Source organism: Molothrus aeneus, chromosome 2 (assembly GCF_037042795.1).
Source record: "Molothrus aeneus isolate 106 chromosome 2, BPBGC_Maene_1.0, whole genome shotgun sequence".
In the NCBI taxonomy this organism is placed as follows: domain Eukaryota; kingdom Metazoa; phylum Chordata; class Aves; order Passeriformes; family Icteridae; genus Molothrus; species Molothrus aeneus.
The window spans coordinates 88,833,102-88,977,280 of record NC_089647.1 but is presented as its reverse complement, the minus strand read 5'-3'; the positions used below and the strand labels follow the sequence as shown (position 1 = coordinate 88,977,280).

General features: G+C 39.7%; 1 protein-coding gene across 2 annotated transcripts; it reads right to left on the bottom strand.

The window, feature by feature from the left end:
- Positions 1-30,928: 30,928 nt before the first annotated feature.
- Positions 30,929-115,468, bottom strand: NCK2 (NCK adaptor protein 2). Of its 2 annotated transcripts, none has more exons than XM_066545260.1 (5): positions 115,164-115,468; positions 83,472-83,543; positions 62,136-62,377; positions 41,591-42,312; positions 30,929-32,300 (listed from the first exon to the last, which is right to left on the bottom strand). In XM_066545260.1, the coding sequence occupies exons 3-5, from the start codon at positions 62,359-62,361 to the stop codon at positions 32,106-32,108; spliced, it is 1,143 nt and encodes a 380-aa protein (XP_066401357.1). In that variant the 5' UTR covers positions 62,362-62,377; positions 83,472-83,543; positions 115,164-115,468; the 3' UTR covers positions 30,929-32,105. The 2 variants fall into 2 exon arrangements, with proteins under 2 accessions (XP_066401357.1, XP_066401358.1); XM_066545261.1 differs by having other exon boundaries at positions 62,136-62,374.
- Between the last annotated feature and the right edge of the window lie 28,711 nt (positions 115,469-144,179).

Here is a 144,179-nt window from a genome sequence, read left to right as displayed (position 1 = left end):
TATTATTATTATTATTATTACTATTACTACTACTACTACCAAGATTATTATTGCAATTGCCTTGTATTTGCTCTTTTTTTCTCTAGCCAAGTGACTATTGAAACAAAGGCAAGCAGTTTCAACGGGAGAGTGTGAGACATGAGCCCAAGGAGCCTGAAAGAAAGAGGAGGAAGCTAATCCTTATCTGCCACATCCTGGACTAATCCTGGCACTTTCTAAGGAAAGGGGGTGCTCTTCTTCCTCATGATGTACTTTTTGAGAAAGACTTAGTAAACACATTTCATCCAATGCATCCCCCTCAGGCACTGCAAAAGGCCCTGGGCTGGGGAGCTGAGTGTGCAACAAGGCACTGCCCTGACGCCAAACAGAACCCCCACTCAGAGTCACCACAGGAAGTAAGAATCACTCCTGGAAGAATAAAATCCACTTCCATGCAGCTAGTCATTTTAGAGGCCCACAGGTTTCCTTGGGCTTTCTAAATGTCACCCCAAATGCTGTGACCAGAGAATACCATAATTTAAAAGTACATTTTCAGTTTGTTGCATGAGTGGTGGTCATGCGTGTCCTTCATGCCTCCTGCTGGAAATGCACTTCCTGATTTCTATAATGAGAATGAATTTCTTGTTTGTTGTGGATATATAATCCAAGAAATTCAGTGTCTTTTCAAATCTAAAAAAAATGCTCTTCGGCTTAATTTGATCCCATGAGCAGGTTGTGATCTTCTGTAAGCTTTTGTGAGCACAATTAACCAAAATACATCACAACAAATATTGACAAATTGTTATTTCTGCTGCTTCCTCTGTTTTGCATAACCACTGACTTGGGCTTGAAAACATCGTGGCAAGACAAGCTAAGGACCTCACCCAGCCTGCCCATTCACACTACCTCAACACCCAGTTAAAAAAAAAAAAGGCTTTTTAAAGCTCTTTTTATTTTCCCCCTAGTTTCTGCTCTGATCTGGTGTCATAGCCCCATGCCCCGGGGACAGGGGACTTCTGTCCTGCAGCACCACTGCAGAATTCACTGCTTCATCAGATCACAGTCTACTTGTTAATTCAGTTAAATCACATGAAAAAGTGTTCTGGCTGAGGTGAAAGGGTCAGGAATAAATAATATATCTTGCTTCACAGTGTTATTTCTGCTAAATTGCAACACATTTCAGGATACAATGATTTGATGAATAAGTCCTCCATCACTGACCTAGCCAGCACATGAAATGGCCAGATAAGTACCAGTGCTGAAGATTCATGAGTTTACCAATGGCTTTACCCTTGTATCCTCCCCACCATTCATTCCTCCCCTAGGTACCTTCCCCACTGCTGTCCTTACAGCTGGAAAGCCCTTTGGCAATTGCAGCCTCATCAAAGCCTCCCTGAGCCCCTGCTCCTGTTGGCTGTCACCCTGCACAGCAACAGCCCCATGGGAGGTACACAATCACACAATCATGAGGTTGGAAGAGACCTCTAAGATCATCAAGTCCAACTTATGCCCCAACACCTCAACTAGAATATAGCACCAACTGCCATGTCCAGTCTTTTTTTAAACACATCCAGAGATGGTGATTCTACCACCTCCCTGGGAAGAGCATTCCAGTACTTTATTATTCTTTCGGTAAAAAACTTTTTCCTAATATCCAACCTATACCTTCCCTGACATAACTTGAGAATGTCCCCTCTGGCCCTGTCAGTGCTGCCTAGTGGAAGACACCAACCCCCCCACCTTGTGGAGGGATAGAATGTAAGAAAATAGTGCAGAAGGTAGTCTCACACCCGAGGAGCTGCAGCTGTGCTAATCACCAAAGATTAGGAACAGGCCTGTCCTTAATAGGCCACAGCTGTGTCCAATGAGAAGCGAGTGCTACAAGAGAGTGGGTTAGCTGGGTGAGGAGAGAGATGGAGTTGGTGCTGTGAGGAGCTGCCTGTGAGAAATCACTGAGAAGGTACGGGAACTTTTGCAAAGGGATGACAACACCACCTGTCTCCAGCCTCCCTTCAGGAGGTGGTACTGACAGCATGGTGTCTGTGCTGTGCCAGGACAGCCCTTGCACCCTTGGCTCACCGAGCCTTTCACCTCTTCTGCTTGCAGATCCATGTATCCCTCTGCTCTTTAGTGTCAAGCAGCTGGGAAGATGAACATACAGCAAAACAAAGCTTGCTTTTTTTTTTTTTTTTTTTTTTTTTTGTAATTTTGTTACAGGGGTTTGGGTTGGATTTTTTAATGATTTCCTCTGCCTTTGGGTAGGGAGTTGTGACTGAATGGCAGTCTCATCACAATGTTCAAACTTTTGCACAGGTGGTGGCCCTATCAGCTTGGAGTTTTTCACATCCATACAGCCTTCTCTATTAAATGTGGGAATGGGGTCCCATCAGTCTAACTGAACCCATACCAGAGGGATATCCTGATTTAATTGCTACAGATGGAGTCCTAGCGCTACCAAAACATGTAGGTAAGCCCTTGTGTATCACATGAACATGCAGCAGGGCTCTTTCTGCTGAATGAGGATGCTCAGTGTAGTAAATTACTTTCCACCACAAAATAACTCATGAGTTACATTTGGGCAGTTACCATTCATCAGCACTCAACCTGGTATTTGCCTACAGAAATCTTTACTACAGCAATTTTCTTTCCTATCAGTGCTCTTTCCATTTTTCTTTCCAACTTTCAGAGTCATCCTCCCTTTCTGCCCTCAAACCCTCAAGCTCTCTGAAAAAGCAATCACACATGCTGCACATTTACCTTGATTTGCACTGTGCCAGTCTAAATTCAATCCTACAGCTCTGAGTTGTGGTACAGTCACAGCTTTAGATGCAGTTGGGCTGATGTCGAGGAGCAGATTTTATTCTTTTACTAAAGGTCTGAGAAGCTGCAGGAGATAACTCTCACCCAGAACCATCTGAAACAATAACTACCAGGAAGAACACCTCAGGGTGAGGACCTGTTAACATTCACTGTTCCATTTTCCAGACACACATGGCTCATTCCTTTTCCTGATGGAAAATATTTCTGGGGGGGTGGATGCCCCATCCTTCCCAGCATTAAAGCAAAATAAGGAAGATGCAGAGGTCCTTGAGAATTTTGGAACACATAGCAGAAGTTACAGAAATAATCTTTGCTAATATGGGAAGTCATTTATTTTATTAATGAGTGACTTTCCAAATGACCACACAGATTTGAAGGGGGTGGAAGGAGAGGAGAATGCCTGCAGGATTTAGATGACAGGGGGATCCATGGCTTTCTCCAGCAGATGGGTGGGAGACTACATGAAAATAAACATGTGGTCTTTCTCCGGGTGCTGTTGACAGGAACAACAAGAGCCGGATGCAAGAGAACAGGGAGCTGGTTTGATCCTTCTGTTCTTCCAGCTGGATGCCAGGGGAGAGTTCAGCATGGGGGCAAACAGTGCAGGGCCTGTACCAGAACAGGCAGGAAGGCACCTGGTGTCTGAAGCTCTTGTCCCCAGCACTTCATCACACAGTCCACACAGGTTAGTGGACAAATGTGCTCATCTCACAAGGATGTCACCTGGTCCTCAATCCTCCCCATAATTAACCACAGACACAACAGTGCTACCTAGCAGAGGTGTTTGGGTTTGGTTTGTTTTTTCCATTAGAGAGGAAGAACACTAAATATAGCTCACAAACATGCTAGCAATACATGTCTGTTACTAATCTTTAATTGTGCTGAGCCTGGCTGTGGCATTAAGAGTCAAAAGGAGCACAGGGCTTAAACTGTAAAAATGAGTCACTGTAGCTGGCAGGAAGGCTAGAGACTGTTAGCACTTCAACACTGGAGTTACCTGATTATCTCTTGAAGAGCCCACTTTGGGGACAAGGATAAAACTTAGGTTACAGTAACATTGTTTAGGAATAGGACAAAGCCTAAAGCCCCAGATGGCATTGGAGTGCCAAAGCAATGTATAGGCTTAAAAAAATTTGTCCCTGGGCTCTGGCTAAGCTGAGTTGAGAGTCTGGGGCAGGGCTAGGTTTGGGACAGAAACAAGGAGAAATTTGGAACAAGAGCTCTGTTGGCATGGGGCTGCCAAGGGGATTACAAAGTGAGGAGGAGGAAAGAAAAATGTTTCTTCTCTACACTTTTTCATTTAAATGAGCCCAGGGCTCAGATCACATTTAGTGTTAGGATTAAGGTTTAGGTTTCCTGAAAGATTGCTTCTCTAACATCTTTGTTAGGAACACAGCAGGTTATCCCTAATTATAGTTAACTCAAGGTCAGGCTTTTGCTTTAGGAGGGAGATGCCCTGGAGCTTCAGTGGATGCTGCATTTCCCACAGACTGCCAGAAGAAGCAGCAGTCTCCTAGAATGTCATTCCTCTGACAATTGCTTGATTTGGGCTTCAGTTCCTTTAGCAGAGGATTACCCCATGCACAGCCTTAGAGTTGAGCTCAGTGTTGGGAAAGGGAAAAAGCCAACAGCAACAGTTAGCATGGCACTGGTGAGGGGCTTCTGCAGGGAAGTGCAGGTCACAGAAATGTTTCTCCTCTGATTGCTTTTTCATCTGGACCATTGCTCTGTATGCTTGGCTGAGGATCAGCTGTCCTCAGGGTTTGGGGCTATGGATGGAAGAGGGACAAAGCCTAGCACTCTAAATAGCAAAGGTCTGCAAAGGGTTTGGAAAAGGCTGGAATGAATAGTAAAAAATTTAACCCCCTGCTACACTTTCCATGTCAGGCACAGCTGAGTGTTCTTACCTGTGAAGCAGCCCACACCTGAGCTTAGGTTACAGTTTGAGCACTTAGAGGTCCTAGAGCTCCAGCTGGCAAGGGGTTGTCAATGCACTGCCAAAGGCAAAGGAGAGGCTGCAAAGAGCTTTCTCTCCTCACAAGTTTGTTATCTTGGGCAAGGCTTAGTCTCGTTGGCAAATGCTCAGTTCACACAGAAGGTTTAGGGCTAGGGTTAGTTCAGGGCAATGTCAAAGCCTAGAACTGCATGTGATGTGGAGCTGCCAAGGAGCTCCCTCAGAGGGAGGGACTGCATACATTAGGATTTTGTCTCTAAAAATTTCATCATTGGTGTGGCTTGTGATAATCCAGCCAAGGCCAATGTTTAGGGTTAGGAGAGGGAAAACCCTTGAACTACAGTTTTGTTGTGGCTGACAAGGGAGAATGTAAAAATATTTCTCCCATGATAGCTTTTTGATTTCTGCTACAGCTTGTGGTCCCTGGAAAAGGGTTTAGTCTGTGCCTAGGGTTAGAGTTTGGGTTGGGAAAGGAACAAGGTTTAGAGCTCTCATTTGCCTAGGAAGCCTGGAGTTGCCAACAGAAAGAACAAGCCGCATAAAGACTTCTCTGGGAACCTCTACATCCAGGCCCATGGCTTAGGGTCCTTGGTTAAGCCTCACTCAAGTCCATTTGTCAAAGGATGTTCATAATTTTTTTCATAAGTAAGTGGGAATTTGGTCATGCCCATTAGTTTTATTTTCCTCCTCAGGGTTAAAAGCAAATCTTATTTTGGATGTTACCTTGAAGTCCTTTAAAATAAAACCCTCAAATCTCACAAACTTGGCTGTACAAAATGATTGTTCACAGTGCTCAAAAGGAGGAAAATATTATTGATATGAGGTGAACAGCAAAAATCACTCCATGAGACTGACTCTGCTCAGTTGTGCAAGCCAGGGGATATGATCCACAGACAAATTCATAATTTTCTTGAAGTGGCTAGAGGGCTACCAGAACTTGCTTATAGGTAGATTCTGGTCATAACTTCAAACTTGCAAGCCTGTTGACATTTCCATTTAAGTAGCACCAAGTAATTCCCTACTGGGATATGGCCAATTCAACACTGTATTGACAAAACAATTGAGCTCTTCGGGAGGCAATCACAAGTGCAAGAGCTCAGGAAAATGGGTCACAGTACACATGCTTGGGCAGGCCAAGAAAATTTCTAGCCTTCAATTCTTCTCTTTTTCTCAACAGAATCAGTGGGACAGTTCACCATGCCCAAAACTTTAACAATACCAACCAAATGTACTCTTCACCCAGGGAGTGGGAGGAAGTAAAGTAATGGTATGCTCTTACAACCTGGGTCTGCTAAGAAGGTGATGAGGAGGGGCAAGCTCACTCTCAGGCACTGCAACTTGAGTCCAGTGAGAAATCTAAAAAACACTTGAAGCTAAACAAGTTCTTCTTGGCAGAAACTAAGGAAAAATGGGGGAATACTAGGGTGAAAATGTGAGGAAAGTATCAGTGGGGAAGAGAAAGCTGAGGGCTCCTGTTAATGGGGAAGGGTAGTTGTCAGTGTGGGTGTGAGATCCCTCAGAGCTCCTGCTCATATCTGCAGTAGAAAAGGGGCCAGGGAGAAAGACTTGGCTTATGGTCAAGGGGTCAGGAGTGTGAGTGGCCCAGTGGGATGAGAAAGGACATTCCTGTACTGGCACTCATGCCTGGCTCTTATCTGAGGCAGGATGAAGGCCTCAGATGCTGGTATCAAAACCACCAACTAAAAGCTGTGCCTAGGGAACACTAAAAACTGTGATCCATAGGAAACCCTGCAGAAAAATGTTCACCCTCCTGTAGTGTTTCACAGATGGTAATCTCCAGGACATCACCACCTGTGCTGGCCACTGACAATTGGCACAACGAGGATCACTGGTGGTGCAAGAGCTGCAGGTGGCCTTGCATGACGGGCCAACCTGTGCTCAGACAAGTGTGTTCAGGGAGCAGTGAGACCCAGGCACAGCCTGCTGTGCTGCCCAGAAAAACTGCTCTCATGGCCAAAGCCAGAGTGCAGCAGGTAAATCCTGGCAGCTGCACCCATCTTTGAAGGTCAGTGGGTGACATGTAGGAACTTGCACCTTGCACCTTCACTTGGCATTTCCTGGTTTGTCACCCTGACCTTGGTGCTCTGGGAAGATGACTGTACTCAGCACTAACAAAGACTGGGCCTTGCAGGGGCAGGTGGCCCCAGAAGTTGTCTTGTTTTTTCATTGAAAATGCAGTTCAGCACACAGTGAGACGTGCCAGGAGGTCCCAGCCTGTGCCTGCACCTGCACACAGTTAAACGGCTTGTTGGATCAGGGACACAAGGAAAAACTTTGCTGAGAGGGAAGAAGAGAAGGGCAAAAAATACAGGATTAACATAATGCACTTGGCTCTATTTCAAGAGCCTGTTTTGGTGCCACAAGGATCCCAGCCCTACCCAAAAGCACAGAGGACACAATTTGTTTCAGGTCACGCTACAACCTCAGCCATGTTATGGGCCTTCAAGTGCCAGACCAGCCATCAGTTTTTAGAAGCATGGATGCAAAACTAACATGAACTGAAAGAAAGGTGTTTATGCCCTCACACAAAAACATGACATTCAAGTCCTATTCAGAAGTAGCCCTGCAAAAATCAAGCAAAATTAATAGCTCATATCAAAGTTGGCCTCACTTCAGGAAAATTTCTGTTGCCTTGGTAAACACAGCTGAGTCTCCATTTTCCTCCTTCCTATTGGCAATGTACTTTACTTGCTAAATAAAGATATCTAAACAATCTCTCTTTGTACAATAATTTTTATGCTTTCCCCATCAGTCTGTTTCAGTTACTTGCCCCTACTCTGTGCAGTACAGTGCAAAGCAGTATTCAGAGTGTGCAGTAAAAAAAATGTTTGGGGTTTTGGTCAAGATACTAACAGGAAAATACCCAAAATTTTCTGGATGTAAATGTAAGGTTCTCTTTCTCTGAGACAATGTTCTGCTACTGTTTCCCTTACAAAAAAATCTCATTTTTTCTGCACAGAACTAATGGTATAAATTTACTCCTGTATACAGTCTAGTATTCAGAATCTATCAAAAGTACTTACACTAATAAAATATTTCATTTTTCTGTTTTATGTCCTAAGATCTTTATTGCTGAATACTGATTAGTTATTTCTGCAACATAAATACTTACCTCATGATTAAATTGCTTTCATTTTTACCTTCCCTTGGAACTCCCTATAACTAATTTCCATTCATTCTCCACCCCCAGAGGGGCATTATCCTGGGCAGAAATATCTGTTCAAGGAGAACTGGAAATTGATAACTTCCTCTATACAGTCATTTCAGCCTTTATGGCAATGAGCATAAATCCCTGTTCATCAGTCTAACACTGATTTTAATGGGTCTTTGGGTTGAGAACAATCCCAGAAGCAGTTTCTGGAAAATGCCCTACCCAGGTGGTCATCTGGAGCTACTTGCCAGCTTCTCCAGCAGCCCAACAGCAGATGGTACATAATGGAGCAGCAAACCTCTCCCTGCACCTCCAGCTGCAAAGAGCAGCATTGCTGCTTCCAGCCTTGAGTTTTCCCATCCCAAAAATCCTAGAAAAGCAAGAGCATCATTACCTTTGAATGGAGATGGGCTAGGCCCTACTCCTCATGCTTTAGTATAACAATTTCCCATGTGTCAATCCAGCCCCGGCTTTTTTTCCCTAACAATCATCCTGAGATGAGGAAGAGCCCTGTGAAACAAATTGTTATGCTGCTGGTGTAGCCTGCTCCCTATTAAAATGAAATGGGGGATGATGATGAGAGGGCACACACATTACTGGGTCGAGAGGGAAGAAAACTGTGTGCTTGCCAGTGGTGTCATCTGAACAGCAGCACGGGCTCTGTAACTGATACATGGCATTTTAAGCACTCATGAGCCCTTCTCCTGTGCTGCAGGGCAAAAGCAACTCCCCTGAGACTAGGAAGAAGGATTTACTTGCCTCCCTATGCCTTGGCTTACGAGTCCATGGCATTAATTTAGTTTTAAATTACTCTGAATACAGTGCACAGTTACTACAGCTTCATCTATTCAAATAAATAATTTGGTTTTAAAAAAAACTGTTGTTGTTTCTATCCAAGAGCAAGCACTTCTTGCTTCACCAGCTGGACAGGCAAAGCTTTGTTCCATAACCCCTACAAGCTTTTCCAGTGGTCAGCACAGAGGGACAGACTGTGCCTGGCAGAGAGAGGATGGGTGTGGAGAGCATGCTGCTGGTGTGCCAGAGCAGTGGCTAACCATGGTCTGGATGAGGGGCAGAGCAACTGTGCCAGTCTGTTGGAGCTGCCAGACTTCCTTAAAGGAGATGGTTTTCCCTATGCCTGCTCCTCAGTCTAGACCAAATTTTGGTCCTTTGTGAGTGTGGCCTGTTGTCAGCCATACCCAGGTACTGCAGGGCTTGTAATTCAGCTCCATGCCTTGGTCTTGGTGAGAGAGGTGAAAGAGAAGAGCTGGCTACAAAGGAACACTGATTTTCAAATAGCATTTGGTATTGCAGCACTGCTCAGTCAGAAGAGACTGAAACACCTCCCTTTAGGCTGCTGGAAAAGGAACCTCCCCCATGTTTTAATAGTCACTGGTGCAGGCAAGGGCTGCTCACCCTGGTGCTGCTGTCCTTGTGTGAACACAGCCCAGCCCAGCTTCTGCTTGGGACCAGAGAGAGATGGGCATCCAGGCCTGCAAAAGGAATAGGTGCAGGAAACTGTTCCACAGTTTGGGGCAGGGACAAGTACCTTGTTGGGACCCTCCACAGAGACAGCCATGGTCTGTCTCCAGCCCTGTGTGCAGGAGACTTGATTCATATGCTAGATACATGCCACTGCCCCCATCTTTCAACAGAGAAGATGGTAAGCATCAGGAGAGAGGAAGATGAAAGGTCTGCCTGATTTTTGCATGATGTTCACCTCCAAAAGAGCATCAGAAAGACCTTTTTTTAGTCCATGAGAAGGTAGAAAGAGCCTAGAAATAAGGACAAATTATTGACTCCATCTGCACTCATATTGCTGGAAATTATTTTGTATCACAAATGTAGTAAGGGCACCTTGTGCTTTTACAGAAGCAGCACCACCCACAGGGTGATTCAAAAGCAAAAGGTCTGGTTCAGCCTCCAAGTTGGACTCATTGCTTAAATAACATTGTTAGGATCCAAGTTCTCCCCCACCTGCTTTTTTTTTCTTTTAAATGTAATTAAAAAGAAAATATAGAAAAACGACCAGGCTCAAGCTTAGACAACAGGATATTTTCTCAGCAAACATGTTACTGAAGCCCAGCAGATGCAGAAAGTACAAAACCTGCTATCAACAGGAGTAAAGAGGCAGGGTTTTATAAGCAGTAAATAGTGACATGGATGGAAGAGCAGCAATACCACCAGTGAATTTACTTCAGTCAGCTGCATAACTTCTGCATCATGAAAATTCATGCTAGTGCTGAAAACAAAATTGCTGACTTTCTCTGCTGGCACGGAGGTTTCTTCAGAGCAAACCAGAGGTGCTCAAGCACACCTAAACTGGCAGTTTAATTCTGTTACTGTACAGGATCTGCTTTATGAACAGACAGCATCTACATCTGGAACTGCCAATCCAACCCCTTTAATTTACTCAGAATTGAAAACACAAGATTTCATAAAGGACAAAACAAAAAGGGGGTGTAAGAATACCACATGGCAATGCTTCCCTTTACAAACAAGTATCTGCAAAATTATAATAAGAATGCCTCAATCACAATGCTGATTTTATACAAAAGTAAAATTACTAGAAATTAAATAGAACAACCTCTTCCCTGATCTTTTCCTGTCTCTTCTAGTTGCATTAGACATGCAAACTACATAATTTGCTTTTTCAGATAAACACATGCAAGACAATGAAGTGATCTTGTCTGTAGCAGGTTCTGGGTGCCTACTTAACATGTTTTACTAAAATTTCTGTGTCAGCCTTTCAGCTGAGCCTGAAGACAAAGCATGATATCTAGCCCAGGTTCACTGACTTTGCCAGATGCTCTGTGACACAGAACCTTGCTGTTCACTGTTCACCCCTCCTCTCAGCCAGAGCAGGGATGACACCAAACACCAAGAAATGCCTGCTCAGGTGGAAAGCCCTGGAAGAGGTGGGTGGCTTTTGGCAGAGGCAATTCCTCCAGTTCTTGCTGTGCCTCCAGTACAGAAACTTGGGGCCTGTAGAGCGAGATGTGCTTTAGTGGCGCTGTGAGAAGGGGCTGTTTGACTACAGAACTGGTTAAAAGCTCAACAACTTCACAGCAGGATGAGACACACAGAGACTGAAGCTGATTTCACAGCCTGGAGAGGAGCTGGAGCCATGGAAGAGAGGGACAAAGATCTTGGTATTCCAAAAACATCTCAAACCCCAGAGTAAAGAAAGAAAAGACAACGATCAGAAGGAAATTGATACAAGCCCATCAGCAATTTCTGCCATAGTTATAATTGTTTTGAGTGCTCACCAAGCAATAAAAAAGAACTGGTTTTAGAAGCCTTTCCCAGGTGGCTGGTTAGTACAATGAACAGCCCTGTGTTTGTGAGGTCAGACCCCAGTTGTGCATGGAGCAGCCCCACTCACAGCTACAAGAAAGCCCCACAATTTCAGCCAATACCCTCTCAGAGGGGACGATGCTCTGCCTTGCTTCCCCTTCCTAAATCTGTTCCAAGGCTCTCCAGAGTCACCACATACCAGCCTGTTAAGAGACACCAAACTGATTATACTTGTTCATAAAACGTGTTTACAAAACTACCTAATTCCTGTTATTAACACTTGACATGATGGACTGGTTTTCTTGACATGACTGCAGCTCCACTCAGCACTCAGCCAATGCCCCAAGAGCAATCCTGAGACATTCCTGCAGCTCAGCCACATGTGGGGAGGCTGGGCAGCTGATAGCAGAGACTGAAACACATGCAGTGCTCTTAGCTGTATGTGGAGCATCCTTGGCACTTGCCAGCTCCCAAAACTGTTAAGTGTTTATCTGTTCACCCATCACTTGCACCAGCTTTCTTACTGCTGACCAGTGGGATGATCCAGTTCTAAAAGGCTCCACTGCTGCACTGTACATCTTAAATTATACATACAGCACTATGCCATAGGAGAAAAGCAATCAAAGTGATTTATTTCTGGGTGAACAGAAAGCGTCCCCTTTGTCTCAAAACAGTAATTACTGTGGGCCACATTCCAATGCTAGCCTTAGCCATGGCAGGAGTTACTAGAACAGAATTTTTTTGTGGAGTAATGTATTTCTCAGCAGGTATTAGGATGCTGGTTTTCAGCCCTAAAGCCTCTACATTAAATACCACACCTTTAATTATTTCAACTTACCTTTAATCAAAGGATGTGAAACTAGAGTGCCTCCCTTTCTCTTTGCTGATAGCTGCTCCCATAGATATTCAGAAAAGCAATTAATTACTGCAAATTTTAGAACAGAAATAGCTATCCAGGTATCTGTGAAGATGCTAAAAATGTCAGGAGAAAAGTGAGATAAATGCCAATGTTATTAAAAAGAAATGTCTACTTAATGCAGCATTTCCCTAAATGTTTGCCAGGAAACAGCAAATAAGGGATTTAAATCCTGATGCAGCACAATAATATACTGAGGGTAAACTCCACCCCTGCACTGAAAGGCAGACCAAGATGAAAATCTCATTCCAAGCCCTGATATCATCTGTGCTAGCCCTCTGCACAAAAGTGGATTTTATCCAACATACAGTGACTTTGTAAACAACCCACTTCCTTTTTACCAGTACTGAGTCTAGTTTTCTAATGTTTCCTTCCACATCCACAATGGTGCCTTATCAAACCCCACAGCCTGGCAGGGTGTTGGGATTTATACTCCCTTTTCCATCCACCAGGGCCTCTTGGTTGCTGCTCTGCTGGACCAAAGCCTCAGGCCCCTTCAAGACCTGCTGTCTTGAGTTTAAATAGAAGACCCTGTACCAGGCAAATAATACATGAGTGTTTCTTGCATTCTCACAGTTTATCACATAATGTGGGTGGCTCTTACAATGAGCTGACTTAGTTATTCCCTCAGTTGTGTCTGGTCTGCATGCACATCTACAAACAGTAGCAGCAATCATTTCATGTTTTTTAGCAAGATACTGGCGCAGGTATTCAATAGTAGAAAGCCAGCAAACAATTCCTGAGGAACCCTACGATATACACCAACAGCTCAGAGATCATTCTCTCCCTCCATCTCCACCTGGAGATCCATCAGGATCAAAACCACTTTCTCTTGGGCACTGCTTATTTTCTCTCTGGATCAAGATGTGAAGAAGGCCCACTCAGGCAACTACCACAACTTTTATCAGGCAAGCTTGTACTCTTGGTAAAGCAAAATACATTGTGCTAATTTGATAAGATCCATTTTCCTTAGGCTCAGGTAGAGAGATGCTAACAAAGTGCTGTTCCCTATATTTGTTAATAAAGGGCTCCAATTTCAGTAGTTCCATTGTTTTGCTTTGGATCAATGTCAAGCTGATAGATCAGCACTCAATTTTCATAGCCTGTTATCTGTACACTTTTTTCTACTCCCTGACTAAAAATCAACATGCAGAGATCAACTGAGCTCCTATCTCCAGGTCTTTAAAATTTCATAGATACAAATTTGTTGGATTTAAGAATTCTAAAATGTTCAGCGTCAGCAGTTGTCCACAGTAACCTTCTCTTGCTTCTCTCTTAATATATTTTCATTTCATAATCTGTGATAAAGCTACATCTTCTATTTGTTAGGTCATGCAAAACGGTATATTAACACTGTCTTGAGAACTAATCTTAATAGAAACAATCAAAACTGAGCCAGCTTCTTGGCTGGACAGTCAAAGCTTGCATCTGAAAAGCTCCTGAAAGCTGGTTTCAGCTCTGCACAAGCTTATCCTCTCAGCTCAGTGAGAATAAGCTCTTTTCTAGAACATCTTTAAGCATTTCTAGCCAAGCTATAACAATTTCTTTGATGCTTGTGTGATGGACTAGAAGAGAGTATAGAGGACTTCATGCCAAAGAGTTAAACCTCTTCAAAACCAGAATAAAATACAAGCTTTGTTTTACTTAATTTGGGTTATGAGCAAGATATTGGATCACTTCCTAATTTGACTGGCATTATTTATTTCCCCCAAAAAGCTGTGCTGGAAGCAATCACTGTAACACCAGGGTAACACTCAACTTCATATACATGCAAGAACAGTGACAGAAAACAGCAAATGTCCTCATATGCACTGGCAGCTCCTAAACCTGCGGGGGTTGTACTGCCTGACAGGGAGAAAGCTGAGACCTTGACACTGTTCAAACTAATAAGCACATGCTTGACTAAGATTTGAACAGTGGTTGTAATTGCCATCTGCATTATTTGCCTCTGCCGTGTAAAAACACTGGCAGGCCCACATTTTTTGACTTTTCAAGGAGGAAATTCAGCATGTCAATATGTGCCTTCACAGACTGCAGGATTCTTACATTGTCCATTTCTTTTCACGCACTACCTCCCCTCCTTTGGATCATTTCTGACAATGTAATGCCACAGCTTGAGTTCTGAGCAAGCTCTAAAAACTTATCTCCTTCTGCCCTCCATGAGGAAGATATCTGCAGAGCATAAAAGATTGCATTTGCATAGCTTAGATATTATCAGCTAACATGGAAATATAATATTCTTCCTTGTATCCCAGTAATATCTAACCCATCCTAATTTCCTGTTCTGAACATCAGAACATGTGTGGCAGCAAATACACCCCTCAAAAAGTTGGAGATGCTGCACAGAGAGCTCCTGCACTCCAGTCATGGGAGTTCCCATGAAATGGCTCCCATTAGATACCTGTCAGCAATCCTTCCCTTTCCATTGCTTCAGCCCACTCCCACTGCTTGTTGCACAAGAAAAACAGTGCTCTATAGCCAGACAGACTTGAGTGAACAGCATAGCTCTTAAGAAGTTTGCATTGTCAAAGATACAGCTCTTTGTGCCTCTTGGAGAGAAACCACTCCCTCCCCAATTACATTTTAAAAATCCATTGTAGATTTTACTGGCTCTACTGCCAATGACAGAAACCACATTGTCAGTATGAAAGATGAAACTGCAACGTAACTAAGAATGAATGCCCACTTTTGTGCAATCCTAGAAAGCTACAAAAACATTCAGAAACAACAGCTCTTTTATTTGGCCCTGATACTGCCCTCGTGTACAATCCAGAATAAGACAACCCCCTATCATTAGAGATGATCTCATCGAAAAGCAGCTCCTAGCAAGTTTTCTTGCATGGGAGGCTTTAACTGCCAGCCCTGATGCAGCCTGACTGGGAGCGGTGTTTGCTCAGCACATTCTGGTAGTTTCAGAGACAAAGCCAGCATTCCCAAGGCTGGAGATAATCAAGCAGATGAAGTCATGCACTCTGAATGCTCCAGAAAGAGAAATGGATGGGGGATGTGGAGGGTGGGTGTTGGAGGCAGGAATGGGGGACCACATTTAACATTACCACACAGAAAAGTAGACAGGAAAAATGTTCCTCATGTAATGATTCACTACATTAATGACATGCTGGCATTACCAATAAGATAGAATTTGAAAGAATGAAGCATTTAACCCCAGGAGGAGTCAGACTGACAGGCAGCACATCTAAATGCAGGCACTACAATGCAGCACCTACGTGCTTTTCCCAAGGACAGATCTCTGGTGGCTGCAGACAGAGCCTAAAGCCAATGAGGTCCTCTCAGGGGCCTCAATTAAGCACCACCTCGTTATCATCCTCATCTCTTTTGAGGAAGGTACTGCTAATACCAGTCTACAGAATGTAGAAGTAAAAGGTGAAGCACATGCCTACAACAAACCCTTTCATTCAGAGCCTGCTCAGGGAGTAGGCCAGGGCAGAAAGGAGCACAGAGCAGTTCTCAGGAGTGATACTTCAAAGGCAGCCCCAGGTTGGGAAACAGGCTAGAATTAGATACTGATAACCACCAACATCTCGGAAAGCAAACGGTGTTTCAAGAGCCTTTGAGTTCAACTACAACTGCTTAAGGGAAATAAGATTTCCAGCCCTTTCTAGAAACCCTGTACTAGCTCCTTAAAAACTGAAATCATTGTATTGACCTACCCCTGAACTCCTGTGACTTTTTTATATTCATCTCTGCCTGCAAGGCCTCCAGGGATGGATCTGGCCTCACACTGCAGCATATTTCTGGGGCTTACACTGCAATTATTATAATGGACATCTTTCTCTTCAGATTCAGGGAGAGTGTGGTGAAAATCCTTCCCTTTCTCATGCGTTTTCAATCATTTTTTCCTCCTTCTTACACACACGCATCTCTTTCCAATTCAAAAATATATAATCTCTCTGCAGATAGCACAGCTGGATGGGTACAGCTCATTACTTTCTAAGAAGCTTCTTTTCTTCCAAATTCCCTATTTTTATTTGAATCCTAGCGTTATGCTTTCTTCTGCCTGGGAAGGGATTATGGGCTTGGTCTCTGCTGCTGAATGGAAGTGTACTATATTCCAGTTATCTGCTGCATATTAGACACAGTCACCTCTGAATAAACTGGAAATCTCCCAAGGGAGCATTTCTGAAGGAAAGCCCATGCCAGGTGCCATGCCAGAATTTCTCTCCGTGCGAGACAGGCAGCTGCAGTCAGGCTCAATTCTCCTATTGCCACTGAAATGGCAGCATGAAACTTTAGCAGAGAAAACAGTTTACACTTCAGCATTCCAGCCACAGATAAAATACAGCTAGTATCTCTGTTGTCAAACATCCTGCTGTCTCTTGCCACACTGATTTCACTCCATGCTGAGTCTAGTGGCAAAATCCCAGCACTAATGAAGTTAATGGGACTTTCACCAGTGGATTCAAGAGGGCTGAAATTTCACACTGACTCTTCAGTCATAAAATTCCCTCTGCTCACCTCTGAGCTTAACAACTGTGCCCGTTACACCCAGCACGGAGGATCTGGGGTTGATCCAATATCCTTTTAAGTTAATGGAAAGGCTCCCACTAACTTTAATGAGGACTGAGATACATGAGTTAGTGGATGAGAGCATTTTATTTGAGAAAGGGAAGATGATGTTTCACAGCCACTTACATTGTCTTTTTAACCCCTCATGTACTACTATTTCTGTGCTTCTCTAATCCCCTGTGTTGATGTCACTTGTTGCCAATAATGATTTTGCAGCAGTGAGGGAACAGTATAAGCGTTCAGGTTTTTACTCTTCTCCTCCTACCACTTAACGTGTGCAGTAACAATTGAGAAAGTTGGACTATCAACAGAAGCATTCAGGAGAGAAAAATACAGATGTAAAAATGCACTAGAAAAAAATTGTCTGTGTAACCATGCTTGAGAATATGCCACAGCCTCAGTTATGCCTGCAGCTCACAGCGACCTCTCTGTATTAAGGCAATGTCTTTTGTTGGGAGCACACATCAGTACCCAAAAAGCTGTGATAGCAGAGTTGTGCTTAAGAGAAAAGCATTACTTTTCTATCAGAGCCAATCAATAGACCTGATTTAATGCTCTTCCCTTTCTGTGTGAATATCAGTGCAGGCTCATTCCTCATCCTGATCTTTATTGCTCATCCCCCACCCCATGCCTGCTGCATGAAAAACTCACGCTCATGTACCTCCGCTTTCTCTTGTTCTTCCCCATGACCAGTTCTTCTTCAAATCATGATCAGTTTTTCTTCAAATACCATTCCACAGGGCACCTTTTAAAAAAGAGCTAACTCTTAAAACTTACTCTTAATACCACCCATTTGTTTTAAAGCCCAGTCCTAGAACTGTGAAGCAGTTTCTTTAATTCTGGATGAAACAAGATGGGAGAAAACAGTTGCACTGATAATCCAGGCAAAAGTAGGTCTGATTCAAGTCTCAGAGACTGTTGGAGGACTGTGGATGTCAGTGATGGCACACATCCCATGTAAACATCTTACAAATCTGCACTGTGGTTCCCCTCAACCAGTGGCATGAAATTGGACTTTTACTAGTATTTCACACCTTTATTTTCACTGCTCTCTTTAAACCTTACCCTCAATATTATGGCATGATTGATGACTGAGCAGAAAGTCTCAAGGCCACGTGAATGGTGGAAATGACAGTCACAGTTACCTGAAGCATTAGCCTGTGGGTTTTAATGCTGTGGCACTGAAGGGAAACACATTTCAGCCCCAGAGTTTCCACCACAAGGCCCCATGTCTCCATTTTCTAATTTTTTGGATCCCAAGAATATTCTCAGACCAATGTTCAAAATGGAAATGAATAAATGAATAATCACCAGCTTAACAACAGTCATTAATCCCCTGTAAGCACACTTCTGCATGAATCTATTAATTCTCATTTCCAAGTTTTCAGAATTAAAGTGTTTGATATAGCACATGCTACTTATTCCCTTTAATTAAACAACCTCCCACTGCTAAAGCGGGTGAAATATTTCATCTGTCAAGAGCATGCACAGCCCTCATGAAGAAAGTTTCCAGGCTTGCCTGACAGACAATAAAATATGGAGCATCATCAGCTGAAGTTTCTCGGCTCACCTTAAATCCCACTTATGGCAGAAGCAGCAGGGGAATTAATTCCCTGCCTTCTTTACAACATGTACCTTAAGAGAGAATTGCACAGTTCAGATTTATATTGAATGTGTGTACCCTCTGTACCCTTCTTCACAGCTGGAAGTATGGCTCTGATAAACAGCAAAAAGAAATTATGAATAAAATAGCTGAGCACCTGAATGACAGCAAACCAGTGACCTATAGGAAACCATTTTGCATCACCAAAGCAATTCCGCATGAACAAACGTCCATTCATGTGATGAATCCATGTGATTTGTCACTTGGTAACTCTGGAATAAATTCAAGTAGCAAAGGGATACACTATCTAAGCAGTGCTGGAAAAGGAAGAGTCTAGCTGTGTTTATACTTCTCAGTGCTGCAAAGCATTTGGAAGAACAGGAGCTCTAACAAGCCAATGGCAGAAAATGCACAGTACAATTTAATTTTTCTAATTCCTTATTTAATTCCATTTTGGGGGGCATATACAAAGCATATATAGAGTGTACAGAAGTAATCTTATGGTATTTGTGATTCATTATTGTTTTCATAAATAGAAAATGGAAATGTACCACTCTGTTGAGAAGGTGGATGGACCTTCACACATTCAAGACCAGCTGAATTTTGTAGAGGCTTTTTAAATGGTGTTTCATAAGTAGGGCCCAAGGTTGAGCTTTCAGCTTGGCATGTGATTGAGAAATCTCACAAACTGAGCACACAGATACAAGAGGAGGGCACAACAGTGAAAGCATTGGGGTTGTAGGAGATGATTTGGCATGGGTGCCTCACATCCAAGCAGGACTGTGACCCTGCTTGCTCAGAGGAGCTTAGGACTAGAGGAAAGCAAAAAGGAGAGTCTGGCATGGAGCAAGCACACTCGCCCAAAGGAGCACAGGCATTTGAGGAAGTCATGTTTTTGAGCCCAGAACTGAAAAATGGTGATTCATTTGAGACTTTAAAGTTTTTAGGTCACTTTGAACAAGCTTCCTTTAAGTGTGTGCAATGCAAGTCATTCCTGAAAATCCCAGAGGCCTAACACCATCCGTTTGATGGAATCAGATTACAAGGAAAACTTGGGTCATTCAAGAAACATCAACTAATAACAAAGTCATCTCTGGAAGTCCCAGTGGACTGCAGTGTAGGAGGCTGTGAATCACTGAAGACATGGGAAAATGGCAGCAAGAGAAAGAAAAAAAAGACCAGTTTGCAGCAGATAAACAGGTGTTACCTCACTAAATCCTTGTCTACTAAAATCCTTGTCAAACTATAGCCGTTGTCAGGATCTGATTCCTGCCTGGAAACTCCCTGGTCTTTTAAGTATCCAGCCCCCAATACTAAACATCTTCTAATGATTACTGCAATATGAAGCTTGTGAAGTTAGCCAGTTCCAAGCAATAGGGAAGAAAGGAACATCACTAAGCAGCAAGCTTAATGCTTCTTCTTACAGAGAAGCTGAAAGAACTCAAGAGGAACAAACTGTCAAACTTCAGCTACAGTTGTGTTGTATTGCTATACCACCAGAAAGATAAAAAAGATCATGGATCAAAATCCAGGAGATGAAGGAATTGAAAGCAATCATTCCTAATCTCTTTCATACACTGAAAAAAATTTTCACTACTATGGTGCAATAAGTGGCAATCTCAAAGGCAAGTCCTGAAACTGGGAATATATGTGACACTGTCTTCTCTGTAATTCCAAAAGACAGTAGAAAAATATGTTTCTACATAAATACAGGCCAGGCATGACCTGGTAACATGCACATTGCAGCTCAGAAAGTTGATGGTTCTGGGCTGCATCAAAAGCAGTGTAGGCAGCAGGGCAAGGGAGGGGATTCTGCACCTCTACTCTGCTCTACTCTGAGAGACCCTACCTGGAGGGCTGCATCCAGCACAGGAAAGATGTGGACCTACTGGAGTTCAGAGGAGGGCTGCAAACACAATCAGAGAGCTGGAACACCTCTCTTAGGAAAACAGGCAGAGAGAATCTGGCTTACTCAGCCTGGAGAAGAGAAGGCTCTGGGGAGACATTATAGCTCCTTCCAGTACCTAAAGAGAGCTGACAAGAGAGCTGCAGAGGGACTTCTCACAGGGGCATGTAGTGACAGGACAAGGGGGAAATGGCCTTAAACTGAAAGATGGTAGATTTAGATTAGATATTAGGAAGAAATTATATACTTGTGAGGGTGGTGGGGCACTGCAACAGATTCCCCCAGAGAAGCTGTGGATCCTTGCAAGTGTCTAAGACAGATTGGATGGGGTTTTGAGCAAACTGGTCTAAAGGAAGGCATCCCTGCCCATGGCAGGGGGGTTGGAACTAGATGATCTTTAAGGTCCCTTCCAACCAAAACCATTATGTGATTCTTCGAGACATCCAGAATTTATTTTTAATATTGGCTTATTATAGATGAAGAAAACTTGCAAAATCTCTATGGAATAGGAATGTAAGGTCCAAGTGCATAGGCACAGTAATATCATAGTGTTCCATGAAGAGCTGGAACATTATTTGAAAGGTGAAATAAACTGAGAAAACAACATTCTTTTTTTCTCCAGCTTGAGGTTTTTAAGTCCCAAAGTATAATATTCTTTAAATTCTTACTATTAAGGTTTTATCCATTAAAAATATCTAACACTTAAAACACCCTAGGTAGGATCAAACAACATTAGACAAGGGAGCTCTGAAGTTGGAGGGCTGAATTTTAATAACTAGAAAATCTGAGAAAAGCCACAGTAATTCTACAGCAGAAAACTTAGGAAGTCAGAGTCAAATAAAGAACAGTGCAATAGTTCATACTGAAGTAAGCATGAAATCCCCTTTCATATAACATTCTCGTTGCAGATTTGGCATTATCTTCACTCTTTATATGAGAGATTGGTAAATATGCCTCGCCTAAGACAGTTTAGAAAACACAGATATATAATTTAGTCAGCTGCTCTGGAATACAAGTTAACATTTCTGATCCCCTATATCTTCTAAAATTAGGCCTCTTAAAATCATAAGTGTAAGTGCCTTAATACCTTCTGATATCAAACAGAAGTCAGGAAGAAATGAATTGTATTAGAGTTTGAGCCAAAGCCAAGTCCAGTCATTTTGATCTTTCCATTGAATTTCAGCCAGCCTTGGTATAAGCCCTTAGAGAACATGTAAAGTAAATGTTGATGCTCTTTGTGGTTATTGCATAATGTTGCGAGGTTCTTTGCAAATAATTTCCTTTTTCTGCATCTCAGTTCATGGCCACTGTCCATTAAAAACAAAAGCATTCTCAAACTAACAATCAGGGTGCCAGATAATGTATATGTGTGCTTCTCAGTGTAGGCAGCATCACTGAAGAGCAGGGATTTTTGTCTGTGCTCACATAATGACAGACAAATCTTGCTGAAACATGCCTGTATGCCATGCTTGCTTAACAAATAAATAAATAAATATAATTTTTTTTTTCAAAGCATGTGGCGAGTGTAAATTGTAATCATTTACCAGAAGACAGTACCAAGACTGGCCAGTTTCCTGAGTTTTGGGGGAAGAAATTCAGAGGGAGGGAAGGGAAGTACTGTCAAACCTCTCTATCAGCTGGAAAGGATAAGGATTACAGGAAGGGTGAATGACATTCAGAGAAAAAGAACATCTTCATTAATTTTTCCTCTTTTTTTTCAGTACCTGTCTGTGACAGTGTTCAGAGGGGTTCTTGGATAAAGGAAGAGATGAGAATGTTGACTCCATGTTCAGAAGCCTTGATTTATTATTTTATTATATATATATATATTACATTATGACTATACTAAAAAGAAAAAGAAGGACAGGTTTTTCTCAGAAGCTAGCTAAGCTAAGAATAGAAAAGAGTGGTAACAAAAGCAGCTGTCTCAGACTCTGTCCGAGATAGCCCGGTCCTTGATTGGCCATTAATTATAAACATCCAAGATGGGCCAATCACAGGTGGACCTGTTGCATTCCACAGCAGCAGATAACCATTGTTTACATTCTGTCTCTGAGGCATCTTAGCTTCTCAGAAGGAAAAATCCTAAAGAAAGGATTTTTAGTGAAAAGATGTCTGCGACACTTGTCTATCATCTTAGATGAGCATAAAAAATCTATAGCTCTCTAGGTCACAATTTACCATGACTTAATTTCAAGACTGTTCTTCCTAATGCCTGCTGACAGAGATAAAACCTTCTGGAAAAATCTCTCTGCGTTCTTTTTCAGGCCAGTAAAAGACAGCTTTCATGACTGGGAAGCACAGCAGCTGAAAGCCCAGGGGAGGATTAGTTCAGAGCACCCTGCTAAGAGCTCATAACTCGCTCCCATCCTGACCGGGAAGAGATGGGTCCCATTCAAATGTACAAGGCCTCACAAGGACTGATGAGGAACCAGCAGAGACCAGGTCAGCCAGTATCACTAACAAGAAAGGTGTATTTTAGCTCAGATTCACATGCTCTCGCTTTAAAAATAAGAAACACAGTCAGTGTTTTTAAGGCCTTGCACCCTCTTCATGTATGTGTATTGGTAAGTCTGCTGTTACAACTGCATAAATAGGAGGGCCACAACAGACATTAAGACCTCTTCACTTAAAAAGAGATGATTCAGAATTGACACACACCATATTTTACTTCTTCTCATCAAGTTTTATGCATCAGCAGCTCCCAATCCAACTCATATCCATGCTGATGTTAAATGACTTAGAGATGGGGCAGTCCTGTATTTTCTGTGTACTGATGGCAGGCAATACATTCTTCTCATGGCAGTGGGCAATGAGGTTCCCTGGTGTGGGCATGACTACTTAAGTGCAGATGTTTTTCATATTCAGAGGGAAAGGCTGGTGTGAGAAGGAAGTTCAAGGTGGTTTTTTTCCAAGTATCAGACTTACAACATCTTGCTCAAGTATCAGAGCTGCAAAACACATCAAAGCCAAATGGGTATGTGTCCCCAAGCCATCAGTCTGGTGGGGAAGGAGGAAGAGTAGAGGAGTTTTAATGCAATTATGTGTCCTACTAAAATTGCTGAAGTACTGGTTCTCCCTTCCTAAGGTATTGAGCTCACCAAGGATTAAGGCAACCATGTACAGTCTAGGAAAATGTGGATTACACTCACGCTCAAGGGTAATCAAACCTTTCCCTGCTGACTAGTCTGCTATGGAAAGGCTTGCACTGATTCTGAATGGGGAACTGAGTCAGTTCTGAAACAAATAAAATCTGAAGCAGTCTTTTAAATGGAGGGAAAGTAAACATGCACACACACACACAGCACACACACATCTATCTGGGACAAAGGGGATTTCTTAGATGTCTTCATTTCCTGCTGCAGAGGCCGACTGCTTATTCAAGCCCAATACTATTTATAGCCCGCCTCTGTGTCTTGAGAGAAAAACCACAAACTTGTTTAGAGTGAAACTGAAGTTTCTCTGGCCTGGGCCTGCTGAGCCCAGTCCCTTAGCAAATGCCTTGTGCAATCATTTTGAACTCCACTCCAGCTCACCGGTGCAAACATATACATCATTCCATTCGTGTACGTGAGCACACTCCCAATGGTGCTGTCACCAGTCCTTTCATGCTGCTTCATTTCCATGGCTCCTTGGTGTATGCTCTTTGTCTGCTCTCCATCATGACTGTACAGTGCATAACAATTACTTTGGCTCCTCTTTTCAGTTTGAGCTGTTCCTTCCTTTTGTACATGGGCTGGAGGCTATTTTTCACTTTCAATTAAAGGGCTTTGTTTATGACATCAAGTTTTGAATGAAGATTTTATAGCACACACCATAATATAACAGTCCCAATAAACAGCACAAACTGGCATTTACAGCTATAACACAGTATTATAGTTACATGCCAGTGTAAAAACTCCACTATATCAGCCTAAATATGGATTGATGCATTCAAGCAAATCACATCTCAAAAGCTGCTACTGCTGAATTGCAACTCTATTGGAGGAATCCTTGCTATTCTCTCTGTTCAGTGCTGGAAAATACCAGCTGGTATTTCAAGAAGAAACTTCAGCAAGGAAGAAAGAAGGGATGGGCCAACACTCCCAAATACTAATGTAAGAATTTCACTGCCCGTTTTGATGAGCATGCTGTGTGGCATTTGTGGTAAATATGCAGGAATACTGGCCATGTATTTTCCCACTCCCCATTTCAGAATTGCAGATGTTTAGCCCGTTTGAGCACCTTCCACAGTGAGAACACATGCACTGAAGCTCCAAAGTCAAGCTGCTGATTCAAGTGGGCATTGCACCATCCAATAACCACCTCTGTGAGCAAGAACAGGTTTGCTCAGGCCATATAGTTATTTGCTTGATTATCTGTTCCCTGATGTTCCCACAGCTCCATGCAGGGAAGTGGGCCTGCTCCTCTGCAATCTGAGGGTGTAAGGGAGAAGTGTGGAACAAAGCAATCATTCCTCTTCATTAGGCAGGCTCTGAATATTAAAGGTTGTAAATGAAAGGAGAGTAGAAATACTTGAACACAAGAAGAAGGAGATGAAAAACTGAAGAAGCTCTAGGGCACAAGAGAAAACAGGTGAGAAAAGCAAAAAAGCAGAGTAGGAGACCAAGCACAAATGAGGCAGGAAGACAATGCAGATGAATAAAGCACAGGACAAGCAGGATTACTGGAAGCTCAACCAGCTTCAATGAAAATTATGCTGGACCACATGCAACTGCACTAGGCAAAACACAAGACAAATTATACATCTGAGTCATCATAAAAGCAAAATCATTGCAGTTAACAGTAAAATAATAAAAATTCAAGTGAGGTGACTGTGGTGCCCTACCCTCAAAGATTCAGATGTGTAATACTCACAGCTTGATTTCAGATATATTCCTGAAGGATGTTGGGTTTGCTCTTCAGAAATTCTAAGGCTATTGCAGAATTAACATCCTGCTACTGCTGAAGAAAGCAATCTCCTCCTTCCATAAGTAACCAAATAGTTCCTGACATTGCATTATTTAATGAGCTCCTCTACTATTACAGTTTTAGAATGATTTGTAAGCTTTTACTACAGAGCATTTGATTTAAACCGGAAGGGTAATCTGTTCCCTCTTTTTCTTTGCTTCTTTTCTAAAGAATGGCCAGAGTTCATTCTATTAGGACAAAGTGCTTCCCAGAACTATCATGAAGGAGGAAAGCACCTTTGGCTCTTATTTCCCCAAGACAGGGTAATGCAATTCATCATGAAGAGTATTATTTCCCAAGAAGCCAATACTGGATGGAAAGGCCATTGCTCCAAATGATTCACAAAGTTCCAGAATGGCAGCCAAGGACCAGAAGACTTTCCAGGAACTAAAAAGAATGTAAAGACAGATGCACATGTATTTCTAAGGAAAAATATTGGAGAGAGAAAAAAAAAAAAGACAAATCTGATGCTAATTTAAGGAGACAAGTCTCCAAGACCACCGTTAAACAATATGGGATGTTGCCATGGAGGGGCCCATGACTGCAAATCTAATGCTCATCACATGGCAAAGGACTGAGTTGAGAATGATAACTTTTGAAACAAGCTCAGGCTTCTAATTTTTACAGAAATAGTAATATTAAAGAGCATCAGAAGGCTGACAATATAAGTATAGTTACATACTGCACCAGAAATGCCAGCTAAAATGAAGATATATTTCTCTTGAACTTTTCTGAACTTCATAGCAGAATGATTACACAGAGACAAGCCAGAGGAGTGGCACATCTGATCTCTGTTAGCACAAGAAACAACTCTGAGACATACTAACACAAAACACCCAACACTGATAATGTCAGCATTCACTGCTAAATTAGTAAGGGCAAAGGACAAACATAACTAGTTCTAATGAGTTCTCTGTGTCATCCACCCATTCCTGGTGGGTTCTCCAACATCTTGTTCTTCTCTTCACACTGCACTTTGTGCTTAGCCCAACCTAGTTACACAAGAGCCCTGACACTATGGAAATCACGTCTAACATAATCACAGTTGCCCTGTCTTTGGTGGAGACAGGTCGTGGCAGCACAAAGACAGGCCAATGCCAGTGCAAAACCAAGGAACATGAATTAACACCCCACTTTTCACAGGGACATAAATCTGCAAGGATTTTCATTAGGAAAGCTGTCATAAACACCAGAACGCTTAATTTTCCTGGGGCCTCAACATTCACATTCTCTCCTGCAGTAATACCTGTGAATTTACTTATGTATAAACACACTGTACACCTAAAAAGGGTTAAGTTTAACTTCTACAAATTAGCTATGTATATAAATGAAAATAAACATCCTAATTCTACAAAGAGAACCATCAAGACACTTGGTTAATGACACCAAAGCCTGTTCTCTCTGTCTACTGGTGCCCTTACCTGCAGTTCTTTATGGCTGTATTATCATCATCATCATCTCTTGACTTAGTATTCCAAACATACCAGCTGCCCACAACTGAAGGGCTTCTTTGCATTACCAATTATAATTACACTGAATGCACTACTGGTTCTGTGACATAAAAAGGAATTAAAAAAAAAAAAACCTCATCAAGCTTATTTCAACTTGAGAGAGTTGAACCCAGGTGAAAAACTAAGTCAGTAACCCACAGAACCCACTAATTAATTACCATATAGATATATGTATCCAATCTAATGGAGATCAAAATTTAAAAAAAAAGAAAAGTAGCCCATTATTCACCACCAGTTTCAATTACAGGTGGGAGAATAATTCCACTTAACACATTCCCTGTGGCCTGGCCAACACCCAAGAGATGTTTTTTGGGAAGAAGCTTAGAAGTAAAATCTGGCTTGAAAACTGGAGCAAGGCACCTCTTTTGAAGTCTTCCCTCAAAAATCAAAACAAAAAGCCCCACCACTAACAAAGCAGTCCCCAAAATCCCAGCTCTCCCCTTTTGAAGATGACTATTTTCTATAGTAAGACATTGAGATCAACAGCTTTATCCATCCATTCCTTCAATAAAATGGACTAAATCAGCATTAATTTGTTAATCTTTGTATTACTTCATGCACTCATGCCATATGATGTCAAGCTAAATTTCAAACAAAATCCATTTAAGAAAATAGAAAAGAACATCTCTTACCTGTTACTTTTTCCTCAAAACTGTGGCCTCCCACTGCTGAAGATAATCTGTCAAGTTAGAGTCTTCTTTCTTCTTTCTTTTTGTTTAACCTCCCACTCTTCAACCATTTAATATTACCACATGGGAAAGAAAATGCAAGGAAAAACTTGACTAATGTGTCAATGGCTACATGCCACTTCTATTAGTCAGCTTCTGCATCAGCGTGGGTGGATAGTTCAAGTAACAACAGGGGAAACATCCTATTTTCTAACAAGAAAAGACACACTAAGAATATGCCAGAAAAAAATTACATTTTAAAATACAAAAAGAGCATAGGGTTCCAGCAGCACGCAAAAGACCAGAAAATACTACAGTTTTAAGTATACCATATATAAATTACTTTTCACATTCAGTCAATTTAGGTCAAAAAGCATTATGCGTTGATTTCTCCAACAAATTATAACTATATCCAACAACATGAACACCCACCTAAAAAAGAGAAAAAGACAGCAAGCTATTGCTTTTGTAAGACAATGGCACAAGAACATACATTAGGCCTTGTTATCACATACTAAAGCTGGTGCACACTTGGGTTGCAATTGCAGTATACTTTCTAGAAGAGTATTGCACAACTGATTTACTTGTTAACCAAAACAGTGAATGAATGGTAGCTGTTCCTTGCATCCTTTCATTCACGTGGTACAGGTAATGCCCTTCAGGACTGCGCATGCTGTACTCTTGCTGGCTTGCACTTTTCCACTTCACACAAAAGGCACTGAATTTTGAATGTACTGAAAAGAAATTAATAGGAAAGTTCACAGTTCCTAGAGCATTTTAAGAGATCAGTGTTACTTCAGCAATACAATTTCCACAGCTTATTATATGTTAACAAGTTTCCATTTAAAAATGAGTCATCCCATCCCACTGGAGTAAGAAAACAGAACCTGTCAGATTCAGATTGTAGCAATTGCCCAAGTTTCATTTACCTCTGAAGCACTGAATTAAACTACCTTAAAATCAAGAAGAAATGGAAGTCCTTTCAGTTATTTAGTAGCTTTTGCCAAGTAAATTGTCAACCTAGTTCAAAGGACCCGTAATCCATTTTCTAGTTTTTTATTTATTATTTAGGCAAAAATCTGACTCATTTTTATAGGTGAAAACGTATGGTGGCGTTTTGAAAGTACTTCAACCTTGTGCTATAACAGAAGTTACTGTTCTAAGTGTGGAAGATCTCTATTTCCTCATAGTGAAACCATTAAACTAGACACCAAACTTTACAGTACAGAAAAGCTGCAATAAAGGTTTGGAGGAACAGCTGTAAACTTTAAGGATTTAATATACATTCATGAGACATGAAGATCTGAATGGAGAACACTAAGCAGAACCATTCAAGTGTGGGACATCAGAGTTTGTTCATGCAGTCAAAGATATTAAATACCCAACTGCATGTCTTCATTTCATTGCCTCTTCTCAAAAGCAAAGAGTAAGCAAATCCTTTGCTTTTGTAACACAGTAGGTCCATGTGAGTTTACCTGGCATGTTCTCAGTGCACTTGTATATTAATCCTTTACTAATATGTCCCCACCTAATATGTGATACCACAAACAGTCAGGATAACATCAAGTGGGAGCTTGTCATCAAGCTCCCAGAGCTAAAATTATAAACATGGATCCAAAGTTTCTGCCACTGTGTGGAAACTGTTATGGATTCACAAGTCATTCACATTCCTCCAAAGACACCAGCAAGGCAAGAAAACATTAACAGCTGTACAGGAATAGTACTTAGAAGTACAACTTAAGCACCTGTATGAATCAGGTAGGATGGTAAAAGCCAGACTAAACACCATAAAGAAAAATCACAACTTCTACTCCATCAGAAATTATTTGAGCCTTTAATGAATATTGTAAGCAAAGAAATTCAGGTCACCATGACTCTGCTCATATTTTTAAAAAAATCCTACCCCCACCACAAGCTTTGACAAAGAGGCTCTAAGTAGTCAAAAAATAAAGGTGAGATTTTGTCAAGTAATTGAAAGGTGAGTATAAAATAGGAAAATAATAATAAAATCCACATCTATTGCCCCTTTATGGAGCATATAGTACTGAAGATTATTAATGCTTAAGCCAAGTCCAACAAATGAGATCCAAAGGGCAGGAAAAGGTGGCAAAATTTGTATGAACATATCTCAATAATGATGGGAACAACTGAAGAGCTATTAATGAGCCTGTTGAACAGAAAGCATGCTGCTAAAATACAGCATGGGAGAAACCAAGGTGAGACTTACTTGAAAAAAAATAGAAAAGAAATTACTTGAGCTAGTAATTTACAGGTCATAAACTAACTAACTGCTTCCAAAACAAAGTACTTTACAATTTACACCTCAAGACACAGAAGTTGTTTACAGAGGATGAGGTAATAAAAACAAGCAAAGAAAATTTGATAAATCCATTAAAATATAAAGCATGTAGCAAAACCTTCATTCAGATGTCTATTTGATTTAGTTCTAAGCTACTAAGACTAGAATGGAGTTAGGAACTAAGAGAGCTTGCAAAAATGGACTCTAGAAAAAAATGAAAAAAAGATTCCAAGAGGCATATGAAGGCTTCTGAAACAGGAAACATAGGGAATATTTCACAAAAAAATGAACACGGGCCATGAAACAGTAATTAGAGTAATCTGTTTACTGAAAAGGTAAACCATTCCCATATATAATTTCTGCAAATACTACCAAGAGACAATAAGACTGAAAAGCAATTCACTCAAACCTGAAAATGCTCATACAACATATAGCTGACGATCTTAATATTATTGCCATACCCGGTACATGCTTCGATTCACCTAAAGAAAAAACTAGGTATTAGAAGGCAAATCCCTACATTCTCTGCAGAATTCACTCATGAGGTTTAAGAGGCCCACTGTGGACTCTTTCTGTAGGTAAGGTGTAAACAACTGGTAATCCTCACCAACTTCCTAAGGAAAACTTCTATCTTCTTAGAAGACAGTCGTGGGTAGGTGCTCTTCAGGATAACGCATGATCATTTTGGATTGCTCTGTATCACTGCTTTCTTTCTTTAAGCTTTACCAAGCACAAGTGTCACTGCCCAGTTATTAGTTAATGCACATACAGAAAAATACATTTTTTAGTTTCAGTACAAGCTGTCAATTCAGAAAATCTTACAGAAATAAGATTTCAAGAGTGGTGGAAAAATAGTATGTGCATAGAACTTCAGAAATTGTACTTGCCTCTTGGATCTGAGCAAGACTGCAGTTCATTGGCAAAGGTGCCAGGGCAGTCTCCTGGCAGTGGCATGATTTACCCCAAAGCAAGTCAGACAGTGCTGGTATCTGCTTAACTTGCTCTAGTTATACACAGAGGTAGTTGCACTACTACTGGCTGAAACACAGAATAGGTAAGAAATGTGTTTTAATAGCAAAGAGGTACCAGGAAATAGGTCCATCTTGCAGATTTCATTAAAGCTATGAATGGACTTAATTATCACAGAAACAAGAAACACAGAGCTCATTAGACACTGCCTCATATCAAAACTGTCCTCTGCAGTCACAGATGATTTCTTTTTAGGCCACACAAATTCCAAGACAAACAAATTCATTATTTACTCTATTTCACCTTGCTAAAATAACACCAGGACTACCACCCAAGGATAAATCCAGTACTCCATCATGACGTAATACCTTTTTTATTACAATATCCAAAAAACTGAGTATGCAAGATTTTGAGATCTCATGATCTGTTCTTCAATCTCAGGAATGTGCCATCTAAAGACTGTATATTTAAACCATAAAGGAGTTTAAATGTAAAGAAAAGAGAAAAATGCATTTTCTTCATAAACATTCTGTGTGTCTCTTCCTACCAACCACGCCATCCTCTGTAAAACCCGAAGATTTCTTTCTGTAAAGCAAATATATATATAGTGTTGGTAGCCCGCCCCACCCTGTCCCAAGATCAGTTTTTATTAATCTTCTGTATTAGTGTCAACAATCAGCTACAGATACATATTACTTTGAGAATTAAATACATAATCGTTTAATTCAAACAAGCAGAAGGGCAAGAGGAAAAAGCATTATGTGGATGGCACATTTGGTTGTAGATTACCGAAACATTCAGCCTTTACAATTCAATTATTCTTTCTCTAGTAATCAACTTTCAAATAAAATTTCTCTTTGTTGCAATTACAGACCAAAATACACTAGTTTTCTTTTACTACAATCTTACCATAGTAGTTTAAGAAGTACTATTACAAAATGCTTTTAATTAGTGTACTCTTTACGAAGAGTCAGAGAGGCAATGTAACAGCAGAGTACAGTGTAAAGAGTGCTTCTAGGAACTAGGAGGTTTTGAATTATCCTACTCGGTAAGCGATATAGCTACAGAACTCACAGCCACAACTGTTATGTCTACTCTCTCTCACTTAAGCAGCTGCAGCTTCAGTGCATTCAAACTGTGCCCGATGTCTCTGAAGGGAGAGTTCTGCCTGCATGAGCAGTCTGAACAGATTAACACTGGTTTGAATTGAAAACGCCCCTCCTTGATCTGAGCTAACTATGTAAACGTACACAGGAGAGGGGCGTTTTGAACTCTGCTGGGAAGGTGAGTGCTCGCCACGGCCACCCAAGGGAAACTCTCAACCTGAAGAGAGGTGGTCAGAGGTTAACAAAACTGGAACACAAAGAGAGGCAAACAAAAAAAAAAGGACAAACAGCAACTGACAGAGCAAACACTTTAGAAAGAGCCTATTCCTTAAGCCTGCTTCAGATATTGCTCTGCTCTATAAAAGTGAATTTAGGACCTAAGGCTTGTAAGTTATAAGAGGCCCAGGTGGCCAAGTCCATCTTCAACGTCACTGAAGTGCTTTCACAAGATATAGCTTTTCCCCGTGTTCACTGGTGAAGATGGGAGCCTTTTTGTAGTGTTCCACCAACTCATCCATAGTATTAAATCGCCGCTGCCCAATACAATAGACATTGTCCACGAGCTGCACCTTGAAATGTTTGTTCTTCCCCGATGCCTTTAGAGATACTGAGAAGTCACTGGGCTGTTGAGAAGAATTGAGAAAGAAAGAAAAAATTACATAGAAGAGAACAAAATGACAGCATAATTTTGCAATTTCAGGAACAAACTGTGTCATATAGTTGACAGTAATTTACATTAGCCACAACTCGGTGCTTTAGCTCCTTAAGAAACCCAATAGCCTATTATTCAATAAATAATTACCATTGTTATTAACGTGAGCAGTTAAGTCAGTTAAGTGAAAGCTCCCCAGATGCACAGTTTGAAGCTGCCAATTACATGACTAAACTGCAAATATTATCTTAGTTACTCAATCTAGAAGCACAAGAATGTCAAGGAGAAGGGAAGAATTTTTATCATGCATGTCTTTCTCACTAGAGTGCCCAGGAGAAAACAATTACCGCAATATTGCTTGGGCGAGATGAAGAAAATCCCCCATTTCGCTTTTTTTAAAGCCGTGACCACTAGAGGGCCATTCTTGCTTTGCATTGCAAAAGACAAAAACACATGCACCTTTTATCTTCATTACCACATGTATGGGGAATAATTTCTCTCATTGAGTACATTTTCTTTGTAAAAAATGATAAAGCTATAGAAGAAAAACACTGTACAAATCTCACCATCACACCACTACCCACAAAAGACAGAATTTATGCACTAATTAAGTTACTCAGGACATAACAATTTCTAATGATAAATCTCTTCATCCTGGCAATCAGTTGCTTTAACAAGGTGAGCGCTGTCATCCAAACAGCCAGAATGAGACCATTCCACTTCCTTCACCACATGCCACATAGGAGGGTAGAAAGGACACAGTGTCCCTTGCTTCCAGCTGAACTCTGTCTCCAGCCACCTACTGCTGCTGGCTGGCCACAGAGATGGTGTAGGAGCCTGGCCAATAAGGATTTAATGTGCTGCTATCTATGCCTCAAATACCAATGACCATTTCAAGCAGGCAAGTTAGAAAAGGATGTGCCTGGAAAGGGGGGGATGTGCACAGGTAGGGCAGCACCCTTCTGGGGACAATTATCCTGTTCTGGTCCATGGAGACCACACAACACAAAACAATGCAGCATGGGAATGGGGTCAAGGAACAGGCAAGTCCAGCAGAGGGGGATCAAGACTACAAAAAGACCCTCAAAGCTCCCCCCATTTCCATAAAGGTCCAGAAGAGTTGCCATGCTGATTCACTTACATGAAGAGCAAGAAACCTAATAACCTAATTCCAGGGAGGGGAAAACTTACCTATAACTAGGTAGCCCCACAAAGCCTTGGTGATGTGCTGCCCAGGCCCTGGATACCCTGTTGGCTGGATTGATCCTGGATCCAGGACTGCAGATCTCCTTTCCTCTGCAGTCTGATCTCCCTTTCACTTTCCCTTTCTTTCCTCTTTTCTTTTATTATCACTCTTACTATTAGAGAATAGGGGTAAAACATGAATTTCTATGCCAACTGTGTAGTTTGCTAATAAAACTTCATGAGCTTCTTTAGAACCCTCGTGGTTTTTGTCATTCTTTGATGAATCTTGGGTGCTCCCTTCCATGTAGGAGGGGGATATGACAGATGGGAGCACGGGTTTGCCCTGTGAGAGGTGTACAGAAGTAGGTGTCACCAGCCAGCAGTAAAATGAATAAAAAGAACACACTGGAGTTTGTAACAAGCACTTAATGGAGTTCAGTAATGCCTGGTGCTACTCTGGAGGTACTGCTGCAGTGTCTCAGCCCACTGAAGGCATGGCTTCAAGCACAAACCACTGAAGGCACGTGCCAGGATTTGACACAACCTTACTGTGTCCCTTGGTCTCTCCCCACCATGGCGCTGCTTTGGCTGGGCCAGCACTGCAAACCTGTGCTTGCCCAGGTTAAACAAAACACACCTGGTTCACAGCACTGCCTTGGGAACAATCCTGAGCACAGCCATGGCACAGCAGAAGACCAACTGGAGGGATCAGGAGCCCTTGCATGTTACTGCTGACACTAGACATCACAAAACCACACCCTGAGACCTCTACACCACATTTGTGAGGGGTCAAACACACACTGAGCATGTACCCAAATAAGCTGGAGGACAGCATTTTCTCAGATATGCTGTCTCTATTCCTGCAATAAAATGGGTCTCTGCCCACACATTCTTCATGTCCTGCCTATCCCAACAAAATCTCATCTCTTGCATCTCCCCCTCACCTGTCTTAGCACTAACACTTTCTCTGCCTACCCTCTGACTCCATGGGCCCTGCCCACAGCAAACAAAGCTCCTGCCATGCCTGCTGATCTGGCTCTGGTCCAACTCGAGGCTCGGCTTTGGGCAGCAGCTCTTCTCCTTTTGTTCTGCTAAAGGCAGCAGCAACCTCCCCACACCCTTGGCCTAACCCTCTTCTACCTCAAGCCACTACATTCCAGATCAACAGGCATCACTTTAAAAATTTATGTAACCACCCATAGGATAATTACTTTTTCCATCTATAATCCAGGGTCACAGGGCCTTGACCGGGGCAGGGCAGGCTCCATCAGGAAGGCTTCCTCTGGCATTGAGCAGCCACTGGCTCAAAATACATGGAACGCTCTCTGTGACTGCCAAGAGGGAATTGGGAAGGGTGGGAGAATGGGATGGAAAGAAATGTACATACGAATGGATCTTTGAGACTTCCAGTGCTCCACCCAAGATACATTTTGTGTCCTGTTGTCCATCCCTAACTCCAAATATGAAAACTGCTATTTTAAGCCAGCTGTCTCTGATATTAAACCGCTGCCTCAGCAGCATCATAAAGAAGAGTGCATAGAACTCACACCAAGACTGGCCTATTTTCAGCACCTCCACTGGGTTAAAGCTAACCTGGCTGTACAAACACTTTGCTGTGGTTAAGGCCCTGAATGCCCTGTGGACAAACCCTCCAGCAGCCATAGCCACACAGGCCTGGGACCTGGTTCTAGTGGAATCTTCATAGTTTCAAGCAGCAGCCATTAAACAGTAACAAAGCGCAGGCCTGCACAAAGCTCTCCAGAAGTTTTGGGACCCTGGGCTCATGGAGGAGAAATTTAGGGCATGGGCAATGTACTGATTGTTGTGCCCTGAACACAGGCAGGTCTGTAGGGTCTCACCAAGGACGGACTGAGGCAGCAAGTACAGATTAGCCAGTTAGGATTCCAAAAACAATATCAAATCTTACTGACTAAGTTCTGCTGCTTCCACGGGTGATGTCTACACCAAACAAAAACCAGTAACCAAAAGGTCGTCAATTAAAACAGAAGAACTTACAAATGGGAAGTTCATAATCTGAACCAAACTTTTTTGTTTGTTTTAGGAACAGGAAACAATTTTATGGCAAAAGTTTAAACAGAAGTTGAAATAATCACTTTGCTCTCAAAAATCTTTTACTATTTTCTGACAAAGCAGTTGTTTTTAGCATGTCAAAATTATGAGTTTTCAAAGCTCCTTGTATCTTTAAAGAAACATTATTTCTAGGCCATAAAGGATGTACTAATGACACGCAGAGAGATGCTGGACTTCTGACCTACTGTCCTATGACCCAGGCACTGGCCAGGCTTCTATCTTTGTGAGCTGATCCACACAATATATTAAATACTCTTTCTGCCAGTTTAATTATAACCTTAGTGAATGAACATTTCTCACAAACTATTGTCTATTCTCCACAGCCTGGGAGCCTGAGAGTTAGATTGATACATAAGTAGAACTCATTATCATATTTTCTGCAGCCTATGTTACAAAGTTTATTTTTTCATTATCTGATTTAATTTAAAAAATGTAAAAAGCGGAAGGGCTGATCTAACTCTTTTGAGAGTCATCATCCGGTGCAAAGAGATGGAAGAGCTCAAACAGCTGTTGCAAAAATCCTGAAACCCTTTATTGGTCTCAGAGTAGTAACTTCCATAGGACTCAAGAATGAACAGCAAAAGAAATTTGACTTGTTTTTGTTTTTATTTTGGTTCCTTTTAGCCCTAACAAATGCAAATTCATTAAAAATATTCTTTAAAAAAAATCTAAATAAACTATTGCTATGAACACTCCCATTTCAAAGTATGCTGGTTCTATGCAGTTTGAATTGGTTCCCTGCTGTCCTCCTTGGATTTGCTCCAAGTCTGTTTATTTTATTTACTGTTTAAGCTATTTTGTTCTAACTGCTGGCCAATTTTTCTCTCTTCTCCCTCTTAAATTAATTGCTACATTTGGATGTTTACACACTAACTTTTCCAGGAAAAAAAGATGCACATACACCAAATAAAAGCAGAACAGAAGTAAGCTTTAATCCCCTAAGTCTATAGAAAAGCTGATGATTCTGCAACAGAGTTACAGAGCATAGCTTTGTGGCAAGGAAACTATGAATATTTCTGCACCATCATAACTGGAAAGACCTAAACCTGAAAAACCTAACTTGACGTTAAATCAATTCTTAAATCAAAAAATTAAATATTAGGTTGAATGCACCTACAGTCCTTGTGCAGTAGTACTTTGAATTGTTTTCAATTCCTTTAACACCTGCTTATAGCTAGAGATGACCATGAGCTAGCTGGTGCCTACGGCATGTGGAAAACAAATGGTAGGAAGTTGTTTCTTTATTTCTTTGGTGAAGAATTGAATGCTCTTTAAAAAAACCCCACAACCAACTGAAAACTACCACGAAAACAAGTGATAAAGCGATATAAGGAAAAACAAGTGAAACACGAAAAACAGCATTCCCTCTTCACATCCTCAATTTCAGAATGAAATTATAATTTTATCATTTATAAATGGCAAAGTTGTGAAAAACAGTTCCCTCTGAAAATCTTTTACTGATCCTGTAACTTATTTAAATTTTCCCTGTCAATCAAATTCTGTTTGCCAATGTCCTTTATTCAAAAAGATATTCTCACACACTCATTCTTCAAACTATTCCAGGCCCTTTGAGCTCCCATCAGTGAGCCTGTCCTGGGGCTCCCCAACTCCTTCCATTTCCATACCCAAGTTTTCCCTCACTTCTCCTCTTACTTTATCACCCAGCCAAAAAACTCAAAGTCATGGCTCAAAGATCTAAGGTCAGGCTGGAAAGAGCCATCTGGGAGAGTTAATTCCTTTTTCTACCCCTTCTGTTTCATTTGGATATAAGCAAATACCATTCTCCTCCCTATGTAATGTTCATGTTCCAAAATCAGTATTACACAGGTCACAAATATGAATTGGTTTCATTGATCTTCAACTACAGCTCTAATAAGATTTCTGTTCTTCCATTTAAAATAAGCCACTAGGATATTTCCTTATGCCTGTTTTCAAAGAAAAACCTTCTCCTCATGTCTGCTGTACTTACCAATCACTGCATGTCACAGAATGTGACCAATGTTCACTTTTTAAACAGTTGCCACATTTCATTGCTTCTATCCAACAGCTGCAGCATTAAAACCCCAGGAAAACATGGGACACAATGCTACAGAATTAGCACCTCAAAAAACATACAAACTCTGAACCTCTGCCTCCTCCTTCTATTGTCATTTTTGCTAGACAAAGAACAGAAAAGCTAAATATGATCTCAAAAACTGACAAATCCAGTCGCACCTACAATCCTCAGTATCATTTTAATATGCCTAAAATCATCAGTATCATCTTAAAACTATACTCTGCAACTCTGTTTAGGATGGGTTACTGTAACTTAAATGCTGTGACACTACCAGCAGAAGGTAACCAATACTTCCTAATGAATAACTGCTCCTGAAATCATCCAAAAACTTGCATAGCTCACTCACTAACATAGGCTGAGAAAAATAACACCTTCTCCGCTTCATGAGAAGACCTCATAGGACTACAAAGCACTGGTGTTTGCCTGATCACCAGTTTCACAGACACCTGCAGAGGACTGCAAGGGGCCCACAAGTTCTGACAGAAGCTCCCTTTGAAGTTTAAGGGTGTCTGCAGCAAAGGCTCTGCTCAGAAGCTGGAGGTGACACACTACTGCTTCCTGTTAGCTGCAGTACTAGTTAGCACACTTGTTTCCTGGTATGAACCTGAACAAAACAACCCTCTCCCATTCAAATTTGCTTCTGTACTCAGTGAAATCTGAGGTCTTCAAAGCATTACAATCACCCACCCAACCAAGACCACCAGTATCAGCCAAGACCTGTTTGTCTTGGGTTAGGAGCTACACAAAGAGACCAAAAGTTTGGCTGCTGAAGAGCCTGCAATCCAAAAAAAATGGCTCCACAGAGACTGCATAGGATAAATCTGCTTTTTTTTCATTGTTTTGTTACTTAAATGAGACAAACTGCAGGTTTCATTAACCTAGCAGCCTGCAACAGAAAGAACAACTAGCTAGCAGTATTTCTAATAAGGCATGTACCCAGTTCTTTTAGATCTCCAAAACTAAGGTGACATTACCTAGGTATAACACAGTTGGCAAAAACGTTATCAGTAGGGAACTGTGCCTGTTACATAAACTATGGGCTTAAATGGTTCAAACAAGTTTATGGTTCTAATAATAGTATTTCGTAATTAATGAAGATAATCAGCCTCCTAGCTACCTTACTGAGTTCATCTCAGGTTATTCTCCTCTATGGCAGCATCTTCTAGATCTAAGCGTTACTGAGGAAAATATTTTTGGCTAAAGAAATCTAGCTGGGAGATAAACATCTGGCAAGTTAAATCTAGAGAAATATTGCAAAATCTTGCAACTACTAACACTTGAAATGCAAAAACATGACAGTCTCATCAAGTGAATACCAAATAATACAAACCTTCATCTATCCAAGGACAGCTTTTCATAGCTCAGTAATAAGAGCAAAATTGAAATCTAAGGAAAACTTTTATGCAGACCAATTTTTGTAACTATGGTGATGGAAGGCTACAGAAAACTCTAAAACAGGTCAAAAATAAGGCACAGTATTAGGAGCATGACTCACAGTTTTTTCTATGGACCTTTCTAGAAAGGAATAACCCCTGCATTCCTAGCATTAAAGGTGAGCTAACAACACAGCATAGTGGGAAGTGCTGGTCTGGTGGTCAGATGAGCAAATCAGGGAGCTGACAGCTTGGCTCTGCTCAGCCTGTTCTCTCTAATCAAGGCCATCTGCTCAGATTGTGAAGACGCTCCTGGTGACTTTAAGCCACAGCATGAACAACCTCTGTAGTCACATGTGTGAAATACAGCAACTGTCAGAATTTCATGAGTCATTGCTAAACTCTTTCTTTATTCCATACATAATAAGTTTGAAATAGATTTTTATGATCCTTTTCTCAATGCTTGCAAGTATGCCCATTCACTTATTGTGGCACTCCAGGGAAAAAACTAGCAATCCCCAGTGTTTTATAATTCACATACATACACACTATATGATGGAGTGATACATAAAGATTAGGGTAGAATAAAGTTTGAGATGTAGTAAATTATTTCTTCAAACCTAATAAAAACTAAAACCCACATGCAGTACTAATACACAGAGGTATTTACGTGCGTAACTGCAGTTTTCTCATTGCTAAAAAAAGGCTCAAATACAGGGTTTGCAAGACCAGATAAAGAGTCAAAAAGAAGGAAAAATGCTAAGTTCCTCAATTCAGTGCTTTTTTTTTTTACCTGCAGGTGTGCAAAAAACTTGCTGTGATATAAACTGAATAAATTTTCTGTTATCCCACTAAGTGTTAGATGCTAGAAATAGTTTGAAGATTGCATTCTGAATGAATCTTTTGTAAAGCAATGATTTCCAGCAATAATGCAGGCAAAAAGTTTGAAACTGCTTTGAATGCAAGGATTTAGTGTTATGATGTCACATTAAATAAAAAGGTTACTGTGTTCTTTCAAGGTAGTTTGTTTACTCCAGAGATAGAGGCAGACTCTTAAGAGCTAAAAAACCAAGCTGTAGCATAGTGGCCACTGTGGCATATCATGTCCTGAGAAATGGGTAAGCATTTTTGTATTTTAAGTAATGTATTAATTTTCAAACTCTCCTTCTGGCACTTTCTCAAGAGATGAAAGGAAAGTGATAGCTACAGTCTAAAGATAAATCACAATGCAGCCTCTAGATCTGAAAGTGAGCTTCTACCCACTGGACTGATATGCCAAGAATCCACCACATCCAGTATGCCTCTGACAGGATGTTGATAGAAAAAGAATGTTGGGAAAAAAAGGAATTACTGTAATTTAATGGTTACCGTAATCCTTCAGTGGCTTTCTACATTTTACAAGACTGTGTGTCCCACATCAGTCTTTTCTTCTGTTGACTAAACAAACATGATTCCTCTCAGCCTCTGCAAATCAGTTATGATTTCTAAATTCCTATTTTTCTTCCTATCTTCCTCTAGTTTATTTTAATTTAATCTCTAACTTTTTTCCTGTTCTCCTGTGGTTTGTTTGCATTTGCCTTTGTTTAGTGATTATAATTAAGCAGAAATAGGAATTCAATGACACAGAGCTTCAAAGAAAGGGTAGTTCGATAGCTATCACGTTTTTTGCAGAGCAAATTCATCAAGGAGAGGTGCCTGAAATTTAATCAGACAATACTGTCTTCAGATAAAAATATCTGTGACTGTTACAAAGTTGTACTTTGTCAATTTTCTCAATGTTATGTATGACGTAAGATTAAAATCTGTCACCTTTTCAAAATCACAGCCGAAGGATAATTAAATTTTAGTGCTTTAACTGCAAATTCTCTGGCCTCAGCACACATGAAAGTCCTTTCAGCTGAATTTTAAATCTGAACTTTCAGAATGACATGAACCATAATCAGCATTACTCAGATCCCTCTGATGCCATCAAGGCTCAATTTACAAGGCATATGAGCTGCTGACTTGACCCTCTCTGTTGTATATAACAACCTTAAAACTAGATATAATAATAACTTTACCTTATTACAAACTAAATTATCTAAGTAGATAAAAAATACATTAAAATGGAATTTTAACTAATAAAGAAACTATGTAATTATTAAATTAAAAGCAGAACCAAACTGACCAATGCAAAGATTTTAATTGAAAATAGCCTTAAGATCAAATCAATGACCAAATTTTCAATCACCTAGAATTATTTTATCTTGTAGTGCTTTAAATTTGAGGATTGCATGAGAAACACATGAAAAGCCAAATGGAAGCCTGAAATATTTTACTTGATTGTCCACAAATTTAAAAAACCCCTGGATAATACAGTCCACACCTGTTAAATTTCAGTGTAAATGTCACTGCATTTCACTGACAGACCAATTCTCACAAGAAGGGAGGGTATTGGTTGGTAATGCTGAAGCCCTGCTGGCTTCTTTAAGGGTGAAAAGACAGGGAGTCTGTTAAGTGCTGTGCTTGCTAACCCATGCATGGGGGTTACAAACCTGCGGGCTGAGCACCACTTACCGAAGATTCACTGTCTCTAACAAGGAAATCTCCTTCAACTCCCCTTTCGTTCAGGGCACATTCTGCTTGGTGCCGGGTAACGTTCCCGTAATACCACTCTCTTCCAGCAAATCGTCCGGTAGAAGATGGTCCCGTGTAGCTTATCTGAGGTGGATGGGAAGTGTTCATGGAAGGACCATCACTAATGATTACTACATAGTTTTTAGGAACAAGACCGATCTGACCTCTGGAATTTTTACATTTCCACCATTCTGGGTCATTTTCCGGCTTTTCAATGACTTCCATCGTTTCTCCTTTTTCAAAATTGAGCTCTTCATCCGTGACCGAGCTGAATGGGTACAGTGTCTGAACGATGTGGAGTACTTTGGTGCCCTGGCCGTTACTCATGGATGCGCCTTTCCTAAGGCTGAGGAAGCTGGGTGAATCTGCAGTTGCCTCCTCAACCTCCTCTACCACATAGTTCGAAGGGAACCAGCCGATCTGTCCATTGTAGCTCCCTCTCCACCAGCCGTCGCTGCACTTCTCCATGACAATCACTCGGGACCCTTTAACGAGGGACAGCTCATCCTCCCTCTCGGCAACGTAGGCAAATTTCACATAGGCAGGAATGTTAAGATCATAAATCCGGTCGGCGCTGCTGCCGTTGGAAGGGTACTCTGCGTCTGTGCTGGGAGTGGGAGAGGCGTCTCTCGCACTCGTCTTTCTCTTGGTTTTTCCCAAGCCTGTTAAAGACAGAAATGTAAAGTGGTCACTTGGAATGCTTGTCCCCAGACTGCAAAAGCTGGATGTGGTGACATGCTGTACCGTCACTTCAACAACACTGCTAAATGGAGATCTCTTCTGTTACACTACATCGTCAGGAAATAGCAACACCTTTAAGGGATTCTTGTTAACATCCAGCTGATGCACCATTAGGTAAAGAGCAATTTGTGTTATAGTGATTTCTATTCTCTTCTCAGAAGGAGCAGAGTTTAAGCACACTTAAACACAGTGATTTCTTCACTGGGAGAACAGCTAATCACTGAAACTGATTCTCAGCTTCCTCTTCTCTATCTTCAAATTCCAGCCAAATGACCATGCCTTTTAATATCGGAGATGACTTCAATTTGGCTCAAACAAAAAGTGAAAGAAAACCTACAAAAATTAATGAGCACAGAAATAACAGCTAAAGTTTCTCTGCCGTCTGTATTGCTCTCTTTGCTCTAGCAATACCCAGGCAGGCACTGCTGCAATTCCTTCCAACTGCAACCCCCCTTCCAAAACCCACACCTCTTTCACCTACATTTCATCACACACTGTAACAACAGAAATCTGCTGGTGAGGAAGACCATTTGGATGTATTTCTCTATAATCTATAAATTCTGGTGTCCTGTCATGGCTTTAATTATAGTGTTAAATACAATGTACAGAAGAAACAACAATAACATTGAACGCATTATTTTTTTTTAAATTAGAGAAACCATACTAATGTGTGTTTAAAAACAGAAAAACTGTACAACACACTTGGTACACTTGGTGTACTTTTCAAACTTTTGCAGCAACCCCTCCTTAAGCTTATATATAAACAAAATAATAAAGTGAACAAGTAGCCCTGTCTTGTGAAATTCACTTATAGAAATTTCTGAGAAACATAAGAGTATGTCACAGTATGGCACAACCAAGCAAAATGTCATGCAAGGGACAGAAAGCAAAACCTTCACAGAAATAGCATTTATACTTTTCTCCATACTCATAGAGCCTGGGTGGCAGGTGAGAGCTTTAGTTGAGACACATGATGATTATAGAATACTTAATGGAAGGAAAATAAATAAAGGTACTTTGTTTCTTCAAATAATCTGAAATAAGGACATGCATGCTATTTCGTTTTTAACTATTCAAGCCTATTCAATCCAGCCACTCCACTGCCAAAAATTGTGTTTTAATATATTTAGATATATATATATATGTACATGCATATACAATGGGCATCTTCAGCAAAGCTGTTTGTTCACCACAAAACTTCATGCTTATTTCACAGTTAATCTGTACAGCACAGACTAACAGTGCACAGATAACCATGCAGGGATCGTTGTCTAGAAGGGTTAAAAAATACATTAGTTAATATGTGGTCTTATGGTCTCAGAAGATGGCAGAAAATTCTGATGATCCTAAAGTGTTTCCTGACCTTCCCCAGCAGGGCCTTGTTTCCTGCTGTAGCCTGCTACATTCTATTGTCATTCTAACTACATCACTCCAGCCAAGAGCCAGTGGCTGCACTTTCAGGCAAAATGAGGGAGGCAGCTTATTGTACTAGGGGAGACAATCACAGGAAAAGAGTGTACAAGCAAGTACTAATCAGAAGCTGGTCAGGCCCTGATCTCTGCCAAGACTGGAAATTTTCATCAGTTTAGAGATCATTTTTAACCAAAAAGACAAGGATGTTTCAGAACTAATGAGCATTAAATTACAGTGATATAAACAAACACAACTTAAAGGTCGTTCTGTTAAGAAAAGGGGGAAATTACTTTTATAAATTCATGGAAAACAAGCAGCTTTATTTCAATAGATTCACTCTACATAAAGCCCTCCACTGAGACTAAACCTTCCAGATTAAAAACCTAGGCTTTTATCAGCTCACTAATGAAGATATACAGTCCACTTCTTGGAATTACAGCAAAAGAACTAAGGAAAAAAGCAGTAAATGGTGAGGCAGCTGGCCTACCTAGTTGAAACGCAGAGCACAGAGATAACTGTGAGAAATGGGGATGGAGAGTGGCAGGAAAATGACAAACTTAAGCAACTAGAGAAAAAACTGTTTACAAATAGGTAAAAATCCAAAATCTCTCAAAAACCCTTCTGAAATCTGATAAAGGTATCTAAACATTTAGGAAAAAGTTATCATTCAAGCACCATCCTTCATTTGGATTTGCATAGGTTCCCTCTTTTTTCACAGACCTTCCAATAGTCCATCTGACATTTCAAATATTGTTTTCTATCATGACCATTAAACATAAATCATTACAAATTTGGGAAAATAATTTAAATAATTTTAAAAAAGAAACATAGTAAAGTTTCTAATTTTTATCAATAAAGATAACTGGAGTTTGGTTTAAGCTTAACACTTTACGTGAACAAACTTTTTAAGGCTGACAGCATGATATTAACATTTTGCAATAGCAGCAATGTGCACCAAAGGCTTTCTAGTTGGTTTGACCAAAGGAACAAACTATGCAGAGACTCATCTGTAGTCAGGCACAGCAAAGGGCATGCACATTATCTAAGAATAATTTTTAATGTGAGATTGCAACATTCATAACTGTGTCCATGACTAAAGAGGAAACAAGTTGTTCCATGAGCAGAACATGGAAATCTGTTCCTGTTTTTCACTGTATACCTCCTGCTGAGCTATTCCTCCTCTTCCTCCCCCTCCTCCTGCAGGATTCATAGTAAGTCCCCCTACTGTATGACTGCTTTCACATCCCCAGGTCCTTCTCATATCTCTGGGTCCCCACTGCCATCTCCAAAATGCCCTCAAAGCATACTCCATCTCCCCTGGTGCTGCCCTCCTCCCTACCTTTGTTGGGCTGGCCAGCCAAGCACAGTGCCTGGTGCCCCCCTGCCTCTCAGCCCTGCCTGGACTGAGCAAAGAGCTGGGGTTGCTCTGGCTTCTCCTCCAGTGAGGGACATCAGCAATGACTCTCCCAGGCACAGACTTGGAGAAAACTAGTTAGTTTATCTCTGCCAGTCTGTCAAGTTTGCCTAAAATTGGCTGAGTTATCAAGGATGGACAGATGGACGGACTATGACAGCTGACTGTGACAGCATGACTAGTGTAAGCTTCATTTCCTTAGGAAAGTCTAAAAATACAGTTTAGTGGGATGGCTCATTACAGCTAAGCAAGAATAAAGTCAGGTCAGTTATAAACTTTGTATATGCACTTATAACAAAAACCATAATCCATTAAAAAAAGTACAATCTACATAAGTCATCTATAGAAGAGTAAACACTACCATTCTACTAACAGAATCTCCTACTATTTGTAAGGGGATCCTTATTCTCATGTCTGAATGGAATGAAACACATTTAAAGGATTTCATGGAAAACAAAACATTGAAGCACTTTGGGAATCACATGTAGAAACGTTGAATATACTTGCAATTGCAGTCATAGTTTTGGTGTGTTTTATTGTCTTTGCTCTAATGAAAACCTATCTACTGATCTATCTACCTATCTGCTACACCTGTGCTTTTCCTATTCTGACTCAGTGGGTACAGTTCATCTGTAACCTGTGGAAGCCACAATCCTTTGTAACACAAACAGTTGTCATAAGGAGTAGAGTAATCTAAAGCAAGAGGTTAGCTTTCAAGTGAAAGGAAAAGTGGGGAAGGAAAAGAAGCATTGCAAAGCAGCAGAAAGCCTGTTTTGCTACTGCAATTTGTAGGAAGCAACACTATTCACAATCTACAATAATCCACAGTAAATTACTTCACTTTCACTCTTATAAATACATTTCCAAGTGATGTGAGCTGGTATAATTCTAAGGATATACTACTGAGACAAAAAAAGAGAATCAACTTGTTAGCAATATTTCTGGAGAAGGGACCCACTGCAAATCCTCCTTCTCTCTGCAGTGAAAGAAATCCTCTGGCCCCATGGTTAATCCTAGGGAAACTCAGAAACGTGCCTATTGCATCACTACATGCTGTCTTCCTTTCCTAGCTCAGCTGTGGCCCTAAAGAATAACTTGTTTTTTGAGTAGCAGGCTGAAGACCAGTTTCCTATGAATTTGCTTCCTGTCACTTAAGTTGCCATTGTGCAAGCACCCCTTCATTACCAGCTTGTCCCTGAGACAGTCTTTCCATTGTACCTATAAGGTCCTCGAGCCTGCACCTCTAATTCCCTCTCCCCACAGCATTTCCAGCCTTCCTACCTCATCCTCCTTAGACTTCCCTAGGAAATGTCTTGAGCTCCCCCAAGCCCCATAGCACAAAGTGGTGGAATTTGCCTGTGGTCCATCTCCCCTTGCCTGATGCTGGGCAGTGCCAGTTCCCCTACCCCTACGTGTGTCTCCTGCCATGCTGGCCACACTCCTGGGCCAAAGCTTGGCTGCCTGTCAGCACAGATGCCCCAGCTGCCCAGGTGCTCCTGCTAAAAACAAAAGGGTTTCTCTCTCCACCTGCCTTCAGTGATGGCACTGAAACTAGGCTGCAGAGCTACAACCTCTCAGAAAATTGGTTCATAGGATAAACAAGTTTAATTATATTTAAAACATGATCTAAAATCATACCTTATCAAACACATACATAACACTTGCATAGAAAGGGATTCTTGCCACTAGTATAGGTTTGTATTCCATTTGCTAATCATGATTTAATATTCCACACTACCTTTACTAGGAAAAGCCTATTTACAAAATAGACAACTTCCTAATTTTACAAAGATTTATTTGACAAGTCTTTCCACGTTCCTGCAAGCTGGTATCCTTGTCTGAGACTGATGAACGACCACATATTGTATTTTAACTGCATTTGATCATCCCCAGAGATGAAAGAACATCTCCACAGGCTTATCCATACTCACAGTTATTAACTTCTGCTTAAGAATAACATGAACCAAACATTAAAGGTATTTGCAGTCAAATTCTCTAGGATCCCCTTCCCAAGACTGCTCACTAAATTTGTAAAATCTTGTATGTAGCTTAACTTTAGACAAAATACAGATGCATTTCTTTTTTGAAGGAATTTTAAGCTGATTTTATACCTGACTTCTTCTAAAGTTGATTTGCTATTACTGTCTTTCGATTTGATATTATTGCCTTTTCTATTTTTCCCTCTTCTGTACACAAAAAACATTATTCAGTACCAAATGACAATTTCTGAGAAACTGATCTGAGAAATTGTCTCTCATTTTAATACGTAATTTTAATATACAAATGATGAGCAAAGATATTTTTTGCAGCTCACCTGCATATCAAATCAAAATCACAGGACAAAAAAACCCAAAAACCCTTTCAGAAAAACATTGCAATATGACAAAAATATTGCTTTGAAATTGTGAGATACCAAATTTCCAAAGCAGAATTCCTCAATTCAGAACTCAGTGAAAAAGACCAAATACTACTAAATACAATGGATACAACTCCTTAAGAATCCTCCAATAGTTTAATATTCAAATATCAAGAATAATTAAGGAAGGACACTCTCCTCCAAAAGTGACCTTTAAAGTATAGAATACACTGAAAAATCAACAAAAGTGTCTCAATACAACTGAGTTTTGAAAACTACTTCCTCTTTAAGAGTTCTATTAAATGGTGTTCTTCAAATATCCTCTATCAATGTTGGAGAAGCCAGTTTTAAGTCTACATATGCAGCTGGAAATATAAAAATGGAGGCTGCTGAGTAAAGCTGTTAGTTCTCCCCATGGCAATTAGAGAGAAAACTATTTGTGCATTTTCATCTATTGCCATATTTACATATCTTAATAGATTTTTTATCATAACAAGTTGAAACTAATTTTTCTAGAATGTATTCTACCCTTCATGTTTGAAATTAGTTTTTGATCAGTTATATATTACTACAAAGCTGTAAGTTGGCAAAAAGTAACTTGAGCAAGAAAAGAGTCAAAGAGATCGCTTGAATTAATAGTGCATCAAATCAATAGCTTGAATTAATAGTGCATCAAATAGTGCATCAAACAGGTACTCTCTTTCACAGTCTATTTACAAACACAACAAGATTTTCTCTCAAAAAATTAAAATATGCTGTATCATCTAACAAAACCACAGAAACTGATACTAGAGCTGAAAAGGACACGTGTACATGCACAACTCTCACACAGGCGGTCAAAGCATGGGCTTTAAACTTCACATGAATATTTGAAAATTAATTTATGGGAAAATAATTAAAAAAAAATCTTTCATGGGAAATATTAATTAACTAGTAACTCAGTTTTTTAAAATATTACTGACCATTACTATCTGAATTAAAAAAAAAACAAAAAACAAAACCAACAACAAAAAAGCAAATGCAACAAAACCCCCCAAAACAACAAAGCAATTACTTGTAAAGTATTCTTCATACTAATTTTAATGCACTTTAACTTAGCCACCTTCACTCTAGAGTAAAATGCTTTTAACAGTACCACTTGCTTTACAGCTATAAAACACCCCCAAAGAATCCCAATTGATATTTGAATTATAGAAGCCAGACAAAGAACACAAGCACAGTACAATTTTAATGGAAATATTTTCATTCTAACCATTTTTTAATAGCAATGGGTTTTGTTATTTATAATTCAAACTGAAACAAAGCACCTCAGAGTGCTGAAAAATTTAACCTTATTATAATATTTGAAAACAACAACTTCTATTAAAGAGCTGAAAGATTCAAGATAAACAAGTTTGAGGCTGATAAATTTGAGGAAGTCAAACAAATGAACTAGGAGAACTCCCAGTATAAATACTCAGAGTAAAAAAAAAAAAAAAAACATTTAACATAATTGCTGCTAATTTCAGAGTTCTATAAAAAGTTAAGAAATAAATTTCAGCTGTAATTGATATATGTTTTAGTTCCCCTAAACATTAAATCACATTTTACAAAACAGCTCTCCTTATTTTAAAAATCTTCAAAGGCAAGGCAACCAGAAATTTTCATTCAATTTCCTAATCTAGTGTTTTCTGTCAGACTTAACAGAAACAACCAAATTTCTCAAAATTAATTTTTAATTTAGAAGTAATATTTCTCCAACATTTTTAGGCATTTTTTAAGATAACTAAAACTATTTTTCTTGTGTATTCTAACAAAATTGAAATTCCATCTGACTTCACACAGATGCAGTTAAAACAATGATCCTTTCTTGTTTAACAAATAAGTTATTCATCTCTGAATATTACAGCAATGAATTATATTGCATATTAATGCATACATTTAATAGGAGTGCAAAGTGTACAGTGTCTGTTTTGAAATAAACTAAAAATTGCATTAAGAAAGAAGCAATTAACTTTTCAGGAAATTCTTCAGGAAAAAACCCACCACAATGCAATGTAAATTCAGTAATTCATCCACTCAATACAGAGCTAAACACAACTTTTTGTCAACTGGAATATTTAAATCAGACATTCATGTAGTTTTGTTATTTATTATTACTTTTATAATTTCAAATTAACTAGTCTTTGCTTCTTTATTACTAAAGAATTCAGCAGACCAAAGTTTCTTCTCTTACACAGAAAGAAAAACCAAACATTTCTGCACATTTTCAGACTGCAACCTCCTACTTCTTCTTCTCCCCCTCCACCTACACGTCCAGTTTCCAAGAAAATGTTCTAAGGCTAAGATCCATATGGGATAGTCAGTGTTTTAGAAGCAACATATCCATCAACAGCGCTCTTTAAAGGACACTGCTATAAATTCCAGAAACCTTCAACTGCATTTGTAATACAGAAATAAAGCTTTACAGCTCAATTAATGACTTTCTGTATCTTCTCTAAGAAGCTCAATATTGAAAAAAGCCACACTAGAACAAATCAGAAAATGGAAACTCTTCTCTAAATGTCAAAGTGAAACTCTGACATTTCAACAACCAGGCTGCTTTATCACTGCTTTTCAAATACACAAAAAAGTTTTCCATGCATTAAACACTACTCAGTCAGGAGGCTTCTGCAAAGAAATCAACTCAACTATTTTGAGAACAACTACTGCATTAATTCCTTTAATTTACACTGTGCTACACATGCCTATTTGTGATTAGGAAAGGTACACTCAAATTCCAGTATCAGGTACTGAGTTTTCTGTACCCAAAGCATCTTAGAGCAAAAGGTTAAAATTATAAAGATGTAATATAGGGACATATGTGAACAGAGACAAATGCACAATCTGCAGGCTTCCATAAACTGCCTCATGTACGTTCTTACCCCAGTGGCAAAGTGAAGTGGAAGACTCATTAGGCAAATTTAAATGGTATTAGGATTTAAAATCCTCTATATAACAGGAAAACAGCAGTCTTGGTCTCAAATAGAAGGCATATAAAATGAATGGGGTTTCTCAAGACCTACCAATTTCCCTCTAAAGCTTGCTTGCTTTAAATAGGCAGTCTCCACTTTAAACACAAATATAAATATTTCCACCTAATTTTTAATCTTATAAATTATGCTATCTTGACTTTGAAAGATGTCCTGATAAGAGAATATAACCAGAAATGCCTTAAATCTAAGGCAGCCCTATAATCCTAAGAAGATATCTATAAAGTGTTTGGAGAAGGCACAGTAGGCATGCAGGACTTCCCATTGCTTTCTGTTCCCTTGATGTAGAGGAGAAAAGCTACACTGTTTTGCCTCTCCTTCACAAACACTAACAGAGGATTATTGACAAAAGAAATCACTAATATGCATGAGATGCTCCAAATTGTCTACCTCAATGCATACTCCTGTCCCTCAGGAAGTATATCACAGCTTGTGTTCCCTCTCCCCTTCCAACACTTGGTGGAAAGATTATTTATATTTAGCTATCTCACATTTATATGAAGTGAAAGAGGTGCACATGACAGCTCAGGATACAAATTTGACTTCTAAACCACTAACCTACTCAATTAAAAAGAAATTGGGGAAAGAAGTACAGCAAGGTACAAATTAGACTATCCTGAATGCAAGATGACAACCCTCCAATTTAAAGACCCTTCCAAATAACCAAGATGGAATTATTCTATTTTAGATACACATAACTATAGTTCTAACTTAGTCATTCCACCTCCTGTACGCTCAAATTTACTCTCAATTCTGTATCTGAAAAGCAAAGATGTAACAGATGTTATAGATCGAGGCTGAAGTTTGGATCATCAAGCATAAACCTGAACAGAGAAACTACAAAGCAGCAATTATACAGCCTCTCAACTCAAAGAAATGCTTTAGAAGACAATGATCCAAATACTGACTAAAGGGCAGTATCTCAGCACCAAAAAGCCCAAGACAGTCCCTCCTAAAAGTACAACAGTCATCTACCCTTTGAGTTTACAATGTTTTACTCCAGTTGACACATACCAACACCAAGCAGGATGTAAAGCCTTACTAATTCTACCATAAGGCCAGAATGCCCATGTTTTACTGTACTAACGTTTCCCAACATTAAATAAGTGTTACAAGAAAATACAAGATGTTTATCACATTTTCTCTTTAGAAATCTCAAAATTCCTCAGAAGCCTGTCATTGATACTGCAGTTTTCTTGCAAACTCCTTTTAGGAAGGGGAAAGCAAACTAAATATAATCTTTTCTGTACTAATTTCCTCTCTGAATTTCAATGCACATAGCTTCGTTAATCAAGGGCTCTGAGGTTATTTGCAATTACATACACAAAATCAGGCCTCTCCATCTCTGAAGGGGAAGTAACAGGATGAAATGGCTCATTTAAGAAAACAGCCCATCTCCTCTGAGGTTTAGTCCTCACAGCCAAAACACAAAAGCCCAGGACTCACACATAAGCCAGAACAATTTCTTCTGTACAATCAAACTCGGTAGCTATAGCGTAATAATTAAGTAATACATTTATCTCCTGTTCTGGAGAACAATTTCCTGAATGAACAATTGAAAAAATATCTTACAGGTTGGTTAGGAAACCGGTAGAGCCCGTATACAAGAAGAATGACCTTTCCTCCACATCAAAATACATTTTTCCTTTCTGTTTTCTTTCAATTTCCATGTCCTTTAATTTACAAAATTCTAAAGACTTCAAGCAGGCATTATGGCAACGCCTGCATACAATTTAGACAGTCTACAGCCTAATTCCTAAATCAATTTCTAGTGCAAAATACAGCTACAAATAGTCATCTATTAGAAAGAGCAACCTTAAATGTCCACCTGTCCAAGCTGACCATTCATTAAGAGAGGTGTCTGTCCAAATGAACTTGCTGAGACCACAAAAATGACTTGTCAGTAAACAATCACATTCACCACTGAAGCAACTCTCAAAAAAAGCCATCTGTGCTGGAACCTTTCCCCTAAAACAACAGAGGTGGGCACTCTCTCCAGCACTACAGCTTTGTGCTTTATCTACATACACTCCACACAAGTCCATTCCTGTTTTACGGACAGACTCCACAAAACAAAACACTTCTGAGACTCAGAAAATGGAAGGAAACCTTTCCTTACACATTCTAAGACAAACCCCAGTTTTCTTTTGGCATGAATGCTAATTTACAAATTCTGTTTGCATGGTATGGAGAACGTGTCATGGTCTTCAAAAAGCTGAGAAACAGAAAGCAATGGAACCCAACTGGAAACATGTAGAGAAAAAGAAACAAATTAATACTTAAAAATACCCTGAAATATTAAACCTCAAGACACCACAAGGACACACACACACAAAAAAAAAGATACATCCAGGAATACCAAAAGAATTAGGGTTGTATATTGAAGGAAATAGCCACATCTGAAGGAGAAGAATTCCACAATGATTCTAAGGTGGGAGAAAGAAGAGCCACTGTCACCTATGTATTGAAAAATCTCTTGTCCTTTGAGTCAATGCAATTCCTTGGAAAATGGTGTCCCTCAGAGTACATACAGAGGCTATTGATTTTTGCCAGTTACCTTAGCTTGGTCTTTAGAAAGGTGACCCAGCTCCACACACCAAACAAGGTAAACACTACCTCTAATACCTCAGCTACTGTCATCTGTTTCTTCTCTCTACTACCACCTTCATGTGCTAGGATGTGAAGCAAAAGGGGATGACAGTACGCAGAGCACACAAATACATGTACCCCATAAACAAGTGCTTATGGAAAAAGTCCAACCCAGGCAGATAGGTATAATGCAGTGACCCTCACTGCAGCCCCATTTCTGCTGCCTTAGCCACCTCTAGTTCTCCCAGGAACCTGAGGGAAAGAAAGACAGAGGGGAACACTGTGCAATGAATCCAGTACATGACAGTACTTGGGAAAAACCCACACTCTATTTTTACTGGTTCAGAAGAGGAGACATAATTAGCAGAATGTTTTAAGTATTTTATTCTACGTGAAAAATGAAACATCAAAAGAGTTGAGGGTTCAGACACAAACTTTTAATGCTAAGTTTAAGCATTAAACTGCCTCCACAGCTGGAACAGGGCGTAGGAGGAGCTACCAGCAATGGAATGACTCTCTTTAATAGAGAGCCATGAAACTACCTTGGGAGCTAATTTTTGGGCTTGCTCTAAGGCCAGACATTACAGGTTGAAACATAACTGGCTCAGAAAGGGGCAAAACCAAGGGTCCTCCAAGGTGACAATTGAGGGAAATGATACCAAAGACATCAGTACACACAGCCACACTAAGTTAAGGTGATCCTTTTATCTTTTCACACATAATTATGAATAAAATAAAGGCTCATTCTTTGATCTGTAAATGCCAATGTGCCTCTGAGCACACACAGACATTCTGCATGGGAAAGGGGGAAAAAGTATACCTATTAGATAAAACCTCTAATACAATGAACAAATTTATTTATTCAATATAGACTAAAAATAGGAGGATTTCCTTATGCCTTCAGCCTTGCAACATTTTACTGCAACTGTCACAGTAGAAAAATCTGCTGAAAGGTAGAACACATCATGGTTTCCATTATATTTTTGTTTGCTATTTTTGAAGTGGCACATCCTTTAAATGACCTACCCCAATGAAGCTAAAACTTCAGCAGAATACAATATATACAATTGTAAACTGAGAAAAGCAAACTTCTGAATCATTACAATCTAGCACTGCAACAAGCTTCAGGTTCTGCATTCACTGCTGCATTTGGCTTTTCGCTTTGGAGCAAATAAAGGGCCTGGTGCATACAGCCAGCAGAGAAACTCTTATCAAGCAATAAAAGAAGCATTATTCTGTACCACAAGTTCTCCAGAATATTCACCAAAATGCTTTGCTTTCAGCTCTTTAAAAGGCATGAAGTTTGTGTTCAATTTTCATTGGGGATTTTTATTGTGGTTTTGTTTGTTTGTTTGTTTTGCATTAGTCTGCTTTGCAACTTCAGATTTTTTCCTTCTCAAGCAGATGTTTCTTTAGAAATTACACCACAGTATCTTTTAGAAAGTCTGATTTCAGTTCCACCAGGCAGAGACTTGGATTCTTTTAATGTTACTTTCAGTGGACACAGATGATATGCATATCAAAATTAATTAAATATTTGTGGGTGAACAACAGGTCCAAAACCATAAATTCATGAGTTTGTTTTGCATTCTAAATAAATATTTAAACATTTTATAGTAACACGAATTCAAAATTAATGCATTTTTTGCAATTATGTATCTAATTGATAGTCAGAAGGCAGACCCTACCCTGTCATCAGTGTATGTCATTTTCCATATGCAAAACTATTGCTATTGGGTACGTCTCCATACCTTCAAAGATCATCAATGAAGTGAAAACGACTACTTTAATCAGGTCTAGGTTTTAACGATGATTGTGAGGCAGATATATTTCCAGAAACAGCAAAGTATTTCAATTACATATTATACAAATCATCTGCTACCACTCCAGTGGCATCAGCGCTGCCAGCACCTAACTCCACATGCTCTAGATGGGAATCTAGAAGAAATCTCTTCCCTGTGTCTGAAATCATTGTGAACATCTCCCAATCCTCCTTTCACAGCAATCTATGTAACCACAATCATCTATTATTACTGTGAACATGGAAGAAATGCAATTGTTCCAGCTTATTTTTCCCCCGAAACTAAAGATACCACACCTAAAAGGAGTTCCCATCACTCCTCTCACTACCACAAAATCATGTTCTCCTCCATTTCATCACTGGTGAAGAGTCACCACCGTTGCCACACTGTCTCAAAAACAAACATGCTTACTCTGAGCAACACAACTACAAAGCAGGATGAAGCACAGCAGAGAAAGTGCTTCTGTTAAACAAAATCAACCATGAAATGAGCTATTCTAGGATTCTAGGAAACTGAGCAAGAATTTGTGCTGTATATAAACACTTCCACTACTTCCTCTCCCTGAATTTGAACTTAAAAGTCCTGTGTGCCAACCCCTTTAAAGTGCAAATAGAGATGACTTACTCTCATCCAATCCTCCAAGAAGCACAGGAGACATGACACTACTGTCATGCCCACAAGCTAGAAAGCTTCCAACAACAATAAGTGACACAGAAAAAATACTTTTCTTTTTACTGAATTCTTACAAGGGGATTGATTTTATCACCAATTTCAGCTAGAGATGTTGGGCTAAACAAAAACTTCATACAATTCTTTCTTAGGAATTTTTATATGTGATAAATAATTTGACAAGTAGCTATATACTTCAAGAAGTTACTTATTTTTTTAAATCAACTTTATTAATGGTTTGTGAATGGAAAGACTAGCATTTCTTACAGGTCTGTGACAAGGAAGGCCAAAAACATTGGAAGCTTGGAGTTCTAGAGAGATTAAAATAACTGTTTGTCTTGTAAGGTTGGCCTGTTTTTATTAACATGAGTTGTATAAGACTTAAGAGGCTGTGCTATACAACAATACACTTATTATACAGTGATACCATATTTCTTTTTATTTCCACCATTCTTTCATTCTGTAGCAAATTTTATGCCCTTCGAGTGTCCAGAGAAGACTATAATTGGAAATAACTAATTAAGAATTAATAGAAATATTTTCAAACTGGTACTTGGGTCTATTACAAATTTAATGTGTTTTCTGTAATCTTGCAGATGAGGCTCAGACAGGTCACTGATAAATAAACAAATTCATCAAGCAAACAGTACTGAAGACTCAACTTAGTGCTCTGACTGTGCCAAAAATACTGTGCATACTTCTTATGATTACACACTTCTAAAAATTAGTGTGGAAAAACTGGAAAATATTCAACTAAAACCTGCAACGTTAGAGTCATAAGTAACTTTCACCAATGAAAGACTTTAGTAATCAAATTTCAATACTTAAAACAAGATTTAGAAGCTATCTGATGAATGTCAAAACACCACCTTATACAGTTAAATCTGCCACACATATCATATCAGAGTTCCCAAAATTGGATCACTAAGATATTTTTTAAAAGTCCTCAAAATCAAACCAAAAAAGGGAAAAAAAAATAAAGGCCAATAACACACACACACACACACAACAGAACTTAAAGGTTGATAACTTAATGGAGAATGAGATTTCATAACCATGTTATACAGAACTATGATGGTAATTGTTTAAATCTGAGTTAAAATATTTATATGTAAAGCGGAAGTACACCAAGCCTCTTAACCAACATTAATGAGGAACAGTTTTCCATTGCATTAAAGAATGAGCAATTCCTCATTTCTGCTTCTTACTAGGCAGTGACTCTGCAAACCAAAAAGGGCTAACTTCCCTATCAATTTCCAAATAAGCACTGAGAAAGTAGTACTAAGTAGCCCTCAAATGAGAAAATATGAAGTTATAAGTTTGAAAAAACCCTAGCATTTTCATAACAATAACTGGGGAGAGGAGAGAGATCTAAAACTGTTGATCCCTGGAAGCACCAGTATATATGGCATTCAGGGACTCCTGCAGATGTACGGACTGACCCAGGTAGACACACACCACAGGGATTGACAAACACAGGAAATACTTCTGGATGCTCATAACACTTGTGAAATATCCTGCTAGGAACACTGATGCAAGCAAGAACTGGCTTCTCTACATTATGTCTCACTTGGCAATTCTTCCTTTCCAAATCTGGTATACTGAGTGAAAAGTTTTGCAGACTTCCAGAAGCCCAATAAAGGAGCCATTTAAGAAGTCTCTCATGCAACTCAAACATATCTGTGAAATGTTATCAAGGTTACTGTCACTTGCCATCACCACCAAAACTCATGTGTTTCTATTGTTCCTACAGATTTGCAAATACCTCTCCTGTATTCTTGGAGTCCAATCTCCTTTTCAATACACATTTTATTAAATCTTTTTCTTTTGCAGGGCCTCTATTCAAAAACCCACACCAAGAGCAGAGCAGAAGTGTCCTCAAGGTTTCTTATGCAGTTGCTCACTAAAGGGAACAAGACCAGAAACCTGCAAGAAAAGCCTATATGCAGTGCTGGTTGTGAAGCAAAAGCAGCAAAACCAGCAAAAACATTCAGAAAATCATGGATTCCCATGAAAATGGCACCCTGCTGTTGGATCACACACTTCAGTCACTAATGGCATGCTGCTGCCTGGGGAGTTGTGCTGCTGCCAGGAAAATGACTTGCAAAGGGATGGAAAAAATGTAGAAGTTTTATTTTGAGTACACAAACAACTGACTTCTCAATTATTTTGGCTTCCTTCAGATAAGGTTTCTGTTTGGCATGACAGAGATGAGCCAGCAGGCATAGATCATCTTTGCTGCAGACGGGGAAACCCATGGAGTTGCACTCAGAGGCAGCTCTGGGGGTGGTGCTGGCAAGCACCCACTCCAACCAAATGGATGTGGGAATTCCTTTCCACCCCCCAGCACATGGGAAGAATTATATTACAGAAAATCACAGTTTAAAAGATGCATGCTGGAGGTCTCTTGCTTAGTAAGACTTATTCAAAATGTATAGAAAATACCCTCCCTGCAAAAGAAATACTGTAAAAGGAAACTATTTTAAGCTTCATTATAATGAATGAAGATGAAATTTTAATCACAGGCATAGAAGCTGGCTATTGCCTTAAGAATAGTTATAATTACCAGATTTCATTCAATATGAGCAAACAGAAGACAGCAATTTGAAATCGCCAAATTACCATTAACGTTTTACTTGCAGTATCACTCAGTTAAGACAAAAAAGGGAACAAGAAGATGAATCATTAAAAATACTCAATAGGTGGCCTATACACTGTATTTCCATAATTAAAACTAGGCCATTATAGCTGAGTATTCATTAGACCTCACTCAAGAAAGAGATTTAAGAAGACACAAGTAGTATATATCAAACAGAAAAATGACAAAACCAGACATCCATCAATCAAAAAATTACAAGACTCAAAGTTTCTCCAAGTAATTTAAGAAAAGTTAAAAGTTATGGAAAATTGCCTGATGTCAGGACTAAAAGAAGATACAACAGAACAGAGCAAGCCCTTAGAAAGGCAAAGACAAAGTGAATGGTGTAGGAAAGACTATTGTTTTGTGAAAAGGCATAGGATGATTCTAAAGTATCTCTTCAGAAAGTACTGGGGGTCATTTGAGATTTTGGGTGAGCTGTTTTTCAGTCCACGAGGAACTGATTTAAAGAACATACGCTAAACAAGCATTAATTAGTGTTTTAATAAAAACCCAACACATTTAGGAGAGCCGTCTCTGAACACATTTTAATTAATTTTTTTTTCAAAAAATGCCAAAATAAAATGGAAGTTCAAGAAAGCCTGAAGACATTGCTAAAAATTGGCTGATATTTTAAAACATCAAGCTGCCTATTCTATCCATCAACCTTCGACCAATCCTGAGCCAAAAAACTGTAAAGCTGATAGGACTCTATTAATAAAATATTCAAGGGTTGAGATATAATTAATGACAGTCAACAGTTCAGGGAAAATTAGTTTTTAGCATCAAATAGGCATGACTTAATTCTCTGATGAGATTATAAGTTTTTGTGTACATCTAGTGAAACAGCTTTTGAAAGTTTTTTTTGAAACATAACTGGTGGCATAAAGTTTCATTAGAAAACAGACTGCCAAAGATGAACAACTATTCAGATGATGCATCTTCAACAGCAAATGAGGGAAACTATTAATTAAATAGTTATAGCTCCTACGGGGTCTGCCACAATTTGAGCTATGGCTGGCACTTTTCATATTTATTGAATATAAAAATATAATTCAAGCACCAGTAATTACAGTGGATAAGCACAAGAGTGGCAGATAGCTACAGGTAATCACATACACAACACATGACATCATTTGCATGATAACGATGCTTTCAGATGAATTCTTTTTTAACACAAGGAAATGTAATCTATTAAGAAAGAGGCAGGGGAAAGTGCATCTCCATGGGAACAACCATTTGCTTGAGTGACACAAGTATGAAAAGGGGGGGGTGTAGGTACGTCACAGGAAGCAGCTATGAGTCTGCTGTTTCTCTCCTGAGGTTTCACAAGATGCATGATTAATTATTGACAGACTATTAAGCGACATTTTGTTGGGTTTTTTTTTAAGTTCAGTACCTGATCTTTTGGCAGTAGCTTCAAGATCAAAGTTGGAAACAGATTTGGTTTAAGGACTAATACTCACGACCACCATTCCCAGCTGGGTAGGTGGGTTAGGAGATATTTAAATGAGAATTTTATTGTGATCCTTGGAGAGGCAGGCGTGATGATACATTAGACATATTTGTATAAAGAGAACATAAGAACTTGCTTCACTGGGTGAAGCAAAACTTTCAAAAGCTGTTTCACTAGATGAAGTGTCAGTCTTGCAATTTGCAAGCATTTGTTTAAAAAGAAGGAGTGCATTTTTGATGGCCTCTCAAAACAATGGATCCTCTAAGGAAGGACACATGCTCTGCTTGTTCTGAATGGGAAATTACTGTACAGCAAGACAGGAAAGGCTTGAATACTATAATTTAGTTGAGGACACTGATTCAGGAAAGGTAAAAAACATTGTACAGATACACAGTACACAGCACATACATGTTTCATTATGGTAAGGAGTTCACAGCAGCTAAACTTTTAAAGAAGAGTACTCTTAAGCACCAGCTCCTTTGGATGGATATTAAGAATATTCTGAATCCATTTGTGAGTTAGGTATGCCTTAGACAGTTTCTCACTGTCACTGTTTATATGGGCTTAAAAGAGCATGAGAGGTGTTTCACACTCTGGATGCTCACCAGGTAAATGTGGTCACAGCACACAAAAACCAGACCCCATCATAAGGCACTTTCTGCCTCAGCTGAACAAACACACAGAGAAAACCATTAGAAAGGGAACAGGGAATGTTGTCTGTCTGTTCTGAGGCACTGTTACTTGTCATAACAGTGCTTCAGAACTCAAAACCCATGCAGGTGTGCACAAAGGGCTGAGGCTTGGGAGATGTGACACCTAGGGATGGTTCAGCCATGAAACCACCAAGCTTTTTTCTCACACCTTTTCATCACTCACCTCTAGAGCGAGGGGAAGCACCCTGCACCATGCAGTTTTGCTAAGACTGAAAATAAACACACACATAGGCTAGGACACACCTCTATTCCTTCACTTAAAGAGATTTCTGTTGGACATAAATAAAAATGTGTTTGTATCAAGCAAATATTGCCCACATTTTACATGAACACTTGAAATATTATAACAACAGGACTGCAATCCTTTGTTAAGGTACCTTTCAAACAAAATATATACATTATATTTATGTTTTAAACAAAATAAATCTATATAAAAAGAGCTTAATGTCACAACTGGGACTTAAATCTTTGAAAAGTCATAATCACATTTCCTGGCACTATAATCAGTATGTTCCAAGAGTATCTGTAGAAAGGACTGTCCCTAAATATTACCATGGTAAATTTTATGATAACCTTGTTTGCCTGCCACCCATCCTCTAGTCCCCAATTTTCATGTGCTTTATGGCAACTCAGCAATGGAAGACATGGTAATGAAGGAGTGACTAAGAAACAAAGCCTGTTAGAAGCAACATTGGCACAGGATTATCCTGCATAAGCTATTGCCATGTTATTTTTAAGTGAATCTTTTAACTTTCTAGAAAATCCAATCCCTGAATCCTAATTTTTCTACTGAAGAGTCATTTTGTACAGCAGTCTGCAACAGAATAAATTTTCTCTATATAAGACTTCATAAAGCACAGGCAAAAAACCAAAACAAAAGTAAAAGAAAATGCCTCAAAACACTTTTAATGTGCCTGTTTCTGTTTTATTCATAACATCCTGAAATACCACTAGTAGGTCTTCCTGGCATAAAACAACAACTTATCACTGTGTTTATAACCTTTTCTAACCTTTTCTATGCAAAGCCCTTTTTAATCAGTCTTTAAAAATCAAAGAGAAAAAAAACCATTTAACTTGACTTTCAAAAAGATTTCTTTAAAATACACACAAAATTTTTCAAAGCTAGATTGTTTTATGTGTATGAGATACTGTTGTGAAGACTTGATGTGCAAGTTGAAAGTAGAATACATATTTAAGGACTTGGAAGTTGACAGAACATCTCAGACCACAGAAACTTAACTGTATATAGCCAAGCTGTAAAATGCCATTCATAGAGTGATTTAGCTTTGGCTATGATACCTATGCTGAACAATCCAGTTTACATCCTTCATCTTTCAAGTGAGAAGAGTTAGCGTGAAAGGACAGGATTCAGCAGTTGATTTGTCTATGGAACTCAGTTCTTCAGCCACTGAAAACACAGAACCTTTGAAAACTGGAGCAAAAGTAACATCTTTTTCTTCTGGATGTGATGGAAGGAAACATATTGCAGATTTTTACACGTGATTCTCCACCCACACCCACTCTCTCTGTCTCTCCCTCCCTCAATCATCTACCCATCATGTCACCTCAAACTAAGCATAAAGACCAAACACACATGTTAAAAAATATTTATAACCACATTACATTCCCAACCTGAAATGCATCAAGTCTACTAAATTTATTCCAAAATACAAAAGGACTTACCCAGTGTGTCTTTTAGATTTTTAACCAGAGAACCTTTCTTCAAGCTGTTTTTTCGCTCCACATAATTTGATGGCACATATCCCGTTTTGTTGGCCGCGTTTCTTACCCTCCACCATGTCTTAGAATCATCTAATAGCCAAAGACGCTCATTTTTCTTGATGTCAAGTTCTTGGTCCTGCTGTGCAGTGTAATCCCACTTTGCAATAACAATAACTTCTTCTGTCATCTTTCATGGAGTCCTTCTGCAACAAAATAATAAAACATTATCCTCATAAACTTTGTCATATGATTCTTACTCTTTTTTCCCTTTGAATTCTTCTAAAATAAGTAGGAAAAAGGCTAGGAGAAAATGAGAATGTCATACAGCGAAAACCCTCTTAAAAATAAGGGAAGTCATAATGACGTTTCTTAGTTTTTCAGCCACTAAAATATGGCAACATCTTGATAGTAAATTCTCGTCATAATGTATTACATTCACATCCTCCAAATGTATATAAAATATTACATGGATATATATTAACAGAAGCTTACTTATAAAATCTGTTTAATTTTTTCATATAGCATTATAAAAGTATCCCACATCTGGGATTCCAAGTTCTGATCTGAGAAAAAAAAATAAAATAGCAGCATTCAAAAAATGCGTTTTCCCTCTGCACTAGTTCCGCATCCTCATACTAATCTCACACATAGAAGTTTTCTGCATTTAAACAAAGTTGTCCATCTTTATTTAGTAGAAAGTTAAGAAATAATTCAAGAAGCAATGTAACCCAGCAGGGAAATCTACCATCAATAAGAGGGTACTGTCTTTAGCAAGCCTTTGTTCACCGTTTTGTGCAGGCAGCACAAAACTGCCTTTAAGAATCTTCACTCCCCCTTTGTTCCCAGGAAGATCCCAGCTCAGCATAGTCCTGCACCAGGCATTAGTCAGCAGGGTGGAAAAGAGCACCCACTGGATTTCACTTCTTCCCTACCTGAAACATATCCAGAGTTCCATTAACACTGAATGAATTGTCTTTCTCTCACTTACCTGTAAGAACAATGATATTTTTCAAAGCTATTTGTCAGCTGCACAAAGACAGCTGCATGCCTCCACGTTTTCCTACGCATCGCAGCAATTACCAGGAACAATGCGAGGCAGCACACAATAGCGTGCAAGGAAAAAGTCCAACACTGGTACCAATGACATTCAAATATGTTATAATGCCAACCAAGACATGTTGACTTTACCTTCTAAATTCTGAGAAGTCACCTAAAATGTTCTAATTGCTGCCGTGCAGGTTGGGGGAGAGGGAAGAGGAGGAGAGAGAGAGTAGGAGGTGAGAACATATTTGAAAATCAATGTGTCTGATTTTGGGGTTTTTTTAAATAAAAGGTGTAGAATTCATTTGAACTACAGATTAGTAGAAAAAGGTGCAAAAGTACTTCAAACTATTAGTGTCCAAAGACTTCTGTAATATTTGACTTTGTTGCCTAGGTCTTAGAAGTCCACAACCCTATCTTCTCTGATACCTAGTAGTTTATGTGACAGAAAGGCAATTTAAAAACAAACTTCATTCAGAAATTCTGTTCAGCATGTAAATTATATCACCTATATTCCAAAAGGGTTCCTTCTGCAGTCTGTAAATACACACACAAACACACACACACTACCCCCTTTAGCTACAGTACAAACTGTGAAAACTGCATGCCAGACAACCCAGCTTATCTACTGTAGGAAAAATAAGTGCTTTACTTATTTAATCTATAATCATAAAACATAATAGTGGACCCTATTATAAATTAATAGCTGCCTCTTATCATGAATTTTGTTTCCAAGAGAACATCATATTGGCCTGAGCTACAATTGCTAAACCATTTGATAGCAAAAAGCTGTGCTTGCTATTTGCTGGCAAACACCAGGAAATTTATTCCTCATGGCCAAGGCAGGACATGATTTTTGAAAATCCGAAGCTGAGTTGAATAGGTTTATATTCTCATTTTCCAATCAAAAAACCAGAAAGAACATATAACAATTAAAACATTATTCAGATATACATTTGCATGGCTGAGGTCCCCTAGATGGATTTAAAGAGGAGCTATGATGCTTTGAATGGCAGAGAAGCACAATCCTTACAGCTCAGACCGGCTGTGACTTATGCAGACCAACTGATAGTTTTACAAGAAATAAGTCAGTAAAAATTCAACCATTTTTTCCCTTAAAATAATAATCCCATCTAACAATGATAGAGAAGAGTCTGAACTTTGGACCTCAGTCTCCAATAAACTGCCCTGCTTTCTGACTGACATAAAATGGACAGAGAGCCTACAGGTCGATAAGCTGATGTAGCCACAGGGGACTGCAATCAAACATGTTCTGGAGGCTGGTGTTGTCAATATAATCTATCTCTCCAATTTAGGTTGGTTTATTTTATCTCAGCAATTGTAAAATGGTCAATTCTTACTATTCCTGGGGACATGGAGAACATGAAGAAATAGGACATCATCAGTGCAGTTGGTTGATGCTGTTGCCACTACATAGGCTCCCCTTCTAAAAAAGGTTATTTTCACAATACAGGAAAGTTAAAATTATCAATATTACAGCATATTAAAAATACTAACCCCACATTAGGAATAATATTTGAGTAGTGACTAGTGGAAAACTATTAAACTCTTCCTATACCTCTAAAGAAAAAAAACAATTTGAATTGAGCCCTATTGTAAGAGTCATCAAGTATTTTCCCACAGTGTTGGGTAAGGACAGAAGCACAGGAAGAAACCATTTACCAGGGCTGACAACATCAACTGTAGTCCTCTGAAACTACCCAGGACATGGTGCTCAAACCTACTCAACTTCTTAAATTCACATTAGTGTAGACATGTAAAACTGTCACTATGCCTGAGAAATGCTGTCATTTCACAAGCACACCCCCTGCATGATGCAATTTTGGTAGAAGCATTCTGGACTATTCCAGAAGCCAAGTTTCTGGAGCACCATGCTCACACATACCCCTTCCAGTAAAGTAGTCTCCAGGTTTTACTAAATTTTTAGTGGCACAAGCTCTCCTCAAGTGGAGACAGGATTTAGAGTCAAAATGCATAATGTAATTGCAGTTAAACATTTGTCCATTTAAAGCTGTGTACATGTATGTACAACTCAGTTATGTTGGGTTATTTTTTTAATTTTAGGTCTGTTCTTTCTGGGGGAGCAAATTTTTTGTGTTTTGGGGTTGATTGCTTGTTTTATTTTCTTTGCTTTTAATGTGGGGACATACATTAAAGTTCTTCAAATTATTTTCTTATGATTACATTATTAGACTATATCAATCAAGGACAATATCACAGAATGTTCTGAGTTGGAAGGGACCCACAAGGATCATCAAGTCCAACTCTGAAGTGAACGGCCCACACAGGGGTTGAACCCACAACCTTGGAGTTACCAGCACCATGCTCTCAATATGGCTCTTCCTGTGACATCTGCAGAGCTAAGATTTCCTAGTATGTAAATAAGGACATATTTGTTTCCCAGAAGGGAGGCTGTAGAGGTAATAGTTTTGACATGCTTCTGCAACACAGCCATGTGCCAAATAAAAGATTATAAGCAGACAACATAACGAGATCTGGGGGAAAATGAAAAGAAAACAATAACACAGACTCCCAAAGCATCTGAGAGTACCATAAAAACTTGACACGGACTGAAAGCATGAAATTTCTTCAGTGCACTGCTTACATACTGCAAAATAAAACATACCACAGTTCCCAAAGATTTTAATGGCAACATAAGATTCCTTCACATCAAGAAAATGAAAATCTGTTACTGCTAAAAGTGTACACCATTTTGGAAAGTTCCTTCTCAAAAAGCTCGGAAGTCCTAGCGCTGAAATACTGAGTTGTCTTCTCCTATCTAACAGCACAACATTCCACACTGAAAGCACCAGTGAAAAGCTTTGAAATATGGAGATAATACCGGTCTGCAAGGAACTGCAACAGTCTTTCCTCCATACACTTGTTTCACATGACCCTGACTTTTACCTTACCACATCAAGTGGTCATTTACTTTACTTCTATGGCAATCCAACTTCCAACCTCAAAAACCAAAACCAACCCAAAATGAAGACACCACATAAAACAAGAGCAAACAGAACTCCACAACCCAGACCTTCAAAGGTTAATTCTTGCAATACCAATACACAACTCCGACTCCTTTTAATCCAGCAATTCCTTCACTGCTATCAGTCTCAAAAAACGAATTTATTTTACCAAGATTGTATTTTTGCTGAAATGTTAAAACTAATATAGCTTAGATTGAGCTAATGTATTTTCAGCCACTTAGTTACTTCCCTTCAGCTTAGGTTTTGTTAGGAAAGGAGTCCTGCCTTCAATGGAAGCTGCCCTACTGCAGAAGCACACATGAAAATTTTTCTACAGAAAATTATCCTTGGGAGAGAGCAAAACTGAAAAACTGTCCAGCCAAGAAGGCAATGAACAAAAACTCAGCCAAAGGCAAGACAGTTGTGGCTGTACTGAAAGTCTGCTCAGACAAGTGAAGAACATTAACTAACCATATGGCAGAATAAATGCAGACATTGGTGGAATATCTAGTACTGTAGCTTCTGTATGATTTTATGAGAAGAAAGTCCAGAAAGGAAAAGGTTATGATCAATAAACTATCAACAACCCAACAACTTAGCAATGACAGGAAAAACAAACTAAACAAAGAAACACCTATGCCATTTTGAAGCCATCCTTAAAACTGAACCATACAAGTAATATTTGAGATGATGGAAATTTAAAGATAGAGGAACTTAAGAGAATTTGCTCCAACAACCTTGTAAATCTATTAGTGATTCTTCATGTGAAAGACATATTCAGTTGGTGTCATTTTAAATACCAAAATACAAAGCACTGTTATGCAGATCCCACTGTGTTTTTACCAGGCTGGGATTCCAAACTTCACTCTCTCCCCCTCGCCATATAGGACTAATATATTTCTCCCACAATGACCAATAGGAAAGGACTCTTATCATCAGCACACCAACCAAACTGCAATCTTCTCCTATAGACTGACACAAGTCAACACTCCATCTAGTTTAATGCCCTAGTCCAGTGGGTAGAAAGGCAGCATCTTTTCTTGGCCTCAAGAGGAAGGCTCACAGTTATGTCAGGGTTAGTTAGGACAGTACAAACAGAAGGTAAACATGCAGTGAGGAAGGAAGCAGTTGTTCTCCTTGTTCACAATTTGTTTTGCAAAAAGGAACATCACTGAAAAATGACTGACAGTAATGCTTGAAATGTAATCCCTCACCAAGGGAACAAGCAAAAATTCTAATAATAGGCAGTGCCAATTGATATAACAGACTGTTCTGGAACTGCATGTCTTCTTAAGACACATGGAAAGAAAGGGACAGAATTGATACAGAGGCTTTTACATGACACTGATGGACATAAACCATCTAATTGCTATACAATATTAAGTAAAACAGAATTACTATATGATCTTTATGATACCATATGATATGATATTTAGTTAATTACAGGGGAAGAATAGAAAACTACCTAATGATGTATCATGTTTTTTTCTAAGATTTGAAGGCTGAAAAACCTTTCCTCCTATCCCCAAACTCTGAAAAATCAAAATGTGTTTTGAACCATGCAGCATCTGTTGCTAACAAGCTGGCTATCTAGTGCACAACGGTTTAATCTTTCATAAGCTATGGTAAATAGGCAATATCTGGTCCTCTAAAGTAACATAGTTGCAGAAAGCAAATTTATAAAAATCTGTGTTCATATAGACTTGTTTTATAGTACCTGGATATGCTTACTGTATTCTGCAATTAATAACTTCTGTTAGATCACTTCATCTGAAGTACACTCTAAATCTGAAGCTTTCTTGTTTATGATGATGCAATCTCTGGTAAACCTGCCTACAGTTTCAGGAAATTTGAAGTTTTGTTTTCACCTACAGTTTTTTCTTTGTTGCATGAGTGGGTGTGTGGTTAGTTTTTTTTACATCAGCCTAGATTAATAGTTTTGACATAGAGAAAGATTTAAAAAAAACACATCTTTACATTTGAAATTGTTTCGTTCAGTTCTCAAGGACCAGTAAAACACTAACACAAATACAGAACACAGAAGGTATTAAAAAGAATGAGTAATGTGAATTCAAATAAACACTTGTGAAAAAGAATACACCTTTTGGATATATTTTAGCTATCTCCAGCAGAAACAGGAAAATATCACCTCCTTCATTCAAACACCAAAGTTAACCTAAATCAAGGAAGACATATTTCTAATGATTGCTACAAGAAAATGATTACCAGTTGTTATAATTATAACCTTTGTTTTAACTAGTAAAACCCCTTCCATGCTTTGTTACTTGCGCTATTTGCTGGTGCTTGGACAAATAAAGATGGAACGCATAAAGGCCACTTTGTCTAACCGCTTTTGCAGTTTAACACTTTAATACTTCATATAATGTGTGTCAACTCACCCCAAGAGACACATTTCTTTGGAAAGAGGTCACTGCATCAGACTTCTCTCTCTCTTTTTTAAAGGAAGTTAACTAAATAGATGTAGTGAACAAGCATTCATCACCCAGCTATGTGGTTCTGAGGTGTCAAACCCATACCTGAGCAAAAACACCCCCCACATCCAGGCAACCTAAAATAGTTGACTGTGTTGGCACAAGCTTGACAATTAATTTGGGGGATTTCACTATTAGGTCTCATTAGGATGCATTGATTACAGAACTAAAACTGATAGCTGAGTAAGTGCAAGTAATTATTATCTAATTTACTTTGATGTGCAAACTGAAGACACAATCACCATCAATAGATGCTGCTGTCTGTATTTTAGGGGGTCAGTTTTCCAAAGCTGAAAACAAAGATGAGTGGAAGGTCGTAAAAAATAAATGTGAACAAAGATGTAAATAAATTCATCCACTGCAAAGGAGGAATGTTCTATTACAATTTGCAACCTACTCTCACAATTTAGCATTTACCAAAGAAGAACTGGTTAAAAAAAATCTGTTAAAAAAGTGAAATAAAAAGCTCTAGAGGTTTTCTGTGTCCCCTCTCCCTGGTCCTTTCCATGAAAAGGAAAAACTGACAGCAATAAGCTCAAGTCCAGAAATGCACACTGAAAGTATTGAAAAAAGTAAAATTCAGCTCATCAAGAACTATAAAAAAGGTATTAAAACTGCCTTGGAATAATTTAAATATTAGCAAAAGTATAAGTACAGAATTAGATAGAATCTTAAGTTGACTGTACATGATGCAGGAAGAAAAGGTTTAATACTTATTTCTACATATGGGATTATTTTTCAGAGACAACCATTTTCTTCTTTGTCATTAACTAGCATATAAAAGTATAAGAAAAATTAAAACACTTTTAATGTTCCAATGCACCCCAAGATATCAGAAACATCCACAAAGCTATTACAGCTTTAGGTATTCTCTAAATTCCTTTTCTCCACTTCTTTTGAGATCCTGGTTTAGGTCTACCCATCCACCCAAGCTGGACAGATTTATCAATCAGCTGAGGGATAGCCCCAGCTATAATGCAGGAGTGACTCAAAGGCAGGCTCAGTAGGTGCCATGAGCTTTCCTGGCAGCACTGAGACATTTGTTCTAAAGCACAAAAAATGCTTGGTTTCCTTTCAAGTCACTTAAGGGTAAAAAAATTTTAAAAAAACAACCAGAAAGGCATAATTATAAAAGAAAGGGTGAGGGCGATCGAGGCTGGTGCAACACTTAACGGCACCAGAGGCGCTACAGCCTGCGCACCCAGGCAGGACAGCCCTGCCACAGTCCCCTTCTACAGGCACACAAAGCATGGGGCTTTTAGATGATACTTCTTGTTAACATAATTGGGTGGTATATCTCCAAAAAAGGTGAAGGATCACTCATAATTAACCAGCAGTTTAGAGCTGTACTAACTTGACCTTGCTACCTACACACCTCAGACCCTGTCCCCTTGGTGTGGCCAGCCACTGTTTACAGGCACAGTGGTGTGAGAGCTGGAGTTTGTTCCTGCAGCCAAATGCCTGTGACAGCTGCCAGGCAAGGTTGGCCTCTCCTGGCCCCACAAGAGATCTGATAAGCCAATCTCTAATACAGCTGCAGCTACACACTGGCACCTTGTATCTCACATTGCAGAACAACTGAAAACAGGAAACCTCAAGAATAGTTTAGCGGTAACGAATTTCTGCACAGCTCCAATAGAGCACAGAACTTAAACACTTTTTTTGTCTTGTAAGTGGCTTAAAAGTCTTTTAAAAAGGCTGACAAAGAAATAAAGAAGAATATATGTTAGAAACAGCCAGAAATACGTCTTTCCTGCTAAGGAGTCAGTACAGCATTTTACCATTCAACAAAAACAAAATCTTTGTGTGTTTATCTAAGAATGTATAAAAAGATAGTTTGTTAGTAAGAAAGATGTTAGTAAGAAAATTTGTCATCCAAAGTTTTCATGATGTCTATCACAGGAATGAGTCTGCTCAGGTGAAATAAGCAAGCAGGGACTGCTTCAAATGTAAACTCAACATTTAAGGAAAAAGGAATAGTGTTAAACAAAAAGGCTGCATCTCCTGAGCAAGACCACTTATGTTTTGCTTGCAGTCCAGATTCTTAGTGACATCAATATCTGATGTCTGTAGGTTTTTCCAGCTCTCTAAGCTCCACTTCAGCAAGAAGGTGTAGCACAAGTATCTGTTGTACAAGACTGGCGGGGATGCCCTCAAAAGAAGGGGCTGCCAAGCACAATGAGGGCAGTAAAGGCAATTTTCCAGCTCACATTTTTCTGCCTTTCTTGAAAGCCAAAGTCACCTCACAGTCACAGCTGCCCATTATTCAGACTAATACAGATTCATAATTTGAGGCATACAATGTCAAAAGCTGCAAGAAGAAATACAACATAAGACTTTGGAAAATACCAAATAGGAATAAAATTGCTAATGGTTATGTGAGAATGTGGCTTCACCAATTCCAAGCCTTACCTGACCAACTTAGTGGCCTTCTATGATGGAGTGACTACAACTGTGGATAAGGGAAAGGATACAGATGTTGTCTGTACACAGTCCCCCACAACACCCTTCCTTCTTTCTACATTGGCGAGATATGGATTTGATGCATAGATTACTCAGTGGATGAGGAATTGGCTCGATGTCACATCCAGAGGGTATTTGGACATTGATCAATGGCTCAGTGTCTGGATAGAGATCAGAGGCAAGTGGAGTCCATACTGGGATCAGCACTGTTCAATGTCTTCATCAGTGACTCAGATGGGGGAATTGAGCACATCATCAGCAAGTCTACACATAACACCAAACTACGGCTGACAAAACTGAAGGATGGGTTGCCATCCAGAGGGACAAGGACAAGCTCAAGAACCAGGCCCATGCTCACCTGAGGAGGTTCAAAAGGGCCAAGTACAAGGTACTATGCCTGGATCAGGGCAACTCCCTATCAGTACAGGCTGAGGGATGCAGGGATTGAGAGCAACCCTATAGAGAAGGACTGTGGAGCTTTGGTAGATGAAAGCCTGGACATGACCCAGGAATGTCTACTTGCAGCCCAGAAATCCAACTGCATCTTGGGCTGTATCAAAAGCAGCATGGCCAGCAGGTCAAAGGTGATTCTGGCTCCTTTAGTCTGCTCTGGTGAGACCCCACCCAGAATAGTGCATCCAGATCTGGGGCTCTCAGCACAGATAGAATGGGACTGTTGGAACAGGTACAAAGGAGGGTCACCAAGATGATCAGTGGGCTCTATGAAGACAGGCTGAGAGAGTTGAGGTTGTTCAGCCTGGAGAAGAGATGACCTTATAGAATCTTCTACTGCATAAAGGGGGCCTACAAGAAAGATGGGGACAGACTTTCTAGCATGGCCTATTGGGATAGGACAAGAGGCAATGGTTTTAAACTAAAAGAGAGTAGATTTAGACTAGATATAAAAAAAAAAATAAAATTTTATTATTAGACTGGTGAAACACTGGAACAGGTTGCCCAGAGGTGTGCTAGATGCTCCATCCCTGGAAATATTCAAGGTCAGATTAGATAGGGCTCTGAGCAGCCTGATCTACTTGAAGATGTCCCTCCTCACTGCAGGAGGGGTTGGACTAGATGCCCTTAGAGGCCCCTTCCATCCCTAAATATTCTATGAAAACTAACAGATACTTTGGGCTGCTAACTTCTCTGGCGGTACAAAGAGAAAGCCATCCAGGCTGTTATAAGGTAGGCTGCTGCAACATCAGAACACAAATCTAAGTTCTGGCCTACTAATCGTGCAATACCACTGTAATTTTATGTGCTCTTGTTTTATGTCGTGACTTTCACACAAGCTAACCCTCTCAGTTCAATATTTTTTTAAGATTTTCATTAGTAATACTGCTATACCACAAAATTTCCTCATCTGGTACAGTTCAAGAAACAAATGCTTAATCAATGTGGCAGACTTTAAAACACATAATACTAAGTATAATCTTTTCTATTTATGTGATAAACGCTCTACTGTTTCAGGATACTGAGTTTTTTAAAGTCTTTTGATGTTTTACTTGAAAAGGATATTTCTGTAGCCTTTTTTGGAACAGTATGACTGTTATAAAGTAGGCAGTGTTCGTTTTCAGCTTCTGAAAGATGATTTAAATTTAAAGCTCTATTTCAAAGGGCAAAAAGCTGGTATTCTACAGGAACAAGTTGGTATTATAGCAGCACATATTATAGTTACACAGTACTAGCTACAAGCCTTATAACTTACCTATGCTTAGAAGATAAATAGCAATAGTAATAGAAATTACAGAGAAAACATTTCATTATGTCTTTAACTAAGCTTAGTGTAGTCACCAACAGACAGAGCAAAGGGCTTGTGAGAAAAACCTAGCTCAAATCTTTCCATAAATATGGGATGACAACCTTGAGGGATTAAGAAAACCAAACAAACATGTTTCAGTTTGTTTGGGATGTGTGATGTTTTTAAGAAATGTGTATCTCTATGTCATTCAGAAAACAGGACGAAGATTAACAGACAGTACTGGCAACCTTCTAGAGACCAAGCAAAAAACCCAAAAAACAACAAGAGGATTTTTACAGTAAGATGATTTTTACTGTTTCATCTCAGGCTGTATTTTTGGAAGAAGGTATTTCCTTCCATCCTGAAGACTATACATTTTTCCATGCCCTTTTATCATATACTTACCAAAAAACACAGGGAATGTGAACTGTCATCTTTGCTGATTTTAATTTGTTGAAAGATGAGAAGAAAAAAAAAAAACCTGAATATAAAGCAACTCCAACAACAGACAGTTGGCTAATATCCCTCGTCTTGGCCAGCCCTTCCTCCAGCCTTTGCCCTCCCTGTGCTTGTGCCATCTGCCCTCAAGCTGCCTTTCCTGCACCTGCTGCTGCAATCCCCAGCAGCAGGCAGGGCTCAGGCAAGTACAGGCAGCAGCTGCAAGGCTTTTTTCTGCCTCCATCAGCAGCTTAATGCAAATGCAGTGACTCTGAATGATCCAACCTGCAGTGACTTTTTCCACTATTAGTGCAAAAAGTCTTCCTGCTTTATTTTGAGGCAACCAAGAGCAATGGTACATTCTAGACAGCAGTGGGAATACCTAGACTGTGCAGAGAGTACATCTTCAGACCTTTTGACTAAAAACATGTGACAAACAGAAAGATGGCGGCTTTTTTGGCCCATTTTTCTTGGCTGCAGAGTAAACACAACAGAATCTCAAACTACCATCACATTTAGTTATAGCAAGAGGGCCAGAAAAGAGCATTGGTTCACCTTTTCCTGAATTCTTTTAAAAGCAGTTCCAGAAAAAATGATGCAGTTAATAAACTCTTTGGCCCCAAAGAAAACTTTTGGAAAGGAGATCTCATCTCACCTCTCAATCAGCAATGATTAATGACCATATCTCTGCATTGGGTTTATGGGTGTTTCAGTGTTTCTACAAAGTCAGAGACACAGATAAGCTTAATGTTTGTTGCTGTTGCTCTGGATGGCTCTCTCTTCACTTCTCCCAGCAGACAGCATTTAAGTTCACCTCTCTATTCAGTAACACGTGAAACCAAAAACAAACAAGATAAAAGAGAAGGGAAAGTCCAGGAAGAATAAAACATACCTTAGGTGTCTATATAAGACAAAATTACAAACCGTTTCACACCTAACAAGCTCGCCACAGCTCTTTACAAAAACAGAGTAGGAGGGAGCCAAGCACACAAGGTCAGAAAAAAAGTCCAGACACTCTACTGAGAGGACATTTAGGTAAACTTAGCTATATGACAGACTGGTGATCCATGCTCTGTGAAAGAAGAAATTATGTATACTCCTGTTCACAGACTTTCATCCTTACTATCAGTAAACCTTCCTTCTCAAAATTAAACCAGCCAGCCACGCAGGACATGGTGAACACGATGAGATTTTATAAAGGAGACATCCTTGAATTTCTTTCAAGATTCCAAATAATAAACTGTTTGAAAGATTTGCTTCCACTGCTGCTTCTTTTCCCATAGCTCAAACATTCAATGGTCTGCAGGAGTTATACTTCACTGGAAGTATTAGAACATTTCTGTATTGTATAAACAAAGAACAGTCCTCAGACATAAGAAGTTTAACCTTGATCTCACACAGAAGGACAAAGCTCAGAATCACTGTGGATTGCTATGTTTTACTGCTAATCCCTTGAAACACCGCTACCTACTTTTCAAGGGATTTCACTTTAAACTGTCTATAAAATGCTGAAAATAAAACTGAACTGCTGACCTTCTGTTCCCCAATGGAAAAATCATATATTCACTTTTTAACTAGAAAGAGGAAGAGATGTTTGTTCAGTTCAAAAACCCATTTATTTCCAAAGTTTTTAAGGGAAAAAAAAAAAGAATATATTGGCCATTCCTAGACAACATTCACTCTATAGTCTTAAGCAATTTATCATTTGCTTTTCCAAAAATTGCCCCATCAATCTACCTCATAACAGCAGGAAAATGAGAAAACTATTTTGTTATAACAATTTTAAACTTTCTAGTCCACAGAGTACTAATTAATTTAAAGGTCCTGTAAACCTTGGCAACTGGAGACTCTGCACCTGTAAACTTTCCAGTTTACTGTCATTTTGAATGCTGAATAAATTCTTAGATTCCTGGATTTTCTTTACAGGTCACCTAGACCAAAATTTTTACCCAATATGAAAGGGTGCATGTAGAAGTGGGGGGGAAAAAAGGATACTCCCCAACTTAAATCTCAAGGCAAAGTTCCAAAGCTGAATTGTGGTTAATGAACACTTATTTCTCATATCTAGGAGAGTTTCTCAGGCAGAAATCTACTTTCTAGAAGCAAGGTCTTTGAATAGTACAGGTAAAAATAATCACTGGACATAAGATATCATTCTTGATTCTGTGCTTATGGATGTAACCAAAGAGGCAGCTTGAAAGATGCAGTGTTAGATTTCATTAAGAGACAGCTAACACTATTACATTTATTCCTGTCTAAATCTGTACATCTTCTTGAAAACAACTGGAACACGAGATAGTTACTCAGGAATCTATGCTGTTAATTTCCTGATAGGACATGCACCCAGTAAAAGCACAATTTAAATAAAGAAACAGTCTTGGATCTTTTATGAGATGCGAGTGAATGCTGCAGCTTCACGAGTCTTTTGTCAGTCACTCTGACTGCTGTGCTAACCAAGAAAGTGTAAGCCTAGGCAAGAAATGGCAATCCCAGTCTCCCCTTAAAATTACTTATTCTTCCATCTAATAGCATTTCAGAGCCAATACAAGGAATCCTCTCACTGCTACCAAAGCATAAATACAGAGAAAACACTATCCCTCAAACTTTCCTAAACAAACAGGTTCAAAATGACTTGTCCTATAACTTTGAAAGAATGCTGTAAATTTAAAACCAAGACCACATTTTTGGTCTGGATTGTTGGTAGCATTCATTTCTTTCAATCCAATTATTTCTTTAATATCTTCCTCCAGTTTAAATGAGGATCTCTTCCAAAAAATTGTACTTATGAGTGCTCTGCTACACAATTACAGCAGCTACCTTTTGCTAATTCCTCAGCTGATGGAGAGGGACACAAAGCCAAGAGAGAAACACCTTTCAGAGAAGAGGGAAGAGGATGAAAGGGGATTTTCTAAAACCCCAGGAGTGCTCCAGAGAACACATGCTTCTGTAAGTACGTTAGGAAGATGCTCCTTATTCTGAGCTCTTATGTTGCAGTTCAGGTGCCAGCTGCTCTAAGACGGCTTACACAGACAATCTCAAAACTTGTTCCACTGCTATTAGCCCAAAACAATTTTCCACTGCACCAGATCTGCTGCTCAAAAGGATAAGCTTTTGAAAGTAAATTTTCACTGGAGGAATATCTGACTTTTTCCACAGAAACAGTTACCCAAAAGCAAAAATAATCAATTAGAAAAGTCTACATTTCTAAGAGCAAAATATACATTCAAGAGAGACCAACACTGCCGTGTGATGCCGGACTGTCATCCTCCTTCATTCCTACTCTCACCTTCAGTGCTTGAACAAAATGGAGTACTTCCAAATACCTTTAAATCTCCTCCTATTATTTTTTTCTTCTGTCAAATTTCTCCAAAGCTTGCTTTTCCTGAATAAAACCTCTCTGGAATAACTTGGTTCAAAATTAAACATTTGGTTTTGGCCGCTACATCACATTCCCTTTCATCCAGAAATGTTATGTACTCTTGCACTGATGAGACATTCTACCCTCACAGGCTCACAGACATATTTTCTTCCCTATTCCCACCAGATAACAATAAAATGCATCAACAAAAATGAAAGGGAAATAATAGCAGCCAAATGATTTCCAAACATGGACAGAGATTGTGAGGATTAACATCTGTACAAGAACAAAGATTAAATAAAGGAAAAGACAGGTTCAAAACCACAGGTCTGAAATGTGGACCTTTAACCACAGAGTTCTTGTTCCTTCTAGATTAGTACAAATTAAAAAATTTATACTGCTACTGATTTTCAATAAAAATGACTATGCCATTGCTCTCAAACACCTGTTCAGCTGGAAGCCATACAAAATACTACAGTACTACAAGATGTTGTCAAGTGCTAAGCATTACGTGAAGTCAATATCCAAAAGCAACAGACCACAGCCCTGTTAAAAGTAACGGCACAACAGAAGTAGGCAATTTCTTCATTATCTAACTCAGACCTTATTCAAACAAGACAACAGTGTTACCAAATCTGGATCAAGCCTCAAGGAAAGGCGTTCTGACAAAAACCGACACACAAATACTGGAAGCTGTAGCACAGTGTATTAACGGAGCAGCAGGTCACAATCCCATGACTAAACAAAAATAGGAGCCAGCATGTAAAAATTCACAAATCACCTCAAGGTAACAAGAGAATAAAATCAAATGTAGAGAAAATAGAGAAAAAAAATAATAGGAACAAGTAGGAAGATATACTCATCCCTTCCTTCTCTGGACCCTAGGAAGAACTTCTAGAAGAGACATCACTTTTCCTTTCCTCTACCATAGAATCCCTGACTGTTTAAAGTGAGTAATACCAAGCATTTTTACTTTATTTGTTCTTTAGCTTCTTGCAAAATAAACTCTGAGGAACAAGTCTTGGTCTGTATTGTTATTTGAGTTCAAAAAATTCCACCTTGAAACCAAACTATAGTCTGTAAAGCTAAGCAGGACTATGTAATTTCATCAAATATTGCCCTCAGTTTTCTTTCTCTTATTTTCTAGAAATTTTCAGGATTAGTTAGGGTACTGACTCAGGATGTGGAAATTCCAAAATGCCCAGCCACCCACCTACAGGCCAGAATCTTTAGCTGACCAGTGACCTACTTTGTGCTGTCCTTTTTCTCCCCTTCTCCTAAACCACAGGCAGGAAGCAGGTCACAACAACCAGCGGGCTTAAGATCTCACTGCCATCATTTTTTTTCCTGAAGAATACAAAACAGCAGTTGCTCTTCACACAATGGACATAAGCCCAGCACACAAATGGGACACGTCCATTTTGGCCACAAAACAATGTGTGAGCAGTCACATGGAAGAAGATTTACAGCTCACGACTTCCTGAAGTTTCAGTAATTCACTGCAGAAAGTATGTTACAGCAACCATGCATCCAAAGAGTGCCTGGAGTGCAAGCCAGCAGCTGAGAATGCCAGCTTCTATCATCCCTTTGACAGTAAATTCAAATTCTGTGGAGCACAATTGTCAAAGTCTTGCTTATGAGGTAGTTTCAAAATCAATTTTATAAACATATATACACACACAAGTTTTATAGTTCTAGCCCAAACATCCAAGTAAACTCATGGATGTCAACACCCTTTCATTTTGAGATAAATGTTTCACGTCACCATGCATCCCGATCTTCACCATCATAAACCAGCCCTCTACCCAGCAATAATGGAACAGACCTTTCCAGATCCCATGCAAATCTAAGGCTGGCAGAAAATACCATTCAGTAATCTTCAGGGAGAACTAAGCAAGGAAAAGTAATACTCTGACTGTTTAATCTTGAAAAACAAATTCAGAGATCAAATATAAAGAGAAGTCTAACCCTCATTCAACAGCATTTTTGGAGCTGGTATGTGATAACCTGAGAACTAATGGTATGAGACAACTGAGCTTATCAGGGAATGTGCTAAGAACTATGGATTTTGGTGCAAGACAGAGAATTCAAAATCACCCTCTTGGGAAAATTTGGATCCCCCAACACACTGCTGCTTCAGGGAAATAATCTCTCTGACATCACCTGCCGTAGCTGCTTGCATAAGGCAGATTTCTACCTCATACATATGAACATGTCTGATGGTATTGAACAGTAAAAAAAAAAAAATCAGGCTACTGGTAAATTTTAAATATTAATAGGAAAAAGTGGAACAAGCAGTCACAAGGAAAAGGTGTGCTACAAAACTTCAAGGACCCAAACCAGTAAGAAAAAAAACAGTCTGAGTGGCAACAACAGTACCTGGAAGGATTACACATAAAGCTGCTGAATCAAAAATCAGGAGAAGGATCATTTAAAAGAAGGGTGGGGGGATAAAAGAGAGGATGGAGCAGGTAGAAAATAGGCTAACACCAAGGCTCCACTGCCGGGAACAACTAAGCAGCTGACACAAGCAACAGCCTCCAGAATAAGGAGGGATGAGAGCTGCAGGCGATCCCTGAAACAAAAGGGTGTGAAAAGACAGCACAAAGGAAAGTGGGGCTTCAGTCCACAAGACAGCAAGGAGCCTGTGATGTCTCAAGTAAGGCTCTCAAACTTAAAATCAGGGAAAGGAAAAAGGAGGTGTAAAAGGTTTGCATCTGTATGCATGGTATTCTATACTTTGCATTGCTACTGGCTTAAAAAATAAACAACAGGACAAGCTCATTTTCTCAGTTCTCTCTGCTTAGTACAATTGAAGCTTTGTTACTACAGTGCAAACAGTAATTGTAATCCAAGATTAATTAGCCAAATTATTAGAAACAGAATTCCACAAGAAATATACCACACTAACTTTTAAATATTCCTCCCATCTGTGAAATTCACCAACTTCAACATCCAGATGACACACCAAACCATTTGAAAAACTGACAAGCTGGATGACAAGACAGACAAAGTCCACATTAGCTATCATATGCCAAAACTACTTCCATCATGAAAGAAATGTGGTCATTGTTATATTTTTACTGAAATTAATTTTCCTGCATTGATGAAAGCTGAACAGTGTTCTCTGATGAGGAATCCATATGGAGTGCAGTTAAAGCACACTGCAAAGGACATTTGTGGGCTGTAACAGGTACTGCTGATACCTACAAACATGAGTTGCACCTGAAACTATCAGAACTGGAAAAATGTAGACAACTGATTCTTAACTTTCATATTATTACTAAATTAAAACATGCCCATAGTTCCAGTAAAGAGCTACAATTACTACAAAGAAACAAAAAAATGTAGGAAAGAAAAATCTAAAAAAAGAAATACTAAAATAATGTAATTTAGGGAAGGTCAATTAATTTGAAGTGCATACCTGTGGTAATGGAAGTGTAAGAGTGGGCTGAAAGTGTTCTTCCCTACCATCCTCAATTATAGGTTAGAAAGTATTATGCCACTCGCATAATGTAACAGGCAGTATTCTATAAATTCATTTATTGTACTAAATGTCTGTAAATATATTTAAGTAACACTGAAGTTGCATTCGAAGTCTTACAATCACTTTGGGCACCTGAGAGAATTGGCATAATTACAGGAATATTTTTTTAAGAGAAAGGAATCCAGACATCCACTCAGCACATACCTTTCATTCTCTTCGTAACTGTCAGAATCAAAGTTTCCCACAACTAACTCATATGAAACACTGAGAATAGGTATCATTTTCCTTGGGTTAAAAAATATCCAAAATCAACAACTACAAACATGCTGAATCACAGAAAAATACCAAGAAATATTTTGATACAGTATCACAAACAGTTCCAACAAGTTGAAATGCCTGTGGTGCTTTTTCCTCTCAAACAGCGGAGAAGGCTCAATTGGTCAGAACCTGTGTGCAGGTCCCCTGTCTCAAAATGTGAGGAGCTCATCTCTATCATGGCTGCTCTTAGAATCTTTACAGACAAGGATTTCTATTCTATACTGTGGTACTGCAGCCTTTGACAAATCTGCTGAGTATGAAGACATCGATAACTTTGCTCGTACCAGTTTGATTCTGATCTCATCTAACAATCTCACTCTCATATACAGAGGTAACTCCAAAGAACCAATCATTCCATATGAGTTCATCAAGTGTCAAAAAATCACAGAACATTTCTGAAAAGATTTTGATCTAAGATACAAAATGCTCAATGCACATATCAATACTGAAATAACTTTTCAAAATATTTTGTTGTGAAAATACAATATAAGATCTTGGTTTTGATTATATTACTGCAAGTGAATCAGGGACAAGTTCAAAAGTACAGAATACCACTCCATAAAATATGATGATTAGAGGAGAGGGAGAGGAAAGCAAACAACTGAAAAAAGCCAGCTTGTCCAGCTACATAAAAGCCACCTGGCAGACCTTGATAACCACAACAAAATCCTCTAAGGATACATGATTGCCTGCAGTTTGGTGAAGTTTAAGCACTTGGAGTGTAATTTCTGAAAATTTACTTTGTTGCCCATTTCATTTCCTTTTCAAAGGGCAAAAGGTTTACTATATCCTGGTTCAACAAAGCATTACAAAAGTAGGCTTTACTGAACTTAGACCTACACATTCATTTCCCTTTGGGAACTACATTAGAATGCTCCAGGTTTTGCAGATTCACATATTTACCAAGCTGAATAAAGTCCAGCAGAAACAAGCACACAAATGATGGAAAAAGGCACAAAATATTAATATGGTTAGATTTTGTTACTGAAACTGAGTGTGGTCCAATCATACACAGTGAATATCCCGGGCACTCATTCTTCAATAAAAAAGGAGAAAAAAAAGATACAAAAGGAGAGACACTCCTTGCACACCCCACCAAACGACATGTCCAGGTAGTTCTTCCTCAACTCCTTTCAGTGAGCTGTTACCTATTTACAGCCTCTTGACAAAATACATAAAACCTTCACTTGATATAAAGAACTCCACTTTGGGCATGTTTGGTTACCCTTCACATTTACTGGATTAAAGAGTAAAAGAAAAATTGCTCAATATGCTCTATATCACAGCAACTAGCTCAAGAAATAAAGATGACTAAGTACATAACCAGGACTTCAAACACCTATTTCCTTTAAGTGAGCAGTGGACTATTTTTAAAATTATTTTCACTGAATATTTAACTTAAAACTATTATAGAAAAGGACAAGTAAGAGATTCCAAAGATAAAACTCTGTGGTTTATATTACACATTTGAAATAAATACATAATTTAGTCCATAGCCTATAACATATTGGCTTAACTTTGAAAAGAAATTATTGCAGAAAAATAATTTTACAATGACTAAGTCAAAAGCTTGATTAATCATTTGCTTTAGGATTGTGTATTTATTTTGTTTTCACATTTACAGTTCTTTCAACAATATTTTGACTTTGCTACTTATATATCATAGAAAAATTATTAAAGAAAACTAATTCAAAAGGTTCTCACTATCAGTCTTTAAACACCTAAGTGTTCAAGGTTACAGTGATTTGTTAGAAAGGCCAGGGTTACAAATTTTTTCCAGTACATTTAAAGACATATGTCAGATAATTTGAAAATATAGTACAAAAGCCCACTATCTCAGTATTACTTCAGAATTTCCTTTTCAGTTTAAAGGAAAATCAATAATTTGCAAAAGTATACGGAGACATTATAGTTAAGACTGGATTGCATTTTTAATTCTAAGTGGTTCACCTTCATTTTATTGAATCAATAAATCTAAATTCAACGTCTCATAACAATAAATTAAGTATTTAATAGAACTCACAGCAAATATCAAGGCACACAACAACTTAATTTATTGCTTTCCATTTGAAGGTTCCAAAATGTCAATAATTGGACTTCACAACTTCCCTCTGAAGAAGGCAACATTTTTTTAAACAGAGAATTTGAGTAAGAAGTAAGAAATCCACATGGTAAACTACTGAATAAAGCCAAGATTCCATGCTGCGCTACTACAATGCCAAATGCTTATTCAGTGTTCTGCCATTTTGCTTCTATTTTTTGGTATAGCAGTAATGTTAATAAATTCCTACTAAGCCACAGAGACCAACTACAGCTACTAGAAATTGACAATAGGGTGCACAAATTAAAAGAAAAAAGCTAGCCAAACTCTACCACAAAAAGATGTTCTACAGCAACATCAGCTTCATTAGATTATTTCAGGTCTTCAGAGTCAGGATGCTCTCTATACACTAAATGCAATTCTCTTCTGCTCTCACAGAAAACACAAAAACCTTCTTTACACCCAATACTTTCAACACTTTCAAAGCTATTACTTAGTTTTTAGAATTCATCCAAAGAATAACACGAAGCCTGCCCTGCCATGGTTTATGGATACTTCTCCATACTTCCCAGACCATCATGTTGTGCTTTCAGGCAGCACCTTCAGGGGAAAACATCCCAAGTCAAAACAGCAGGTAGCAGGAGACAGCAGTCATAAAAATAAAACAGTGGAAGCAATATTGAGTTCTCAATTAATAGTCTGAACCTATCACTTTTTCTTGGATTTTTTTTTCTGAATGTAAGAACTAGAACCAATCTGCCCCAGATCATGGAGAGAAAAAGACAGGCTATTTAATAATTCATCCAGCAGTTTAAAAATTCAAAAATATCACAACTACACTGTTATTACATAAAAGCCAAAACCAAGCAATGCATCCAGTTCACTTGTTATCTTAAGTTATGAAAATAACCACCAAACTTGAACCACTCACCTTTGACACACTGTTAAAAGGATCCAGGTAGTGAAAGGCAGGACTCTCCAACAAAATTCTATACACCACCGCCTGAAACAACAAACATATATTTTAGTTCTAGCACTAAACTTGGAACATTTCCAAATAGGTAATTTAGCTTTCAGGCTGTCAAAACCTCCTATGAGATGCTGAAGAGCGGGCAGAATGGCTTAAAATTGATCCACCTGTTTAGCATAAACAGACCCCATCTTCATATTTAACTTCTCTCAATGAATACAAGCTGATTTTAACCCCAAACAATCCAAACTATGTACAAGTTAAACCTTCATAATACAGAGAAAAATCAATCAAGAAATGGAATTTAAAATTCAGCCTAGTTTTAGAAAGAATATATTTTACAAAGCACCATTATTTACTGTTTCCTTCACTTTTGTATTAGTCAGTTTAACTTGACTGTACTTTCTAAAAAAAAGAAAATGTCTCTACACGTGGAAAAGAGGTACAGCAACAAAAGCATAGCCAGGAGTTTTGTGGGGCAGTGAAGTATTTCCATCCAGAAGGCCCTCACATATACAGAGATGTGTCATTCAGCTGGATTACTACTACCACATGTGGCTTGAAGCCTTCTGGCACAAGAGATGGTGATCCAACGAGAGAGCTCCGACAGCAGTGGTGAAGCTTGTCAAAGGGTCACAGAATCACATTCAGGGAAATTCTGGCTGGATATAAAGAAGGCACAAGGGTGGCCAAGCACAGCCACATATACCCTGTGAAGTGATGGGTCTTCTTCCTGGGAGAGTCTCAAATTCTACTGAACATGGCCCCAAGGTGCAGCCTCAGCCTTGACAGAACGTGCATGGCTTGTCCAGAGGTCCCTTCTGGCCTCCACTGTTCTGTTAAGTATTTCTAGCCACAAAAGTAACTGTTCAGAAGAGAGGTCAAAGTATTTAAACACTTGTTTCTGTTTTTAATGACCCTTCTAACTCCACAGGATGTCTGAAATTCAGGCTGTGTCAACCCATTAAGATCCAATTCAAAAAGAAGAAAAAAATTCTCAGCAACTTCTTGTGCTGCAGCCTCTATCTCATAAGGATGGTGTGTTAAAACCCCTAAACCACCCCAGACCACTCCTGCACAAATGTTTCTCTTCAAAGTCTTTTCTGAACAGATTCCAAGCAGTTGTGACTCTACAAAAGCCTCCTATGAAGAAATTAACTTCAAAGGAGCAAGTCACCCACTGATCCCATGCACAACAATGAAGGGAGGGGAGAATAAGAAGTATTGACAAAGGTATTATAAATACCTTACCCAAATGTTTCAAAGTGAGATTTACTCTCCCATTCATTAATAGATGGAGTAAGAGAACTACTAAAGTCACAGTTTGACAAACATTTAAACCTAAACATATTGTTAGGGGGTAAAGCACATGAGACTCCCTGACCCTCAGCTCCTGGAAGGTCACCCCTTGGTCCCCAGCAAGTGCAAGGGAAGACAAACTGTTGCCAGCCCTCCTGAAAAGCACACAAGATTAAAAAAAAATAAATTAATAACGGAGGATAGCAAATGATGAGAAAATGTTATTCCAACACTAGAGCCTCCTGATCCAATTCACCACCTGAATGAAGATTTGCCTGTGAGAGCAGAAAGCAGACTCGAGGGTGACCAATCCCTTCTCCTCTTCCAGGTGGTGGCTGGAATAGCTGTTGTCCCACCTGGGTTTTCAGTGCTCTGCAGACTCAGACCACAGGCAACAACACTTTGCTGTATCAATTTTTCTAACCAATTAGAGATCTTAACTGTGTTCCCACTGAAAACTGCTCTATTGAAATTGCAGGACAGATATCAAGTTAATGGGAGAGAGGCTTTAATATATGAAGCAACATTAAAACCCCAAGGCAGAGCAAATAAACTTTCCTGCTGGCTGAATGTTTTGTAGTACGTGTTTTTCTCCTGTCAATAATACAAGGATATTTTTAATATTAAGAAGTAAAAAAGAGAAAATAAAAATCTCCTCATTTTTTTGGTACAAGATCTTCTAAATAGTACTATCTTTCCTTGTCCTACCTCACAAATCATCTACTGCTCATTACAATCTATCACTGAAGTGCTGTACCAAGCCTCTGATTTTGCTAGGGCATTTTTGTTTTCCTTAAAGAAAAACACAATGCCTCCCTTAATTATTGCTTCCACCTTCACAAATGCACACTTGTAAATAGAACATATGTTTGAAAGTGAGATGGAAAACAGCACTATTCATCATCAATACCTGAAAAACAAGTCCTATATTTATTAGTCAGATAGAGAAGTACAGTTGGGGGGAAAAAAAAAGAGTCCAAATTTCATCTGAACACGTAAGAAAAGAATGAGTCATGTTTATCTCAACATAACAATGCTAACTTCCTTCTGTAGAGTGAGAATGGTTTTATTTTGGCAGCTCAATTAAAACACATTGAAAGTAGTTTGGAATGTTAATGGTGATAATGCAAATAGTCAAAGGAAGATGCACAAAAAACCAGCACTCCTAACAACGCTCAGATTGAAATAAATCTCTGTTAACCTAACAGACACACAAGCTCAAAATGCAGACTGGTCTCTGTCCTCCTTGGGTTTAATCCTGTGGCATTGTGACCCCATTTTCTATTTTTCTCATGATAAAAATCTTCATTTGGCTTTGGAAGAGCCAGAGGAAGTTTTCTGCTAGGAGTCACACTAACAGTCACTTCCCCAGAGGAGAAGTCAATTTCCATCACACACCCCCACAGTCCAAAGCTTTGCCCAAAACGCTGAGATTTGCCAAGTGACACAAACTCAGGGTGGAAACCCAGACCTCAAATATTTCAATTATATTTAAAATGTTCCTTTAGAACGTGTTCCTTGAAACAATCCTCAGTTACAGAAGTTCAGGACCTTTCTTCTCAAGGGTCAAAAAATTATAACAGCAGTTAGGGTTTGGGACTACCTGCCCCCGGCAGAGTTTGCACCACACATGGAGTTTCTGGTTCTCCTGCTATGTCCTACAGCCAGGACTAGAAAGAAATATTTGATAGCACAGACATTCTGGGGAACGAATTGTAAAATTTTTAGAGTACAAAATTATTTTGAATCACCTTCAAAAGCTTTGCAGCACACAGGACTTAGGTCACCTAAAAAACAAACTGGTGCAACATTGGAAACTCGAGAAATCAACAACTTTTTTTGGAAGTCAACAAAGCAAATGGAGGCACAGAGGTGGGCAGTTTTCTCCCATGGTATCCCCAGTGCCCATCACTTCTGGACCATTTAGCACCATGTCCATTTGCCACGCCTAACTCAATGCATCTACAACTGGAGTAATGTCAGCCCAGCCACATGTGAAATGCCACAGCTCCTTAGCACTCACGAGTCTCCCCATACCCTACACTTCCCTTGAGGCCCAGAGCAGAAGAACAGAAGACTGTGGCAAGGAATAGGAATGGCAGAATATAGGAATTGGATGAACATGGGATTACAAACACACAAAGCAAAAAGACAAATTTATCTAGCCTTCAACACTAACTTTAGTCATTCATTTGCTTTCTAAATCAAGTTCTTCCAAACACAAGGACTATAAAAGTTTCACAGTAAAAAGCCTCTGTCAATAGTCAGAAATAAAATTTTGAACTTGATGCTTGCAAATGACTACCAGAAGGTAAATATCAATAACATCTAATATAGGAACATTATTATAAAGGTTACTACTTCACAGAATAAATTAGTGGCCTTATAATGATTACGTTATAAGAAACCTCCACAGTTATTAACCACCTCTTCTTTCACTAATAGCTCTAATGTGCCCCATTTTCTTTATCTCCATGGCTAAAATCCAGATTCAGCCTTACAGCAACAATTTCCATGACAATTCTCTTAGGCTCTCTTCCCAATACCCAACCACCTCCTATTTAAATTCTGACATGAAATAGCTAAAATAATCTCTTTGATACTTAATATGCTAATACACAAGAATGATCTGACCATAAACCTGTACTGCACAGAGTGGGAATTTTAACTCCAATTGACATATTACTGGTGACCTTCTGGAGAACAAATGAAAAGCATCACATTAATACAAATTCTCCTGTGGAGAAGATCAAGTTGGCAATCTGCCAGTTCATTACACCATCTAGCTTCACTCCAACATTAAATATTGCCTTCCTTTGTAATTGACTGAAATACACTGGAGCAATTGCAGGTAACCACTCTGGGCTATTAAAGTATTCCATTAAGACTTCTCCATTAGGCAGATATTTCAAAAGAAGTTACATTAAAATAGGCTATGTTCAAAATATTTTAACTATGCAGACAATTGGGCAAGCACAATCCAGTTCCATGGAGCAGCAGACAGATCAGCTTAAGCACTCAAAAGCTCAATGCCTGAATTTGTTTAAAGGGAAAAGAAACCCAACAAGTTTTTTAATACTCTAGTATATGCTTCGTATTTTAAACCTCCTAGTCATATACATTGTCTCAAAACTCACTTACGATTACCTTCTTCTACAGGTAAGAAAATGGTTAGGTTAAAATAGTAATACACTTTCAGAGTCAGTATGAAACACAGGGAGAAAAGGAAAAGGAAAAGTGAATTTACATCATATTTCAGGTTTCAAAAAGGCAGCAAATTAAAACATTGCATTACAATGTGTAGAACATTAAAAAAAAAACAACAAAAGAGTTAAAATCCTTTCATACTATATAGTCTATACACCTAAGCTTTTCTTCTCTTAAGATTGTGGTTCCCTAACAGTGAGGAAGCAAGTGAAATGAGGCATAAGAATAGGTTCACTGCCTTGCTTGCAAAAAAGGCTGTGAGATACTTAAAACACTGGGAAATATTTGAGCTTGTATGCCAGCTATAAAAATGGGACTAGCCCTTGAAGCAAAGACAAATTTCTGTGTTTAAATGGCCTTTTTTAAGCAGTCCAGGTTTGGAGCCATTGCCAGAGGTTGCACAGGTTACCCTAAGAAATTCATGTCTCTATTGAACAGCACACAGGCAGGAGGTTGTGCATCTTCTCTGTGCTCCTGTCTGGATGGAAGAGCTGCTGTGCACCTCTGGCCATGCTGTTTGTATCGAAGAGAAAGCACTTAGACACGTATCATTGGTCCTTCAAACAACTCTTTCTTCTTTAAATAAACATATACTTGGGGAGGAATAGGAAGAGAAATGCAGCTAAAGAAAACATGCATGGCTCACATTTTAATCACACACAATTAAAGAATCTATGCTGACTTGTAGTTAACTCCTTTAGTAAAATGCATATTCTCTGGAGTACACATATATTTCCAAAAAACAAGAATATATTTTACATATATTTGCACAACCACCTGATATACTCATGACACACAAGTGGTTGGTAGTTTAAATAAAATCAGTATTTAAAATAAATACTGTCTTTCAAAACCTAGCTGCCATTGCAAGCTTCCTATTTATCACTTGCATGACTAGCATCTTTTTAAACTGGAAAGGAATGAGGAGGGATACATCTGTTAGTGGATGCATCTGCTGAGATTTCTACAACATATATTGTACAAATTTACATTATTTTAAGAGAAATCCCATGCTTTTTACATTCTCTAGCTCTGCTCCAGAAGTCTGAGCTACTAAAAAAATCTAAATACTGATAAAAATTACTACCTAAACTCATTGCAATATGCAATTTTTAAAATTCCTGGATTAAGCAGGATTTTCTATCTTGATACCTCCTGATAATGATCTAATTCATATTTGATTATGCCGAGCTGCAAACTTTTGTAGCAGTCCCTGCATAAGAACAACAGCAAAAAAAAACATAAAGCACAGTCAAAAAATTATGAATGGGTGGCCAGAAAGCTTCCCCAACAGGAAGGCTATGAACTCTGAGAAGACATGCAATATTGCAGTCTCAAAAGCAAATAACCCCCAGGACAAAAACCCCACATATCTGTTGTTCAGACCAAAAATCAAGCACCAACATAAGTGCAAGCTGTGACCAGTTACTCTGCAAGCTGAAGGAAGCTCACAACAAAGGTGCTGTGCCACCATCATAGCTCCAGGTTTTTTAGCATTCCTATTCAAGAACTATCAGCAAAAAGTGAAGTATTCGAACTCCATTTTACATCAATCCCCTATTTCTTCTTCTTTATCTGCAGTAAGAAAACAGAGCTTGCAACCTTTCTTATCTTCTTTTTTTAAGGGTTTACAAGCTGGCTCTGTAAGGATATGGATAAATACCCCTAAAGCCCACATAGGAGAAGCAACAAAAGTCTTGATTCATGCTTAGGACAGCTCTAACCACTTCAAGAACCCTTACAAATGTACGTGGAAAGACCTGCATTGCCAATTATAACTGCCAATAACCATAGATAAGCAGAAACTGAACTGTATGTACCAAGGGTGTTCTTAAACTTTGTCTCACAGTGTCTGTAGGGAAAGGAAAGGATTAGACTTCAGCCCTAGGTAATACTTCACTAAGTGAGCTTCTCGAGCCATGGTTTGAGCATAAGAATTCTTTTGGTTTTCTTAATAGGATGCTTTATTATTCAAATTACAAATACCATTTTTAGAAACATCTTAGCATCTATCATTAGAAAGAATTTCATAAACTAGTGCTTTAAACATAAACAGTTTAATAACTGACTCCATTTGAGCTTCAGCGTTTTTCTTATCAATAATTTAATACTTTTTTTGTAAAAACTGTACAACAGTCTTTTCCATTAAATATAAAATCAGCTCAGAATTTTTGAGGATGGGCAACTTACCAGCCCCAAGCAGCTCCTTCACAAATCTGTTTTTCCTACTGCACCTTTATGTAAAACATTTTAAAGGCAAAGATGTATACAACCCACTGAATTATACTAGTTCTTCCAAACCTCTCTACAAGAGTCAGAGCTTTTAACTCAATGCCTATGGATTTCAGGACTGTGGAAGATGACCACAAACAGCATGTTAATATACTCTTCAGAGTAATCTGGTAATCTGCACACATAGATTACTGAAAATTAACACCTCCACTGGAAAAAGATTCACAGGTGCCTTTTAGAGAACTGAAAACCACATATTCCAATGAATTAGCTACCACAAGAGAATGTGACATTAACTCAGTATCAGAGAAACACTAGGCAGACACAACTGGTTACCACTCATAGCTAAGATGACTAACACTTAAAATAAGCAAATAGATCTCAGAGTTACACAGTTTGAGATGATTTGCTTTGGGGTGAGATGTAACAGAAAATGGACTGTGCCAGCAGCCACAGAGGGTCAAGTAAGGCAGACTTAGCCTTCTGGCAATTCAAGTTAAAGGCTGACTGAAATCCTTATTAGAATTTCTATTCTGGTAAATTATTCATTCTTTCTTAGTCTGAAGAAAATTTTCCCTATGTGTACATTGAACACAGCACTGTCTGAATTTAAAAGAATACTGCCACTACTGTTTTGGTGCTAAAATATATGACAATGGTGATTTTAAGAGGGATAGGGTCAAGGTCAGTGTTTGTCTTTGAAGCCACCAGGCAGATACAGAGAACTAGAAGAAATGCACAGAGCAGATTGTGACTGATGTCTTCAAGGAAACCACTGTCAGAAACTTCTTGATAACTCAAACTGCAAAGTGGCAAGTGCTAAATTTATGCTGAAAGAACAAGGCATGGTTTGGGCACTCCCCAGCAAAAGCTGCCATCAGCAACAGCCATCATTCCCCACACCTGAGCCTGTTTGCTGAAGGTGTCTCTGTTTTATCCTTCCTCCAGATGCTCATCCATCAAGAATAAGGATGGTCTAGGCATTACTGTCCAAGCAGAGTATCTGACACTGAAGATTTTGCAAGCTCTGCCCTATTCTGTTAAGGCAAACTGCATCTGAAGTACTGTCAGCATGAACGAGCCACTTGACTTGGACAGGACAGCAGAAAGAAGTCCAGGCTCCCTGGCCCTCAGGTAAAGAAATCTATGACAACTTCAGCTGAAGGAGCAAATTAAAGAAACCTCTCTAAACCACCACCATCAAGAAGAGCAGAAAACTACTGCTTACTTAAACTTAGTATTTCATTTACAATGCCAAAAAGCACAGGGCTGAAGAACTCACATAATCAGACACTAAACTAGAATGAATGCAATAGTAAAATTGAGGCAGGGGAGACCACTCAACAAAAAATCCCTTACTGACACCAGAATAGGTTCAAATAATATCTGGTTTTAGTAGTCAGTAATGCTCTCATGAAAACTATCTTGGGAGGAGTAAGATATTTTTGTCAGAGTCTATTTGTATATCAAAGGCTGTGAAAAACTGGTATTTCCGATTTTAAGTTTTTCTGAGTCTCCTCTGATGATGTAACTGATGAAAAACAACAAGGTTCAAATTGCAATAACCTGCATAAGGTTCAAGTACAAATCTACCAAACTAGAGGTTCACATCTAAGAGCCAAAGGTAACTGGAAGACAAATACATGGAATTTTGAAGTGGTTTTGCCACTTATACAGCTTGGTAGGTGGTACAGTGCCATTCTCTTTGAACATGGCAGAACAGCAGTGCGCAAAATCTCCACGTTCATCGTGCAGGACAAAGATCCTTAGATCCACATTGCCTTTTGGAAATAATGGCCGAGTTGCTAGGACCTCCACTTCCTAAGAGCACAGTCCCCCCAAAAACCTGGTTTTTCTTCCAAGTAACCATCAGAAAAGCAGGTGAAGCAGTTTTTGCCTGAACCACACAGAAACTTTGCTTTAGGTTGGCAACAAGAGAAGCGTTAATGCAGCTTTGGTTCCATCACAGCACACAGCAGCTCTAGCTGCAGGCTGTGCCGTTACTGGTGTTTGGAAGATAACTAGGTGTTCCAGAATCTCATCATACCCAAATAAAATTTGGCAACAGCCTACCATCTGAAGTTTTTAGCAGTGATTTTTTTCCCCTTTCATGTCTTGTACACATTTGATGGTGTCTTATTCTACTCATTTTAATCACAGCAGTTCAGTGGCAGACTACAAATGAAAATGCAATAGAAACATTGCAGGCCCTGTAACAATAGTCAAAACAAAGATTTCCTATGGCAGCTGTCAAATTAATGACATCTCCAAAGCTATCTAAATACAGTATCTGGGCAGAAATCCAATTATGTCAATTCTGTCTGAATACCCCAAAAGAGAGTCCTACTGGGGTTAGAAGTGGAAATAATTTTAAGCGCAGATTAGCTACATAAGCAGCTCCACTCTTGAAAGCAGAACAAGGGAACAAAAACTTAAAGGCATGACATTTATCTGGATGCAAGGGAGAGGGGAACTGTTAGACATCTGGCAAAAGGTCAAAGCCAATTACCTTGTCCAAATTTGCCCCCAAGATAATAGCTTCCAGGTCCACTTCTTTGAAAAAAGACATATTGACTCAAATAATAACAAAGATTTCTGCTTATCTCTCCATCCTCAACTACCACTTTGGTTTTTCCAAAACTTCTTTTTCCAACAAAATATTAACAGCAGTAGCATAACACCTCAGAAGCACAAAATAAATTTACCTGAAGTCCACACAGAAGAAAATAATATTCTCCCTCATTTTGACACATGGTATTTTAATTTAAGAGTATGACTTCTTGCTGCTTTACTTAAATCATTTTAACTTCTGATTTCCCTTTTTCTTTGGAAGTATGTGCTACTGCCCAGTTATGTGGCAAATTCTATTTACTAACCCTGCAACAGGATTCTGTTTATTTGTTGTTTTAAAACAGATAAGGATCAAGGAGAAAGGGAAATAGCATTTGAATTCAAGGAAGAAATAATGAGGATTTTTTTTCTTTCTTTGCAGGCATATTAAAATGTAAGTTTACCTGTTTTTTTAAATGAAGCTATTCAAGAGACTGCTATGAAACAAAAGAAAAAAACTGTGTGTGCCAAATAACTGAAGCATTATATGTTGGTTAGTAAATGCATTCTACCTAGAAAGCCTTATCTCTACTATGAAGAGATGAATAAACATTTAAATACAAGTATGATGATCAAAAATAAGAGACTGGTTTAGACAAAGTTTCTTGAACTGATCTGTCCAGAACATTTTCAGTGGTAAGGATATAATTTACTATATATATATATATTGCAAATGCTTCTGGTATCAAAACAGCACAAAATTCAGGAGAAAGGAAAGCATTAATTATTAATGTGGCTATATTTAGGACTGTATATTCCAAGCCTGTGCTTTTTCACTAAAACTCACACAATTAGAGGTGGGTATTTTTTGTTTCTGTTTGGTTTTTTCCCCCTGAATGCAGCCATTAGAATTAGCAATACTCAGAAAAATCTGAAAACAAGAAACTATCTTGGTCAAAATCTGGTGTATTCTAGGGTATAGAGTTAATTCAAAAAGAAATTCAAAGAAACACCTAATACACAAATGCAGGGTTGCACCCCAGAACTCAAGATAGCCTTAATTCAAAAGCAATACCAATGAAGAGCAGCTACATTTTCTTAGGGCACTTAGTCTCAAAATCGCTTTGCAGAGGTATTCACAGACATCTCTTTGCAAGGCAGCAATTTTGGGTATTACCAGTTTGAACCAAATTCAGATCAGTAACCCATAGGTTCTCTGCTGTTAAAGTGTAACAGAATATCAGACGCAATAATTTTAACTAAACTTCTAAACTAATAATAACAACTTTATTTTATTTACATATAATATACAGGTAATATACTGAAAATATACAGTTTATAAATATACATATATGAAAATATACAGTTAATTGAAAATATCTCCCAACTGAATCATGCAGTCAATGAGCCTGTCAGAAGCATTTTTTACAAAGCCTAGAACAAAAATCTTTAGCTACAATTTTCCTCAACTTCCTTTTTTTTTTTTTTAAGGATATATTCAATCAATCTATTTGTTTCCAGTTTTGTACGAGGTTTAATTTTTGCATTTGCTCTCTACAACAGACTGAGCACAGTACCATGAATCCTCCTTCATGTCACAAAGGCACTGCAAATCCAATCAAATCCAATTACTACTCCATTAGGTCTCATTTAAATCCCATACGGTATGACAATAAACTGAATGAAATGAGAATCAGCACATTTTTCAACCATCTTTATAGTATGACATAGATGGCAATCACAGCTTAATAAAATTTCATTTACAAGAAAGAAAATTCAGAGCTACCTTTCTCTGCCAGGCATTTCAGAAACACTTGGGAAATGCCTCTTCTTTCCACCATCCCTTGAAGAAGCCAGTTGCTATTTCATAGTTCTCAAACAACTGTTCCTTCTGCTTGTGGCAGAGAAATTGGTCCTGGTCCCAGTGCTCAAAACATATGTCAACCATAACAACAACCACTAGCTGAATTCAACATTTACTCCAATGGTGTCCCAGTTCTCATTTTCTTGTTTGTTAGGGTTTGTTTTATTTTGTCTGTTGTTTTTTAAAGATTTCCTGGGTAAGGAACCCTTTGACACAGGGTTACTTCATGTTGGAAAACAAGGAGGGGAGATCAAAGCAAAACTTCACCACTCTGAAGGGTACTGAAAAGATGATGAAAATTTTAAAAATTAGCTCTTACCCTATCTGGATTTTCAAAATTATCATTGCTAAATATTTAATAAATTTAGACAACTTTCAGAAGCTCTGAATACTTCACCACTTCAGTGCAGTTTATTTATGGATATATAATAATAATGTCCCTCTCTCTATACAGTATTTCCCAAGATCATCCAACTACCCAAATATTTATAGATGTCCAAGTCTGTCCTTTCTTTTGGGAACCAAAAAACAAAAGAAAACAAAAAAATCCCTCATTTGTAGTAGGCAGTCGCAACAGTCAAAGCTCTCTCTGAAGAGTACACAAGAGCATTGTTGAATAGCCCTTTCTCAATAGCTAACCTGACTAAATCATCTTCCTCATGCAGGCTAGAAATCAAAATGTCATGCTGCCATTTAAACACATGATCTGTTGCTAAAAAACAAAAGCCAAGAAAACATATGCTGTCCACTTTCAAACACACATGCCAAACACTTTGTTTCTAGAACAGAAAGGCTCAGAGAACAGACTTCTAAACATTTCAGACATTTCATGAAACATTTCTAGTTACAGTTTTATTAAATTTTGTCCTTTACATGCCTATTGACAACCTGAGAAACAGATAAATTCCAGACTGAGAGAGAGAGGATGCTGATGGGGGGAGGGAGGGTAATTAAGTAATTTCAAGGTTGGTACTCCAATTCCACAATTAAAATGGGAAGATCTAGGCCAGAGCCTCCTCGGTGCAGGGGAGATTAAAAGACAATAAACATGAGGTTGGGGTTTGGTTTTTTTTCCTTTCTGTGACAAAAGGAAACAAAAGGCAGAGGCATTTTTCCATGCATATTTCTCAATCACATGGGCTTCTCTAGTGCATTTCCATGGGGTATTCTGCATACACTTTAAATAGGCTTTATCAACCTGCAGGAACAGAAGCTTCACTAACAGAAATATGAAGGCACTGGCTTCATGATCTGAACATCTTTGCCTAAAAATTAAGCTAAGAGTATCATTGCTGAGTTTTTTAAAACTAATAAAGATCTGAAAGCACTAGATTGTGCTTGTATACTTAAATAATTTTGAAATTCCTGGTTAATTTAAAAGGAGGCAGAACAATTTCCTCTCCTTTCTGCGTGATTTTAATTATATTGGTTTTCTTTGTAATTTACCATTCCTTTCAGTAGATTATGATGGTAAATATGAATCCTATAACAAGAACGGATCCTTTAAGGACGTTACACATCTCAAACTGCAAAAGAACACAACCATCCCACATGCTTCAGAACACAAAGTATATGACGTGAACCCTAAGAGCAACAGTCTCAAAAACTTACTGTTAATTGCTAAAGCATACACACTATTTTTCTCCAAAAAACTAGTTATAACAACCTTTCATTTAAATCAGCAATATCAAAATGTCACAAACATTCTTCCTGACAAATATGAAGTAACAGTTCCCAGTAAAAATTAAGTCTTTTCAAAACTACAACCTACCTACAGACTGTGAACATATCAAGTGCTCAAATTATAGCTACTGAATTTTTAGAAGCACTAGGTACCTTAAGAAAGCAGTACAACAAGCTTCAAGTTCTTAGCACATCTGACATATGGTGGCAAACAAAAAAAAAAAAAAAATTAAAAAATCAACCCAGGAACAGACATGCTGTGTGAACAGGACTCAAAATTTTGGTGATGTTCCAGGAATCAGAAATAAACCTACCATGACAATACAATATCAAGGATAAAAAGCATGATGCATCATCTAGTACTGGTTCTGACACCATAAATGGGGTACACCATTCATTCATTCCTTTGCAAAAAAAAAAAAAAAAATTCTCACCTTGTATTTTACCAGCTTGTAGTAACTTTACATGTGCAAACTTCTTTCTATCAGAATTCTTATATTTCCTGCTGATGACAGGCATTAATGAGCTCAAAAAGAGTCAATCAATATTCAACATTTCAAAAATATCCAAAACAAAGCAACTCAGGGCAATTTATTTTCATTAAAGACATATTATTATCTTTGTGAGATACAAAGGCAACAGAACAGAAAAAAGAGCAACCCTACAGAGGATGTACCAACCAAAATTTCTAGCATGGGTTTCTACACCCATGTAACAAATTTTTGAAGTAGATAGTGCCCAATTATCAACTGTAAGGATAAATGTTGCACACTTTGCTTAGTTTCTGTTTCAGAAGCCAGTTTTAGCTTTGCCACCTAAAAAAGCTGGCTGGCTTCACCACAGAAACATGACTCCTCTTTTCTGCAGAATACAACCTGATGAGAGCTTCAAAATGAGCACTTTGGGTCTGAGAACCAAACTCAAAGCTGTCACATGGCAAAAATGCCTTCTGTTTGAATAAAGCTTGAAGGAAGAATCACCTCAAAGGAGGACAGTATTGTTTCTTTGTCCAGCCTTTCAATGTCCCTACAGGCAAAAAAACTTCTCTTTCCTATCTGCTCCTATCTCCCTGGAGCAGAGAGGCAGGAGGTCTGAGGTGGACCTGCTACTTGAAGACAATTTACACTGGTGAGCAGAACAGCAGATAATCTTGACTTGAGCATCAGCTTTGGAAAGTTATTGGCACATATTTATTTATCAGTCAAATTTATAATGTCAAAGAATAAGCCATCAGACTGATATACACACATCCACAAACTCTGAATGGCATCTTGTGTACCTATACAAAAGCTTTACCAAAAAATGGAATGAGATCATGGGGTCCTCAAAAATCAGAGTCACAAGATTTCTGTTATTCTCAGCAGGGCAGGATTTCTCCTCCCCCCATCTCAAATGACTGACTCCAGCTAATTACCACCAAATGTTATGAAACAATTCTTCACTAAAAAACCCAACCCAAAACAAAACAAGCCAACCACACACATCTATTATTTCAAGAAAATTTGCAGAACCAGAAGTATGTGTAAATTGATGGCCTAAGGGCAGCAAGAATTCTGCTCCAGGTCTACAGAGCTTCTCCAAACAGTACCAACACGTAAACGAGATTACAAATCTACCAGGGCTACATTTTGATTGCTAACACATGCTATCATATCTTCCTTAGTGCCATTACCTGCAATATCTACCAAGCAATAAAACTTGGATGGGCATGCAATCACAAGTTTATTTCAGAATTGCTCTTTGCTGGTGTTTTCAAAACAATAACATGGATAGCAGATATAGTCCTTTAGTAAGTGGCTAGTAAAGATAACTCACATGAGAAGGTCAAGCAGTGAAAAAGTAGATGAAGAAACAAGACAAGAACGGCCAAAATATTAGAGGAACACTGAAAGAGATGAAGAAAGGTTTTAAGCAATTAGCAATTCCCTTCACAGACAAGGAAGGAAAAATACACACAGAAGACCTATGCAGAGCTTAGTTTTAACTTCACCTGATGACAAACAACCACCAATTATTAAAGTATTCAGAACAATTTGATAGAAAAAATGAGGGTTGGCTGGTAATATCCTCAGAACAAACACTGACTTTGATGCACTGAAATTTCCAAGATAAGACATTCAAGAACATTTATACATAATAAAGGAAACACGTATCACCTGCAATGACCATTACACCAAAAGAGCTCAGGTTTTAGCTAGGGTTTTGTATTTGACAGTTTAAAGTCCAATTCTGAAAGATAAAACAAAATGCTAACAAATTCAAGTCAGTCTTTCAGAAAGGGAAGAACTGAGGAGATGTTTATTGCTAATTCTGATCCAAGTCAGAGACACATGATGAAAACTTCAGCATGCAGGGATTCTTCAAATGGCTGACTACATGTTCCATTTTGTGATTTTTCCCAAGAGTTTCTTACCTAGATTTTCTTAAAGATAAAAATATACACAGAATTTCTAGAAAAGTTGGAAGAGTTTTGAAACAAATATATAGAGGACCATCTAACAAATTCACAGTGTACTAACACCCCTCTTAAACCATTCCAAAACCAGTTTCTATATGGATGGCCATTTGAGAAGTGTATTGCCATTCTGACACAAAACCTTATGTTTCAAAATTGTTTGGGCATAAAGCAGGTGAAGTTAAAAACTCTAAAATGTCCTTTATTTTATTCCTACCAAGACACACAGAAATTGCATTTCAAAAGTTCCAAATTCTTGATTTCAAATAAAAATTTTTCACTGAAAATATACTTGGTGCTACATATGATTTTTCACAGAATGTCAAAAGCAAAGAACAATCACTTATTACTATTGTGGGGATCTCTGTACTCCAGAAGTCTTTAAGTGGAATACAGATATAAACTATAATTTCATATTAAAAATAGTTTGCTTAAATTATTAAAAAAGAAAGCCACCATGTCAAAAAGAGGAAGATAATTCAACAGCCTATTGCACACCAGGGGGAAAAAAACCAAAACCATTCAGAAAGAAAGAAGGTCTATAGTTTTCTCCTCCTTGAAAACCACAGTAATTTTCCAACAGCTGCCCACTGTCAGCCAAGAGGACATGCTCTCAGCATTTGGAACCCCCCCAGTCTGTTTCTGTTCAGGCTCCTGACTGTGACTCCTACCAGGGAGGGCTGTCCCAAGGGCCAGAGGAGGATTGCGCACACACAGATCCCAAGGGCAGCTCCTGGCCCTCCTGATGCCACTGGCAAGAACCACAGCTTCCTGCTTCTCAACTCATCAGAGCAGCCAACCTCAGCAAACTGATTTGTTAATTAAAACAGACCTAACAATCAGTATTTTCTAGGAAGAAGGAAAACATTTTTCCACTGTGCGTGTGAGAACATCAGAAATGTTTGTATTTATAAACACCTGTAAAACTGCAGCTTTACATCCCTGCAACATCATTCCTTTGCCATCATTTTTTTGAAAAAACTGGAACACACAACATACTCTATCATTCAATGTGTCAGAAACAGCAAATAACTGGCACACAGCAAGTTAAATCGAATCATGGAGATGACCTAAGATGGAGAAAACTCAGAATTTTATGAAAAGCCTTAGGGTTTCACACAAATCAAAAGAGCATGAGGCTGTGTGTTGGAAGTGGTCATGAACAATTATTGTATCAAGGTACATTTTTTAATAGAAAAATTTGGGGGAAATTATTAAGTAGCAGAACATGATTTCCCCTGTGAACATTCAGTTATTCTTAGAGAAAGAAAAAATTAATGTTACCAAATTCTACCAGCTAAGCAACCATCGTGGCAAAATATTAATCATTCAAATTAGCTATCTCACAACTACATTACATTCCCCCTTTCTACATTAAAAAAACTTCAAAATTAGTTGTCTTTGATTCTGTAGAAAATTCACAGAACTGTGTAAGCTGATCACACAACTGATCATAAGGACCTACCTTAATAACTTGCCCTCGGCAAAGAGGAGATGCTTCTTATTACCAAAACCTGACACAAACATCTTTTCTGCATTTAAAAAGTTTACATAAAGTGTCCAGAATGAAAAATAACCCTGGTACAAATATCTTTAGTAATGCTTCCTCAGCTTTTACTAACCAACAAAAGCTTAAGAAATCCACTCAAAATACTCAAAATACTCAAAATCAATACAGAACCTATTAAGGAAGCAGGGCATATACAGAAATATAACACTTCAACAATACTTAAGAATTAAGTTCAGGCATTAAAGTCTGAAAAAAAGGTTTAGGCACAAAAAAGGGTTGGAAATTAAGAATTGAAAATGGTAACAGTTGCCAGTAGCAAAAAGATGCTCAGTATTTCTTACCATCTCCCAGAATAGCACAGCAGCACATAAACTGACAACCCTGCTGAAATTAGTGCATATTTTGAAACATAAATTACATCTACACCTTGCTGCATTAGGATGGTGGCTCAGAAATAAGCACACAATCCCTCCAGCAGAATTTACTTCAAAGCCTTCCCATTCCTCTGCCTACAGAGCTCAGCAACAGATAAAATTGAGAATGTGGTTTTCATTCATTTCTTCCAGGCACTCTAAAAATCACACATGCACCTCAGAGTGGTTTGAAATCTGGTATGCCATATGGCAGTACACTTGTCATTTCCAGAAATATGTTGAATATGGATTCCAGAGATATAAAGCCCCAATTAAAAAAAAAAAAAAAGAAAACAAAACCAAAACTCCCGAAGCCAACAAATTCTGCTCAAATACTACACCAGGTTTATACTACGCACAACTGGAGAGCCTGGGCTTTGATCAGGCTTCAAAGAATCTCTTCATTTGCCCCAGAAAATAAATCTGATGCCTTAGCTTGCGGAGGCTTATTTCCCTACTGTTTTGCAACTCTGTAAAGTTATTTACACTTGCCTTAAGTGAGAGTGAAGTAGAAATGATACATCAACATCAATAGTAGATTTATACAAACACATTGCACTTGGAGCACAAAGTAAATGATTTACAAGCTGCAGAACAGTGGAGAACCAGGATCAAGGGGTTTATGGCTATTCCAGTGTGAACCAACTGAAGAAGAAATAATTACTTCTCATTCCTACATAAAATATTTAATGGTGCACGTGATGAAGTAACATTCAAAAAAACCCAAAAACCTCCCAAACAAAACCCCAAAGAGTTAGGAAACACATTAAAAAAAAAAAAAAAAAAACAAACAAAAAAAACAACTGACAAAAGAAGTAAGGCTCTCCTGCTGGCTGAAATAATCACACAGTCTCAAAGCTCAGCAAATTAGTGCGAGATTTCCACAAAACTGGCAGAGCTGAACTAAATATCTTGCTGTTGCCAAAATGAGCAAATCCTGTGCTCTAGGTAGAAATCAACTAATTTATCCCTCTACTATCATTTCTACTTTTCAGGGCTATCTAATTTTCACTATTTGCAATCTCTGATTAAATGATCCTTCTTTTCCGAGAAAGAAAACTCAGACTAGCAAACTGAAATTATGTAACATTACATGACCACAACTACTTTCCTCCTTGCTTTTATCTTCCAAGGATGTAATCACAGATACAGAGAAACAGAGAATCATTCCCCTTTTTGCAGGCACACACCCTTCCTCTCTTTAAACCTCATATTCCATCTTGAAACTAAGTTGTCCTAACACACATCTTTTTACCCCTAAGATGAAAATTAACAGCGAGTGGTAACTGTTGACATGACTTGCTTTAGGCATGATACTAAGTTTTCAAACACACACAGAAATCAAGAAAATAATCTCACTCCAGGGGGGTGGATGCTATAATCTGCAACAAACTTCCCATATGCATATTCCATAGAAATACCTGTTTTGGAGACAGTGAATGTGTGGTATTTATCCAAGTATACAGAGGTGACTTGGGGAAAAATGCCAAGGAAATACAGGTGACTCTATTAGAGTTCTATTCTATCAGAGTCCAATCCAGGCCTACCACAACATTTCTATGAATAAAGAAGTAAATCAAGAGCATTTCGACCATATCTGGGAAGAGTATATTTGCAAGCACCTAAAACAACTCATGGCAGCATTGACTGGGATATGTAACATAGCACAGACACACTTCCCCTACACTAATCCATCAAGTTCATCCCAGACCAGGATCCCTGCAGCTGCTGCAGCTGATGAGGGTTTCAGCCATGCAGAGACATATCTGCCACTCACATCTCCTAAGGATGAGTGTATCAGCTCACTCACTGCTGCTAGAGGCAGTGGGCTTTGAGAAAGCCAGGGCTTTTTCCCCAGGCATAACAAGCACAGAGCTGCCAGCCACTGGTGTTGCCATCTAGGGAAGCTATTCCTAGAAAAGCAAGAAAAATGCGTGGGCTGAGCAGAAAAGACAATGCAGAAACTAAAGCAAGCAGAAGAGTCCTCTGTAATACAAAAGGTGAAGAAAATCCCCATGTCTGCTAAGATTTAGGCTGAAGAGCACATCTCTCCCCGACACATTCCACAGCCAATAACTGCGTTTTTCTGGTACACTGAGCTTGTGGGTGGGATGAAAAGTGGTTTCCACATGCTACAGCAAAATTTTACAGTGCCCAGCAGACAAATAAAGTATGCTAAATTTCCTGAACATTTTAATATTCACTGCAAAGCATAGTAAAACCAAACAAAACCCTAGAAAATCTGCACTTTACAAAACTTTCCATCTATTTTGCAGATGGCATTGAAACCATCTGCTGATGCTGCCAGAACAATTCAAGAACCACCAAAAAGTGTGTTTGACAGGTCCAGACCTACTGTAAAGAAAGGAAAATCTGAATGACTTCAGCATGATACATAGAGATGTTCCTGGATAATACAGATTACATTTCTTCTTTAATCATTCTTCCAATAAAAGCAGTGTGAAATTTAACTTCTATGGTATTTTTAATTGTAGTTGTAGGAAACAAAAAAGCTGTCAGCTACTGAAGCCTCACACACACCACCATCCTCCCACAGCTATTACTACACTGACAGAAGAACTACAGAAACTGTTCTCACACCGGCACACCTAAAAAACTGAAGAATCAGAACCAATTCTCAACTGTGCATACACTTCCTTTAATCATCATTTTCTTCTTCCTATAAGTGCTTTTCTTTACAAAGTCCCAAATCCAAACCTCAGAAAAGTTAACTAAACACATTCATAAGTGGCTTGAGTATCATAACTCAGTTGATTAAACATTTGGAAGAGTTCACCTGGTGGCTTTGAAGTGCAGCTGAGGACCAATTCAGGGCTCTGCAAGAGGCAATATAGTTCTTGAGGATCCATCAGTAAAGTGGTAACAATCCTTTAGGCAAAACAAAGCCAAAGGAGTCAAGATGGGAAACAAAGCTATAAACAGTAAGAATGCAGAAGTTTACTTCCTGTATGCAAGGTTAGCAAACTATTACAACATCAAGGTACATGCCAGTCTTTTCCTTTCTTACTTACAGATTTAGCCTTTAAGGTGTCCAGTGCACTTTTTCAAGCTCTTGCTACCTATTGTAATTCTACACTTGAAGATCTTCCTGCATTTCGAGACAATTATTATTTTGCTTTGATGCTCTTTTCCTTGGATGTTTTCCAGATGAAGTTCTAAATTGAAGCTCAGCAGAAAAACGATCAGAGCACTACATTTCAATAACAGAAGCATTGAAAGTGTGGCCTTCAGTGTATTAAAGTCATTGCTGGAAGCTACATATGAAAATATATTACCCACCTCAGAAAACCCTCCATTGTTATAATTTGGTCATTTCACACACCAGTGATCAATCTCAGCTGAGCACATTCTGTAAGTCCATACATAATGATAAAAAATTAGACATACTGGAGAAAAATTTAAGTCTTTCCTTTGTGAACAAGTATATTCACCTAGTGATTTTATATAAAAATCACATTTCTACTGCTTCTTGGTATGAAGCTAAACAAAGTGAAGATATACAAATTGTTGGTTACAAGGGTCAATGACTCAGCAACCTGAATTATGTCCACTTTGCAGCAAAAGCTGATAAGCATAAAACAATTACTTTAAAAAACAATCTAAGAAGTATGCCCACATGAAAAATTTTTAAATGTACATACACACTTAAGGCTACTAACTCTGAATCATACATCCTTTGTCTAATCCTTCCTAAACTCAAAGTTTCTATTTTCCAACTCTCTCTCCTTTACCTGCCCTTAAAATTTGTAAGTTTCAGATCACTGTTGCATATAAAGTCCTCAGAATCAGCAAGTAAGTATATTACAGCACATCTACAAGCTGAAAACCCCAGGCTACATTTCATTTCAGTGCAGAACAACACAGATTTTTCAGAACAGCATTGTTCTGAAGAAATATTACAAAAAAGAGAATATCCAGGTATTGGAAAACAGAAAAAATGAAATAATATTGCTTCTACCATTCCCCCAACACTCTATGACACTGGGATCCAGTGCTGAACCTCATCACACAATTCCCTCTACAGCAGTTCTCCCGGACTACAAAGAGTGGACAAGGAAGAGGAGGATGATGTACAGTGAAGGAAAGTCCAGTGTCATTTTTATACAATTCATCTTAGCCCAAAGACAGTTCATACTGTAAATCCTATGCCAATTTGGACCACATTAAGTTCAGATTTAATTAATCATTCCCAAATACCAAGTTGCAAGCATATACATGTGAAGGTAGAAAATAAGACTATGATATTCTGCAGAAAAACTTGTAAAGCACACTACACTTCCTCCTACCCTGAGCAGATATAAGCAATCAGACAACCTTATTTCCGTGACTGCGTGCAACTACATATTTAGCTAGAATAGAGAGCCAACAATACACTAACAAAAATATCTTCATCCAGATCCTATTCAGAGCTGTTAATTTAATGGAAAGACTCTTCCGGCATGAAGAATACATGAGTAATAGCCTCCACGGGAACTTTAACAGCAGATCGTTAGACAAAGGGCTTCATAACACAGCAGCTGGATGCCATTCAGCTACCTGACAGCCCTGTGCTGCTTGGAAAGAGTGCATTAACCACAGGATGTGGCTTTCTGAGGCAGACTGGTGCTGCCCGGGACTGCAAAGGGAGCACAAGGGAGATGGGGTAAGGAGGCAGATTTGGATGCTTTGAAAGAGGTATTAGAGCAAAGGGCTGTGTAATGCAAGACAACATATCGCACACAGCAGCTGCAGGAAAACAGATTTCTCTGCAAAACAGTTACACACTGTCATTTTAGCTTTCCATAAATTTACAGTACTTCAAATCAATGCCACTGAAAATTCTAGAAAAACAATACAGAACATTTATTTATTACATTTCTCAATGTAAAAATGTTTCTTCTTATTTAAGGAAAGATGCATATTGACTGACCCATGTGGGAGCTTACCCCACTACCCTAACCCCTAATTCCAGAATATATTCATAGAAGGAGGACGTTAAAAACAATTATACAGAAATATTGTAAGCAAGGGTTTAAGTGTATCCTCATTTCAGAAAGTTCACCAACTCGACTTCTGCACATCATGTAACTGCAGTGTTCCAGTCAAATCTTACTCATTCCCAAATGTGTGTAATCATGCTAGACAGATTAGATTTTTTTTCTAGTTTTATCTAATATTTTATTTTCTTTGCTTAAATATTTCTGCCATATGAATGGATTACAGACAACCTAAAAACATGTCCACCCACAATCAAGGCTATTCCCAATCCTAATTATCTACAAAATAGTGTGCAATGGAAAAGGCAGAGATTAACAAAGCAAAGACACAGATGATCACCATCAGTTTAGACAGCACAATAATCAAGGTGTACACCAACTAAATCAAAGATTTTCTTGAATTAAGTATTTACAGATTCATAAAATAAAATGGTACTTCCCTAAGAAAATCTAAAGGTTCATGTACACAACTGTCAAAACTACAAATTACATTGATACCAGGTGCAAGTACTAATATTGAGATTTGCAGTTTTGATTGTTGTTGGGTTTTGTGGGGGTCTTCCTAAGATCCAGTAGGTGCCACAATTTTAGAACAACAGTATCAACAATTGAAAAATCCACCAAAATCTAGCTGCTTAACATCAGGCATAACATCCTGCAAACCAGGCACACCCCTCACATTCAAAAAAGCCTGTGGCAGGAAAAGGGCACAGGAACAAGAGCCAAGGGCTGCTACCAGTCAGGCGGGCAACAGGCAGGCAGAGCTGACCAGGGAGCAGCATTGGAAAAATGACCTCCTCTCTAGCACAACTCCACCTTGACTCACCTGCATTTGTGACTCACTGACATCAGATTCTTGCTACTTTTGAAGAATGAAGCATTTAAAATTTTACTACCTGCTTAGCAAGCACAGTATAATCTACTAAATACCAAGCTGCTTCAAATGCTATGTACACTCAGTAATGGTATGTATGCCATTACTGCAGAAGAGTAAGTCAATGGCCATTAATTCAGATTGCAGTTATGTATAGTATCTACTTTTAACCACAAGTATATCACTTATATTAACTCAAAGGAATCTAAATGACCAGCTACTTAACCACTAGAATTATCTATCTGGAAAGAAGGAAAAAAAAAAAAAACAAAGAACATAACAGACAAATCACAAGGGCAAGCTGAAAAGACTTTTATAACAGAACACTGAAATCAGGTCTAGCTGTACCATTAAACAATCTAATACAGTTAAAACATGGGGGGGCAAAGCATTTTAAAAGTTATGAATTTCCATGATCTGCATTAATACACTTATTTTCAAACCTGGGTTCCTCCAGAACAGGAATTACAACCCTGAATGCATTCAAGAGCCCCTCTTTTTTTTTTTCCTGTTTTCATTAATTTTGGCTTTCTATTTTAAATTCTACGTTTCCACACTTTTAAATAAAACACAAAACTAACTAATTCCTTGTTTCTTCCCTGAAGGAGTAACTTCCTTTTCCATCAACTTAAGCAGGCATTAAATCAAGCACTGCCTGATCCACACCTGTACTACAACCGCTCAGTATTACTGTTCATTAAACAATCCTAAACAACTAAGAGCCACACTGACTTTATGGGACTGCTGGAAAAGTAATGTCATACACAATGTATAGGCAAAAATCTGTCTCTAAAAATAAGCTGGCTGTGTGACACTACAGCAGAAGTTCCATAATTCAATATACATGTTGTGACAAGTAAAGAATGTGTAACTAAGAAAGAATTGACCTGCAATGTAACAGTGGTTCTTGTCTTGGAGGAGATGTGCATATGGCTCAGCTTCATGTTTTGTAAATAAGAGACGTTCACGCCAATAGGACCACTCGTGGTACTGAGCCCATGCTTGCATTTTCACAGGGTCACAAAAACGGAGATAGAAGTTGGGATACAAAACAAAGAATGAAACTTTGGCAAAGTTTTGACACTGTGCCTTCCAGAGTGGTGAAAGAAATACCTGAATAAAATAAACATCCAGAATCTCCTGTCAGCAAAACCAGAAAAGATCCTAAAGGAATACAACCATGAATATTATAAGACAAGACTAACGGAGGAAGACAAACATTGTCCCAGTAATGACATTATCCAGACTTTAACAGTTTTCTGCCATAGGAAGTCTATAACATTTCAGTTCATTATGATTCCCCATGCATCCCTTAAGAGCCTCAAAGCTCATAAAAATGATGTGTCATATTTTGATACTTGTACTAAACACAAGCTTTGTGATTACCAGTGTTTAAACTCAACACAATTCACACAGTCCTCACTGAGGTATCTGATTAAATTTCTAATATTCATGAACTAGAATTTTAATATTGAATGCTCAAAATGATTTAGGTCTTTTGATGTAACGGAACATAAGTCCTTTAGTGTCAAGTGGAAGGCAGATCCTTTATTATGGCATTAATTATTTGGGATATTAGCATTAATTTCTTTCTCTATTTGAATCAAATGGAATTCAAAACAGTGTGAATTTATGAATAGTCCACAATATAATTATTTCTATATTATTCCTGCAGCACTAGCAGAAAGACTGCCAACAGACCTGAAAATGTAAAGGAAGGAGATTGATCATCAATTTTTCTTTTCATCTTTTTTCAGAAAGACAGGAAAGGTAAGGCTCAGGATGTTTATACTCTAAATGGCTTCACTCTTTTTTTTTCATGTAAAAATACCTGTCTTTATACCTATAAATGCCACCTACATTTTTTGCATTCAACATGCAATGATTAAAGGAAAGAACAATTAAACAATATATACCATAACCAACTTATTTTATGACTGGAACAAAAACATTCTTAATTAAAACCACAAAGCTGAAAAAATAGTAGGGATTTTTACAAAACTTTAATACTGACTGGGAAAACTTCTATGTCTTCACTTACATTTCCAAAGTTGCTACATACACAGAATTCCAAGTTCTGGTAGGAAGGACTAATTAAAGATACAAACATGGTACCTTCTTCCCAGCACCTAAACAGTACCAGTTATCATTTCACTTATATTACAGGTATAGCCAGACAGTATTGCTAACAAAAGTAATTCATAACTAAATAAATAAATACACCACCACACATGAAAAACTGCCATTTGCAGGTCATTTGAGTCAGTTACCAGAGCACTAGATACTGACAGACCATAATCCAGCTTAACATTCCAATACAAAACACACAAAAATCAGCATTTATATGGTTTTACCCAACTTTCAAGACTTTTTCAGTCCAGTTAAACCAGAAACACCTGGTCGACTGAGACTGCAACCTTACAAATAAACATCAGCCAAGCCTATAAATAAACCAAATAAGCCATCTGTGCCAGACTGGCCCTGTTTGTAGCCCATGTACACAGGTGTCAGCTCCTGGCCCTGCACTCTACAGCTCAACTACCATGGAGTGTTTGTACCATCACTGACTGTGTTGGTTCAGCACTAACACAAAATGAAAAAAAAAAAAATCAGTAAACAGAGTGCTAGCAAATACTCAAAACCTATCATTCTGGTTTTGCTAAAATTTTTACTGAAAATACTGAAGGCATTTAAAACACATGCATCTTTAAAGTGACTGGATGAAGTCCAACCACCTTTTTTTCTCTTCTACTATTTAGCAAACAAATTTTCAATCTAAAATTACTAACTAAATTTTCAACCAATATTAAATCTATTTAAAATGAAAACTCAAAGGATACTTGTAAAAACAAACTAAAAAAACCCTGAACTCAAACCTGGAAAAAGCCTAAAGTTTTGCTGAGCCAGGTGGCAGTGTGCATTTGCAGCAGCCCAAGTCTCCTGTGGTGGTATCCAGAATCCTTGACATGCCATCATTCAAGACCTGTCAAATTTGATATCACTCAGTGTGTGTCTAGAAGGACACCATGCATTCAGGGAAATGAACGTGTCATTTGTTGTCATGACAGCTATCAAAATTCAGCCCGAGAGCATATCACAGAGCCACGTATCTCTCCTTCTGCACTAAAAGGTTGAAAAATACTTTCCTTGTCGTCATCCTAAACATCATTAGGATGTCAACCAAGAAGTCAGCTCCCCTGAAACAGCAGTGGCCCAGGATGGCACTGGGAGACAAGTTCTACACACAACGGATGTGGGAGAAAACAAGTGTGATGGATACACTGCTATTGTAATAACAGGAAGGAAAAACCTTGCAGCCATGCTATGCTGAGGGTGCTCTTACTGCATTAAAACCAAGAGGTCAGGATGATCAATGCTTGGGACTCTGCTTTGGTATCAGTGCCAGGTTTTGCTAAACAGGAGGCTTCACTTATTACTGTTCTATGAAACGTTTATTAGTCCAGAATGGTCTGAAAAATTTAGAACAGTTTAACTCTCCATATACAGATTAGGTTTTAACAGGACATAGTGCTCCTCTTCTCTCCCAAACCTATGAAAAGACTGCAGGAATTGTTTTATTTTACTATATAGTTAACTAATACTTAATTAGTATACAAATAGCATTATTTCAGCCAACTTAAATTTGACAAGGATGAGTTAGAAAATCCTACTATACTTCATTTATAGTTTATATGCTTAATAAATACCATTATTCCTTTCTAAACCTTCCCAGCCTTGCAAGAATCTAATCTTATTTTGAAGGAAAGGTTAGAAGACAGTGTTTAATGACTTTTTGAAAATAATATAAATAAGAACAATATAGTTAAATCCAAAGCAAAATTGACTTTTTTTTTCCAAGAACTTGCTTCTATTTTCTTAAAAACAGAACACATACTTTTTAAATGATGCACTGCCAGAAGAATCAATAATCCCACCCCAGCATGAACAAAAAGCACCTGCCTTTGTTAACCCTCTTCCTGTTCTCCTGCACCATCTGATGGCTCCTCCGTACTGGCACAGAGCTGACCCAGTGTAACCCACAGGGAAAGAGAGGCAAGAGTCAGCACTCAGCTAAAAGCAGCTTCTCACACTGTAAGAGGACATGACCCAGACTTGGAGGACTGCATCAGGAAGAGCATCCACAACCTCCAGCTCCTCCATAAACTTCAGTACCTGCTTTCACACTTGTGTCACTTCTCTTTATTACGGCTCTCATAAATACTCTGATCATTACTGGAATGTAGAAACTTCAAACACCTCAGAAGGCTAAAATCTGCCTTCCTATCAAAACATTAATAAACTGAAGGCCTGCTCATTTATTTTTGGTTATTAATGCCCCACCTATCCAAATAGCATAACTGCTGAAACACAACAGGCTCCCTTAACTGTATTTCTTTTTCTGATAAAAGATCTTATGTGAAACTAAGTTTGTATTAAAATTAATTTTTAAGATATTTTAAAAAGGAGGTTGCCTAAGACAAGTTGCTACCTGATTTTGTAAAATATGACCTTTTTTTGTCTAATAAAATTTCTGCTATATTCTATCTGAGGTTTATGTCACTACCCATTTTCATGTCTGTTTCTATGGTTGTGTGTACTCTGCATACAGTAACTGATATGAGTTGAGGAAAACTGGGTAGGTAAAAAAACACCCGTAATAGCAATTTTATTTTCCACCTGTATTTTGTCATGATTGTAAGAGAGAATCAACACTTTTGAGAATTCAGGGATCTGCCAAGTGTCCCTTGTTCATCACATTGTCTGCTCCACCAAATAATCAACAGTAGTTATATGTCACCATATTAATACTGGCTAATGAGATCAGGACAAAACCAGCACAGCAAACCTACAGTGCAAAAAAGCCTCTAAGCCACAAAGTTGGTTTCTACAATTGTGAACAAATACAGGCTATACCAGCATGCCTGAGCTTCCACTCTAGCAAATGTTTTTCATAGCATGAGTATTTCTAAAACTTGACACCAGACTCTTGTGTATAGCCGCAGTAATTTAAAATGCAATGGGTTGCTATTCTCTAATCAAGATTTATTCCTCTGCACCTCAATTCTTAAAATTAGTAATACTCTATGAAAGCTTAAAAATGTACACTGTCAGGCTACCTCATTGCACACAAAGTTATTATTTATGTTGGGTTTAAACTATAAACTTCCTTCATTAATAGCAAGAAAAAAATTGATTTGCTGTGTCACATGTACTTAACTGAATATAAAAATATATATTTAATATTGCAATGCACTTTCAACTCACTCATATCATTAGCATTTATGAAACAATTACGAATTCTTATGATGGTGAAAAAAGATTGCTTTAAGGAAAAAAAAAACAAAACAAAAAAGCTTACCATTTTGAAAAATTACTTTACACACTACCGAACAGAGCAACAGTTTAATTGGGCAGAACACTGTTGACTACGTTATTATGAGAAAACTAATAGGCCTAATTAATTTGCAGAAAAAAATTAAATTGGAACTACCTAAAACAGAAATAAGTTTTGGATTCCTGGGCCAACATGCAGAAATCTGCAAAGCAAAACAAACAGAAAAGTAATTTCTCAAAAGGTATACCAGGATCTCATGTAGTAAAGACTGGACAATGGTGCACAGGTGAAATGATTAGTGCAGGCCTCACTTCTTCACCTCAGGATGACAAAACAATGCTATTTCCCCCCCTGCAAACACCATTCCAGCTCTCTAAACAACCTTCACTTTAGGAACTAGCAAGAATTCCTGATTTTCACTCCCTGGAAACTACTGTTCTTCAACATTTCTGTATACCTAGTAAACACAAGGACAAAGTGTACTACCTTTAAGTTCATTATTTGATGAGAAGCAGAAAGCAGCTCTCCTGCAGAGAGCCTCAACTCTGCACCTTTTCCACATGCCAGATGACCTACTTTGGGGGACCAGAGTGTCCAGCCACCAGCACCTCACCCTGGGCTGACTGAACTAACCCTAACACAGCAGTGCCTGCTTTCAGTTTTCAAACTCCCTCAAGCACCTCTAATAAATCCACATCAGCAATCCCCCTTCCTCCAAACACAGTGGGAGTGGGGTTTGGGAATACCCACAGCTTAGAAACCATCAGTCCCTCAATACAAACAGATAATATTTTTTTAGAACCTATGCTTTACATTCAAAGATGCCTTGGTTTTGATTTCAAACCTTCTGCAAGTAAATTGATACAGCACCTGTCTCCATGAGTCTGGAAGCAGCTTTTATGCTCAAGGAGCATGAAAAAGGCAGATACTCTGGTAGTTTTGCTGCTGCTCAAGACCAGGACCAGCAAACAGAGCTATCTGGGTATCACTTTTCGAGTCGTTACTGCTATAGTTTCTGCCGAGGAAAGCAATGAGCACTGCAAAGGATTAACATACCAACAGCAACACAAGGCACAAAAAAAAAAAAACCAAACAAAGGCTGGAAAAGAAGCAGACACTGCTGACCTTGTCCCTCTTCTTTAGCTAACAGAAGATGCGAGGTGACACGAAAGAGAGCAAACACCTTTTCTTATACTTTCAGACAGCTAGCCAGAAATATAGAGAAGAAAAGAGAGGAAGGGGAGGAAAGTTCCATTTCTGTAATGCAACAAGGCAAAGGCTGAAGTTCTGAATTTATCATATGTTCAGTAGCCAAGATGTAGTAAAAAGGATGATTCAGACTATCACGGGCTAACTCTGTTAGTTTTGGAAAAATATTGCAAAAGAGATTTTGTGTATAATTTTTTTTCCCAAAAGTAATCGGAAATGTAATCTGGTAGAAGCAGGAGGCAAATGCAACAGCTAATGTTGCAACGACAGAACAACAGAAACAAGAGCTAACATTACAATGAATCTGTATCTGTTTCATGGCCTATATAAAAATATTTGCTAATTACAGCCTTGATCTTCATGGTACAGGTGCCTTCTATTGCTACATTTATTCACTGTTCCCAAAAGTGACATCTTCTGTCAAAGTCACAAGAAGAAAGTCAGTTACAAAGACAAAGCGATCTGCTTAACTTCTTAAACACACTTGGGTGAGACAGAGGCTTTCCATTTCCAGAGTTGTGAAATCAATATTTCAGAGAAGCGACAACATTACATCAGAAATTATAATCCTAAAAATGAAAACACAATACCATTGACATCATCTATGTGGTGCTGACTCCTTCAGATTCCTAAAAAGCAATGGCAAAACAAGTACTTTCAAACAGAAATTCTTCATAATCTCCTACCCAGTGAGTCCTTTCAAATTCCTCCATATTAAGTTACCAGTCCAAACTCCCAATGATACAAACCACGCGTGGTTAGGCCATGAAAATTTGTTTTTACAAAGGCCACTACCACATTTCATGAAAGAGAAGTCTAATTCTCCCACGTTAAGCTGCTAGAACAGCAGCAGTATGTTCCTCAGAAACAAAAAACCTTCATGGGAGGAAACACTTTTCAAGCTAAAGAATGCTTTAAATTCTTGCCGACTTTCAGTCACCATACAACTTTTAAAACAACAAAAGATTTCTCTTTGTTTTACAAAAACATGATAGTTCCGAGTGAAATACTGCATAGAATTCACGGAATAACCCTGATGCACACAGAGAACCACATTCACTGTTTAAAAACAGTGGAAGACATTAACACAGAAACTAGAGCCGAGAGCCTTCATGATCAGCCAGCTGCAGGTCAGACCTGAACTACAAACCTGAATCCTGATCTGGCAACCTGATCTTAGATAGGCCAAAGTGCCTACCCTGCCAGCAAGGGGTAGCTGTTAGCCTGGGCACATTTTTAATTAAAAACAGGGCGAGAAGACTTGTAAACTTCAGTAATTTTCTTCCCAAAACACGCATGAATGCGTTTCACCGAACACTCATTACGTGAGATGTAATTTTACCTTTATGTCCTTTACCTACACGGGCATCGACCGAGGCCACAGCGCACCGCGCTCCTTGAGAAAATCCCCGGCCTCAGCCCTACTGAGGTGGAAAGTCGGTGACGGAAAGAAAAACGAATTGAGCGAACCGAGGGCGATGTTCGTCCACACCGCAGCCCGGTGTGCCCGCCCGCCGATCCCCGTGCGGGGCGGCGGCGCTCCCGCTCGGGAAACTTTCGGGTTGCGCCGCTCTCCGGCCGGGAGGCGCTGCCCGCCTTCCCCCGGCGCTGCCCCGCGGCCGCCGGATACGCCGCCTCCATTCACCGGAGCCCCGCGAGGGGTGCGGGGGGGTGGCGTCCCGGCCCGGCGCTGCCCCCCGGCCGGGCGGCACAAAGCAGCGGCTGTCACACGCACACGAGCAGCAACTCGGGAGGATGAGGAGGAGCCGCCCCCGAGCCCCCCCCGCAACTGGACGTGGCACAACGAACACTCCTCCCGCTCCGGGCCCCCCGTGCCGCCCCCGGCAGGTACCGGCCCCCTCCCGCGCGGGGCGGCCGCGGAGCCTCGGCCGCACAGGTGACACCCGCCTTTCCCCCGTTCCCGACGCCCCTTCCCCGCGTCGTCCCCCGCGGCCGCCACAAGTTTGCGGCGGGCCCCAGCCCCTGCTCCAGCCCAATCCCCGTCCCGCCCGCGGCCGCGCTCACCTCCGGCCGGCCGGCGGGGAGCGGAGAGGGGCGGGTGGCGGCGGCGGGGAGGCTCCCAGCCCAGGCGGGCTCCGCTTCTTTGTCTCCTCGGCGGCGGCGCCCGCTCGCTCCCCCTCCGCTTCCCTCTGCCCTTCCCTGGGCGGATGCGGGCCGCGTCCTCGGAGAGGGGCCGGCTGGCTCCCCCCGCTTCCCCTTCCTTCTCCTCCTCCGCTCTTCGCCGGACGCGTCCAAGGCCCCGGCCCTCGGCGGCAGCAACGGCAGCTCCGCTCCCTGCCTTCCCTCTGCCTGCTGCGCCCGGCAGCGGCGGCGGCCCCTCCTCCGCGAACCGCCCCCCCCCGGCACAGGCACAGCCCCCGCCCCCGCCCTGCCCTTCCTGCCGCTGCCGCTGCCGGGATCGCGCGGGAGGAGCTCTCCGGGCTCCCCCTTGCCCGCCGGGAGGGCCGCTGCTCCCCCGCCCCAGCGCAGGAAGGACGGGCAGGGACAGCCTGGGTGGCTCCCTCCCCTCTGCGGAAGGACCGCTCCGGGATCGCGGGGCGGGGCAAAGGGGGCCCTGCCCGGCAGGAGCGCACTGACACCTCCTTCCCGTTTCATCCCCGTGAGACCCGGTGCTCCCGGAGAAGCTGCCCCGCTGGGAGCCAAAGCGCCCGGGAAAAGTACTGGCGAATGCTAGAAGACCCGGGGATGGGGGGGGACGCGCGCTGTTCGGGGCCGGGCTGGGGGAAGTGCCCCGGAGCAGGGAGGGGTGCGTCGGAATTCGCCCTGGAGCTGCCAAGGGCTGGGACTGCGGGGCCGCTGCCGCCGGGGAATTTCCAGCCGCGGTGTCGGGGCGCTTCCGCCGCCGCCCATTAGCCGCGGGGCGGCCGCAGCCGTAGCTCTTCCCGGCCCTTCTTTTCCTGCCGGCCCGGGGCGAAGTTTCAGCTTCAGCGCCCCGTGTATCGGCCCGGTCGGGCGGTGACTGGTAGGTGTTGTGCCCTCGGCAGAGGATGGTGGGCATGGCAGCCACCCCAAGCCACAGAATCAGAGAATATCCTGTGTTGGAAGAGACCCAGAAGGTTCATCGAGCCCAACTCTTTGCCAAGCACAGGACGCTCCAAGAATTCCACCATGTGCTGAGAGCGTCGTCCAACTGCTTCTTGAACCCTGTCAGGCTTGGTGCTGTGACCACTTCCTTGGGGCGCCTGTTCCAGTGCCCAACCACCCTATGAAGAGCCTTTTTCTAATGTCCAACCTAAACCTCCCCTGACACACTTCAGGCCGGTCCCTGGGGTGAGCCAGCTGTGAAACAGAGCCCCGTGCCTGGGTGTATGTCCAGCCCATGCCAGCCGCTGTGCCCCTCCACTCACGGGAAAGAGCTCCACGAGTGGTTAAAGGCAGAGGACAGAAGCCCCCCATGGTGGCCCTGGTCTCTCGTGGGAATAGTCAACCTGTCAGCCCCAGTGCTTTCCCCCTGGCACGCTTCCCCCAGTAGTGTCCCTGAGCTATGGGGAAAGATCATCCCTCAGGGTGGGCAGGGAGCAAGGGGGAAGCCACTCAAAAATATTGTAAACCCTTTACAACATGGCAGCTTCGACGGAGAGGAGGCTGGAGTGTTAGGTACGGCTTGGGAGGCAAGGCTAGGCAACACTACTCTTTCTGAATCCAAATTAAAGTCAGCAGCCCTGCTGTCTTGTTTTCTGTGACCAAGCTTAATATAGTAGTGAGATCTTGGGACAAAGATTTTAGAGGCTTGAAATATGATGATTTAAAAATGTGTGCTCTGCAATCTTTCCATGCTCCTGCTTAAAATGGTTTAGAAATCCTCAAATAACTCCCTCTTCCCCTTGTTAACTTTTACAAATTCTCACAGCACTGAATTGATGGTTTGGGAAGTTCCAAGTGCCTTTCACATGCCTGTGAGATAAACCTGAAAGGAAAATGCGGCCACTTCTTTTTTCCAATAAAGACTTTGCATGCACCTCAGGGAGGAACAGAAATCCCCTTTCCTAGGTTTTTGTGCATGCATTTGATTTCAGTTCAGAGAGGTGTTAATCTTCCTTTTGAAACAATAATCTGACCATGCTTTTTTAGAGCTGGAAATATTTGGGGTCCCTGCTGGCTCCACCTCACAGCATGGTCAGGCCTCACTCCAGCCTGCAGAGGCTTAGGCTGAATTTAAATGGGATCGGTCATCCAAGGACTTGCAGATAAAATCTCTGTTGTTTCTAGAACAAAATGCACTGTGGAATTGATAAAAGAGAGGTGAATTATCCCTTCTCTCCTTTGCATTTATAGTACACAGTTAGGTTTTGGTCTTGGTTTTGTCCCTTCTTACCACACCCTTGCTAATGCCATCCTACAATAAATGCTCCACTTTGTTCTTTTCCCTATAGCACTGTTGAGTTGAGGATGTCCAAGGCAAGGTGGCATGAACCTTTCAAAGTTTCCAGGCTAAGTTAGACCTCCAGAAGGAACCATAAGCTGCTGAATGAGCAGTAGCTCTCAAAGCTTTCTAGGTATCTGAAAAAAAAATTATAAAACACACCTAACTTTAGCAGATTAATGCTAATAGGATTTACAGAATAAGAATGTTTTAGGGAGGGATTTAGATGAATACATTGTCTTGAGGCAAAGGACTAATTTAAGCACTCTGAAGCATACTGTTGTTAAATATACTTAATTACATTAAGAAGTGATCTATTAAAGCTGGGGTTTTTTTTCAAAATGTGGCTTATGATGAACAGAAGACACTGTAGAAAGTGTTTGCAAGGGTTTGTTGAAGGATGTTTTAACTGCCTATTTGCTGAATGAATCCTTAGGTTTCTCCGCAAAAACAACCAAGATGTTGCCCTGTGTAGTATTTCAAAACATTGAGCCTACTGAAATATTAATGTATGCTTTTTAAAATGTCATAATTAGCTGTTATCTCTGAAATAACTGTTATTAAGAAGAGCTGGCTGCTTGTGATTTGAGTGAGAATTACATTCTAAATATGAGAAGATGATAAATTTGGGGGAATATGCACAGAAGTGAAAGCAGTACATGATGTGGCAGGCACACTTTTGTATAAAGAAAGTAAATATGTAAAGCATGCACTTTTGCATATGCATAAGAGTGGTGCTGTCCTTAGAAAATATATACACCGTCGAAAAGAGAATAAATATTTTTCCCAGCCTAAGGGCATAACTATATACTAAAAAAAAAAAAAAAGGAAAAAAATGGGTAACTAATAGAAATATGTATCTAGGTCTTTGTCAAAGAAACATCATGCCTCATACTGCTGCTGCGGGCAGGGCTGCATGCAAACCCCAGACCCAAAGGTTGTGTGATAGACCTGTTTTGCAGTTGCATAATGGTACCCAATTCATCTTGATGTTCATGTTTTGCACAAGAGGCTAAAAAAAAAAGCAATAGCGTGTCTTTTGGCTTATAGTTCTTCATTTTTTTTTCTACCTTTCTTTTTTCATGGCTACCCATTTTCTGTCTCCTGTGTGCTGCTGCTTGTGCTTTCCCACTGGCCTGGCAGAGCAGTGGCTTTCACAGGATGGGCATGTGAATGAATGGATCCCAGCCATGAAGATCCAAACCACACTAATATATTTACACACATAGTGGCAGGAGACAACAACCACCTCCCAGATGTGGCTCCTTCTGCCCAAATACCTGATCTTTTCTCCAGATGCATCAGGTTTTCTCACCAGCTGCTCTATCTAGAGTATGAACTAATACCTACTCCCATAGGGAGACATTTTAGCAGGGATGTGAGACAGAGGGACTGGTAAGTTGAAAATCTGGAAAGCAACATTGTCCAGTTCAGAGGTAGACAGCAAAGGTGTTTGGTCATTCTGTGTTAGTCCATTGGGGTGAAAATACACCTAATCTAAGTTAATATAGGTTGGGCTCCATAATCTGAGAAGTCTTTCCAAAACATAATTTATTCTATGATTCTGTGATTAAGCTCTTTCAAAGCCCCTACTCCTGATTTTCAAAACTGCCTTTTAAAGATATCAGTAGTCTAATGAACTCCATTTATACACATGGGGTTGTTACTACTGTGTCAGGAACAAATAGAAAGGTAAAAAAACCTTGGGCACTTTGGGGAAGAATAAAGGGGATTTTTAATTCTCCCTAACCTGGCAAAAAATGCTAATTTTAATAACACAAACAACAATAACAGAAGATAACAGAAAACTTCTGTCAGTGTATTTTCTCTCAAAAAAAAAATCTTGTAGGTTTACATCACTACATATTTAGTTTCTGCTTAAAATATGTGTTCAATCCCCATGTAGATGAAGGGGAATTACATGACCACTACCAGGGGAGAGTAGGTCCCAAATACTCACTTAGTTACTGCTGAGTCACTTAAGTATATTTGCACTATGATTCTAATTCAGCCTGACGGTAAGGCAGCTGCTTTTCTCCCTTTCTCATGGCTGCTGCATCTTCAATGACATTTATGAAAAACGTTGAGGGGAAGAACGTGTCCTTAGAGCTCACAACACATCCAAATTCTTCTATTCAATGGACCAAAGCTCCCCAAAGGTGCTGTAAAACTGCAAGCTAAATCTATCAGCAGATCACATTTAACTATGACAAATTCTATCGTTATCTTTTGTAGACAGTTGCTGAGATTCAAAGTATTTATGTAAGGAAAACAAACCGGTGTTTTGGGCTTTGGAAATGTCAGGGCCCTTGATTCTCCTGTTTATTTAAAAGTGGATGTGTGCTGAGGGACATCTTTTGAACTCTATTCAAAGGTTAAAACTGATCTTTCATACAGTTTTGAAATTCAAAATACTGCTGTTAAATATTTTGACTCTGCTGTGTCATCTCCGTTTTGCACTTAAATACCAAATTCTGTCTAGAGTTGGCTGTTCTGCTCAGTGCAGAGACACAGGCATTGCATCTTCCAGCCATGAGGTGCAGCCATTTCAAGGGAGGAGCACAACCGCACAACCCCCTGACATGTGCCACAGCTGTGCAACAGTTCAGAGCCTGTGGTGCAGATACAGCATTCCACTGCTATGGTAGGTTGTGTCAGCAAAATGGGATTGCCCACATTGGACTTTGCTTAGGGCTGCAAGCTGATACTCCCCTCTCATGAGTGAAAAATGTGTAGGGAGAGGCAACAGAAAAGAAACAGAGGAAGTTATCTTACCTTGAGATCCAGTAGGCCGCATTACCAATTTATGCATAGTATAAAGCCAGGGACCAGTGCTTTCTTTGCTTGGGAGGAACATTTTCCAAGTGTATGTAGTTGTTTACTGATGCAGGGAAGCTCATTCCATGGGCCAAGTTCCATGGCAGCTTCCTTGAGGACCCACAGCCACAACCTTGCAGCTTTTGTGTGCCCGGACAGGACTTCTTCTCTGCCCATCCCAGCTTGGTACAGCAACCATGGTCTGGTTGCTGTACCAAGCTGGGATAGGCAGAGTGTATCTGTGGATCTGCAGCACAAAAAGTGGCAAAGTGATGTGCTGCAGATCCACAGATACATTACCTTACCATGTCACCCCAAGAGCCTGGGCAAATGGAGCAAAGGGATGGTGGGACTGAGTTGAGCCAAGAGGTTGAAAAAGCAGCTGCAGGTTGTGAGTGAAGGCAGCATGACAATCCTGTGACATCATGCTGACTTGGGTTTAACTTCCTACTTGGCTCTCTACTGTGTGTCTACAGCCTTAATTATCAACTTCATATCAAAGGACTGACTTCACCCTTTAGAGGTCTGACTGGTGTCAGTTTCACAAACTGACAATGCTGCAGTTAACTGCAGAGAAGGAAACAAATGCTCCCCATTAGCCCTCCCAATTATTTTCTAATGGTGACTAATCATGGGCCCTGCCTTTGAAAACTATTATACCAATTATTTTAATTGTTTTACAAAATGTATTGTATCTCTCAGAGCACTGATCCCAAGAGGCATAAGCCTATGCTGAGAAATGCAACCTTCAAAACAATGTTTCAGTCCTTCATGACTGCTCGGGAAAGTCTGGAAGCCTGCTCTCTGTGAACTTAGAAACCTGTAGATAAAAGAAAAATCAATGTGCTTTTAAATCAGGACTTTACATTAGTTGCATGATTGGTGTCGTGATGGAATTTTTGAATGTTTGAGGCTGACAATTCTGAATTAGGTCAGGCAGTGTAAGTCATTTTCTGCTATTATATGCTGGCATGAATTTTACCTTCATGCAACATTTCCTATTTGAATGGGTAATGCAGACTCTTACCGATCAGTGCACAAGATTTTAGTCTACAGTCTAGACAGATGTACAATCCATGCAGATCAAACATCATCTTACAATGGTCATAGTCTAATCTGGTTTTTTTTTTCTGGTTCAGAAAATACAGAAGTGTACTCTGTATTTTATTTTTCAATCCAGAATTAAAAGACAAGACCATAAGTAGTGTGATCACTAGATGATTTTCCCTGTATCTGTGTGATCTACAATAATGGGAGGCAAAACACAATGGGCACACAAAAATAAACCAAGACTCCAGCTGCCTCTGATGAAAAATTTAAATTCAAGATATTTTGTGCAGTCAGTTTTTTAAGTTCCTTCTTAGTGTTGCAGAGCTTATGATCTCTACACTTAATAAATGAAGTCATCCTCATTTTCTAATGAGAAATAGATTAAAAATCTTAAATAGATGTGTCTTTAAAATCAGAATTTGGGTATACAAGATGATGGACCACTGTTTCTAACAGAACTGGTACATAATTATTGTGAAATTTGGTGTACTCTGGTATTTTGCTGTCACTCAGCAAATAACCTCAGTCATCACTTTGGAATTAATTGAATAGTACATCAGTACAATCAATTGCTGCTCAATCTAATTAAAATTACAATTAGCTGGGAGAAAAATAGTGTGAAGAACTTAATATGGTTGAAAGTGAAATTTTCCTGACTCCATCAGTCATAATTGAAATTGCTGAATGATTATACATAACAGAAAAACTGAATACCAGACAGCATTATAAAAATCAGTGGTCAAATACAAATATTACATTAAAAAATCTGGAAACACTGAATTCTTAAATCAGAGATTAAGAAAATTTTTAACTATACAAAATCATAGTTATGGGTTGTTAACTGAAATAAGGCAAAATTTATTTTTAATATTGATTGTATCACAATTAATTATGTTAAGGAACAAACTTTTTAGTAATGGCAAAGGAGCTAAGAAAAATTAGTCAGCTTTCAAAATACAATTAGAGGTGTCTTGGTTTTGGGTGGGGCTTTTTAAAGCAATCCCTTTTTTAAGCTGCTATTGCAAAGACAGCAACATGGCTATATCATCTGGCTGAGCATATGTAAACTTGGATCTGCATCACTACCATTCTTTTACCTGATCTCTATTACATACAAGAATTGTCTAGAGACAGGAAAAATAATTCAGAAGTCAATGTTCCTAGTCTTTGTTTTTCAACTGTCACCCAAGTGCTGTATAGCTTTGGCTTAGTCAGGAAAGCTTTGATAGTTTAGTATTCCTTGGTTTAATACAATTATAGTAATAGTTCACTGGGATGATGGAGGGATAATTTGTAGAGGTAAAGCACAGAGGGCATCCTATACAGGTGGTATATTTAGCATTACAGCTTGCAGCAGCAAAGTCAGTCCTGATTTAGCTGACAAATCCAGTACCCAACTGATATATACCAGGTGCTATTTTTTCTTCAACAAATTTTGGGAGGATCGGTTGTGTTTGTAGTTTTGACACTCATTTGCCAAACACCTTTGTCATGCTAACCTCAGTCACTACATGTTTATCTGTAGCCTGTGAACGGAGATGGACATGTGCATCAGAGCACTCTGGATAAACACTTGAGTCATTGACATCGGCCAAAGACAGGACCAATTTCTACTCAGCAAGAAATAGTCTATTCCAGACCAAAGGTCTGCATGCTTCCTCAAATCCCAGTTTAAAATGTTGCAGCTCTTTCAATGCCAAAGCTCTCCTGAGTGGAGATTGCTTCCCATGGCTGTGAATGCATGCCAGACAGGAGGCACAGCTCTCTCCAGCTGCCATACAAAAATGTAGCAGTCCAATCGATGAGTTATTTGACCCAATACTAGCAATCGTGTCTGTTCTAGGTTTGAAATCACCTACACTTTGACTTTCTGTGGAGCTCAACACTGCAGTAAGATCCCTGCTCTCATGGGATTTAAAATTTGATGGGTGAGGTCCCTAACTGGCAGGGCAAATTGTGTAGGCAAACTTAATCACAGCTAATTTACTTTGTATTGATACTGGTATGTCATGATAGTTCTTTTGCAGATCGCTCAGGAAAAGACCATTTCCTCTACTCTCACCTTGAAGAACAGTTTAATTTACCTTAGGATTTTCCCAGCAGACCACAGGGAACCCTGCAGAGGGTCAGAGCTTGAGGTCAGTTGCCTTTGCAGCCCCCCTTAAGGGCCCCCACCAGCACAGCTGTAGCTGGCATGCCTCCCCTTGCCAGCTGCTTCAGAGCTTCTGTGAAAGCCTTGGGAGGGAGAAAAGCTCCTCACTGTGGGAGGGTGGGTGGGAAAAATGATAACGGGGAGTGGTTGCATTCTCCTCATTCCTGTCCCAAACCTCCTAGTGGTTGGGTCCTCTACACTGAAATACCCCCGGGAGGGGAATTCCTGGGAAGCATCCAATCCAGAGAGAATGAAATGTGCCTTTATGTTGACATGCTGTTGTTCACGTTGATCTAAAGATGTTACAAATGCTGTTTTGTGCTGGTCCCCACATTGCTGTTTGCCTGTTCAACACATCACCTCACAATGTCATGTATTTTAATTGTATCTTCCCCTAACAGGTGCCTAACACTGCACTGCCTTGTGCTTTGGTGTCAGTAACTTTGAAATTGTTTACGGAAAAGCTCATGGCTCCCACTGATTTCATCTGCTCTTGCAATTTCACTATGAGTCATCCAATATGGTGTGTACTTTGTTTTACTTTCAGACCAAACTGCCTGAATTGCATCTTTAGTTAAGTTGTCTCAGCTCCCTTCAGGCGAAAAAGTACAAGCAAATAAAAAGTTTCTTGCTCTCAAAGTTGTGGAGGCACACTTGAAAATGTTTTTACTTCTATACTCTTTTTTTACTAGGAGGTAAATAAAAGCAAGCCCACCATTGCATTTTTAATAGTGCTTATTTTGGGTCACAAGTTATGTGCACCAGAAGCTGGTAGTTCTGGGTATTTTCCACCCTTGGAAAGGTTTTAACCCCTCACAGGGTTACAGCATAAGCTTGATGAACATTCATAAAGTGCTTTGAGAACCACAAAGGTAAAGCATTGAAAGAGTAGGCTGCTTACTAGGGAATTGCCTTCAGGAGATGAGGATTCAAGGGACTTGCTGGAGTCTGGAGCTTGATGCTCAGGGGAGTTTGCAGTGCTCAACTCCCTGAGCTGTGAGGACGAGGAGGGAGTGGTGTGGTGAGAGAGCCTACAATACATGAGGCACTATGAGATGGAGAGGAAGGGACCCAATGTCTCAGGTACATGGTGGGATTCTTGTGGTGTCCTGCAGAGGGCCAGGAGTTGGACTCAGGGGTCCTGATGGGTCCCTTCCAACTTAGCCTATTCTATGATTTTATGATTTTATAATTCTGTGATGTGCAGCATCTACCCATTTACATTTCAGCCTTAGATGGGACTTGACATTTTAGGGCTGTTGAGAAGAAGAAGCAGTCCATAGTGGAGCCTGGAAGGACTGCAGAGGGACTCCGCTGAGATGGATACAACTGCCCAGTCCCCTTCTAGCCCAGAGCTTCACTTGCTGCCTCTAGAAGTCAATCTCACACTCTTTCTCCAAAGCTGAGCCTATTGAGAGCACAAATTGCTGTGAAAATCCTTAAGCTACACTTGCAAGGAGGGTGTTTTTACCATGATTTGTTGAAGCCAGGAGGTCACTGAGTGTGCACAGCCCTCTCTGAGCAGGGATGCTGTTAACAAGCAACATCAGTGTTGATTTTAAGAATAACATATTCAGGTGCAATGGGCAGGCTAAGGGAACGTAACGTTATTTTTCCCACAATTTGGCTAAAAGTGTCATAATTATGTCCATTACTTTATCAGAGTTGTTACCTTTGCAGTTGTAAACAAGAAAGGCTCACCAATTTTCCACTCAATGGAAAAGTCCTGTATGCTTTGATAGCAATACCCCAGAGACAGCATATAATGGAAATGTTGTCAGGGAGTGCCAGCTCAAAAACAGAGGCAAATGGCTGAAGAATTAACTCTCAAAATACGTTTTTCTTTCCTGCTTTTCCTATTTTCCTATTTTCTTTTTAATTTCTTTTTTCTCTCTTTTTCTTTCTCTTTAATAATATGCATATTAAAAAGCGGTTTCAATCTCAAATGGGCTTGTATGTGTTTTTTGCTATAATGTAAAATTAAGACATATAGCAAATCCGCTTTTCAATTGCCATTTCTCAGGTACTTCCTGCTTATGTCTTCAATGTAACTTTCTACATAAGCAGAATAAAGCAGCTTGAGGAACGTATCTACCAATTATTTTCTCTCAGTTAGATGAATGCTGTATTGGTTTTATGTATCTCTAGCTCAAATTGTGGTCTAATTATGAGCCCTCATCTAGCAGTTCCTTGCCTTCTAAAGAGCAGACTGAGCAGAAAGGTCTTGGTAAGCTTGATCTCTGCTGCCTACATGTTGAGCTAGTGCCAAGGATGAAGCAACCTGTCGCATTTAGAACTGTGTTTTGGTCGCAGTTCTTTGCCTGCAGCAGTGCAGAACTGTGTGGGGTTCACCAGTGTCACCTAAGAACTCCTTAAATCAGATTCATTATTTGCTGACCAACAACAATTGATTATCTGAGACAAAGGTTAACATTACCCTAGACATTTGTGGTGTCTCTAAGGCTAATTCCTAGATTAAATCATAAATGTTTCTGCTCTGAGAGAAAACATTTATTCAAAGCTAGGAGAGCATGTATCTAATAAAAACATGTCCCCAGGAACCACCATTTGAGCTGTGACTGTTTGTACAGGTGTCTATTCTTATATTACTTAATCTTTTTCTAATTAATTTTTACTGGTCTTCTTCAGCAGTGTGCTCCTTGCAGAGCACACATGGAGCCTGTGGATACAGGCACCAAAGTGTTCAGCTGAGGACAAAGAAGAGAGGCAACACATGCCTCTCCTCCTTTCCCAGTTTTGCATCCTGCTTATACCAGCTCTGGCCCTAAGTGGACCCTCCCTTTGACTCACTAGTGTGGCATAAAGCTATGTAGGATTTGCTGTTGTTTGTTTTCTTCCAGGTTGTTGAACTGAGGTGACTCAAGTACAAAGCCAGCATGTGAGTGCTGGTGTCACCATAAGATACACAGAGAAACTCTGTGGTGGCAGGGGTGTGAGAGATGGGTGGGACCTCCATTTTTGAGGTCCACAAAGTGGTTATTTGACTCCCTGGGATTTGTGATACAAAACCCTTGGGGCAAAGGGATCAGAATATGAACATTCTCTGCCAGCATCTTCTGCAGGAAGCAACCTAGCACCAAGAAACATGGTGCATGAGCACCTCTTAGAAATCCCACCCCTGTTCCTCTGGCCAGGATGAAGGGATCCTGAACTTGCTTTGCTGACTAGGAGATAGACACCTCTGGATTTTACTGACTCCCTCTTTTCCATGTAAGTACCTGGCATATTATGCAGTGGCACTACACACCCTTTTTCCTGCCCCATGAATATGCCTTTACCTTCAAAAACAAAGGTGGAGCATATTCATAGCCAAAGCTGCTCCATAACCACTGCTGCCTCTGTGATGGATCTGTCCAATGGCTGTGTGCCAAGCCTACTGTGACAGGCCCTTAAGGCAAATAAGTGGTGGATTTTTGGGTTGCAATCACAGCCAGACATGACAAGAGTATCAGGGATGGTCCCAGACACGTGCAGGTGCAGAGCTGGCAGCATTTAGAGACTTACGAAATCAAACAGGAAGGTATGGATTTGCAATGTTGAGTACAGGAATCTTAATAATACATAAGCCTTTTTTTAGTCACTTAAACCTTTCATTGGGTCAAGCCCTAAGCAGCTCATTAAGTTGCAGTCATACAATCAGGAAGCTGAAGCAATGTCATGTAGAACCTCTGCCCCCACATTGTGTCACCTGAGCAACTACAGGAGTGCAGTGAGCCATCTTTAGCCACCTGAAAACTACTACTGCAAGCTATTTCAGGGCTATTCTAAAAGTATATGTTCATGATTTGCAAGTGATTGAAGAATTGACCTTCTAATTCTCCCTAATTTTCATGAACATTCATTTACTTTTAGAGCGGGTGTCTAATTTCCTCAGATTAAATAGATTGATGTATTTAGACAAGAAAAAATCTACTACATGTGCTTTAGTTTACAGATTTTATGTATTAGGAACAAATCCTTTATGTACGTTAGGTGGAAGTTGATTTTATGAAGAAATAAAAGTCTCCAAGTCTTGGGAAATAGTGTTTTGTTATTAAGAATTACAAATAACAAACAGCTGCAGAAAGGAAGACAGAATCTATATTGGGAAATTAGTGGAAGACTGCAGTCAGGGAAGAGAGAGGCTGGGTGTAGGATTAGTAAATTAATTCCTCTAACTCCTCTCCCACAAATAAATCGGTGGAACGTGGTTGACCCTCATTCTGGTTGGGAGAGACAGCAGGCAGTAATCCTATCCCCTCCACCCATTTTCTTTTGCTCCCAGTTACACCCTTGACCCCAGAGAGGAGAAGCCCTGACTCACCCTGCCCTGCGGCTGCTGCCAGCCCAGGCAGAGCCAGACACAGGAGCATCACCTCCACTTTCAGCTCCCAGACTGAACTGCATCTTCTACATTTATGTGTTTGCTGTTATTCCTACATGCTCTTCCCAACCTTCATTTTTCAAGGAAGTGGATATATTCTGATCCAAATTATTTTGGTGTATTTAATAACATTTCCATTCATTTTCTGCTTGCTAAATGAACGGTGTAATCAGTATGTCCAGTATAGGAAAGTGTTCAAGGGGGATGTTCACACTAGAATGACATAAAAGAAATAGAATGTATGCAAGAAGTAATTTACATGGGCATATTTTTAGGTTATTTTGTCTTCTGTTACAAATGATGAAGTGATGCTATTTAGACTAATTGAGTATGATCACTGATTTTTTCATTTTCATGAAATCTGAGGCAATAAAATATACCTTCTGTAAAATAAAACCATGAACTGCAGACACATCTCATGAATTCCAGGCAGGAAAAGAGAGAAGGCATTTCTACATTGAGTACATATACTGGGCTCCTGCATCTCTTATTCATACACAAGAAAATTTTGCCTCAGGTTTAAGTGCTCACTAATTCATACTTTAGGCTTATGAACCAGGTCTAAAATGTTAAACCTATCAATTAGAATAAACATGGTCACATTGAAAACCTAGGTCAGAACATCACCTGGACTAGAGCTGGCACTGTACCATTTGCAACTCTGTCGAGGTGAGAATACAAGCATAGGTCATGTCCTCTGGATAACTTTAAATTACAGCCTTGCTCAAAGCAATAGTCTTTTCTTCATGATTTCCTGTAAAATATTGTCTATATCCATAGCTGCATGGGAGCAATAACAATACAATCACCATTGCCGCACAAATTAATTTCTGAACAACTGTCTCATAAGAAAGTCCTCTTGGAGAGGAAAAATAGTTCAATAGGCAAAGTCCACTGCATTTGCACAAGGCCAGAATGCTTGGGCTGCACATGCAGCTGGAGACTTGTAATCCAAATCCTTTCTGCACGTGACTTGAGCGTGCTCAGGGCTGCTTTGCAGACTTTTAAGTGCAGTGTTTCCCAGAGAAGGAGTGAGCAATAGGCTGCCAGACTCGGTGCAGCCAGAGTGCAAACAGGTTTCTTCAGGTGCCGAGCCCAGCTGTCCGTGGGCGAGCAGGCATCCTGGCATGGGACTGCAGGGGACAGACTGCCAGACTCCACCTCCAGCCTGGAGATGGAGGCCAAGCCACTGGGGAGCTGCAAGGGTCCTGGCATATTGACTGACCCTCAGAAGAAACATTTTATCAAAGCTGATTCTGGTGAAATGTAGGTGTCCCTATGTTCAGCGGAACAGCAGCACAGCCGGGCAGTTCAGCTGAAAAGTGTCCTCAAAGAGCAACAGCACACCGCAGCCAAGCTGAAGGGGCAGTGAGAGGCTTCAGCCACTCTGTACCATGGTTAGGCCAGGGTGACTGCAAGGACAGCCCTGGATGACCTTGACTGCAGTCTGTCCTCTGGCTCGGTCCGGCTGGTGTGATTAATGCAAGTCACAGTGTGGTCAACCCTGCCTTGCCTACAGCTAAATTGCACAGTGCTTGTGAGGGACGTGGTACTTAGTCCCTGGGAAGTCTGCCTTTCCCCCAGCACACCGAGCTTTCTGTGCAGAGGTCACTGGCCTTGCTCCCATCTCCAAATTCCCCTCTACAACAGAGTGTAGCATTTGGGGAAAACCCATCTCTGTGTCTGTGTGTAAGAATGGTGATCCTGCACATCCACCCACCACAGCACCACTCCCACACACAGCCCGATACTCACAGAGCAGATGGAGTCTGAAAACACACAGGTGAAACAACCAAAATAAACCATCCTCTCTAGTACTGATATATCTCTTCAGTTTAGTCTAAACCACTCAGCCAAACCACAATATTTTGAGAAAGAGAGCAAATGTAAGTACTCATGTCCTTATAGCCAGTAAAACAAAATAAGTGCAGCAGACAGCCAGTTATAGTGGACAAACAGTCCTTTGGGGAAGACTTCCCAAGCCAACCATTAAACTCAACACATTTTTCCCCACTCACTCAGGGCTCGTAAAGAAGGGGTTGAGCTCCAGGGATGACAGAGGAACTGAGGAAATGAGATAAAAAAGCTACTGAAATTGAATTTCCTTGCAGAGTAATTCTTCCATAAGCTGCATAAATTTTCTTACTAAATAAATACTCTGGGGTGCACAAGTTTTTACATTACCTGTGTGACTCTGGTGGTAACCTTTGTCTACATTGTGACTTTCCAAGAATCTCAGAAAATAGATGGTTCATTTACATATTATGTATCATCTTGAGCTAGGCAACACTTGGGAACCATTAAATCGTTCCAAATGTTTGCAGATACTAGAGTCTTAAAAAAACCAAAACAGAACCCCCAAAGTCCAAACTCCATCCTTCCCATTCCTCCTCCAATTGTGGCTGCAATTATTTCAAATATCTAAAGAAACTCTGGACTTTTTGGTGACTTCACTATAAACATCTTTCCTTATCACTGCCTAATGGGTTCTACCTGAACAGACCACATATAAACAAGTAAAGAAAATAATGAGCTAATAAGAAAAGTGTTTAGGGCACTCAGGCTGTAGAGCCTCAACCTAAATATCAGCTATAGTGGCATTATGTAGTACTTTCTACATATACAGTTCTATTCATTGCTGAAATCTCCCAAAAGGCAGGTAAACTTCATATACAGCTATATTTAGGACAAAGAAATTATAGCGTGCAGCTGTTAGGAGACTTGCCTTTGATCAAAAATGAATTCATTATCAGAGATGAAATTCAATACAAAGCTCCTGATTCCACTGCTCCCACCCACTGTCTCAACAAGAAAACACAAATACTTTTATATTCATAAAATAAGAATCAAAATTATTTTGCTTCAAGTGCTTTTGATGTCTCAAATGTATTGAAAAAAATAAACCCATCCTTCAATTTCTAACTTATCCATCATCTAAATGAATTAAAATATCCATCCTATAATTGTTAACCTTACAGATTTGTTATGTAGCAGTGTAGGGATTAATAGCATCACCTCTTGACAGGTTGAGATGGGTGAATTCTTATCTTCTTGGTCTGTCAGAGCTAGCCTTTGGAGAGTTGGTTTTCAACCTCACTTTCCTCTGTTAAATGAACAACTCAAATCAGATGGATTGCCTTGAAAGAAATTAATTTATTTTTTCTCTATGAGACTCATATATTTACTTTCTATTCTTGAAAGAAAAAATACCCTCTAAATAAAAGCAAAAATCAAAATAACAGAACACAAGCTGTGATTTATTCAGTCCAGCATCAGAGAATCAGTTCTCCAGTCAGAAATGAAGATGGAGAATTTAGAAACAAATTTGTCCCTTTCATTCAAAGACAAGACCATGAATCAGTACTTGTTTACGTACAATCTGTCTTGCTACACTCTGTGTAGAGGAAGTGCTTTCACCCACACATCGCTCCACCTGACCTGTTCTTGTTCAGGTTTCATGTAGAAATGCCCTTGACAACAGCAATAAGTGGAACAAAACACAGTTTTGTAGTATTTAAATTGTTTCATTAAGAGTGTCAATTAAAAAAAAAACAGATACCTTAAATTTTAACCTGCGGGAAAGAAAGAGGATAAAATACATCACCCATATAGATTTGTTAGGATTTTTTTCCACTCTTTAGAGCAGCCTTCAGTCCTGCATCTATGGAATTAATTACCTTTAACAGAATTTTGCTATCCTCTCACTTTTGTTTTTAAATATAAAGTTTTCAATCATAAATTAAGACTGCCATAAACTGAACCACAGGCCTCAGCTTATGATTATTGCTACCACCAATAATAAAGAAAAAATCTCTGCTGTACTGCGACAAATCCCACAGCCTTTTAAGTTGATGGCGTGAATAATCTGTGAAGTCCCCTATTTAAAATTTTTATTAACATTGCCTCCAAATTTTGAGAGTCTTGAGAATTTGACAGGGAAGTTTCAATTTATTGCAGCCTAAACATGTTTGCAAGACAGGAGTAAGAAGAGTCCTTGTATAAACAGCAGGGATGGCTCCAGGCTGTCTACCTGGTGCGTTCACAAACCTTGCAGCACCTGTTGGTGCATACAGGGGCTAAAGTCCTTTCCACTCTGCTTTCCCTCCTCTCCTCACTCATCACCTCTGCTGGGTGATTAAAGACAATACTCTCAATAAACTATTGTCATTGAAAATGCAGGAAATATAGTGGAACTAAGGGTCCAAGTACACTTTTGGTCCACTGACCTAAAAATTCCAACCAAGTCAAACTGATTTGTTTAGAGTATGAGGAGATTTATGTTGCTAGTGCTGGCTGTGAGCATACTTCTATAGTCCTGCTGGGTGGCTCCTGAATCACCCCTGAGCAGCAGCCCCAAGAAAATGCCATCACCTTTATAACTTGAAGTGAATTTTACAATTAGAACAGATATGTTTAACAGCATCTGCAGGTGTAAAAACAGTTGTACTCAGAGAGGGAGAGAGATGCTGTTTGTTGTTATTTTAAAGGAAGTGATGTTCTTTGTTGCACATATTGAAGAATGTACCAGAAAAGGCACCATCACCCTTAATTCCTCCTACATCTTGCAATAAGGGACAAAACCAGTTGGAACATAGTTTTAGGGAAATCTGTGAATAATGGTAATACTTAAATAATTCAGTTCTCTGGAATAATTTCTGAAGTCTTTTTCAAATCTTAGTGAAAACAGTAACAACCACTTTTGCCTAGAGATGAGAACTGTGACATTTAAATCAAGATGTGACTCTGATAATTTCCAACTTCTCTTACTTTGGAAGGCATGCTTTTGGCGTGGACTGAGATTATAGGAATTGTAATAAATACATATATTTAAAATATATGATTTGTAGACCATTTAGCATCTATACCAAAACAAAGTCTTTTGAAAAAAAAATTAAAACCACAGATTAAAGCACAGCTCTTCTGCAAGAGAAGACTTCCATCTCTGCAGGATCTGGGGTAAACACAAAAAGTTTTTATCAACTACTCTGAGATGCAGATGTAAAGGAAAGGAGCGGAGCAGAAGCATGTTTTAAAATAGACATTTCCTCAGAGAGACACAGTTCTTTGGATCCCAATATTCTGGCATTGATGCCTGGGGACAAGGGTCAGCAAATCTCCAGAGCTCTATTGGATGGCATCTGTAAAACAGCTAAAGTATAATACACTCACTTTTGGGCAGGGAGCTGAGCAACAGATGCCTGTATGATAAAAGCTCCTTTTGCAAGGTTGAGTGACAAATGGCCACATGCAAGACCAGCAGTACTATCAGAGCAGAGGAGGGTAGGTACAGCTTCATTTCTTCCCTCACAGCTCCATCCCTGAACATAAATGTGAAAAAATAGAGACTGTGTCCTCAAAAGTAGTCTAATACAAGAACTGCATTTTTTAAAACTGTATTTACAAGAGAATCTTATTAGAATTTCATTCCCCGAAGTAAAAGAGTTACAATATTGCAAAAATAAAGACAGAAAGATGAATTGGAATAAAACACTTGGGTGGAAATACTGAGCTGTTGCCATGACTAATGGGAACTAATTTATTTACTTATACATCCTTTATAATCTCATTTTCTCCCATGTGACAGCCAATGACTCATTGTTTGTTTACTGATGAAGGAAACATACTTTCTGAAATCTGTACCAGGAGGATCTTCTCTGGACAGTCTGCATTTGTCCCACACCCAGAAGTGGGCTGAGCCTTCTCTGCAGTGCCCATTCAGGAGGTTCCTCCAGACCCATGGGCACTAAGCCTCAGTATTTCAGGGCAGGGGGACGGGGAGGAGAGGCACACACATAGGTGCTGTCCATAGGAACTGCTGTGGGCAAATGAGGTAGCTTGGGCTTTCTTTACTTTTCCCACAGCTTTTCCCAGTCTTGGTTGTTCAGGAACATTCTGGGCAGAGAAATGTCATGTTGGCAATGCTGCTGGAAAAGTGGTAAAGGTGATAGTTTGTAGACAGTTCTGGTATGCTCTGTCTTCTGTATTTCTGCACTTGACATGTACCAGTTCAGACGACACTACCAGGAAATATATGTGGGGAGTTGTTCGGATTTTCTTTTCTTTCCTTTCCCCTTACTTGCATCCCCATCCTGATGACCAGAAACTGAAATGGAAATATATTTCTGGGGTGCTTTTTCAAGTCAGCAGACAAAATAAAAATATCTCCATTGAAGAAAATAAGAGAAAATCATAATTTTTTGACAGATCAGTCAGCTGCAACTGTGGTTATCTGCCAGCCTCTTGGGAATGAGCACTGCTCACTTGTAGGTGTGTCATGTAAAAGGCTGCTAGGTTATTGTTGTTGACTTTCTTTTTCCCCTTCCATTGCCTGTCCTTCAAAGAGACTTGCTGCACCTCTCAGAGTGGTTGTTAACCAAACACCACATAGAAGAACGTGGCCCTGAAAAGCAGGCTTTTCCCCAAACCACAGCCCTCTCTACCATTTCAGGTGACAATCAGCCACCATCATTTGATGCAGTGGGTTTGTGTCATTCTAGTGTTCTAGTTATTAAAAAGTAACAAAACTGCTAACAGATAAACATATGAGATCATCAACTCTCCCATTAATTAAAAGGGAGTGTTTCAATACAAGTAATAATTAACTTAAGTGAATATGGGATATGAGCCTTGAAGTACAACTGAGTACAGCAGGGAAGCCTTTGGTGCCAGGAGGTAACCTTAGTCACCTGGAAATCCTGGGAGCACCCTTGAACAGTGAGATTAAACTGCTGGAACACAAACAATGTCCTTTGGTCTAAGCCAGTGCCAGTTTCCAAATCCATTCCCAAATTCTGCTCATGACTTAGCCATAGGCTTGCCTTTGATAGACCACTTCATGGGCCAGTAACTAGATTCTGTAATTGCAACATGAAACATAAAAAGAAGGTCCTGGATTCAGAAAAGGAAATGGTTTGGTAGGATAACTTCAGGAGGGTATGGCTCATCACTCTTCTTGCTGGAGCTGTGCCCTCAGCCAGGAGGAGGTGAAGCCATTGAGAGGGGACAAAGTCCAGCCATGCAGGGACGTAGATGACACCATGGAGCAGACATTGCTGCCTTCTCCCAGCAGGTCTGAGACAAAAAGGCAAGGCTCCAGACTGCCCATCCACAAGAAACCCCACATCACCAGGCTCCAGACATTGCAGAGAGACTTGTGGGCTGAACTGAAGTAATGCTGTGGAGAGACAACAAACTCCCCTCAAACTCCTGAACCTGTCAGTAAGCTTTGCCCACTGAGTGGCTGAGTGTAGCACTGGACATCCCCTCTCTCAGCCACTCCACTGGTTCACTTTTTTGAGTGCTTTCATCACTGTTAACATCTGCTATACTGCAGCAATGGAATAGATTACTGGAAATATTTTTTCTTAACCTGAATTCTGGCAGTAGCCTTACTGCTACTTCTGTGTCACATAAATGAATTGCATAAGCATGGAGCTCTTCCCAGCACTGTTCTGAAGGAAGGATGCCCATAATGCCTGAAAACCTGATAATTGAAAGATTTTATGCATATTCATCTTTGAATCTTTGCTTAGATGTAAATTTCAATGGACATCTCATTTATCTATCTCTAACCTAAAATACTCCAGGGTAATTGTTCAGCTTGTAAAATATTTAGATGCACACACCCACGCATGGCCCAATTTTTCAAACTAGGTTTGTATAGCTGTATGCCTAATTTGTTTGTGCAACTTCTGTGATTGAATGTTCAGCTGGCAAATGGACAGGCAAATGCTTAGATCTATGCATACCAGGCTTGCTCTTTCCTCAATTTTAGGTGTAAACAAGATAAATGTTAAATATAATTTCTTTTCAAACCCCAAGCAGACAGCAGTCTGTGCTTCTTTCTTCAAGGAAAGTGGGCCCAGGAACAAATTCCAGTGATCCCACCACTAAATGCATTAAGCATAAAATAAGTAGTTCTATAAATACACATACTAAAGATGTAAGTGGGAACTATTCATAGTGGATGGTCACATTCTTAACCCTAGTCTGTGTCACTTGCCAGATAACTACTGGAACTCCCAAGTTTCATTTATAAGTACTGCATTACAGACCAAAACCATTTGAAGATAAACTTATGCTTACTGTCAAGCGAAACTTCTGAAGTTTATTTACTTCCTGATTAAAAAAAAAAAAAAAAATTAGCACATTCCTTAAGCACTGGTCAAATTAAACTTCATAAGGGTTTTGCCCAGTATTGTCCATAACTCTTGTGGACTAGCTCAGGGAAGTTCTAAACTTGCATTATAGGGGCAGATAAAAATAATGTCATAGTCGTGGTGCATATATAGCCTATATAAAATAATATGGTATTTATGCATCAGTCAGCATTGTGATTCATGTTAAACTATAGCAAGAACACTACATCACTGTAATACAGCTATTAACTATGAGAGATGCTGTGGCTTACAATGCACTCTTGTTTCCCTTAGTGCTTAAGAAGCACAGTTTCTCAAATTGCTCTCTGTAATTTCATAGATGTCATCCTTATGGAATTTCTGCTCTAATGTTCACCTTAATCTCTGCAAATTGAAACTCTTCCAGTTCTATGAGATACATATACATATATGTTATAGGAATCCCCTCCCTTCCCTTGGCATTTTACTTGCTCTCTTCAGCAGCTGCAGTTGTAGAGATGTGATGTATTTCACCAGGGCACAAAACTGTCAGCAGAAAGTATTCTCAACACCCCCTCTGAAAAATCACTCCCCATTTTTCCAGCTCATCACTCAGTCCAACTATGTTGTTGTGGGCACGCTTCCTGCAACTCTCACCCAGAATTATCTGGGATTAATTTCACTCCGAGAAGACAGCAAATGCAGGAAGCCATGGGCAAGGGCTGCTGTGCCATGGTGCAAAGTTAGTTTGCATTTACATGCATTTACAAACCTGCTGAAGGAGGTTTGCTTTTAAATAAAACTACCTAATGAGGCCCTGACAGGGGTAAAGGTGGGTGATTGACTCATTTCCTGGGTCAGGCCCATCACTGTGACTCACACTTCACTCTGGGTGTCCCATCCTCACCAGGGACCCTTGCAGAACCCCATGGGTGTGGGTGCCCCTCCCCATGGGACCCTGAGTGCCAGAAGAAGCTAGATCTGGGGAAGAGATCCAGCTCTGTAGGAGATCCAGCTCTGCAGGGAGGGGAGTCAAGGCCTCTGCTCACTTTGCAGCATGGTTGCCAACACACCACAGATGAAAATTAGGCATGTTGCTGTTCTCTTTTGATTTTGCCATATATAATGAGCCCTCCTAGCATCTTCAAGAGAAATCACTTCCAAATCCCAGAAAAAAGAAAAAGAGCTGCTTTCCTTCCACATGCACCATCAGGAACCTGGCTTTGTTGCTCTAAATGCTAAGAAAAATCACTCTCTCAGGAGCAACAAACACTTAAGAAAGGGAATCCCTTTTATTTTAGAGCTCTGCTTTGGGCCAAGAGGGATTGCACCTCTGTACATCTCTCTCTTTATTAGCTGGGGAGGGGGAGCTTGCTCCATCATAAAACACTCTAAAGGACAGGTCTGAAGTGATACTAGGATAGCAAAGATAACCATGTATCACACAGCCCAGCTGCTAGGCTGGTGTTTTCTGCTGCATCTTTCACTCAAGGGCCTTGGGTCCCCACTCCTTAGGTCAGCTGCCATAATCTTGAGCTGTGATGCTTAGATGCCAATAGATATACTGAACTATTTTTCACTAGGGGAGTGCAGTAGGACATCTGACATCTACCTAAATTGTGGCGACGGGCATTTGGAGCCTTGCATTGTCTCCTGCTCCCAGCTCCTGATTTGGCTGTGAACCAGAGGTGCCTGGTTCATTTTGAGATGCTCAAGGCCTGCCCTCTCCTGCCTGGCCTCCAATCCTATGCTCCAGAGAGACATGGGTTTCCTGTAGTTCCTGTCATACAACTGTTAGTCCCCAGTGCATGTCTGCTGTCCCCTTGGGCCATCAGGCCATGCCTGATGTTCAGTAAGCAACTGAACAAAGCCCTAAGCTGCTTGCAATTAAAATGGGACATCTGATGCCTCCATCCTTTGTAGGTACCTCCCTGCTTATGGGTGTCTTAAATCAGCAAGCTGTTTCTTCCTTATATTGTTTCCCCATCTTAATGTATTTTTCCATTTTTCTGAGACATGAGAAATGATATGCAATTCAATATTAATCCCTTCAATATTATGGATTAATTTAGTCAGAGCAGCTAATTTACCAAATGTTGTCTCACATGCTTTTTTATCAATAGATAAAGTTTTGTTGATGCTTCCTAATTGCCAGCACTCCATCTTCATTTTAGTTTACATAAAACAATGTTTAAATATAGTTCTGCATCATTCTCATTTCACAACAATTTATTTCAGTTCTCTCTTTAAAATGGGGTCTGCTTCCTCTTAAGCACAGAACTCATCTTATCTGATGCCCCTTTGGCTGCCCTTCACTTCTTCTGTTTTCTTGCTAGTTTTATATCTTCCCAGGGACTTGAGCAGAGCCTGACAAGCAGGATTTCCAAAGGCACACTGCCTACTTCTTCCTCTGTTCTGTTTTATATTTCAGGGATGAAGAGTAGTGGGGAGTGTAGACAGACATGCTGCAACTGTGGTTTCTTTCTGAGTTCCCCAGCTTTCTCAGAAACTCTCATTGGTTGGCTTGTTTGTTGATGTATTCCACTGCATCATAGTGACTAGTTTTCTTCATACCTTCCAAATATTCTTCTGTGCCTCTTACCTCCTGTAATAAACATTTAATCCAAAACTTCTGGTTATTAGTGAGAGTCTCCTCTACAATGCCTTTTGGGTTTGCTTGCTTGAACTTGAATACCAGCGTCAAGCTTTCCTAGCTTTTCTTCTCACATACCTAATACATGTCCTTGCTGAACAGGAAGGAAGGAAGGAAGGAAGGAAGGAAGGAAGGAAGGAAGGAAGGAAGGAAGGAAGGAAGGAAGGAAGGAAGGAAGGAAGGAAGGAAGGAAGGAAGGAAGGAAGGAAGGAAGGAAGGAAGGAAGGAAGGAAGGAAGGAAGGAAGGAAGGAAGGGAAAATGGATGAGAAGACTGAGGCACTCTATCTGTTTCTTATCTGAAACATGATGCAGCTGTGTCTGCAGCTTAGAAATGCCTTGATATTTGCAGTAACTGTCATACCACAGATATGAGGGTGGGGTGCTCCCTGGTCCCTGTATTCCCAAAATGTGGGACTGTTACTCCTGGGATTACTCAGATTCTCTTGTTGGGGTCTCATCCCTGGTACCCATTCTTCATTTTCCCTAAATAATAAAATATAATAACTCCCCATATCCTGCTTCCCTTTTCTCTCATCTGATTGCACCAAATTATATCAGTGCTCTCTATCCCAACTCTGTCTCCTGGGGCACAGCCTGGATCTGCACAGCCCACCTACAAGAACAGCCATAGGGGCTCTCTCCTGTGCTGGCACCTTTTGGGACCATTGGGGGCTGCAAGGAGAGGCTGGGGTGCTGTAGTGGGTCACCAGATGGGTCACCTCCTCCAGCAGCCATCAGGAGGGCACCAGCACAGCCAAGAGCTGTGCTTCAGTGCCTCCCATGCTGGAAAAGAAGAAAATTAGGAAGCAGAGAGCTATCAAAATTCTAAAAAGTTTCATTCTGGAAGTGCTGGAGAGAAGTGGTATGAAGAAAAAAATATAACAGAGCAAGATCTTAGATTAGATCAATTAGATCAATATTGTTGATATAATGGAGATCTGTGCAAAAGGCAAGGGCACACATTGCCTACATCAGCCACTGTAGTAGCAAGTGGTCCCTACTGTTCACAATTAAAAGTTGACTTTTCATCTTTCATTTCTACCAGGGAGATCAATAATGTCATGCATGAGGAGAGACACCAGTAACTGAAATGTGCAGGGGACAGAAGAATAAGGTTATGGTACTCCACTGTCTGCCGAGACACCTCTTTGCAAGTGTCCCTGCTTAAATTTCTTCTCCTATGCAGACATGGAATATAAGGCTAGAACTCATCTTCATTCATTCTACATAATTAATCAGCAATGATCAGAGCTTGATGAAGCAACATTTGCAGTAATGTAGACTTTAAAAATAGATTATATAATTTCCTCCATGTTTTCAGTCTACATTCACGCAGGATGTTATACAAATCCATAATCATATCCTTTCCTCCCACACACATGCACTCATAGGAAGGCTGGCTATTACCTACAGAAACAAAGCACATGTACCCATACAGAAACATGCTAGAGTTGAGATGTAGGCATGAATTTTAAGTATGCTAACAAATATTTATGTTATTTTCATCATCCTTTTCAAGTGTATGTTTCTATATGTGCTTGCTTACCACATTGCCATAACATGTCATGTAAGCATAGTGGTATCTTTACATTAAGCTGCAAACATGGGATGAGCATTGCTTATGAGAGACATAGAATGTATATTGAAATGTATCTTCATTACATACAATTATTCAGAAGAATTTTTTCCTCCCTAAGTAGACCTCACAACACTATTGTTGCAAAGCCAACTTTAGACTCTGTTTATCGTTCAATATGTTTAGACAGAAAGGGGAAAAGAAGGAACAAAATACAAAAAAAACCCAAAATAGATATTAAAGAGGAGAAAAGATGTAAAATACACGTTCAGTCATTTTCTCCGTAATAAAGATGTGTTCAATAAGTTTCACCAAAAGAATCTAGATAATTACAGATACACAGCCCCTCATCTGAAACCTCTGTCTTGTATATATATAAATGCACACACAGAAGCATATATATATATATATATGCATACACACACATATATGCATATATCTGTATTTTCATACATGCTTATATCAATGCAAATATAGAAGTGTATATATATGGAGTATATAAATGCCACCTCAACCCCAAAACTTTTGCAAGGGAAGGAGACCAGTGAAACAGACTCCTGACTGTCTGACAGAACTGGGGAGCCAGCTTATGTAATTTCTGCCTCTAGTTTGCTCAAAATACGAAGGACAAATTTCTGCTTTACATGCTGCTTTTGCAGGCAGTGCCTTACAGGCAGATTTACAGCACCACCAACATCAACAATGACAGAGTGAGGATAAACTCACAGAAATCGCTGACACAACTCTGTAGATAAAAATGCCCTGTGGTGGTCCAAAAAAAATAGTCCACCAAACCATCCCAGACAATTTCTTGCAATTTCTTTCCTCATCATGTACTAATATTCACCACTGTCATTTCTTGAAAGAAATTCAGGGCTTTCTACAGCAAAAAGAGGGATAAATTGCTTTATCTCTGCCAGAAGTGGAACATGCCTTCTGTCATTTCCCCAAAGCTGCTCCGGGGAGGGGATTTCCTCAAATGGATTCAGGCAATTATTTTACATTGAATGAGAAGCAGAAACATTTCTGTTTCTGTGACTGAGCCTCCCTGGGGGTCCTCTGCTGCCAACAACCAGGATGTGCAGCTCCTGGGAGAAGGGTCTTGAAGGCTGAAGTTGTTTTGACAGACAGAGTCTGGGGTGCTGCCTCTCCCACGTTCACTCCGGGGACTTCTCCCCATGGGTGGAAAGGTGGCAAGACACCCTTCATCCACATCCCAAATGCAGGACAGCAGAAAATGGGGCACCACTGGCTTTAGTGCAGACCTTGAGCCCAGCCTGGCCATCTTCTCCATCCTGGGATTCAGTGGTTTCCCAGGCATCCCAGAGCAGAGAATGCAATCACATTCCACAGAGCTCCTCACTTTGGACTGCAGTGCTACTGAACTTTCCTTTTCTTTTGAAAAAACCCCAAACAACTAAACCCAACCAAAAACCCCAAACCCCACCAAAAAACAAACAAACAAACAAAAACCCAAAAACAACCCCCAAAAAACCTCCAGAGGTTTTCTGAAAAGCAGTCCTGAGCAGAGGTACAACAAAACTTCTCATGCTGGGCAGTCTGCTGTGCCTCTAGGGATGGGAAGAATCCCTCTGGCAGCACCCCAGGTGCAGAGTGGGAGGGAGCCAGGTTCTCCCTTGTGCTGAAGCCACCTGGCAGCTGCTGCTCCCTTCCAGGTATTGCTGAAAGAATCCCACTGCTGGAGCATGGCCATGCTGTGCTGGGCAGGAGGTAAAAACACATCAAAAGATGCTACCCTGGCTGAAAGGTGATTTATTGCAATTGTTCCAAGTTAAAGGGCTGATTGCATTCTGCATTTTGCTTCATTTATTGGCATCACTTTTTATAAATGCAATGGGAAAAAGAGCAGTGATTCCTTCCACAGTCATTGCATTTCTCAGCTCCACCCAGACTCCTTGTAAACTCCATGTTTGTAATTAGTGGCTGACCATGCCCCTCAGTATCTGTGATGGCATCATTAAGTGAAAGACAACTGAACATTCATCACCAATCTAGTTTTAATTTAGGACACAGAAAATCACTTTTCCAAATTATTTGGTAATATTCATGGACATCAGAGCTTCAAATTTTTTGGAGCACATCCACTGTGAATACTATTTTCTGCAACTTTTATTCGTCTGGAGAATGAATTGATGCAGAACATGAGGAAAATAAATCTAGACATGAAAACCTTGCAGCCTGAATCCACCTATCTGTAATGGAAATAAATGCTTGGGTGATTCAGTTCTACTTAAATTGAAATTCAAACTGATTGCAAGGGTGGCAAATATGATTTATCAATCTTTAACATCTCTAAATAGGCAAGATCTTCATCTGAGTTTTTGCATTAATTTGTAGCTTCAAAAAATTGGGAACATTTTAAATTTTGCTATGTTCTTATGTAGTGGCTGAATCTCAGCAGGGATTTTTGCCTGAAGTACAGTATCTGACTGTCTGCTGCCTTACTTCTAAGTGTAATAATTAGTGTAGTTGTGCATTGAGAGCATTTGGGCTGTAGCTCAGGCAGGAAGAGAGAGTTACTCTACTTTCATGCGGTAGAAGAAAAACAGATTTGGCAAGCTCTGCAAAGGGATGACAGAGTTGAAAATATTACAAGTATTTGTGCATCAAGAAGTCCTGCTCAGCACTTGGCTTTTTCTGAGCACATTCTGCACACACCTGCACAAGCTAATCCCATGAAGAAAACAAGTTTTTGGTACTCAGTGAAGAGATGGAGAAACTTTTAGGGAGTTTTACTGATGAAATGTGTGAAGGATGTTTGCTCCTGTTTCAAGCCAGGAGGCTTTGCTGAGCAGGGGGTGTGAGTAGCATTGCTAGCAGCAGCCATTAGAAATATCAGGACAAACAATTTCTAATGCTGAAGGAGATGGAAACAGCTTCCCAAGGAGTAGAACAGTGACAGGGATGTGTCTGTGACAACCACGCCAGGCTTTTCTGATATAGAGATGTCCTGGGACATCTGGAAGACCTGTAACTCTGGGAAAAAATGGCAGTGTACAGTGAAAGCTTAAAACTCATATCAGGAGTGGGAATGACTCAGTGAGATGCCCCTTTGTGACACAACTGCAGGTAAACATGTATTCCCCTTGCACTCTGTGTATGGCCTTTTTTGGCCATTCATTATTGAGAAGAGACAGTTGGACTCAGTGAGCTCTCAGTCTGTGCCCAATTCCATCTCAGTGTACCTCCCAACCACATGTGTTGCTGCTTGTTCAAGGTATGGCACCCTGGGAGGAGCAAGATCTACCAGGGCTTGAGATGAGCACCACAGGTCACGAAATGCATTATAATAAAAAAATCAACAGAAAGGGAAAAGACTGAGGCTTCAGCAAAAAATTATAGCACTTAAAAGCTGCATGAAACTCTTGGGGGTAGAAAAAATGAATAAAAAAAGAGATTTTACAGTCCTCAGCAGGGGAGCAGAGAGAGGTTTGTGGTGCTCCTATACACAGTGGTGCTCCACAGACACATTGCAGATGCGAGCTCACCTTCAGTTAAGGTCAGCTTTCCAGTGCTTGAAGCTGCTAATCCTGCTGAATAGTCAGGCCCCAAATGAACCATCTCCCAAAGGGAGCTGTCAAGCAACACTTGCCCATTTAATTGACTAAGACCTGTTCCTAGTTTTTTTGCTGGCAGTTGATGGATCTAGTAGTTGTCTTTCCCCTACAAGATAGATCAATTGACAAGAAAACTATTTAATGACAAAGCTTCTAAATGCTTGTCTAAGTTCTCTCTGCATTTTAATAGTGGAGACAAGTTATTCAATCAAACATGGCACCGAGGGCTGCAGCACTGAGTTGAAATGTATCAGCCACTCTGAAGAAAATGCTTCGGGTCACGTTGTGGACAGAACATCCAGAGACACATTTAATGTGACAGGTTTTAG

What these genes read in the sequence shown, in the direction of transcription:
- NCK2 (XM_066545260.1), bottom strand. Translation starts at nt 62,361, where the DNA reads ATGACAGAAGAAGTTATTGTTATTGCAAAGTGGGATTACACTGCACAG. An exon ending in AAATCTAAAAGACACACTGG is followed by an intron (nt 42,313 to 62,135) that starts GTAAGTCCTTTT and finishes TGTCTTTAACAG; the next exon opens with GCTTGGGAAAAACCAAGAGA. An exon ending in TTAGAGACAGTGAATCTTCG is followed by an intron (nt 32,301 to 41,590) that starts GTAAGTGGTGCT and finishes TCTTCTCAACAG; the next exon opens with CCCAGTGACTTCTCAGTATC.